Raw genomic sequence first — 143,590 nt, 5'->3', positions numbered from 1 at the left:
GGTAGGAGGGAGTAGTATGACCCCACCCATGAGACAAAGGAGCAGATTTCATAATAGAATGCATGTCTTGCTCACATGTCTGTGCAGTGTGCACTACTCGTCTGCTGCATTCTTCAGCCTCCATAAAGGAGATAGAAGTGCAAGTCCTAAAAGACACCTCCCTAATCCTTCAGTCCAGATGGCTTTTTAACCACTTCCTGTCCGGACACTTTCACCCCCTTCCAGTCCGGACACTTTCACCCCCTTCCTGTCCAGGGCAATTTTCAGCTTTCAGCGCTATCACACTTTGAATGACAATTGCGCGGTCATGCAACACTGTACCCATATGAATTTTTTAACATTTTTTGGAGACAGATAAAGCTTTATTTTGGTGGTATTTATTCACTGCTGGGATTTTTATTTTTTTTGCTATGTAAATGAAAATGTCCAAAAATTTTGAAAAAAAGTGTTTTTCTTTTTGCAAATAAATATTCTTTCATCATAAATCTTGGCCGAAATGTATTCAGTTATCTTTTTAGTAAAAAACAAAATAAGCCAAATTAGTTTATAACCAAAAATAATAATTTTTAAACTTTTTTTTTTACATTTTTATTTTATTTTTTTATATTATTATTTGGTTTTTTTTTTACATACTGTCACCCTAGCAGTGAGGGTCACCACAGTGGGGGGTGATGAAGATTTTTTTTTTTTTTACAGTGATTGCTTTTACACCCATATAGGATGTAAAAGCAATAATTTCTCTTTCTCTCTGTCTGCATTCTTGCAGCCATTGAAAAAAACTGAGTGGGGGGCGTGTCCAAGATGGCGCCGGGAGCAGATGCATTTCTGAGAGCTCCGGCTCTCTGAACCCCTATCCACTGCCATCCGGGGGGAAAACAGCCTCCCGTTGCAGATCCCCTGCTACCCGGACCTTACCCGACACTTGAGGAGGGGTACTGAGCAACTTTGCCCCTTCTCCGACCATCAGGGGCACGGGGAGGCTTGCGGCCTACCGCGGCGTGTGAAGCCGCGGTCTTTCCTGAATCCGCGGCCGGGGCGGATCGCGGCCGTGATCGGATCGCTACGTCGCCGCTCTGCTCCTCCGGGCTTGGAGACAGGTCGGATACTAGGACAGCCTGGGTGAGTCCCCCTTGTCCTCCCCGTGGCCCTGTAGACCGCACCAGCTTCCTGCAAAGTCCCTGAGGGGAACTGGAGATCGGTTTTGTTGCGGGGGTGGTGCTGGAGGGGTGAAGAGGCTCCTTCAGTCCCCATTCTGAGTGGATGAATCAGGGGTGCCTGGGGCACATATGGATGGTTTCCACAAAGCCTGTACACCTGGCCCAGATATAACCATCTGCTTCTCCTTGGATGTACTATTAGAATGAATCTTATGTGAGCACCCCCCCCCCGGTGGGGGACACATACACGTGCCAGGAGGGAATGCTTGAGTGACCTCCCTGGCCGTGCCACCGAAATATTTCTCTCGGCAAGTGGGCTTTCACACCATAGTATATTACTTCAATAGTCTGAAGGTGATCTGGAACTCTTTGGACCACTCCTAGCAATGCACCGCACTCCCCGCACCAAACTAAAACATCGGGCCCAGCAGCAATCCCCCCCGCAGGGCCATGCCGCTAAGTTGCTGCCTAGCCCACCTGAACCTGATGACAACACTCAGCTCCCGGGGGATCCTGAGTCTGATGGTGATAGTCAGCGGCAATTTCCATCGGGGATAGTGGATTCCCTTGAACAAAATCCTGAAACCCTACTACACAAGTTCCGTGCTATAGTGCGAGAGGAGATTACCGCCGCCTCACGTAAATTGTCTTCTGATCTGACGAGAGGCCTAAAGGAGTTGGGCCTTCGTGCTCATCAATTGGAACAACGTATGGATCTGGCGACTACAGTCCTAGAGGGTCATGAACAGGAAGTGGAGGATCTGCATGCTGAGCTGGACACTTTGAAAGATAAGCTGGAGGATGCTGAGAATAGAGCACGTAGAGATAATCTCCGCATTCGCGGAGTTCCCGAGGCAATCATAGATTTGCAGGGTACTGCTACCGCTCTTTTCCAGGAGTTAGCCCCTGAGATTCCTCTGGAGCGGTTAGAGTTTGATCGTATTCATAGAGCTTTAGCTCCTAAGCTCCCGGAGGGCCCTCCCAGAGACATTATCATTAAATTACACTTCTACCGCACTAAAGAACGCCTGCTGCAAGCTGCTCGGAGCCGCTCGGTTTTGGAATTCCAGGGACACTCTATTCATCTGTTTGCGGATTTGTCTCCAGTCACAATTGCCAAACGCCGTACTTTGAGACCCTATCTCCAAATTCTTCAATCGGCAGATATTAGGTACAGATGGGGCTTCCCTTTCAAACTCTCATTCTCCTATCAAGGTCGTCAATTCCATGCCTCGTCACCAGCAGATCTTCGACGCCACTTTCGGGAGCTTAATCTCGAGCTGCCGCATTCCCAGAGTGAAGAGGCTTCAGTCTCTACACGTCCTCGACAATCCCAGCCTCCGCGTAAATCTCCTCCTAGTCAAGGTGGCTCTCAGGCCCTTCGATCTCTACAGGCCCAGCGTTTTCAGGAAGTCTCTGCGACTTGATGTTTAGAGGCTGTCTGCCAGTGTGCAGTCTCGTCATAAGGGGACTTCTACCGTAACTTCCTAGATTTAAATCTAGAGTTGTTCAAGGGTCTCATGACCTCCAGGTGCTTTATCTCTTCCAATTAAGAGTAGATGTTTATTTTCTCACAGATTGATCGAGATCTTCCTTGTCCTGCGAGTTTTGGACTGAACATTTACAGGTGTATTAGCCTAAGTTGTTTACATAATGTTTTTATATCTTCTATTTTGATTAATGCCGAGTTATTCCGGTGGACTAACGTGTCCCCCTCGGAGTTGGCTAGCGGTATGGTTTTTTGTCCAGCCTGCTACCCAGCTTCTATGTGGGTGTTTTACCCACAGTTAACTGCTATGATGTTTGAATTTACCTTACTGCTTTACAAATATAATGTTTGTATATCAGATGTCTCTTTGTTTTCTTCTTTCTTTCTCTTTTCTTTTTCTTTGTCTTTTGTCATGTGTGTTTCCGTAAAAAAATTTTTTAGGGCTCCTGGGGATCACGGTGGATTTGATCTTTTGTCATATAGATCACCATGTCGTTGAACTGGTTATCATTGAATGTCCAGGGGATGAACTCTCCGCAGAAACGGGTAAAGAATTTTAAGTTTCTTCGGGCTCGTCAAGTTGATATTGCTTGTTTGCAAGAAACTCACTTTTCTACTACTTCCGCCCCAAAATACTTTGATGCTCGTTACCCTCAGATTTTTCAGGCGACTGGCCCCACTAAACAGAGAGGTGTTTTGGTCGCCTTTCATAGTAAAACTCCATTTGTCTGTGTGAGGCGTATTGCTGATCCTGATGGCAGATATCTTCTGCTTCAGGGCACGATCCACGGCATAGAGGTTACCATAGTATCCTATTATGCTCCCAACTAGAGATGAGCGAAGAAATGAAAAATTCGATTCGACTGATTCGGCGAATTCGTGGACAATATTCGATTCGAGTCGAATAAATTCGCTGTGAATTTAACTTAAAAAAGGGTGTTTCTAGGCTTCAGAGAGACTTAATATTAGTGCAGAACACTGTACCTTTAATTTAAATGCCCTTGGAGTCTGCTGGGGAAGAGAAATAATACTGTCAGTCAGTATGACATGCAGATGAGTGCCGTCGATCTTAGAATCACCGCACACTTCACTCCTTTGGCCAGTCACGGGGCCAAAACCAGTGTTTGGAGCCACAGTGTGGCGGTGGAGCCAGCAGCAATGGGAGGCCATACAGCAACCTATGACAAAATGGAAACCAGCAGGAGCGTGAGGAGACCTGAAAGTGGCACATGGCAGAGTGGAAGCAATGGGAGGCCGTACAGGGACCCAGGTCACACTGTGGGCTCAGCAGCAGCGTGACCAGGAGGTACGGGGGCCCATGGCCGATATGGTGCCTGGCGGCACCTATGGGAGGCCTGTAATCTGCCAGCAACCTATGACAAAATGGACAACCGCAGGAGTGTGAGGAGATTTCAAAGTGGCACATGGCAAAGTGGAAGCAATGGGAGGCCGTACAGGGACCCAGGTCACACTGTGGGCCCAGCAGCAGCGTGACCAGGCGGTACGGGGGCCCATGGCCGATATGGGGCCTGGCGGCACCTATGGGAGGCCGCTAATCTGCCAGCAACCTATGACAAAATGGAAAACCGCAGGAGTGTGAGGAGATTTCAAAGTGGCACATGGCAAAGTGGAAGCAATGGGAGGCCGTACAGGGACCCAGGTCACACTGTGGGCCCAGCAGCAGCGTGACCAGGCGGTACGGGGGCCCATGGCCGATATGGGGCCTGGCGGCACCTATGGGAGGCCGCTAATCTGCCAGCAACCTATGACAAAATGGAAAACCGCAGGAGTGTAAGGAGACCTCAAAGTGGCACATGGCAGAGTGGAAGCAATGGGAGGCCGTACAGGGACCCATGAGAGACTCTGGACCTGGCAGCAGCATGAAGAGGCGGTATATAGGGGCCCATGGCAGATTAGGGGCCTGGCAGCAGCTATGTGAGGCCCGTAATCTGCCTGCACCCTATGTCAAAAAATTAAACACACCAGCAGTGTGAAGAGACCTGAAAGTGGCACATGGCAGCAGAGTGTGGCGATGGAGACAGCAGCAATGGGAGGCCGTACAGGGACCCATGAGAGACTCTAGACTTGGCAGCAGCATGAGGAGGCGGTATATAGGGGCCCATGGCAGATTAGGGGCCTGGCAGCAGCTATGTGAGGCCCGTAATCTGCCTGCACCCTATGTCAAAAAATTAAACACACCAGCAGTGTGAAGAGACCTGAAAGTGGCACATGGCAGCAGAGTGTGGCGATGGAGACAGCAGCAATGGGAGGCCGTACAGGGACCCATGAGAGACTCTAGACTTGGCAGCAGCATGAGGAGGCGGTATATAGGGGCCCATGGCAGATTAGGGGCCTGGCAGCAGCTATGTGAGGCCCGTAATCTGCCTGCACCCTATGTCAAAAAATTAAACACACCAGCAGTGTGAAGAGACCTGAAAGTGGCACATGGCAGCAGAGTGTGGCGATGGAGACAGCAGCAATGGGAGGCCGTACAGGGACCCATGAGAGACTCTAGACTTGGCAGCAGCATGAGGAGGCGGTATATAGGGGCCCATGGCAGATTAGGGGCCTGGCAGCAGCTATGTGAGGCCCGTAATCTGCTTGCACCCTATGTCAAAAAATTAAACACACCAGCAGTGTGAAGAGACCTGAAAGTGGCACATGGCAGCAGAGTGTGGCGATGGAGACAGCAGCAATGGGAGGCCGTACAGGGACCCATGAGAGACTCTGGACTTGGCAGCAGCATGAGGAGGCGGTATATAGGGGCCCATGGCAGATTAGGGGCCTGGCAGCAGCTATGTGAGGCCGCTAATCTGCCTGCACCCTATGTCAAAAAATTAAACACACCAGCAGTGTGAAGAGACCTGAAAGTGGCACATGGCAGCAGAGTGTGGCGATGGAGACAGCAGCAATGGGAGGCCGTACAGGGACCCATGAGAGACTCTGGACTTGGCAGCAGCATGAGGAGGCGGTATATAGGGGCCCATGGCAGATTAGGGGCCTGGCAGCAGCTATGTGAGGCCCGTAATCTGCCTGCACCCTATGTCAAAAAATTAAACACACCAGCAGTGTGAAGAGACCTGAAAGTGGCACATGGCAGCAGAGTGTGGCGATGGAGACAGCAGCAATGGGAGGCCGTACAGGGACCCATGAGAGACTCTGGACTTGGCAGCAGCATGAGGAGGTGGTATATAGGGGCCCATGGCAGATTAGGGGCCTGGCAGCAGCTATGTGAGGCCCGTAATCTGCCTGCACCCTATGTCAAAAAATTAAACACACCAGCAGTGTGAAGAGACCTGAAAGTGGCACATGGCAGCAGAGTGTGGCGATGGAGACAGCAGCAATGGGAGGCCGTACAGGGACCCATGAGAGACTCTGGACTTGGCAGCAGCATGAGGAGGCGGTATATAGGGGCCCATGGCAGATTAGGGGCCTGGCAGCAGCTATGTGAGGCCCGTAATCTGCCTGCACCCTATGTCAAAAAATTAAACACACCAGCAGTGTGAAGAGACCTGAATGTGGCACATGGCAGAGTGTGGCGATGGAGACAGCAGCAATGGGAGGCCCGTAATCTGCCAGCACCCTATGACAAGAAATGGAACACACCAGCAGTGTGTGAGGAGACCTGAAAGTGGCACATGGCAGGGGCATGATTCATGGCGCATTTAGTCAGTTGTGTCAGGAACTGGTGGTTTGAAATCCAGACTAATCCACGCCTGATTCATTTTCACAAACGTGAGTCTCTCCACACTTTGGGTGGACAGTCGTGTCCTCCGCGGAGTTACAATACCTCCTGCCGCACTAAACACGCGCTCCGATGCCACGCTACTAGCCGGGCATGACAGCCTTTCAAGGGCAAATTCAGCTAGTTGGGGCCAAAGGTCAAGTTTCGTTGCCCAGTAGTCAAGGGGATTGTCTACCTCGGTTGGCAGGGTGCTGTCCAAGTAGGCCCAAGCCTGTTGTTTGAGCTCCTGCTCCAGGTCCACCTGATGCTGCTGCTGCGGCTGGTTCGTAGTTTCCTCACTGCGCTGGTGAAGAAAGCTACTCATCATCGACTGCAGACTGAGGCAGCCGCTGCTGGTGGAGCTGCCACTGCTCCTACCACCCCACCCCTCCCCTGCTGCCATGGCAGCGGAACGCGAGCGCACAGGGCCCACAGTGTCTGAGGATGGACGTTGGCGCACAAAGGCAGAGACCAACTGACTACATAGGTGGTTTTTATAGTACGTAATTTTGGCCTCCCTCTCAGCAGGTGTGAAAAAGGCCACCATTTTGGAACGATAGCGAGGGTCCAACAAGGTGGACAGCCAAAAGTCATCCCTCTGTCTGATGGTTATTATTCGGCTGTCGCTACGCAAGCAACCGAGCATGCTATGGGCCATTTGCGCCAAGGAATGCGTGGGACTCCCTGCCTCCATCTCCACAGCATACTGCCACGGTGCGTCTGGATCCTCTGTCTCCTCCTCCTCTACCAGATGCTCCTGCTCCTCCACTCCTGTCCGCTGAGTGGAAAAACCACCCATTTCACTCAATAATTCCTGAGCACAAATGTCCTCCTCTACCTCCTCCTCTTCTTCCTGTCCTGGCCCCACAGGGGTCATGTGGCGTTGAGATCTGTGCGCCACGTCTACCGCACCCTGACCAGCCATTGTTAACAGCATTTGTTCCAGGACGTGCAACAGAGGAATGACGTCGTTCATCCCATAGTCCTGCCGACTCACGAATAGCGTGGCCTCCTCAAAGGGCCTGAGCAAGCGGCAGGTGTCACGCATCAGCTGCCAATGGCTGACATCGAAGTTACACAGGGGAGTACCTTTATCCGCTTGTAACATCAGGAAATCGGTGATGGCCTTTCGCTGCTCGTAAAGGCGGTCTAACATGTGTAGGGTTGAATTCCACCTTGTTGCAACGTCGCAGATCAGGCGATGCTGTGGAATTCCGTTCTGCCGCTGCAGCTCAATGAGGGTGTTCTTTGCGGTGTAGGAATGGCTGAAATGCATGCACAGTTTACGTGACATTTTAAGGATGTCTTGCAGTGGGATGGTGGATTTTAGGAACCGCTTGACAACCAGATTGAACACGTGAGCCATGCATGGCGCATGGCACAACCTTCCTTGACGCAGAGCAGACACCATGTTCTTTCCGTTGTCGGTCAACATGGTTCCGATTTTCAGTTTGCGCGGAGACAGCCATCTGTCGATTTCTCTGTTCATTACACTCAGCAGTTCCTCCCCTGTGTGACTACGTTCGCCAAGGCATACCAGGTGCAGCACAGCGTGACACCGTTGCGCCCTGCACATGTGATATGCCGGTCGGGTAATGGGACCTGGCACGGGGGTGGCGGCTGAGGACACGGCGGAAAAAGAGGTGGTAGAGGCGGACATGTTTGCTGGACCAAGGACGTGCAAACGTGGAGGCAAAAGCGTCGTGACCTGTCCAAGTTGCTGGTGCGGCTGTGCCGGCACCACGTTCACCCAGTGGGCCGTAAATGACATATACTGTCCCTGACCGTAGTTACAGCTCCACACGTCGGCGCTGCCGTGCACTTTGGCAGAGACCGACATGCTCAAAGACTGGCCCACCATCTCTTCTACATGTGAATGCAGGGCTGGCACTGCCTTTATGGCGAAGAAATGACGGCTTGGCACTCTCCACCGCGGCGCGGCACAAGCCATCATTTCTCGGAAAGGTGCTGAGTCCACCAGTTGGAAAGGGAGGGACTGCAGCACCAGCAACTTGGACAGGAGGACGTTCAGCTTTTGCACCGTCGGGTGCGTGCTCGCAAACTGTTGTCTCTTGGAAACGGATTCCAAGAAAGACTGTTGACGGAATCCGAGAAGAGGAGTAGCAGGAGAAGGAGCATCTGAACGAGCGGAAGATGCCAACGAGCGACAACTCCCCTCAGCAGAGGTGTTGGAGCTTTGACTGGCTGATAGAGGGCGATTGACGACGTCGGGTGACGGAGCAAGTAACGGAGCGGGTGATGGAGCGGGGGCTGGGGCAGGCAGAACCGCCGTATCTTTATCACGGTTTTCCCAGGCCACCGAATGGTGACGCTGCATATGCTGATGCAACGCTGTAGTCCCAACATGGGCCCCCTGACCACGCTTGCATTTCTGGCCACATAGTCGACAGACGGCTACGTTTACTTCCTCGGGCGGCTTGACGAAAAATTGCCACACCACCGAGTAGGAAACTTTGCCACCGCTACTCCTCACTGGCTGACTGCTACTTCCTCCGTGCGCACCGGCACCACTACTGGCCGTGGTGGTAGGCTGCAGTGGAGCTGGTGCTCTACTCCGTGGCCGTTTGGCTCCACTGACACTGATGCGACCCTGCTGCCTCCTGGGCAACCCACCGACTGTTTCGCTCGCTGCCAAGCTGGCACCCTCTTCTCCTGATGATGCGGAAGAAATTGCCTGATGACGACTGTAGGGAAATATGAGCTAGGGCTACTGATTCAGGTATACCATTTTTGTATTCATTATGCTTGCATTGTGATTAGAGTTAGAGTGATGCTTTAAGTAGATGAAATTATTATGTCTCAAGTACATGTTATAAGAACTGTCAGCATTATTTTCGAGCTTATATGGAAAATTTTAAATGGTATATGTATGTAACAAGTACAACCACAAAATGTTACAGGAAGAACGCTAGACTGCAGGTGTCTGCAAAATATCGTACAAAACAGAGATAGATGTTCAGATAAGAGATCTGGGGACACAGCCAACAATGGCAGAATGTACTGACTGAGGTTAACATTTTAACAGTTTAAGTAAAAGGTGCACCTTGTCTAGTATCTGGGTAGAAGTTAAAGGTACGCTTTACTATTGGATAATTTGAGTTTGTCTTACTATTGGATAATTTGGGTTTGTGGTTTTTGCCTTTATAAGCTGTAAGGTACGTAATAAACTTTGCAATCTTCCTGTATCCTACTTGAGTGTTGGTTATGTTGATTGCCCGATCGCGATCGAGCCCGTGCCACACCCAGACGCTGCGCAGCACAAAGAAACTAAAGGAATAAGAATATAAGGATTCCAGGAAAGGGGGAATTCCTAACAACGACGAGGCAGCCAAGTGCGATCAACCTCCTCATCATCAAGTACGGTCTCCGCCTCACTACTAGCCCCCTCGGCTGCGTGTGGGTCAGGAGACAGACCTGTCTCTAGACCTGCTACCGAGCCACTCTCCTCGCCAGTACTTGTTCGCCTGGCTGCTGAAAAGGCCGATGTCTCCCCCCGTTCCTGACCGCCCTCTGTTAGCTCTTCCTCACTGTACAGTGGGGCTGAGCCCACAGCATGCGATACTTCGCTTGGTGAGGGAACAGCAAAGGACAGGGGCAGGTAGAGGACATGTGATTTCAGTGGCCATGCCAACTAACGGTTGTGTCTGACGTACCCACCGACCGTTGGCTGAAGGTGTCAGAGGTGACCTGGGAAGAGGAAGACGACCGAGCCAACCAATCAATGACGGCAGGGTTGTCGGTGGAGACACGACCGCTGGATGACACCAGGAGCACTGGCCTCTGGCTGCGAATAGTGCTGCCTCAACCCCTTCCTCTGCTGCCACGTCTGCTCGCTCCTAAAACATTGCCTCCTCTGCCACTCCTCTGCATGTTGTCTGACATACTCTTTAATTCAACGATTATGTGTCCCTGAGTAACAATTCTGTGGCCCTGAGTAACAATTCTGTGTCTGTGTGAGTATCAATTCTGTGGCCCTAAGTAACAGTTCTGTGGCCCTCAGTAACAGTTCTGTGTCTGTGCGAGTAACAATTCTGTGTCTGTGCGAGTAACACTTCTGTGGCCCAAAGTAACAGTTCTGTGGCCTTCAGTAACAATTCTGTGTCTGTGCGAGTAACAATTCTGTGTCTGTGCGAGTAACAATTCTGTGTCTGTGCGAGTAACAATTCTCTGGCACTCAGTAACAATTCTGTCTGTCCCTGAGTAACAATTCTCTGGCACTCAGTAACAATTCTGTCTGTCCCTGAGTAACAATTCTCTGGCACTCAGTAACAATTCTGTCTGTCCCTGAGTAACAATTCTCTGGCACTCAGTAACAATTCTGTCTGTCCCTGAGTATGAATTCTGTGGCCCTAACTAGCGTTTCTTTGTCCCTAAGTAACAGTTCTGTGGCCCTGAGTAACAATTCTGTGTCTGTGCGAGTATCAATTCTGTGGCCCTAAGTAACAGTTCTGTGGCCCTCAGTAACAGTTCTGTGTCTGTGCGAGTAACAATTCTGTGTCTGTGCGAGTAACACTTCTGTGGCCCAAAGTAACAGTTCTGTGGCCTTCAGTAACAATTCTGTGTCTGTGCGAGTAACAATTCTGTGTCTGTGCGAGTAACAATTCTGTGTCTGTGCGAGTAACAATTCTCTGGCACTCAGTAACAATTCTGTCTGTCCCTGAGTAACAATTCTCTGGCACTCAGTAACAATTCTGTCTGTCCCTGAGTAACAATTCTCTGGCACTCAGTAACAATTCTGTCTGTCCCTGAGTAACAATTCTCTGGCACTCAGTAACAATTCTGTCTGTCCCTGAGTATGAATTCTGTGGCCCTAACTAGCGTTTCTTTGTCCCTAAGTAACAGTTCTGTGGCCCTGAGTAACAATTCTGTGTCTGTGCGAGTATCAATTCTGTGGCCCTAAGTAACAGTTCTGTGGCCCTCAGTAACAGTTCTGTGTCTGTGCGAGTAACAATTCTGTGTCTGTGCGAGTAACACTTCTGTGGCCCAAAGTAACAGTTCTGTGGCCTTCAGTAACAATTCTGTGTCTGTGCGAGTAACAATTCTGTGTCTGTGCGAGTAACAATTCTGTGTCTGTGCGAGTAACAATTCTGTGTCTGTGCGAGTAACAATTCTCTGGCACTCAGTAACAATTCTGTCTGTCCCTGAGTAACAATTCTCTGGCACTCAGTAACAATTCTGTCTGTCCCTGAGTAACAATTCTCTGGCACTCAGTAACAATTCTGTCTGTCCCTGAGTATGAATTCTGTGGCCCTAACTAGCGTTTCTTTGTCCCTAAGTAACAGTTCTGTGGCCCTGAGTAACAATTCTGTGTCTGTGCGAGTATCAATTCTGTGGCCCTAAGTAACAGTTCTGTGGCCCTCAGTAACAGTTCTGTGTCTGTGCGAGTAACAATTCTGTGTCTGTGCGAGTAACACTTCTGTGGCCCAAAGTAACAGTTCTGTGGCCTTCAGTAACAATTCTGTGTCTGTGCGAGTAACAATTCTGTGTCTGTGCGAGTAACAATTCTGTGTCTGTGCGAGTAACAATTCTCTGGCACTCAGTAACAATTCTGTCTGTCCCTGAGTAACAATTCTCTGGCACTCAGTAACAATTCTGTCTGTCCCTGAGTAACAATTCTCTGGCACTCAGTAACAATTCTGTCTGTCCCTGAGTATGAATTCTGTGGCCCTAACTAGCGTTTCTTTGTCCCTAAGTAACAGTTCTGTGGCCCTGAGTAACAATTCTGTGTCTGTGCGAGTATCAATTCTGTGGCCCTAAGTAACAGTTCTGTGGCCCTCAGTAACAGTTCTGTGTCTGTGCGAGTAACAATTCTGTGTCTGTGCGAGTAACACTTCTGTGGCCCAAAGTAACAGTTCTGTGGCCTTCAGTAACAATTCTGTGTCTGTGCGAGTAACAATTCTGTGTCTGTGCGAGTAACAATTCTGTGTCTGTGCAAGTAACAATTCTCTGGCACTCAGTAACAATTCTGTCTGTCCCTGAGTAACAATTCTCTGGCACTCAGTAACAATTCTGTCTGTCCCTGAGTAACAATTCTCTGGCACTCAGTAACAATTCTGTCTGTCCCTGAGTAACAATTCTCTGGCACTCAGTAACAATTCTGTCTGTCCCTGAGTATGAATTCTGTGGCCCTAACTAGTGTTTCTTTGTCCCTAAGTAACAGTTCTGTGGCCCTGAGTAACAATTCTGTGTCTGTGCGAGTATCAATTCTGTGGCCCTAAGTAACAGTTCTGTGGCCCTCAGTAACAGTTCTGTGTCTGTGCGAGTAACAATTCTGTGTCTGTGCGAGTAACACTTCTGTGGCCCAAAGTAACAGTTCTGTGGCCTTCAGTAACAATTCTGTGTCTGTGCGAGTAACAATTCTGTGTCTGTGCGAGTAACAATTCTGTGTCTGTGCGAGTAACAATTCTTTGTCTGTGCGAGTAACAATTCTCTGGCACTCAGTAACAATTCTGTCTGTCCCTGAGTAACAATTCTCTGGCACTCAGTAACAATTCTGTCTGTCCCTGAGTAACAATTCTCTGGCACTCAGTAACAATTCTGTCTGTCCCTGAGTAACAATTCTCTGGCACTCAGTAACAATTCTGTCTGTCCGTGAGTAAAAATTCTGTGGCCCTAATAACGTTTCTGTGGCCCTAAGTAACAATTCTCTGGCACTGAGTAACAATTCTGTCTGTCCCTGAGTATGAATTCTGTGGCCCTAACTAGCGTTTCTTTGTCCCTAAATAACGATTCTGTGGCCCTCATTAACAAATCTGTGTCCCTGACTAATGGTTCTGTGTCCCTATGTAACTTTTCTCTGTCCCCAATTCTCTTTTCTGTGGCCCTAACTCTGTCCCTGTCCCTAGTACAGAGCGGTCTGCCTCTGTTCAATGACTGCAGGCAAATGAAGAATTCCAAAATGGCCGCTATTTATAGCTCAACCATTACACAGTGCTGGCTGGCTGGCTGCTGATTGGCTGATGCGATCACATGTCGTTGAGGAATGCATTATGGGTCAGCGCGCCTTGTCTGCGCGCCTTCCCAGACATCCCCGCTCCGTCGCCGCACATGTCAGCCGCCATTTTCTGAAAAATTTTGGTTCGCGCGTCCGAATTAGGCTATTTTTCGGATTCGGCACGAATCAAAATTTTTCCGATATTTGACTCGAATTCCACTTCGGATACTTCGATTCGCTCATCTCTACTCCCAACGTTAACCCTGGACCTTTTCTGTCACACCTTTGTTCTCTCCTGGCTACACATCAACGGGGTACTCTTTTGATGGCCGGGGACTCCAATTTAGTGTTAAACCCTGCGTTAGATAAATATCCAGCAGAACGCTCTGACCCTTCTGCATCAGCAAAGTCCTTTACCCGTACGTTACATACCCATGATCTGGTGGATTTGTGGCGTGAACTTCATCCTAGGGGGATGGATTATACTTACTATTCTCACCCTCATCATTCTCACTCCAGAATTGATCACGCTTTCGTATCTCGTAAACACCTTCCTTTGGTTAGTTCTATTTCTATTCTCACGGTACCGTGGTCTGATCACGAGCCTATTTTGGTGGTCTGTCGACCTCTTCTGAGTAGGCCGGCCTTTTCTTCATGGATAATGAATGACTCCTTGCTTTCGCTGAAGGAGATTCAGGCGGAACTCCATCGCAAATCTCAGGAATATTTTCAATTAAACGCGGGTTCTGTCTCTTCTTCAGTACCGTTATGGGAAGCGTATAAGGCAGTCCTTAGGGGACATATTATCCAGCTGGCTTCAAGGCGTAAGAAGGAAAGACAGCTTAAACAATCTCAGTTGGAATCACAGTTAGCTTCTATATCGGCTATATTTAAACAGTCACCTACCCCGTCGAACCGTAGATCGTTGGATCAGGCCCGTTTAGAATTGGATCTTTGCTTAACAGATGAGGCTGAGCGCTCCTTACGCTGGACACGCCAGAAGTGGTATAGTAAAGCAAACAAACCGGACTCCATGTTGGCTCGTAGATTACGTTCTTTTGCGCATCATCCCAAACCAATATCTTTACGTACTCGTCACAATACACTTACGAGCAATCCGGTGGCGGTTTTGGAAGAGTTCCGGTATCGTCTCGCCAAACTTTATACTGACCCTACACGGGCTGACTCTCAGTCAATTTCTGACTTCTTAAATCGCCTGTCCCTGCTTACTTTGACTCCGGCCCATAAGAACCTATTGGACCGTGATATCCAAATAGCTGAGGTTCTGAAATGCATAGCAGACCTGAAGACGGGCAAGCGCCCAGGTCCTGATGGATACACGGCACTATACTATAAAAAATTAGCTGAGGTGCTCGCTCCTCACCTTGCCACTATGTTTAATGCGGTGAAGAAAGGTTCGAACTTTTCCCCGGATTCTTTAACCGCTAATGTGGTTATGATCCCTAAACCAGATCGAGATCACTCTTCTTGGGCAAACTATAGACCCATTTCTCTTATTAATATTGATATGAAGATTCTCACTAAGATTTTGGCCACTCGATTGAATTCCTTCCTTTCTCGTCTGATTAAAAAGGATCAGGTGGGATTTGTTCCCCACAGACAAGCCGGGAATGCTATCAGACGTATTTTACAATTACAACATTTAGCCCATACTCGTAAACTCGACATGATGCTCTTATCCTTAGATATCAACAAGGCCTTTGACACTTTATCTTGGCCGTATCTCCTATCGGTACTTCACCACTTTGGATTTGGTCCTTCGTTTCTAAGATGGATCTCTTCGCTATATACTTCCCCTCAAGCGAAGCTTAAATACTACGGATTTGAGTCCTCTACGTTCTCGGTTGCCAGAGGCACTAGGCAAGGTTGTCCGCTCTCCCCTATACTGTTTATCCTAGCCTTGGAACCATTGGCGGAAGCCATTCGTATGCATCCTGATATTAAGGGGATTGAGGTGGCGGGCTCCCAACATAAATTGTCTCTTTTCGCCGACGATATACTATTGTCGATTTTGAATCCGGGGGTTACTCTACCTAATTTATTAGCAGTTCTCGATTCCTTTGCAAGTCTTTCGGGTCTTCACGTCAACCCGGCCAAATCAAAAGCTATGTCGATTACCCTCCCACCATCACTTTTGACGACTTTGAAACAAACGTTCCCTTTCCAATGGCTTTCGGCCTTACCATATTTAGGAATTAAGCTCACCCCGACATATGGCGGACTGTATCAGGCTAACTTTCCCACTGTCTTTCAGGAGCTGACTGAGCTATTGATCTCTTGGTCTCATTTTCCGCTTTCTTGGTTCGGCAGAATAAATGCGATCCGTATGACTTATCTCCCCAAACTACTGTACTTATTTCGTGTTTTGCCAATTCCAGTACCTTCGCATATACTGCGTATTCATCAGCGAAAGCTTTTGTTCTTTATCTGGAGTTCTTCTCGACCCAGAATTAGTAAACACATCTTATTTGCGCGAAGGAGTGAGGGTGGGTTATCTGTCCCAAATCTCCAGTCTTACTACCTGGCAGCTAATATTGCCCCTCTGGCTCATATTCATGCTTCTCATCATTTTCCCTTGTGGGCTGTTGTGGATATGATGGACTCCCATCCGATACCGCTCTCCTCCTTGCCGTGGCTTCCCACTTCTCTACGTCCGTCTACTCTTAGTCCGACGTTGACGCTCTCGCTCTGTCTTTGGGATTCTATCAAGTATTCTGCTGGCCTTATTTCTGCCCATCTGCCGTTGTTACGTCTGTTGCATAACCCGTTATTCCCTCCAGGTCGGGATAACCCTAGGCAGTTTATCTGGTGGCAGACGCATGGTTTCTACGATGTACATTCATTTCTAGCCCCCACTCAAATACTTACCTTTGAAACTCTGCGTTCTTCTTATAATATTCCTCTGCGGGAACACTTTGGATATCTTCAACTTCGTCACTTTGTTAATACACTAATACGTATGCATTCAAGGCCTTATCGTTTGTCCCCCTTTGAAAGTCAGTGCAGGCACAGACCTCATGCTCCGGGTTTGATTTCCCTGATTTACTCTGCAATTATTTCCTATAGAACCCCCCCGGTTCGTTCTTATCATCAGCGTTGGCAGTCTGAATTAGGGGGGTCTCTGGATCAACAGGATTGGCGGACCATGACCCAAACATTATCTAAATGTTCTAGGAATGTCATTATTCTTGAGAATGCCTACAAAATCCTTTACCGATGGTACTATACGCCTGCCCGTCTAGCCAGTTTTATCCCTACCTATTCCCCGGTTTGTTTTCGAGGATGCCAACAATTGGGTACCATGGCCCACATCTGGTGGACTTGCCCTAAAGTAAGCAGGTTGTGGATCAGGGTGTATGCCCTCCTCCGCACTATTCTTCATACAGACATCAAACGCAATCCATATGAAGCGCTTCTATTTAAACCAATAGAGGGCCTTCTTCGCTCTGAGCGGCAGCTGGCATCACATTTATTTATGGCCACTAAATTGACGATTGCGAGGGCTTGGAAGACTCCTGTCCTTAGCTTTGAGGCTGTCAAAAATCGGATGAACTTCATAATGGTCAATGAAAAACTGACGGCCATATTGTTGGATACCCATACGAAATTTCTGCAGATTTGGCGTCCCTGGGTGGATATAGCTCAGCCCTCGAGATTCGACCAGTCCCTTCTATCGATATGAGGATGGATCCTGCTGTGACCCCCCCGGAGCCCTTCCCTCCCCCTTTTTTTTTTTTTTTTTGTGTGTGTGTGTGTCTGTTGTCCATGTCTCTCTACTATTTGTCTTTTTCTACTCTTTTGTTTACTCTGTCCTTCAACACAATTTACGGATTGTGCCCGCTGTTTTCTACGTTACTTCCGCACTACTATTTATGCAATCTAGATTTCTTCCTAAACTCTAGGTCATGAATATGTACTGTTTTATTTTTTGATACGACCTCTTCTCGGGCCTCTCCTGCTTTTTATAATGTTGATGTAGCAAAACTTCTCTTTAAAGTTTACATTATCATTGACCCACAAAGATCTGTTACCCGTTCCCTTCCAACCTCCCTCCCTACCCCTTCCCTCAGGGCACCCATATACACTTTTCAGATTATGCTTTTATCGATACATGCCTTGCACCAACTTCCCTTCATTTATTGTACTACGTAACTGTTGGTCATTGAATTTTTGCTTCGACTGTCTGTTTATTTTTTGCTTCTTATTCAATAAAGCCTTTTGTAAAAGAAAAAAACTGAGTGAGCTGTGATTGGTCACAGCTTGTCACATGGTACAAGGCTGTTGTGAGTAGCCTTGTACCATGTGACCTCTGTGATCATTCACAGATTTCACACGTAGTAATTAATGATGTCACAAGTGACATCTTGCTTACTACTCTGCATGTGATTACTGATTGGCCTATCAGTGATCACATGATCGGGACCTCGTACAGAGGTCCCGTCCGACGATCGGTGTTTCACTGTGTCCGGAGGACACAGAGGGCACCGGATCGCGGTGCTGCATGCTCCCAGGGAGTGCGCACAGCTAGAAATGGTGGGTGCCATTTATGAACGGCAACCCGCCCCTGGAGTGCCACCGTCCTGCCGTTTATAAACAGCAGGCGGACGGCAAGTGGTTAAATATTGAGAAAACAGTATATACCAAATAGCGACTGCGCTTGTTGAGAAATATAGAACCTGCTAGAGTCCAGTCCACTGTTTTTTTGTAAAAACACACAGTTCAGTCACAAAGGGTTACGGTTTCCCTATAGTTGGGGTCAGTACCAGCTGGGAACCAGACAAGGTGGAAACATCATAACCAAAGACCAAAGTGCAATGAAACCTTTCACTAGGGAATTTGTTAAAAATCATAATCGTATGCAGGATGGCTCATCACATAGACATCAAGTCACAGCTCTTATGTCCTCCTGGGTGGTGGCTGGGTAGATTGGGAGAAAGTTCCATACTATAGGGCACTCAATGAGGAGCCGGGTTGATGGAGAAGGGTGACAGCCTGCGGCATCTGCTCTGACAGTTTGCTCAGCGCTTTACAATATAACGGGAGACAATACAGCAACAATACAAGAGGGAAAGGAGGCCCTGATCCTGGGAGCTTACAATCTAAGAGATGAATGAAAAGAGTTCTCTGATTGGAAGACCATGACATCATTGCCCCACCTCTCCACTTCACTTAATCAGAGAAATCTTTGCAGTTATTGAATAAATAAATAGTGCAGCGCTAAACCATAAATCTAAAGTAAATATATATATATAAATAAATACAAAATAAATATATATCATATAAAAGTGCAACCATGCAAATACAGTATTAATTGAATAAAGTGTAACACGTGTATTCCCTCCGGGAGTAATCAAAGTGACCAAGTGACCAAATATATTCAATAAAGTGCAATACATGTATTCCCTATGGCAGTGGTCGGCAAGCCGCGGCTCGCGAGCCACATGCGGCTCTTTACACGCTTTAATGCTGCTCTTGTGTGCCGGGCGCCCGCTCCCCACCCTCCTCTCGGGCGGCAGGGACTCTGCAGCGTGATCCAAAAAAAAAACAGCCAGGGCAGCGCGCTCAAATGCAATGATTGGCCAGTCTCGCTGCCACTCACATCCTCATAGCCAGTGATTGGCTGTCAGGATGTGTGTAGGCGGGGCAGCGTGACGAACGTGAGAGGAGCTAGGCTCCTCTCACAGTCCGCCCTGAAGACTGGAACGGCGTGGGAACACGGCGAGAGGAACGCGCGAAGCAAAGGTAAGTGAATTGACACAGGGGGGACTTGGCTTACTACTTGCTACTTACTTACTACTACTATATAAGGGATGAATTAATATGGGGGATGAATTACTATATGGGGGATGAATTACTATCTGGGGGATGAATTACTATATGGGGGATGAATTACTATATGGGGGATGAATTACTATGGGGGATGAATTACTATATGGGGGATGAATTACTATGGGGGATGAATTACTATATGGGGGATGAATTACTATATGGGGGGTGAATTACTATATGGGGGATGAATTACTATATGGGGGGTGAATTACTATATGGGGGATGAATTACTATATGGGGGATGAATTACTATGGGGGATGAATTACTATGGGGGATGAATTACTATATGGGGGATGAATTACTATAGGGGGGTGAATTACTATGGGGGATGAATTAATATGGGGGATGAATTAATATGGGGGATGAATTACTATATGGGGGATGAATTACTATATGGGGGATGAATTACTATGGGGGGTGAATTACTATATGGGGGATGAATTACTATGGGGGATGAATTACTATATGGGGGATGAATTACTATATGGGGGATGAATTACTATGGGGGATGAATTACTATATGGGGGATGAATTACTATAAGGGATGAATTACTATATGGGGGATGAATTACTATATGGGGGATGAATTACTATGGGGGATGAATTACTATAAAAACTTATTGAAACTAAAAACAGTGTACCATCCTATGTATTTTCAGTTTTAAAAATGTGGCTCTCAAAATAAATTTCAATCGTGGTTTTGGCGAGATTTGGCTCAGTTGAAAAAAAAGGTTGCCCACCACTGCCCTATGGGAGTAATCAAAGTGACCAAAGCAAACAATATATCACAATACACTCTAATGCAAATCTCCACTCATTGTGAACATGTCCATATATATATAGTGTGTCCAATACACAATCTTCATGCAGGTGATATCAAGTGTCCACACTGTGTGTATCCAAAAATAGCTGCAATGGCCCCTCACCTCCTTACATAGACCCTACAGGGTCAGCTCGCTTTTGGAAACAGACACCACTCAGGTGTATCACAGGATCCTCCCCAGCGATGTATACTCTATCGCCAGCTTCCTCTCCGGGTCATGTATAAACAGAAGACTCTCATAGTGTAAAACCGCAATTTATTATATACACTGTATACAGAGATATCCACTCACATGATTATTCATCTTTCATATTTTCATATGGCTCCTATACCTCATGCTATGCCTGCCTTGCATGGGTATTAGATATAGGGGTTTCAAATATGGCCGCCACGCCGGAAATAACATCACCGTGCTCCCAGAATCCTCCTCGCGTACCGACGCGTTGCGTCACGCTAATCACGTGACTTCCTCAGGGTAAACCAGGAGTTCACCAGAGCTTCACAGATTGCCACTGGAGTCATCAAAACACTGATTCAGAAAATGAATATGTGATCATGTTTTATAGTTCTTTATTTACCTACATATGGAATTGGATTATACTTACCTTAATGGAGTCCAAATGGATCAATCATCTGATCAATGAATATTTTCTGGATTGATCGGTGTTTTGATGAATCTTCCACATCTACTGATATTTGACTGAAATGCTGATTAAACACCAGCATCTGGCGAGTTAGCACTTTGATGGGGTGTTGAGCACAAAGGAATTCACGGTTGAGGCAAATATTTATTGTCTAAAGAAAATTATATATGGACTACACTTTTTTATGGACTTATAATTTTTGATGTTTCACATTTTTGGCACATATTAATTTTTTTTTGGTGGCACTTTTTATTTATTCATATATTGATTTATTGATTTATTTTATTTATATATAATTTAAGGGCATATATAGTTTTGAGAGCGCTGTTTATGATATTTCCAATCATTTATATACTGTTTTATTTGTTTAAAATAGCAGCTCTAATCACATATTTGAAGAATAGGAATTTGATTCTTATTATATCATGTCAGTTTGGCGCCGTGATGTAGGCTATTAAGGGATGAATCTATCAATCTGTCAATTTATTTGATATATTGATATTAATTTATTCAAGCTTATATACAAAGTTTTTTTTAGTTACACTTCTAAATTAATTTGCATTTTGGAGGGACACATTGAGCCAATGTCCACAACCACCTGTCCAGCATCTTCTACTACAATCCCTAGAAGCGGAGTGGGCCCCGCTGTGCACTCTGCACTTAAATTAACCTCCCGAACCTTCCGTACCTCTGTACAGGATGGGAATCCTTTGAGGTGCAATCCTCTCTTGCAGACATGGGGGACAGACCACTGGCGTAAGGTGTGCCAACCAGGGGCGGACTGACCATTTGGAAACTCGGGTCAGTAGGGGGCCCCATGAAATGCCCCTGGTACCTTTTTCATAGGCTTTTTTAAGTTTGGGCAAGGACACAGGGGCCCCATGATCCCCTATTGCCCGGGGGCCCCATGAGTTGTCAGTCCGCCCCTGGTGCCAACAACATCTCCCTCGCTTCTAGACGCCAGGCCACCTATAACAAGTACACGCTACCGACAGGTTGCTGATTCCATGCCTTTACTCTAAGCAACTACTCGTGTCTTCACATTACTCTATTTCATACTGATGTCTTCATGGCCCAATGTGTTAAGATCCGCTGGTTAACTGTAATTTTGCCGATTACTTATGATACATCTCTTTAGTAACTTCAGACCAGGCAGGTTTCGATAGTTTACTCATGAAAAGTGTAAACAAACAGTTCACATTCCAGCAAGTAGACAAGGCATGATCCATTCCTAATTCCCCAACTATAACTACAGGTTCCTGCTAAGATGCAGTCCAGCAATTACAGTCTTCAAAGGCATTTCTCCAGCACTGGTGTCTTCAGGGCAAACCCCAAGTTAAAAGTCTCTGTTGCAGGCCATGAGTAGTGACCAGCCCCTACTCCTACAGATCTCTTCATCCATCTCCATCACTTACGGGTCTCACAACCCACAGTTATGCTGGTACTCCTAGGTTTCTCTCTCTTGTGGCTCTCTGGACTCCCCTGGCAGCAGCAACTACAATAGCTCTGTGTAGTGGCTGGAGACTACATGCTGGAACTTGTCTGTGCTCTCTCCCATGTAGACTGAGTATGAGTGCAGAGTCCTTCTCCCCTTTTATTTGCAGCCAAGAGAGAGAGAGAGAGAGGCAGAGCTAGAGAAAAATGATGTAAACTAGTTAACCCTCCCCTTCTTGGTAGGGGCAGAATCTGTCTCACCACTCAGAATTCCAACCTGCTTAAAGATACAACAAGGTATTTGTGAGAGGCATGTTGAGTCCATGGAAGATTTTATTTTTTGCCATGTTTTTGGAAAATGACAAAAAAAGTTTTTTTTTTACACAAAGTTATCACTTTTCTCGCATCATACCATGGGTATATATGGAATTGCACCCCAAAACACATTCTGCTATTACGAGGATACCACGTGTGAGAGACTTTTCTACATCCTAACCACATACAGGGGCCCAAAATCCACTGATCACCTTCAGCCTTTCGAAGGGCGTTAATTACTCATTGGATTTCCTGACTGCCTATCACATTTTCAGAGGCCCTAAAATGCCAGGACAGTATGAGCTTTGAAGAGATCCTGACTTTAATGTTGGGATCCACCCAGATGCCTGGACCAGTTACTGGCTTAGCCTCTCAGGACACCACTCACAGCCTGAGCCAGCTAATCCTGTCCCCTCCACAGCCCAGCACTCCAGTGAGTGCTGGAGGGGCAGAACAGAGAGCTGGTGACTGACAGTCACCAGCTATCTGTTCAGCGAAGACTGGGAACTGAGCAATCAGAGGTCTTTGATCGTTTATTTTTCTGCCTTAGAGGTGGGGACAGATGCAGCATCGGACCCACCTAGGTGAGTATAAATGTTTGTTATTTTACATTACTAAACTTTCTTTTAACCACTTGACCTCCGGAAGGTTTTACCCCCTAAATGACCAGACTATTTAGCAGAAATGTCTTCTCCGTCGTATCAGTTACCTGGCACGATGCCGCTTCTTTTCACAGGTTCATATTTTGAGGCGGATTCTTCACTTTTATCTCACATGCTCAGAATCCTGTACGCCTTCACACTAGTGTCTCTTTTTGTAAACATTTGGGACACTAACTTTACAGGCACTTAGAGTGAATATGGGAAACAGAACTCCTGGCTAGCAGTCAGGGACTTTTTGCGCATTAGAAATAAAATTAACTGCAAGTTCCAGCAGGTACCTGGCCTGATCTTACGAACACTGCAGTTTCACTCACAATGTATCAAGAGGTGAGAGCAGGGGCAGACTGACAACTCATGGGGCCCGCGGGCAATAGGGGATCATGGGGCTCCTGTGTCCTTGTCCAAACTCAAAAAAGCCTATGAGGAAAAAAAAAAGTGTACCAGGGGCATCTCATGGGGCCCCCTACTGACCCCGGGCCCTTGGGCAGTGCCCGAGTTTCCAAATGGTCAGTCCGCCCCTGGGTGAAAGTGATCAGGAACATTATACTGACACTGCACTTGTTGGGGAAGGGGGAGCTAAACGCAAGTGCTGGCAGTGAAAGGGGCTGATCACTGCCAACACTGTATTTTTGGGGACACTGTACTATTGGGTACACTAGTATAGTTTTGAGGTTGACCAGGATATAGACTAATAATGGTGTTGATCAGCAACTGTGAGTGTGGCGGGCAATCAGGGACTGGCTCTAACTAACACTGGCTGGGAGGGGTGCTAACTGACACTACATGACATCACCAGTGACACTAGTACAATTGTCTTGGACTAGGTCACTTACAGACCATTTACCGTGATCTACCAGTGAGCCAAATTAATATGAGAATACGTGCACGTGGAAGTAAGACACTGACACTTCGCAGTTTGCCAACTTCCTAAAATTCTGTTTTATTGAGGAACTAACAGTATCATTTATAGGGCATATGATGCAGGCAAAGCATATACATTGATTGAGTGAAAAGTCCACTGGGTTTCTGCGTGTTCGTCCATCCGTGTTGATATCTTCCAATCATTGTCCCCAAAGAGACTCGTTCCCTTTTATGGGGGTTGTTTACATTAAAAGATACTTTTCTCCTAATGAGTCACCAAGGGTGAGACTCCGGATGAAGGCGCCATCTTATCAGTGATAATACTGTACACTGACACTGTACTAATGACACTGGCTGGGTGACAGGGGTAATAAGGAGGGAAATTAAGGGGTTAACTGTATCTCTCCAAGTTTATGGGTGCTGATTTTATTCAGACTGATTGATTTTTCTTCCCGATCTCAGCTCTGAATGGAAATGGGATCAGGAAGCAGAACCAGTCAGACCTGGATGGTATGTCTACTAACACACTGATCTCTGTGTTGTGGTTGGCCACAGCCATCAGCAGATTTACAGCCAAAACCATTGGCGGGGAACCTGCTGACAAACTCATGCTGTGTCCAACCACAACACAAGAAGCAGGGGGTGCGCTGTACCAGTATGTTTCAGGGGAACAACAGAGCTGCTGGTCAGCAATAAACGTTATACTGTTAGTTCGGCAACTGATTAAAATTCTGACAATACATGGGCCCCAAATACACAACTGTGTCCAGGAAGGCAGCAGTCAGTCTACTATGAAAATATACAGACAACAAATAAGCAATCATTACAATACACGCAAGTACAGCCAGTCATGACAATACACAGGTAACAAATGCACAAACCAGGGGTGGACTGACAACTCATGGGGCCCCCGGGCAATAGGGGATCATGGGGCCCCTGTGTCCTTGCCCAAACTCAAAAAAGCCTATGAAAAAAAAGGTACTAGGGGCATCTCATGGGGCCCCCTACTGACCCCGGCAGTGCCCGAGTTTCCAAATGGTCAGTCCGCCCCTGGCACAAACATGACAATATACAACAAACAGGGAATCATAACTATATGGGGGGCAACAACTGGGCAATCATGACAAGATACAAGCAATCATGATAATATACAGGCAGCGTACCAGCAAATATGGGAACATATGGACAAAAATTCCTTCCATCAAGCAAAAATCTGTCCTCACCGCCATAAACCCCTCCCCCGGCAAAAAAAAAAAAACACACACCACCCTCAGCACATCTCACTACCAGCAAAAATCTCCCCTCCCCCTGCAAAGCCCCCAGAAGCAAACCTTCCTTCACCAGGACCCCCCCCCCCCCATCCCCAACAACCCACCTCTACCTTTCCCAGTAGCCCCCCTCTTTACACAAACACTTGCCTGACCTCAGCACTGTGGTGCCTGGCAGAGTGAGGGAAGTCCTCTTAAATCTACCCCCACCCCAGTGTTATATGACACAGAGACGGGGAGCTTAGGAGAGCTTTCCTTGACATTTTATGGTGTCTGTATATGAAGTCTGACAAGGCTGTGAAGGGTGGTACTGCGAAGCCTGGAGAGTTGCAGATAATGAGGCAATGTGCGTTCAGAGAGAGGGGTGTCCTATTCCCAACATGGCTGGATCTGGGGTGGACCATCCTCTATGGCTACACCACTCTGTTTAGGTGACAATGGCCTCTTCTTTATAAAGATACACTGTATACATTACATTATAAAACAAAGATTCAGTCATTACAAGAACCTCATTGGATGAGCACTGCTGTTCCCCAGTCTGGAAAAGACATTTACATGCTTTCTTAGCCAAAATAAGTATATACTTTATGTATTGGATACAAATGGAGAAACAGAAAAAGGGCGCACCGACCTAGTGCATTATCGTTTAAAAATATATTTATTAAAGAAACAAAAATAGGTATCATACTCACAAGGGACATAATAACACAGGCATGTCAAACTGAACAAGGTGTATGATCCAAACAACATCTGAGTCCATACGATGGAACCCTGGATGACCAACTGACTAACACGTTTCGAGGACACAACCTCTTCCTCAGAAGGAGGAAGTTGGCTCTGAGGAAGAGGTTGTGTCCTCGAAACGTGTTAGTCAGTTGGTCATCCAGGGTTCCATCGTATGGACTCAGATGCTGTTTGGATCATACATCTTGTTCAGTTTGACATGCCTGTGTTATTATGTCCATTGTGAGTATGATACCTATTTTTGTTTCTTTAATAAATATATTTTTAAACGATAATGCACTAGGTCGGTGCGCCCTTTTTCTGTTTCTCCATTTGTATCCGGTGTATTTGGACCACCCCGGTCTGTTGAGGGCAGCAAGCAGTGCATATTCCAGAAAATTCCAGAACATTCCTATTGGGTCTACTGAGTCCTTTCCTAGCGCAGGAGTACAGTGTTTGTTGTATTGGATATACTTTATGTATGTATGGACTTTTAAACTGAAGTTATTACTTGTAAACAAGTCACGAAGAACATTCACCAACAACCCACAAATGAGAAAATGTAAAAATGACAAAGAAAATTGTTGGAAAAACTTTATTTTGTGTTTTCTCATCTGTAGTACATATATTAGACATACATGCACTGTAGGCACATACTGGGGATGGTATTTTGTATCATCGCTCTTTAGAAGATTTTCAGCTTCATGTTCTCAGTGTATGGATTATAAATTCGTAAAATACAAAATATAACTTTACTAATAACTCAATTTTAAATTTTAATTGTAGGACTCTTAGCACCAGTAAAGATGTAAAATATGAATTATTATACCCTGAGTTGCCATGCTATCGTCCCATGGTGATCTAGAATCTATTTAACGGGAACATATTATACAAACCAGCATTCAATGTGAATGTATTTTGGTAGTTTAGCAAAGATTTTCTATAGATTTGCAAAACAGACGTTTGATACGTGTTCAGTTTGAAATGTATTTATTTCAGGTACTTATATAGTGCTGTCATTACGCAGCACTTTACATATATCCTGTACATTCACATCAGTCCCTAACCCTCAAGGGGCGTACAATCTAAGGTCCCTAACTCACATTCATACATACTAGGGCCAATTTGGAAAGGAATCAATTCACCTACCAGCATGTCTTTGGAGTGTAGGAGGAAACTGGAGCACCCAGAGGAAGCCCACGCAGGCACAGGGAGAGCATGCAAACTCCAGGCAGGTGGTGCTGTGGTTGGGATTTGAACCAACGACCCCTAGTGCTACTAGGTGGAAGTGCTAACCATTTAGCCACTGTGCTGCCCCGAATATAATTGTTCCTTCCACTATTATCACATGATATTTTCAGAGATAACTATGGCAATCACCAAGGAGGAAGCTCCTGATATGCAAAAAAAAAAAAAAATATATATATCATTAATTCAATTTTATTTTCAAAACAAAAATGAAAAAATAAGAACAGCAGATTATTCAATCTAATTTCAATTTCAATTGCATAAAATAAAAAAAAAAAAGCAAATGGTCTAAACTGAAGAAAGTCACAGGGCTTCTAAACCTTCCCTACTCTATTCGAAAAACAAAAAATGAAGGTTTGGTAATACATATACTATATGAATCAATGGAGGCACTGGGGTTGATTTACTAATGGCAAATAGGTCGCTCCCTTTGCAGGAGAATTAATCCCAGAGCTTAGTGAATAAGGAGAATCTGTTGACTTCCATCATCCAATCATACACAAGCAAAATTTTACTTTTTCTTGCATATGATTGGGTTTTCTCGGCAAAGTGAAAATTCACCATGAAATTCACTAAGCTCTGGGGCAAAGTCCCTTAAACAAATTAAGTATTTAGTGAACCCCACTGGGTGGACAGAGCCTAATGGGGAACTAAGAGGCTAGTTATCCATCAGGTCCATCTTAGGTATTCTTTGCAAAGTGAAGTTCCACCACATTCACTAAGCTCTGGGGAAAATTCCCTTGCAAAGTGCAACTTCCCATGCAAAGTAAACAGTCTATTTGCCTTTAGTAAGTCAGCTCCACTGAATGTACTGCGACTTTCCATACAATATCCATGACCTAGGTGTACAGGTCAAGAATAGGCTATTTGGGTTGACTTTGATCTCTCACTTTGAATATAACTGAGCGGGGGTTAACAAACAAGTTATTTTCAGGGAAAAAAAATGAGAAACAAAACGAAGATAAGGCAGCAATTCTATCAATTAGAATAGTAGTAGGACACAGCACATGTGATTAGGCTAGGTAGTCTTCTCGAGTATGGCAAACCTTACTAAATGGCAGTTTATGATCCCTCAAGGTCAATGACAAGAGGCCTGTTGCACCTTAGTATAGCCTCGTAAAGCTTCTCCTTGTGTGGGGTGCCCCAGGAGGTTGTATATTGATAGAGCTGCCTCATCTTCTCTTGGTGAGGTTCCCTCCTACGTATTATGTCATACTGCTCCTGGGTCAGAAGACTGTGGGCCAGCAGATCGTCCAGAACTGGATCTACGTGGGACAGTTTTTCGATAAGAGCCTTTCTGTGTTTATCCACAAAATGTTCTGGTGGAGAGGATGCAACTAAAATAATTATAAAAATCATACATACACATTTCACATTGATCCCCCACCAAGAACAAAATGACCCCAGTCACGGCTAGTGCTGGAACTTAGAAGGAGTGATAATGTAACCCCATGCGTCATTGGACAGTGCTTGGGTCAAGCAATTGGAGGTTGGGCTTGAGCACTGTATCATAGAAATAAGTCACCCCTGATGCAGGGTTTTTGCAGCAGCACCCACAAAGGAGTGAGTGGAAGGGGAGTGCTGGGAGGGTAAGTATAAGGTGGGCTTTTATCAGACCCATTGAATTTGCCTGGAATGACAAGGTGATTAGGTCTATTGTCTAAAGCAGGGCTGGACAATTCCCAGGTGCCAGAAGCCACTGCTGAACAGGTCAGAGCTGTCCCGCTGCCCCTCACCTGTCCTGCTGCCCCCACTTGTCCCACTGCCCCCCTTCTGTGATCCTCCCCCCCACCTGTCCCGCTGCCCCCTACCTGTCCTGCTGCCCCCACCTGTTCATCTGCCCCCTTTCTGTGATGCTCCCCCCACCTGTCCAACTGCCACTTACCTGTCCTGCTGCCCCCACCTGTCCCACTGACCCCCTTCTGTGATCCTCCCCCCCACCTATCCTGCTGCCCCCTACCTGTCTTGCTGTCCCACCTGTTCTTCTGCCCCCCTTCTGTGATGCTCCCCCCCCACCTGTCCTGCTGCCCCTCACCTGTCCTGCTGCCCCCTTTTGTGATCCTCCCCCACACCTGTCCCGCTGCCCCCTACCTGTCCTGCTGCCCCCACCTGTTCTTCTGCCCCCCTTCTGTGATGCTCCCCCCCACCTGTCCCGCTGCCCCCCACCTATCCTGCTGTCCCCCCCCTGTCCTGCTGCCCCCCCACCTATTCCACTGCCCCCCTACTGTGACACTGCCCCCACTAGTCCCCACCTGTCCCTGCTGCTCCCCTCCTGTGATACTGCCCCCCTCCTGTGACGCTGCCTCCCACCTGTCTTGCTGCTCCCCTCCTGTGAGGCTGCCCCCTACCTATCCTGCTGCCCTCCTCCTGTGATGCTGCCCACCACCTGTGACACTGCCCCCCTCCTGTTATGCTGCCCCCCCTGTGATGCTGCCCCCCACCTGTCCCACTGCCCAGCTCCTGTCCCACTGCCCCCCCCCCCTCATGTGATGCTGCCTCCCACCTGTCCCGCTACCCTCTCCTATCCCACTGTCCCCTCCCATCACATTCCCCCCTCCTGTCCCACTTCCTCCCCTCCTGTGATGATGCCTCTCACCTGTGATGCTGCTCCCCTCCTGTGACGCTGCTCCCCACCTGTTCCACTGCCCCATTCCTGTCCTACTGCCCCCCCCCCCTCATGTCCCACTGCCCCCTCCTGTCTTGCTGCCCCCTCCCATGACACTTTCCGTTCCTGTCCCGCTGCCCCCCTCTTGTCCTGCTACCCCCCTCTTGTCCCGTTGCCCCCCTCCTGTGATGCTGCCTCCCTCCCATCATGCTGCCCTTCCCACCTGGCTCCTAACTTTTTTAACTGGCTCCTAGATTTAAAGCAACTTTATTAAGCCCTGATTTAAGGTGTGCGAAATATCATCCAAAGCATGTCAATGCTGCCTCTCAGATATTATTCTCACTCAATGTTACAGCACTATTGCAGCTTGATGGAACAGGCCCCATGTCCGGCCCCAACAACCGTCCACATTCTGGAATTCATGAAGCTGTCACTTTGACACCTCCAACATTACCAACTCATGAAATGGATAAAACTCCCTTGTCTTTATTCCAGACACAGATATCCTCCCGATGTAGATCTGGCTAATTCACCACCAGGACATGGAGGGAGAGTGGAATATGACCGCACAATGGTAAAAATGATAAGATTTCCTTTTTATTGAAGACTGGGGGAAACGTATAAGAACCACCCCCCTCCACCCCCCATATGAAGGAATGCCAGGTTTGAAATGAAGAAACCTAAGCTTTGTGAGTTCATATTTCACTTTTCATAGAACTATAATAAAAGGTATTGGGGGAACTTTGAAAATACAACATTACAGTTTACAAATTACAGTTCACTTACCCGCCATGCTCCTCGACTTATCTACTGATCTTGATAAACGTTTTATGTCCCCTAAAAATAATAAGGATGGTTGTGGATTAGATCACATATTCCCATGATTATTTAAAACATATATATTATAGATTTGTTGAAGCTCATATGTGAAAACTGAGAGCATAGCTGAACTTAACCACTTTAGCGCCGCCCCATACTGCTACAGGGCGGCAGCTGTGCGCAAAATCACGTAAATATACGTGATTTTGCCATTCCGGGTAGGGCGCGCGCACCGAGGCGCATGTGCGCCCTACCTGCGCCCCCATTTGCGGCCACCAATCACCAGGTCCCGGCTGGTGATTACTCGCAGGCGTCCTGTGATTGCTGAGGATCTCCAAGGATGGGGGGGTGTTAACTGTTTGTGAACAAAATAGTTCTCCTCCCTGTCAGCTCCTGCACACTGCTTTGGATGGCTCTGCATAGCAGCATGCTTACAGTAAAACACTCCCAGCACAGTTAACCCTTTGATTGCCCCAGATGTTAACCCCTTCCTGCCCAGGGTCATTAATACAGTGTCAGTGCTTTGTATTAGCTCTGATCACTGTGTTGGTGTCACTGGGGACGTCAGTGACACCAAGTCAGTTCCCCCCAGTGTCAGAATGTCCACTGCAGTCCCGCTATAAGTCGCTGATCGCCACCATTACTGGTAAAAAAATTTAAAAAATCCCAGTATATATACCGCCATTTGTAAACGCTATAACTTCAAACTAATTAGTTTACACGTATTGGGGGGTGGGGTTCTGAGGAGTAGAGGGGCGATTTAGGGCTGAGTTGACAACCCCCACCCACACACACCCTCTGTTTACTCGCAAATATCAGCTTCTCAGGGCATCATCCAATGGGAATGAGAGCAGCTTCTCCTCATTCCTGGCTCATAGATCACATGACAAGGGGAGACAGGAAGAAGGGCAGTCTTCCCTCACTCCCCAGCAGCACTGTGTTGAGATAGAGGTGTGTTCTTGGTGGAGTCTGCTTTCTTCTGCCCACAGTAGACTGTGATTGGAGGCAGGAGAGAGCAGACTCTTCCCTCCAGCAGCCATCGAGCCCTTGCTCCTTCTGACAGAGGAAAAGTTGCATTCCTTCCTGTCAGTGAGGTGCAGAAGAATGGAACAGCCAAAGTTTCCAGTGCACTCCCTGTAACGGGAGTCACTTTGGGTGGGGGGCCCATAGAACCCAGCTCACTTTGGAGAGGGAGACCCCTGTCTCAGCTCCCCATATCCCTATTATGTTTAAGTCACCCTGTGCCTGTTAGGGGTACAGGGTGATCTGTCCTAATATTGTGTGGGGGTTGTAGATTGTTTAATGCCATGTGGTTGCATCCCATTGTTCTATTGTGTGTCTTGCTTGGGAGCAAACTATTATGGGATGTATGTGTTTATTGGCTTGGTGGGGGATGTCTCCAGCAGCCCTCCCTCCTGATGGGACTGTCTGTTGGTGTGTCTCGTTACTAAATGTAGATTGCCCCGCCCTGTGTCATTATGCAGAGAGGAGCGTTTGTTCCCTTGAATGTATATATCTTGTATCTGTGTTAAAATAAACTAGTCTACTTTCTGGATTACTTCAAGATTGGTGTCGTCTAGTCTTGTATGGTCATCTGTGGTGTCGGTTGTCGGTGTTCGGACAGGGAAGCGGTATTTTAACGGAAGTACTCAGCGCAGGCTGGGACAGTTCCATTACACTCCCTCATCCACATATCAACACTATGCCTGGGGCACATGCCCCTTCTGCCCCCCCCCCCCCGGCTTGCCGACGCTGGGCTGGAGGTGTAGAAAGTGAGTACCTCTTGTTAAGATAGTATCCCAAACTGTTTCTTTAGTGCTTTCTTCTGCCACCTCTAGAAAAATGTTTATAGGATTTCCCATGATAATGATTTCCGTGAACTGGTAAGGTCCGGAGTGATGACTAGTCTGGAACTTAAGGGTCTGGAAAATGTAATTAAGAAATCATCAATACATCAGGTTTTGGTCACAGAATGTAGCAAATTATCATGCAATTACTGTACATACATAAGCCTAATACAAAGGCACATTTGTGGGCTGGTGACATAGCACCAGATACTCAGAATAGGCTCCTCCAGGTTCCAGAAAGCACCTGCAGAAAACCTCCAAGAAATCTACTAAAAATCCATCTATGGATGGACCCGAAAGAATCTCTGACGCATTTCAAAGGGAGATTCTTTCTTCCTCAGATCTCCCTTTGAAACGCGGCAGCCATTCTTTAGGGTCTTCCTCCACTTTGGATTCGCACAGGTCTCTGGCCTTATTGGCCAGTATTGGATATTATATGCATATTAAATTCTGGTGTTTGTGAGTATACATCTGTTTTATCCTTCAATAAATTTCTGAAGTGATGCGCAAGGCTTTTGCACTTTATTTTGTTCTTGTTTGCAGCATTGTCCTAGGCTTCCACAGCCTTCCTAAAGGGCTGCACAGCAATGCTCATTAGATGGACCTATTTTGCTGAGGATGGTCTGTACATTATTTCCTGATCTGGTTCTCTGAGCGCAGGAGGAGACTTGTATAAAACCAAGCCCTTAGGCACGCAGAGTGCTTTTACAAACATTGGTGAAAGAATGGGTCGCTCTCAGGAGCTCAGTGACTCCAAGCGTGGTCCCGTGATAGGTGGCCACCTGGGCAATAAGTCCATCCGTGACATTTCCTGGCTACTAAATATTCCACGCTCAACTGTTAGTGGGATTATAACAAAGTGGAAGCCACTGGAAACAACAGCAACTCAGCCACCAAGTGGTAGGCCACGTCACATGACAGGGCGGGGTCAGCGCATGCTGAAGCGCACAGTGCACAGAAGTCACCAACTGTCTGCAGAGTCAATAGCTAAAGACCTCCAAACTTCATGTGGCCTTCAGATGAGCACAACAACAGTGCGTAGAGAGCTTCATGGAATGGGTTTCCATGGCCGAGCAGCTGCATCCAAGCCTTCCATCACCAAGTGCAATGCAAAGCGTCGGATGCCGTGGTGTAAAGCACGCCATCACTGGACTCTAGAGCAGAGGAGAAGTGTTCTCTGGAGTGACCAATCATGGTTCTCTGTCTGGAAGTCTAATGGACATATCTGGGTTTGGTGGTTGCTAGGAGAACGGTACTTGCCTGCCTTAATTGTGCCAAGTGTAAAGTTTGGTAGAGCGGGGATTATGGTGTGGTTTTTGTTTTTCAGGGGCTGGGCTTGGCCCCCTAGTTCCAGTGAAGGGAACTCTTAAGGCAACATTTTGGACAATTTCATGTTCCCAACTTTGTGGGAAGAATTTGGGGATGACCCCTTTCAGTTCCAACATGACTGCGCACCAGTGCTTAAAGCAAGGTCCATAAAGACATGGAGGAGCCAGTTTGGGGTGGAGGAACTTGACTGGTCTGCACAGAGTCCTGACCTCAACCCTATAGAACACCTTTGGGATGAATTAGAGCAGAGACTGCGAGCCAGGCCTTCTGTGGTGGGGGAAATCACTAGAACCGATCCCCAGTATGGCTTTCTCAGCAACAGCTGAAAGCCAGCGGGATGGAGAGCAGAAGCCTGCTTTCAACTACTGCAGAGAGAGCCATACAGGGGATCGGTTCCATTAACTGTCCCCCTGCCATGCTGATCACCCTCCCTGCCTGCATCAGATTCACCCAGCCTGGGCCCGTTGAGGACTGGTGGTACCCCCTTATCCACAGCCTTGTTTCTAACCATAATCAACAAACTTCCCTACAACGATTAATTCTGACTGTAAATGACTTTGTGTCAGCATTTAAATGTAATGGTTACCTTGGGAAGTATATAGTCTTGTGGGCGACTGGCAATGAGATATTTGGTTTTTGCATATACAGTGTCAAGGGTCTGAGGAGGCTTTACAATTTTCTGAAATCCAAACTTCATCTTGTCCTTGTCAAGTCTCTGAAGCGGAATTGTAATAAGTAAAGATTAATCAGGTTGTAAGACATAACTGACACCCTAGCTAGTGCAGAATCATGGGAGGGAAGCATTATTTTTCTATGTTCAAGAAATAAGAGCAATACATAGGAGCCAAAAAAAAAGAGTAACAGAATATATAATGACCATATTGTTGGGAATGCAACAGCATGTACTATATATAGTATTTGTGTGTTAATATCACTTGACCAGTAGATGGCACTGTACACTAAGGTTGCTAGTTGTGCATATGTGCAAGACTTGTTGGTTCTCTCTCTTCCTCAACTAAGATGTCTGCTGCTATTACAGTCTGCTGAAATGTGTTCTGTATATTTGCAACTTAAGCCTCACAAGTAAAGTCTTCTGCCTCATCACAAGCTACCAGTGTCTTCTCTAACACATAACCAACAGGTTATGGGCCCAGCTCCAGACACTGGAAAAAGGAAAACTACAAGCAAGTAAGTGCTGCATTTCCAATCCTACCAAATCCTGTGTGAGGAAACAAGAGCTGTATAAAAATTCACTGAAAGATGGCAAGTGCTTCAGATATGAAGTTTACAATAGCAAAGCTCAACAATACCAACTACCAGCTATGGAAGTTTAAGCTTGAAATGCTGTTATCCAAAGATGACTTGTGGCCGGTACTAGATACACACAGACCCAATGACAACCCGGAAGAATGGGACAGGAAAAACAGGCAAGCAAAAGCAGTCATAAGCCTGTTAGTGGAGGACGATCAACTGATTCATATAAGGAAAGAAAGCACAGCTAAAGGTATGTGGACTGCATTACAAACACTGCATGAACGTGCAAACCTAAACAGTAAACTATATCTGCTGCGCAAACTGTATAAGATGAGGCTGGAAAAAGGACAGGAAATGGGTGAACATGTAAATGCTATGCTAGAAATTGTGGACCAGCTGGGTGCAATAGGTGAAGAAATAAAAGACAATCATGTAGTAGCACTACTGCTATGCAGCTTTCCAGAATCATACAGTGCCCTTATAAATGCTCTAAAAACTAGACCGGAAACTGAACTGACGCTAGAATATGTTAAGGGGAAATTAATTGATGAATACAGCAGAAGAAAGGAAAATTTGCATAGTGAAGAGAACGAGAGACCAGAGGCAGCTCTGAAGGTGCATGAAGGCATAAGACAAAGCAAAGAAACTAGGGTATGTTTTCGCTGCAAAAAGGACGGTCACCTGAAAAAGAACTGTTCAATCTGGAAAGCTGAGCAGCGAAAGCAGGAGCTACCCACAAGAGAAAGAGCTAAAGCAGTCATGAGAGAAAATGAAAGTGCATCATGGAGTGGTACTTTTAAAGTGACTCAGAATAGTACCTCACACGGATGGTACATTGATTCAGGGGCAACAAGTCACATGACAAGCAACGAGACATTCTTCACAGAAATTGATTTCAGTGTAAAAGATAAAGTCTTCCTAGCAAATGGGAAAAGTATTACAGCGGAAGGTAATGGTCAGGGATTTCTGAACTGCAAAACGCCATCAGGGGGCAAGCAGAGCATCCTTGTAAAGAATGTTCTATATGTTCCAAGCCTAGAAGGAAGCCTCCTATCAGTTAAAACCCTTGCAAGCAATGGACTCACTGTCCAGTTCAGAGGTGATGAATGCACAATTCAAAATGGAAAGCAAATTCTAGCAAGAGGAAGATTAAATGAACATCTGTACAAAATCGTCACTGAAAGTGAGAAGGCTAATGCAGCAACTCATAACCCACATGACAAGGGCATCCACCTGTGGCATAGAAGATTGGGGCATCGAAACCCAGAAGCTATAAAGGACTTTGCAAAGAGAGGTCTATCAGAAGACATGAAAATATTGCCTTGCCACACACTCAGCAAGTGCACGTGTTGCATCAAAGCAAAGGCCACCCGAACCCCTCTTCCACAGACCAGTCAGAGTAAAACCATTAAACCCCTGGAACTGATACACAGTGATGTGTGCGGACCAATGAAAACCATCACACCTGGCGGGAACAGATATTTACTGACTTTCATCGACGATTATTCCCGGTACACAATAACGTATCTAATGAAGCACAAAAGTGAGACATTAGAAAAACTTCAAGAGTTTATAGCCATGACAAGCAACAAGTTTCAAAGGAAACCTGGAATAATACGCACTGACAATGGAGGGGAATATATGAATAAAGAGATGGAATCATACCTAAAGAAACAAGGTATTATACACCAAACAACTGTACCATACACTCCTGAGCAAAACGGTGTAGCGGAAAGAAAGAATCGCACTTTTGTAGAAATGACCAGATGTATGATTTCGGACGCTGTCTTACCTAACAAATACTGGGGAGAAGCAATAATGACTGCAACATACCTACAAAACAGGCTCCCATCAAAAGCTATTGAGAGTACACCATATGAGATGTGGAATGGATCAAAACCCAACGTAGGACACATCAGAGTGTTTGGCTGTAAAGCATATGCCCACATTCCAAGTCAGAAACGCTCCAAGTTGGAGAACAAAGCCATAGAAGGCATTCTGGTGGGCTACAGTGAGCAAAGTAAGGGATATAGAATCCTTTGTCCAAAGACCAACAAGGTCACAGTAAGCCGCAGTGTTTATTTTGATGAAAGTGAAGCACCAAATAATACAATTCTTGAAAAATGTGGAGAGGATTTACGTGCTGAATCGGCAAGAGACACTGACCCATGCGAAGCAGGACAAGAGCCAGAACAAGAAGTGGAACTTACAATCAACGAGCCAATAGAACCCACTGAACAACAAGAAATCAGAAGATCCTCTCGAATGACAAAAGGGATACCACCCAGCAGGTTATCATACGCTGCTAAAACACATCAAACACAGGAGCCAACATCCTGGGAAGACATAGAAACTTTGCAGAGAAGGGAAGCCGATCAGTGGAGAAAAGCAGCTGAAGAAGAAATAAAATCACTTCAAGAAAATAAAACTTGGTCACTAACAGAACTCCCTCCTGGTCGCAAAACCATCGGAAACAAGTGACTGTTGCACTCTCTTCAACTGAAGCGGAATACATAGCAGCAGCACATGCATGTCAAGAAGCCATTTGGATTCGTCAACTTCTACTAGACATGGGACTGAATATGTCACAACCCACACCCATCTTTGAAGACAATCAGGGATGCATAAAGCTTACACACTCTGAGAAGATCAACCCAAGAACCAAGCACATTGATGTAAGATATCATCTGCTCAGAGACATGCAAGAACAAGGGGTTATCGACATCCAGTACTGCCCATCAGAGGAGATGACTGCAGATGCACTCACCAAACCTTTGCCAAGGGAACGTCATTGTTTTCTACAAAAGATACTAAATGTCATATAATTATGCACATGCCGTTGAGAAGGGGTGTTAGGAATGCAACAGCATGTACTATAATGTACTATATATAGTATTGTATGTTAATATCACTTGACCAGTAGATGGCACTGTACACTAAGGTTGCTAGTTGTGCATATGTGCAAGACTTGTTGGTTCTCTCTCTTCCTCTCTCTTCCTCAACTAAGATGTCTGCTGCTATTACAGTCTGCTGAAATGTGTTCTGTGTGTTTGCAACTTAAGCCTCACAAGTAAAGTCTTCTGCCTCATCACAAGCTACCAGTGTCTTCTCTAACACATAACCAACACATATGAGGTTCAGGTCAGCTCTTCGTAAAGTACAACCCCAACCTACTGACACCTTCCCCATGTCAATAAGTGTCCCGGTTCTCCTGTTGAAGCTGAAAGTCCAATCGTTATGTGAGCTCTGTGCTGGAACATACACCTGGTTAATGACTGACTTCTCTCCTTTGCTTGCCTGGTTTTGATCTAAACCGAAATTCTGACAAACTTTTCGTTATTCGAAAATTCAGATTGCAATAGTAACTAGAAAAGCTACAATTTCTGGGGAAATTGTGTGAAGTGCTCTTGCCTCCACCAGTAGTCTACAACTGGAGTGGGTGGAGTAACTGTTGTGTGGTTGTGGTGGCTGGAGTAACTGTGAAAAGGTTGGACTGGGCAGAGTAACTTTATGGAGTGGGCGGAGTAACTGGGTGGAGTGGGTTAAAAACTCATGCAACTCACTCTACAGCAAGGGCATAGAAGAGCAGTTAAAAACAAACTGCTCCAACATGCTCACTTCACTGGCGGTTGCCTTCTTCAAACAGTTGTAGTTTAAAAATTATAAATCCTACACCGAAGAGCTTTATATTGTGAGAATCACAAGACGTAGACCTACATTTCGATGCATAGTATGTCTCTGAAATACTAAAAATGAAGGCACAGTCACAGTTTAGAAATTGCCCTTCAAATTTGAGGTGTCTAGAGTGGAGTTTCAATGAATGTCAATGGGTGGCGTGAGTTGCAAACAAATGGTCATATTGTGAAAACTATCAGGACTATGGCTTAGCCGTGGACATGTTTAGTGGCAGCAGAGATAGCTGAATGTTTTGATATAAGATTTGCGTAGGTGGGCTTGAAAATGAGGGAATGATGGCAGTTTAGAAATCCTGTCCTGATTTTTCAGCTCACACTCTAGCTTTTGTCAGCTCCCACTCTAGTTTTCGAATTCGACTTGAACGTGAATCAAATTCAAATCGAATATGATTATGAAAAGAATAGAACATAAAATAATAGAATAGACTAGAATAGAACTGAAAAGACTAAAATAAAATAGAAAAGAATAGAAGACAATATAAAATTAGAGAATAGATTAGAATAGATTAGAACAGAATGGAATAGAATTAAATAGAAAAAACAATAGAATAGAAAAAAATAGAAAGAATATAACTGTCTTCCAGAAAGATATAAGGATGTCAGTGAGCGCAATAGAAGAAAGGAAAAAAAATTGAATAGAATAGATTAGAATAGAAAAGATTAGAACAGAATAGAAAAGAAGAAAACAATAGAATAAAATAGAAACAATATACCTGTCTTCTGAAATCTGAATTTTGAATAGAATAGATTCAAATAGAATAGAAAAGAATGGAAAAGAACAGAATAGAATAGAAAAAAAACAATAGCATAGAATAAAACTGTCTTCTGAAGTTCAAATTTCAAATAGAAAGAATTTAAATAGAATATAATAGAATGGAAAAGACAATAAAATAGAATTTAGAAGAATAGGATAGAATACAATAGAAAGAATATAACCATCTTCCAAAATTAGAATTTCGAATAAAAATTTTTTTTAAATAGATTAGAAAAGAATAGAAAATAACAGAATATAATAGAAAAAAACCCACAATAAAATAGAATAGAAGGAAATTGAAAGAATATAACTGTCTTTTGAAATTTGAATGTCGAATAGAATAAATTTGAATGTGAATGCCAATTTGAATTTTCCGAATTTGGTTGAATTGAATTGGAATATGAAATTGAACAAATTCCAAAACCAAATTGAATTGAACAAATCAAAATGATTTAAGTAAAAAATCAAAACAAAACGAAACAGATTTTTTTCATTCTGCGCATGTTTACAATGCCTGGTAATTGGCCACTCAGGCCTGGGCACTGCATCCCAGAACAAGGTGAGAAGGTCACATGCTCCCCCATTCAGGCACTAGGTAATTCCTTGGGGCCCTGAGGAAGGGACCAGTGGGGCAGCAAGGAGGATGTGGCTATCAGTTCATGGAGTTGTTCTTTCAGTATTTTATTAAAAATGAATATACAATTAAAAAATAAAAACTCATTTTTACCTCTTCGATGTGTGGAATAAGTGGCAGTAAATGAAGATGAATTTTATATTCTTGATATTCTGCCTCTCCTGGACAATTGATTTGGAAGTAGAGAAGTACAATTCCATGAATCGGGGTCTTTTTTTTCACAAATGACAGCAGAGGGCCCAGACAGGAGAAGGTGGGATTCTCCAAAACGATATAAAACGGTTCCACTCGTGTCGGACTTATGAAGGCCATGTTCCCATCTGTGAAGTGGGCACATTTAATCCTCGATGGGTCTCCCGTAAAACCTGTGAGATAAAGAGTAGGTTATATCCTACGGGGAATGCAAACATCTCCAGCAGATCTGGCAAAGATAATGAATCCAAAGCTCCTTTTTTTCAGCTTTCCCACATTTAGAGGGTAACTTCATTATTCATGGAAAAAATTTATATAGTACATACAACTAGAAAAGCTACAATTTCTGGGAAAATTGTGTGTCGTGTTCTTGCCTCCACCAGTAGTCTACAACTGGAGTGGGCGGAGTAACTGGGTGGAGTGGATGGAGTAACTGTTGTGTAAGAGCTCCCACTCTAGTTTTGAACATTCAGCCATTGATTCCTATGGGACCAATTTCACCACAAAAACGCCAATATTTTGTGAACCATTCGGCGAAGTAATTGCACACCAATCGGGAACAATCCGCACGTTTCTGTATATTACTGTCTATGTAGTGTAAAAACTGTGGGAGGAGTTAGGGGGGTTAATTTGGCTATAATAAGAATATATTTGTGAGATAACAGGAAGTGGTCGCCAGGCAACAACACTTAATTACTACATAAGCCTCACTGTAATGTATCCACTCGCCCTCCTGAGGATTCCCCCCCCCCCCCCCCCCCCCTTCCTGACCAGGCCATTTTTTGCGTTACGGCGCTGCGTTACTTTAACTGGCAATTGTGCGGTCATGCAACGCTGCACCCAAGTGAAATTTATATCCTTTTTTCCCCCACAAATTGAGATTTTTTTAGGTGGTATTAGATCACCTCTGCGGTTTTTATTTTTTGTGCTATAGAAAAAAAATTGACTGACAATTTTGAGAAAAAAAAACTATATTTTTGACTTTTTGCTATTAAACGTCTCCAGTAAAAAAAATTTAAAAATCTAATTTTGTCATACATTTAGGCCAAAATGTATTCTGCTCCGTGTCTTGGCTAAAAAAAAATCCTCATACGTGTAAATTAATTGTTTTACGTGAAAGTTATAGCGTCTACAAATGGCGGTATAGATACTGGGATTTTTTTTTTCTTTTTACTAGTAATGGCGGCGATCAGCGACTTATAGCGGGACTGCAGCGGGCATTCTGACACTGGGGGGAGGGAATTGAATTGGTGTCACTGACATCTCCAGTGACACCAATACAGTGATCAGTGTTAAAGAAAAGCACTGCCACTGTACTAATGGCACAGGGGAGGAAGGGGTCAACATCTGGGGCGATCAAAGGGGTAACTGGGTGCTGTTTTACTATCTGCTGTGTCCGTGTGCTTCACTGTAAGCACACTGCTTTGGATGGCTGTGCTGTGCACAGTCATCCAAAGCAGTGTGCAGGAGTTGACAGGGAGGAGAACTGTTTTGTTTCAAACAGTTCTCCTCCACATCAGAGATGCTTAGCAATCACCGGGTGCCTGCGAGTAATCACTGGCCGGAAATGCAAAATCACATATATATATATACGTGCACCCTGTAGCAGTATTTCTACTATAGGGCGGTCGGGAAGCGATTAAAGAGAAATTCTCAAATCTAATACTGAACATGCAAATTATTACTATTATTATTATTTTGCTAATTGAGTTAGAAATAAAAAGAACACCTTACTTACTTCTTACGCATAAATAATGTGGCAAATACACTGCTGATACCACACTGGCCACAGACTGCTCATGGATTTCTATGTTAAACAGAGGACCGATAATCTCATGTTTACTTTCAGGCATTTCTTTCAAGTAATCACTCCAGGATTTCAGAGAATAGACAATAGCCACAGGACCGGTGACCTGGAATTTAATTCCCGTGTTCCGGCAACAGAAGAGGCCCGCAGATTTCAGCTGTAATCTAAAAATCCACATAATTCATATTACTAAAACAATTGTAAAGAAAATTTTACTATGAATATTTTCAGGAAAAAGACTCCATAAAACAACAGATAGATAGATAGATAGATGGATGGATGGATGGATGGATAGATACAGATAAATAGATAGATAGATGATAGATAGATGATAGATAGATGATAGATAGATAGATAGATAGATAGATAGATAGATAGATAGACAGACAGACAGACAGATAGATAATAAATAGATAGATAGATAGATAGATAGATAGATAGATAGATAGATAATAGATAGATAGATAGATAGATAGATAGATAGATAGGTAATAGATAGATAGATAGATAGATAGATAGATAATAGATAGATAGATAGATAGATAGATAGATAGATAGATAGATGATAGATAGATAGATAGATAGATAGATAATAGATAGATAGATAGATAGATAGATAGATAGATAGATGATAGATAGATAGATAGATAGATAGATAGATAGATAATAGATAGATAGATAGATAGATAGATAGATAGATAGATAGATAGGTAATAGATAGATAGATAGATAGATAGATAGATAGATAATAGATAGATAGATAGATAGATAGATAGATAGATAGATAGATAGATGATAGATAGATAGATAGATAGATAGATAGATAGATAGATAGATAGATAATAGATAGATAGATAGATAGATAGATAGATAGATGATAGATAGATAGATAGATAGATAGATAGATAGATAGATAGATAGATAGATAGGTAATAGATACATAGATAGATAGATAGATAGATAGATAGATAGATAGATAGATAGATAGGTAATAGATAGATAGATAGATAGATAGATAGATAATAGATAGATAATAGATAGATATAGATAGATAGATAGATAGATAGATAGATAGATAGATAGATAGATAATAGATAGATAGATAGATAGATAGATAGATAGATAATAGATAGATAGATAGATAGATAGATAGATAGATAGATAGATAGATAGATAGATAATAGATAGATAGATAATAGATAGATAGATAGATAATAGATAGATAGATAATAGATAGATAGATAGATAATAGATAGATAGATAATAGATAGATAGATAATAGATAGATAGATAGATAGATAATAGATAGATAGATAGATAGATAGATAGGTAATAGATAGATAGATAGATAATAGATAGATAGATAATAGATAGATAGATAATAGATAGATAGATAGATAGATAATAGATAGATAGATAGATAGATAATAGATAGATAGATAGATAGATAGATAGATAGATAGATAGATAGATAGATAATAGATAGATAGATAGATAGATAGATAGATAGATAGATAGATAATAGATAGATAGATAGATAGATAGATAGATAGATAGATAGATGATAGATAGATAGATAGATAATAGATAGATAGATAGATAGATAGATAGATAGATAATAGATAGATAGATAATAGATAGATAGATAGATAGATAGATAGATAGATAGATAGATAGATAGATAGATAGATAGATAATAGATAGATAGATAGATAGATAATAGATAGATAGATAGATAGATAGATAGATAATTTGTTTATAATTCAAGGTTTTTAAAAATGACCGTTTCATTTAAGATTGAATATAAGAAATAGTTTTTCTCTGTTATAGATAGGGAGTACAGAAAAAAAAGATAGGGAGGGAACAAGTGAAATATAAAACAAGACATTGAGGGACAAAGGGTCTGGTATAGTCATTATATCATAGATATCAGGATGTCACCAATTATAAACAAGAAGACACATACAACTCAAAAACAAACCATATACATAAATTGGTTAATGATTTAAATATACGGGGTATAGAAAAGATTCGTTCCCATTTCAAATAATCACATTTTGTTGCTTTGCAGCCTGAAATAGAGACAGACACAGTTTTTGTTTTATCCAGCTGCATTTACTTAGTGCAACATATTACATCCCAGTGAAAGGTTTAAACAGACATGTTAGATAAGAATTAAAAACATTAAAAAAACAGAATAACTGGAGTTGGAAACAGGATCACCTCCCTCCTAAAAGTGACTTGTAAACTCGATCAGGTGTAGCTAATCATCTTCTCAATGGCACACAAAGCCATTTGACTTTCACCTGTGATCAGCTGGGGGTCATTTTGATTAGCTCAACATGAAAAGAGCTTTCCTGGAGCATTTTAGTCCCTGGTAGTGCAACTGAAGCAAACAATCAACTATGTGTGGCAAGGCACTGTCAAAAGGTCATCACAGAGGAAAAGGGGGCACTCTTTACTTCTGAAGGAAAAGAGATTTAATCTCCAAATACGGAAAGGTTTTTTCACAGTAAGAGCTGTGATAATGTGGAATAGACTCCCTTAAGAGTTGGTTGTGGCCAGCTCAATGGATTGCTTTAAAAAAGTCCTGGATTCTTTCTTGGATACACAGAATATAACTGGATACTAACATTTATAGGTAAAAGTTGGTCCAGGGAATATCCAATTGTCTCTCAGGAGATCAGGAAGGTCTTTTTTTCCCTGCTGGAGCAAATTGGATCATGATTTGCTGGGTTTTGTTTGCCTTCCTCTGGATCAACTGTGAGTGTAGGATTATAACATTTATTTATTTTTATGGTTGAACTAGATGGACTAACTATGTAACTATGTAAAAGATAAAGTTTTGGACAGGCACAAGTCAGAAGATGGATACAAAAAAATATCAAAGGCTTTATCAATGCGTAGAAGCACAGTGAAGTCTACTATTAAGACTTGAGTGGTATTTGGTACAACATAGACCCTCCATGGATCAGCATGAAAGAGCCAGGTGGAAACTGGTCAGAGAGGCTACCAAGAGGCCTACAGCAACTCTGAAGCCGTGTCAGGAATTGATGACAAAGAGCGGTCATTGTGGTCATGTGAAAACAATATCACAAATTCTCCACAAATGTGGCTTGTGTGGGAGGGGTGTAAAAGCACCTACTCAAAAAAGGCCACATGCAGTCACCACTGAGCCAAAACGCACCTTGAAGATTCTGAGACCACATGGAGAAAGGTGTTCTGTCAGATGAGAGTAAAATGGAATGATTTGGCCAAAACGATATGTCTGGTGGAAATTGAATCCAGCTCACCATCCAAATACCACCATTCCTACAGTAACGCATGGAGGTGGTAATATCCTGTTATGGGGGGTTCTCTGCAGCAGAGGCTGGAGGACTTGTCATAATAGAAGGAAAAATGGATGGAGCAAAATACTGTCACATTCTGGAGGAAGAGCTGCTGCCCTCTGCCAGAAAGTTGTCAATGGGAAGATTTACCTTTCAATATGACAATGATCCAAAGCACACAGCAGAAATGATCCCACAGTGGTTGGAGGAGAAAAAGGGTGAATGTCCATGCATGACCTAGTCAGAGCCCAGACTTAAACCCCATTAAATATCTGTGGATTGACTGCAGTCCACAAACGGTCACCATCAAATATCTGTGGATTGACTTGAAGACTGCAGTCCACAAGCAGTCACCATCTGTCAGGAAACTAGTGCAGCTCATACAAATTCTTCAGTAGCTAATGCTCATGCATGTGGCCCTGACCTTGCTCTGTGGATTCTGGATTCTGACCTCAGCTCAAACAACTCTCTGCCAGATCTCCTGGTGCTGACCTTGGTTTGCTACTAGACCTCAATCTGCTTGCTAACCTGGTACCGACCCCAGCCTGCCTCCTGACCACGCTGCTCTCTCACTATGTATGACCCTGGCTCACCTTGATTACATACCTGACCGTGGCAGTTACTTGCTATTAGGCTATAGGCACCCATGCTTCTTTGAGCCTTGTAGCTCTGTCAAAACATTCAGGGGTGCTTGGACCAGATCTGCAAGGGAAGCCCTCTCATCAACTCGGCCTTCAACCAAAGTACATGACACCATCAAATGTAACTGAACTTGAGTAGTTCTGCAAAGAAGAGCAGGCAAATATTGCAAAGTCTAGATGTGCAATGTTAGTAGAGACATATCCCAACAGACTAAAGGCTGGTGGTTCAACAAAATACTAACACAAGGGAGTGATCCTTTTTCCAACTCAATTATTCTGTTTTGAGATTTTTTATTATTGTTTTCTGACATTTTGGTGTTATATATTTCACTTGGATGTTATAAGTTTCTCTGAGTACATACAGCTAGGTAAAACAAAAACTGTGTCTGTCTTCATTTCAAGCTGCAGAGCAAAAAAATGTGTAGAGGGGTGATCATTTTCTATGCACTCTCCAGTGTTAATAAGTCAACCCCTATGCTCTAAGGCTCCTCCAAATATAAAGGAATCCAGGAACAGTAGGTTTTCCTGCACTAACATTATTCCTCAGGTTTTACAGAAAAAAAGAAAAAAAGTAAGAAAGAAAAAAAAATATTTGCAAATCAACCCCATGAACACAATTCACCTAGAGGAGATTGTCAACATATTACAATGAAATCCATGCAGGAAAACATACATAAAGTGTAAAGCAATACACACTCTGGTGACCCTCTTGTAGGGATAAGGTTGGGGTATTCACCTGAATATATCTCCAAAAACATCTGGAGTCACTACAGCACCAAAATCCTGGAACTAGAGACATAATGAACAAGAAATTAATTCATATATGAGAAAGATAGATCAATATGATAGATACATAGCTAGATACAGTGAATATAAAAAGTCTACACACCCCCGTTAATGTCAGGTTTCTGTGATGTAAAAAATTAGACTGTCAGGAATGGACTTGCCAATAATGGTGGGACTCACCTGCCTTGTGGGCTGCAGTACCAGGGCTGGCCAGCGGGTGCTCTCAGCAATCAGAGACTCAACCCTGCAGTCAGCCAAACACCTGAGGCTGATTCCAGGTGTATTTAAGGGATGGTCAGACCTGCAGTCTGTGCCTTGGTGTGTTTTTCCATGGGCCCCTGTATCTTGTTACCTGCATTCCTGTTCCTGCCTGACTTGTTGCTGACCTCTGCTGACTTCTCCTGTTTGATCCCTGGCTTGTGACCCAGACCATTCTCTGCCTGACCCCCTGTACCTACCTGCCCGTTAGTTGCTGTACCCGGCTCGTGACCTGACTACTCTCTGCCTGCTCCTCCTGTTCCTACCTGCCCAATTGTTATTGACCCGGCCTGCCTGACTACGCTTGCATTGTATGTATTGTTATCTGTGGGTGGTTTGGTTCGTTTGCACTGTGTTTATGTTTTAGTATTGCACTGCGTTTTGTATTGTTAGTATTAATAAATTATATTGTTTATAATATATCTGAAGCCTGCGTTTCCCTGGGTCAGTTCACATACCTCTGGTCATACCCGGAGCCCTGACATTACACCAAGGCCAATCCTGACCAGAAGTGGCTGCACAGGGAAGCCATCTTGGCTTGTTGCTGGGAAGGATGGATCTTGATGAGGTTGTGTATTTGTCGCTGCTGGTTTTTGATGACAGAGAATATGCTTATCAGACTCTGAGGGAGTATACCTGGGATCAACTGCTAGAATGTATACGGATCGCTCATGTTCTAGTAGATCAGGGCACAGAGTTCTCTGAGGTGCAACCTTTGATTCAGGTTTGTGTAGAGTTGGATTCATCTGGTTCCCCTGAATGCAGGAATGACTTTTTGCCACCATTTAGTGCAGACCAGGTAGAGTCCCTGGTATGGTTATTAGAGGATGATGTGGATTGCTTCTTGAAGCATTATGCTGCATGTTCACCACAGGTATTAAGGGATTGTATAAACGCAGTACAGTCTTTGACCAGACAGGCTTTGTGTAAGCTCAGCTTTGTTCAACCCATACTGCAGACATAGTCAGACTTGTTGCACCCAGCCTCAGTCAGCTTGCAACGTCATTCCTCTGCTCAAGGCACTCTTCCTGCATCCCCGACAGCACCCCCAGTGACGGCCCAGTATACTCTGCTAACTACCACATACCAGTCCCCTGCTCCCACTTGCTGCACCTATCCTTTCTTTGGCCCTGTGGAGAGGTCCTCTGTGGCGGCTGCTCCCTCCTCTGTTCCATCTTCCAGCTCTTCTCTGTCCTCAGCTGCTCCATTCGTTTGCAGACCTGCGTTTACTTGCAGTGCTCCAGTAGTTAAAACCAGAAAAAAGCGAAAATTCTTTCCAACCAGTACCATTCTGCCTGGTGTCCAGCCCGATGTGCCTCTGCCCGGAGTCCAGCCCGATGTGCCTCTGCCCGGAGTCCAGCCCGATGTGCCTCTGCCCGGAGTCCAGCCCGATGTGCCTCTGCCCGGAGTCCAGCCCGATGTGCCTCTGCCCGGAGTCCAGCCCAATGTGCCAGTCTTTGATATCCCGCCAGTTACCAGACCTGGGCGGTGGAACATTTTGCCCAGCTAGGACTGTTTGGAGCGTCCTGAGGCCGCTCCTTGAGGGGGAGGTACTGTCAGGAATGGACTTGCCAATAATGGTGGGACTCACCTGCCATGTGGGCTGCAGTACCAGGGCTGGCCAGCGGGTGCTCTCAGCAATCAGAGACTCAACCCTGCAGTCAGCCAAACACCTGAGGCTGATTGCAGGTGTATTTAAGGGATCGCCAGACCTGCAGTCTGTGCCTTGGTGTGTTTTTCCATGGGCCCCTGTATCTTGTTACCTGCATTCCTGTTCCTGTTCCTGCCTGACTGACTTGTTGCCGACCCTGCTTGATCCTGACCTCTGCTGACTTCTCCTGTTTGATCCCTTGCACTGCATTTTGTATTGTTAGTATTAATAAATTATATTGTTTATAACATATCTGAAGCCTGCGTTTCCCTGCGTCAGTTCACATACCTCTGGTCATACCCGGAGCCCTGACAGAGACAAAGATAAATCATTTCAGAACTTTTTCCACCTTTAATGTGACCTATAAACTGTACAACTCTGTTGAACAATGACCTGAAATCTTTTAGGTGGAGAGAAGTAAAAATAAAAAACTAAAATAATGCATAAGTGTGCACACCCTTAAACTAATCCTTTGTTGATACCCCTTTTGATGTGATTCCAGCACTCAGTCTTTTTGGATATGAGTCTATCAGCACGGCACATCCTGACTTGGCTATATTTGCCCTCTGTTCCTTGCAAAAACACTCCAAATCTGTCAGATTGCGAGGGCATCTCCTGTGCACGGCCCTCTTCAGATCACCCCACAGATTTTCCATCGGATTCAGGTCTGGGCTCTGGGTGGGTCATTCTAAAACTTCCATCCTCTTCTGGTGAAGCCATTCCTTTGCCGATTTGGATGGATGCTTTGGGTCATTGTCATGCAGAAAGATGAAGTTCCTCTTCATGTTCAGCTTTCTAGCAGAAGTCTGAAGGTTTTGTGCCGATATTGACTGGTATTTGGAACTGTTCATAATTCCTTCTACCTTGACTAAGGCCCTAGTTCCAGCTGAACAAAAACAGCCCCAAAGCATGATGCTGCCACCACCATGCTTCACGGTGAGTATGGTGTGCTTTCGGTGATGTGCAGTGTTGTTTTTGAGCCAAATATATCTTTTGGAATTATGGCCAAAAAGTTCAACCTTGGTTCCATCAGACCAGAATAAATTTTCCCACATGCTTTTGGGAGACTTCAGATGTGTTTTTTGCAAAATTTAGCCGGGCTTGGATATTTTTCTTCGTAAGAAAAGGCTTCCGTCTTGCCACTCTACCCCATAGCCCAGACATATAAATAATCCGGGAGAGTGTTGTCACATGTACCACACAGCCAGTACTTGCCAGATATTCCTGCAGCTCCTTTAATATTGCTGTAGGCCTATTGGAAGCCTCCCAGACCAGTTTTCTTCTCGTCTTTCATCCATTTTGGAGGGACGTCCAGTTCTCAGTGATATCACGGTTGCACCATGTTTTCTCCACTTGATGATGACTGTCTTCACTGTGTTCCATGGTATATCTAATGCCTTGTTAATTCTTTTGTACCCTTCTCCTGACTGATACCTTTTAACAATGAGATCCCTCTGATGCTTTGGAAGCTGTCTGCGGACCATGGGTTTTGCTATAGGATGCGACTAAGAAAATGGCAGGAAATACTAAATAGAACAGCTGAACTTTATTTGGGGTTAATCAGAGGCACTTTAAATGATAGCGGGTGTGTACTGACTCCTATTTAACATGATTGTGAATGTGATTGTTTCATTCTGAGCACAGCTACATCCCAGTTATAAAAGGGTGTGCACATAATGCAACTGCATTATTTTAGTTTTTTATGTTTACTTCCCCCCTAAAAGATTTCAGTTTGTTTTTCAATTGAGTTGTACAGTTTATAGGTCACATTAAAGGTGGAAAAAGTTCTGAAATGATTTATCTTTGTCTAATTTTTTTACATCACAGAAACCTGACATTTTAACAGGGGTGTGTAGACTTTTTATATCCACTGTAGACAGACAGACAAACAGACAGAGAGATACAGTTGCAATAAAAAGTATGTGACCCCCTTGGGATTACGTGGAGTTTTGCATGAATTGGGCATAAAATGTGCTCTGAACGTCAGCTAAGTCACAACAATAGAAGAACACAGTCTGCTGAACATAATACTACACAAACATTAGATGTTGCCATGGTTTAATTGCACATAAAATGTAAACATTCACACTGCAGGGAGGAAAAAGTATGTGAACCTTTGAACTTAATAACTGGTTGACCCTCCTTTGGCAGCAATAACCTCAACCAAACGTTTCCTGTAGTTACAGATCAGACCTGCACAACGATCTGGAGTCATTTTGGACCACTCCTCTTCACAAAACTGTTTCAGTGTAGCAATATTCTTGGGATGTCTGGTGTGAATCGCTCTCTTAAGGTCATGCCACAGCATTTCAATCGGGTTGAGGTCAGGACTTTGACTGGGCCACTCCAGAAGGCGTATTCTGTGCTGTTGCAGCCATTGTTTTGTTGAATTACTTGTATGCTTTAGGTCATTGTCTTGTTGCATCACCCATCCTCTGCGGAGCTTCAGTTGGCGGACAGATGGTCGTACGTTTTCCTGCAAAATGTCTTGATAAACTCTGGAATTCATTTTCCTATCAATGACAACAATCCGTCCAGGCCCTGAGGCAGCAAAGCAGCCCCAAACCATGATGCTCCCTCCGCCATGTTTCACAGTGGGGATGAGGTTTTGATGTTGGTGTGCTGTGCCTTTTTTTCTCCACACATAGTGTTGTGTGTTCTTCCCAAACAACTCAATCTTGGTTTCATCTGTCCACAGTATATTTTGCCAGTAGTGCTGTGGAACATTCAGGTGCTCTTTTGCAAACTTCAAACGTGCTGCAATCTTCTTTTTGGACAGCAATGGCTTCCTCCGTGGTGTCCTCCCATGTACTCCATTCTTGTTTAATGTTTTCCTTATTGTAGATTTGTCAACAAAAATGTTAGCATGTGCCAGAGATTTCTGTAGGTCTTTAGCTGACACTCTGGGATTCTTCTTTACCTCATGCAGCATTCTGCGCTGTGCTCTTGCAGTCATTTTTACAGGACGACCACGCCTAGGGAGAGTAGCAACAGTGCTAAACTTTCTCCATTTGTAGACAGTCTGTCTTACCGTGGACACATGAACATCAAGGCTTTTGGAGATACTTTTGTAACCCTTTCCAGCTTCACGCAAGTTAACAATTCTTGATCGTAGGTCTTCTGAGAGCTCTTTTCTGCGAGGTATGGTTCACATCAGACAGTGCTTCTTGAAACCCAAAACAGGTGTGTGTTTTTTAAGGGCAGGACAGCTGTCAGCAACACATCCAATATCATCACACTGATTGGAGTCAAGGTTGGCTCACTCCTGGCTCCAATTAGCTCTGATAGAAGTCATTAAACTAGGGCCTCACATACTTTTTCCTCCCTGCAGTGTGAATGTTTACATGTTATGTGCAATTAAACCATGGCAACATCTAATGTGTGTGTAGTATTATGTTCAGCAGACTGTGTTCTTCTATTGTTGTGACTTAGATGACGTTCAGAGCACATTTTATGCCCAATTCATGCAAAACTCCACGTAATCCCAAGGGGTTCACATACTTTTTCTTGCAACGATAGATAGATAGATAGATAGATAGATAGATAGATAGATAGATAGATAGATTTATTTTTGGGATTTCAAAAGTAACACTTTGCTCTTCTATTACTAGAACAAACAGATTATTTTAGCTCACCTTTCCACACAGATGGCACTCCATATTAGGTGAGAGGATTCCAATGACTTTCATGACTGGATATTCAACTAATAATGATATTATTAATCTTATCATCTAAAATTAGGTATAAGTTTTAGCAATTATGAGTACATAGTCATTAACAAAGAAAAATAAATTATAGCAATAATAACATTTATACTTTTTTGTATAATTTATTATTATTATTATAATTTCTATCATTACTTTAGCACCTGCGTCATCCTTTTTAATTCCAATAATTTTTTATTTAAATTTTTTAATAACATAACACTATGAAAACATTTGGTTTAGTAGAGAGTGGATTCATAAAGTATAACTTTGGTAAGAATTCACCCCACCATTTGGCTGGGGTTAGAATTAGAGTTGCGGCATAAACATCAGAGGTAGACTTGCAGTTAAACTGATCCGTGGTGTAGAGTAGGAAATGGTAAGGGGGTATTAAACAAGGGGAGGATAATAGGGAGGTTAGGGGAAAAGGGGAGGACTAAATTCAATGGAGTGGGGAAGGAGTACCAGTCTGAAATGGATGGGTAGTTCGATTATTTGTGAGGTATCAGGATTTTACTGAGCCGTTAGGATTTTGTAACCAGTTAGACCATAGGGAATTAAACTTGTGTTGGGTGGAGTTGTTAAGAGCCGATCTTTTTTCCATTCCGCATTGGAAGTTAAGATCTGTAATTAGAGATTTGAGGGAAGGAGCAGTGGTGGTATTCCATAATCGGGTTATATTAATTTTTGCTGCGAAAAGTATGTGGATAATGGTGGTACGAGAAGTATATGGGAACTTTTCAATCCCAATGTGTAAGAGTGCGAGTGAAGGGTTTGGGGTTATCATTAGTTTGGCTACTTCAGCGATTAATTGGAACACACTGTTCCATGCAACATCTTTTTTAAATGTTAGAACTATTTATTTTATTTAAAGCCAAAGTTATAAGTAAATAGTGTAAATAGCAGAAAATTCCATGCTGATGATATGTATGTAAGTTTTCATAAGGTAATGTTTCAATATTGAAGATACAAGTTACATATATATATATAGTTTTTCATGTTGTTTGTTCCCATCTAAAACAAGTTTCAATCTCCTGAAGAAGTGATTTTCATCGTGAAAACATGTAGAGCTCACAAATGATGGACCTTCAGGCTCTGTTCACACTGCCGCAACATGGGATATGACTGGTGAGACCCAAAGTCACATGTCATAAGAAATCTCATGTTGGTCAATGAGAGCCGTCTTAATTACCACTAATGAAGTCGCTCCGACTTTATAAAAGGTTCCTGTACTACTTCAAGGAGACTTCTATCTGACTTGTGCCCATAGACTTTAATGGAAGCCACCTCCAAGTCGGATCCTTATCTATATTGATGTTATTTGGATCTGGCATTACCGTAAGATTACCCAGACATTCCCTGAAAGTTGCTTCAGAGTCGCTTCAAAGTAGTACTCAAGTCGCCTGGCAAAAATCGCACTGTAAGCTGTGCGACTTTCAGGTCATAGTAGTGTGAATAAAGACTCAAGGTGCAGACTGGGTGAAGGAAGTCCATGATAAATTCCCCCTATTTGGGGTTGTACCTCCTTATGCAATTGTATCACCTGCTGGACCTGATTGGTTGTCATTTCTTAAGCATTTTAGGATATAATTTTAAGCATTTTTATCTTTTTCTATAAATAAAATGTTTTATATTATAACTGTTGTCAATGGTGCCTAAAAAAGTCCATGAGATCCTACTATTGGATAGGGAGTAGTACTGATTTGATTAGCTTATAGTGAGCTACTAAAGTTCTGTAGGTCACTTTTGGTATAAGGCAGAATTTACAGCATCCTCCCCGCCCCCGCCGCCCCCCATCTCCATGGGATGCTATGCTACTAGCACAAAAGCTCCCCTTACAACGGCTTCTTGTCCCTGTGTATAGCCGATGGGGATCCCACATTTTTTGGACACAAGGGCTCCGCCTTCTGTAACATCATTGTCCTAAGTAGTATGTGCATATCATTATTCATTAGTCAAAAATATTGTTTTTTTCTTAAAATTGTTGTGTTTTTTTTTTTGTATAGCGCAAAAAATGAAAACCACACAGGCAATCAAATACCACCGAAAGAAAGCTCAGTTTGTGGGGAAAAAAAGGACGAAATTTCAATTGGGTGCAGCATTGCATGACCACACAATTTTCAGATAAATGTAACGCAGCGCCATGACGCAAAAAATACCCACCAGGGTCTTATCCCCTCCCACAGGACCCTTCAAAAGGTAAACAAATGCTCAGCTCCTGACCTTCTCTTTACATTCCTGATTAAACTCCTCACTGGGACATTACCTCCAATATGACCCTCTATAAAGGTGGAATATTCTCTGCTCTTGACCTTTTCGCTGCCTTTCTAATCACATACACCTCTGGGATACCACACCCTCCAATATGACCATCCATATGGTAGAAATGACTCTGCTCCTAATGTTCTAGTTTCTTGGACTTACCAAGTGGTGACAATGATAAAACCTTGATCTTTTCTACAGGTATTGAAGCTGCATCTATGGTAAGAGAAAATAATTAATAATTACAACATGAAAGTATATACAGTATAATGTCCCATGTACAATAATGGCGTGAGATAAAAAGCAATACTAGAATGTGCTTTATGGAAAAATAGATCTAAAACAAATCCAGATTCTCTTGTTACGCATGATCCCTAGAAAAGGTTTTAAAAATAAGAGGAATGACTCAACCTGTTTATTGATTATAAGTAGATCTATGATCATGTATGATGGGAGGTATTATAAAAACAGTACACTGGTGGTAGGAATCCTGAGATATCCAGATTTCATCATGTAGTAAATGGACCAACATACAGTGCCTTGAAAAAGTCTTCCTCCCCCTTGATATGTCCCCCATGTTGTCATGTTACAATGTATTTATTAGGATTGGATGTGATAGACCGACACAAAGTGGCACATAATTGTAAAGTGGAATGAAAATGAAAAATGGTTTTCAAAGTTTGTGACCAATAAATCTGTGAAAAGTGTGGCGGCATTTGTATTCAGCCCCCCGGAGTCAATACTTTGTAGGACCCCCTTTGACTGCAATTCCAGCTGCAAGTCTTTTTGGGGATGTCTCTTTGCACATCTAGAGAGGGACATTTCTGCCCATTCTTCTTTGCAGAATTGTTCAAGGTCTGTCAGATTGGATGAGTGAACAGAAATGTTCAAGTCTTGCCACAGATTCACCATTGGATTTGGGTCTGGACTGTGACTAGGCCATTCTAACACATGAAGATGCTTTGATCTAAACCATTCCATTGTAGCTCTGGCTGGATATTTCGGGTCGTCCTGCTGGAAGGTGAACCTCCGCCCCGGTCTCAGGTCTTTTGCAGACTCTAACAAGTTTCCTTCTAAGATTGCCCTGTATTTGGCTCCATCCATCTTCCCATCAATTCTGACAAGCTTCCCTGTCCCTGCCGAAGAAAAGCCACCCCACCACATGATGCTGCCACCACTATGTTTCACGGTGGGGATGGTGTGTTCAGGGGGATGTGTAGTGTTAGTTTTCCGCTACGCACGGTATTTTGCTTTTAGCCCAAAAAGTTCAATATTGGTCTCATCTGAACAGAGCCCCTTCTTCCACATGTTTGCTGTGTCCCCCACATGGCTTTTTGCAAACAGCAAACAGCAAACAGGACTTCTTATGGCTTTCTTCCAGCAATGACTTTCTTCTTGTCACTCTTCCATAAAGGCCAGATTTGTGGAGTGCACGACTAATAGTTGTCCTGAGGACAGATTCTCCCACCTGAGCTGTGGATCTCTGCAGATCCTCCAGAGTTCCCATGGGCCTCTTGGCTGATTCTCTGATGAATGCTGTCCTTGCCTGGCCTGTCACTTTAGGTGGACGGCCATGTCTTGGTAGCTTTGCAGTTGTGCCGTACTCTTTCCATTATCAGATCATGGATTGAACAGTGCTCCGTGAGATGGTCAAAGCTTGGGAGATTTTTTTTAATAACATAACCCTGGTTTAAACTTCCCCACAACTTTATCCCTGACCTGTCTGGTATGTTTCTTGGCCATCATGATGCTGTTTGTTCACTAATGTTCTCTAACAAACCTCTGAGGGATTCACAGAATAGCTGCATTTATACTGAGATCACATGACACACAGGGGGACTCTATAAGGTGACTTCTGAAGACAATTGGTTCCACTAGATTTTAGTTAGGGGTATCAGAGTAAAGAGGGCTGGATACAAATGCACGCCACACTTTTCAGATATTTATTTGTAAAAAAATTTGAAAACCCATTATCAATTTCCTTCCACTTCACAATTATGCACCAATTTGTCTATTACATAAAATCCTAATAAAATACATTTAGGTTTTTGGTTATAACGTGAAAAAATGTGAAAAATTGCAAAAGAATATGAATACTTCTTCAAGGCACTGTATATAAGGTTCCATTCACATCTGTGCAAGTATGACGGCAGGCATGTGTATTTGTGTGTTGCATTTAAATCAGTCCATTAGTTTTAATAGGCCCCTTCGCTCTACATGCAAAAATTGCACAAGAAAAGTACAAGCACCTCTTTTTAAAAAATTGTGGTGCACCTAAACGCATGGTACAGTAAGTTCCCTACTTGCGAACCTTCAAGTTGCAAACTTTCAAAGATGCAAACATGCATTCGCATGTCAAATCACCAAAGTAGCTCTCGTGTCTGCCGGACATTGTGTAGAGTAGTACAGTGCTGATTTCAGGCCCAGGATGTCTGGAATCAAGTAAAACAGAAGCAGTCTTGTCTGATCACTCCATGCCAGCCCCGGTAAGCCGGCGGTTGTACTGCACTTCTGTACATTTCTAGGTACTGTAAGATTAAACATCTTTTCTTTACAGTATTTTTTGTTTGTTTTTTATGCGTTATTTGTGTGAAAAAGTATTATAAACCTCACTTTGTTGGACTTACGAACAAATTGGACTTACGAACATTGTTTGTAAGTAGGGGACTTACTGTATTTTGTTTTACGCACATTTTGCAAGTTGAGTTGGGATGCCATTTGGAATTATTGACAGTGTTGGACGCTTGAAAAATGGGATGCATGCATTGTGGCATTGTGCCATCGCACAGATGTGAACCTAGCCTAAGAATGGAAGAACCATAACTATGTATGATGATGCCAAAAAGCAACACCATTGAGGGCTCCCCTGTCTCACTAGTCTCGATCTCAAGTCTGTGCGAATCATCTAGTGATACGGTACTGCTGGCTTTCATTAGGATCATATAAACATTCCCAACCTGTGTTTGAAGTCATTTTATCCAAATGTGCTTGGATAGTTAGGTTCTTTATGTATGGTTCTGTTAAGCTAAATGTAATGATAGTGTAAACACCATCAACTGAAGCTTTATCCATATGCACAGCAGTCATCCACCACTGTTCAGTCTTCTGGAGCCACACAAGAGGTCCTTCATTGATGCACAAAGCATGATGGAGGAACCCTGCATGGCCTTGAAATGTTGCAAAACTGTTGAATGAAGTCTATGGGAATAAAAAGGCATATGGAGCCGCAGTTGATGCTCTGCTGGTGATGTGCCCTCCTACCTCTGGTGAGATCTCACCCTCACTTTGGTGGGACAATGCTGGGCTCTATGGAGATACATCTTGTGTCACATGTCAGTAACAGATTACACGTGGAGCATCATGGGACAGTTTTGAGAAGACAATGTCCAGACTAGATACAGGTAATGTAGGTGGGTTGTTTGAGTGTTTTAGTGGCACACTGTGAAGGTTGTACAGAACTGTAGACATTTTTGGGAAGGAGTGATCTAAGAAAAATAGATGATAACCATCAAATAAGTGTGATTTCTACTCCCAGGAGAGCCATGGGGTTGTGCGGATGGAGGGGAGAGAGGAAAGCAGATGAGCGTCCACTCCCCTCCCCTTCTTTGTGTGACCTGGAAGGCGACGTCCATGCTGTCACTTTCCTGGCTAGAATAGCCATGGAAATAGGTATTGCAATGTGGTCTGCATTGAAATACATCTATTGGAAGCCAGAGAAGACATTGGGGGGTCTTTTAGACCCTGCATGTCTCAATAAAGAGAACCTATCACCCAAAAATCATCACATACGGGATTTTGTGTCCCTTATGTGATGAAAAACAAAAAATAAAGTTACACCCATGCACATAACATTCCCCGTTCAAAAAAAACCAAACAATTTCAGCCCCCCACCCCCACATAAAACGCACACGTTGGGACGCCTACACATGAAAACATCAATTGCAATACACATGTTACATATCGCCGCGCACGCCAGAGTGAAAGCAATAATTCTAGCAGGAGACCTTCTCCATAATGCTAAGCTGATGACCTGTAGGGACTTTTGAAGCGTCGCCTATAGAAAACTGAAGTATAGGCTAGTGAAGTTTGATGCCATTTCATAGGCGCACACAAATTTAAGGTTTTCTAAGTATCTATTTACTCAGCACAACCTCATCTTTTATATTTTTCCAACAATTTGAGTAATTTATTGTGTGTGTGCCTTAAAATTCGCTTTAGCATGACTTTTACTGAAATTTTCATAATATCGTGTACCATAAAAAAGAGAAACTACCACTTTTTTCTATTCTCTAAGGGTGTCTGCTTTCAGAAAATGTATATTGTTTTGGGGGTTTTGTGTAATCTTCAGGCATAAATAGATTTTTTATACGTGTGCAAAAATTGCAAAAAACAGCTCTGGCAGCAAAAGGGTTTAAGTCACATCTAATTTTTTAAAGATGTTTGTGATCTGTCCACTCGGTTGATTTTTGGTTTATAAAAACATACATTATGAAGGACGACATTTGTATTATTTTATGCAGTTAGCAGTTTGTGATAGGTTCCCATTGGGCAGAAAATGACTTTTAATTTCCCTGTAACAATTCTAATCAGAAAAACTACACATACAGTCAGGTCCATAAATATTGGGACATCGACACAATTCTAACATTTTTGGCTCTATACACCACCACAATGGATTTGAAATGAAACGAACAAGATGTGCTTTAACTACAGACTGTCAGCTTTAATTTGAGGGTATTTACATCCAAATCAGGTGAACGGTGTAGGAATTACAACAGTTTGTATATGTGCCTTCCACTTGTTAAGGGACCAAAAGTAATGGGACAATTGGCTTCTCAGCTGTTCCATGGCCAGGTGTGTGTTATTCCCTCATTATCCCAATTACAATGAGCAGATAAAAGGTCCAGAGTTCATTTCAAGTGTGCTATTTGCATTTGGAAGCTGTTGATGTCAACTCTCAAGATGAGATCCAAAGAGCTGTCACTATCAGTGAAGCCATCATTAGGCTGAAAAAACAAAACAAACCCATCAGAGAGATAGCAAAAACATTAGGCGTGGCCAAAACAACTGTTTGGAACATTCTTAAAAAGAAGGAATGCAGTGGTGAGCTCAGCAACACCAAAAGACCCGCAAGACCACGGAAAACAACTGTGGTGGATGACCGAAGAATTTTTTCCCTGGTGAAGAAAACACCCTTCACAACAGTTGGCCAGATCAAGAACACTCTCCAGGAGGTAGGTGTATGTGTGTCAAAGTCAACAATCAAGAGAAGACTTCACCAGAGTGAATACAGAGGGTTCACCACAAGATGGAAACCATTGGTGAGCCTCAAAAACAGGAAGGCCAGATTAGAGTTTGCCAAACGACATCTAAAAAGCCTTCACAGTTCTGGAACAACATCCTATGGACAGATGAGACCAACATCAACTTGTACCAGAGTGATGGGAAGAGAAGAGTATGGAGAAGGAACTGCTCATGATCCTAAGCATACCACCTCATCAGTGAAGCATGGTGGTGGTAGTGTCATGGCGTGGGCATGTATGGCTGCCAATGGAACTGGTTCTCTTGTATTTATTGATGATGTGACTGCTGACAAAAGCAGCAGGATGAATTCTGAAGTGTTTTGGGCAATATTATCTGCTCATATTCAGCCAAATGCTTCAGAACTCATTGGACGCTTCACAGTGCAGATGGACAATGACCCAAAGCAGACTGCAAAAGCAACCAAGGAGTTTTTTAAGGGAAAGAAGTGGAATATTATGCAATGGCCAAGTCAATCACCTGACCTGAATCCGATTGAGCATTTCACTTGCTGAAGACAAAACTGAAGGGAAAATGCCCCAAGAACAAGCAGGAACTGAAGACAGTTGCAGTAGAGGCCTGGCAGAGCATCACCAGGGATGAAACCCAGCGTCTGGTGATGTCTATGCGTTCCACACTTCAGGCTGTAATTGACTGCAAAGGATTTGCAACCAAATATTAAAAAGTGAAAGTTTGATTTATGATTACTATTCTGTCCCATTACTTTTGGTCACTTAACAAGTGGGAGGCACATATGCAAACTGTTGTAATTCCTACACCGTTCACCTGATTTGGATGTAAATACCCTCAAATTAAAGCTGACAGTCTGCAGTTAAAGCACATCTTGTTTGTTTCATTTCAAATCTATTGTGGTGGTGTATAGAGCCAAAAATGTTAGAATTGTGTCGATGTCCCAATATTTATGGACCTGACTGTATATATATTTACTAAGGGGTGTTTAGCAAAAATTATAAAATCTAACGCTCATTCTAGAATTACATTTTTAAAGGATAAGTTCACCTTTCATAACAGGTTACATGTTACACCAATATTCAGGGCATAACATGTAACATGTATGATCAGACCGGCCCCCACTTTAACAGCTAGCGGGGGATCTTCTCCCCCCTCCACAAACTTCCCCCCTCCCAGTGCTAGCTGTCAGATTTTAAAAAACGCGGCTCCGCCCGTACGGCTTCGTCCCTCATTCACAGTCCTGTGAATTATTCCTTAGTGGCTGTCGGTTTTCAGTTCTCTATGAACTATCATGGTGCCGTGTGCACTGTGGAAGTACATTGAGTCTCTCTGTCAGTATATCTGTTTGTCTGTATATCCTGTATGGGAGAGCAGATACACTGACAGTCTGCAGAAGACCTTCATGGTATCAGTGATCTGTTGATCTCTGGTGCAATGCCATCCAGGCTCATGCACCCAAAAATAATAAATGCACGATTTTTTACCTGCAATAAAATGTGCATTTATTATTTTTTGTCTGAAGGTGAACTTATCCTTTAACATATCTTGCATGATAACACAGTAAAGCTCTGACTTACATTGCGTTGGAGCTGGTGGAATATCCCTGATTCCTTGGTACGGACTTTCCAGTACAGACATTTCATCCTGGTTATACTTCCAAAGAGCATCATATAGCAGGTCTTTCTTCTTATGGTCCCAGGAGCTGATTATGTCAAAGAGTTCTTCCATCTTGTCCCTAGATGAGGATTTGCTAATCAGATTCTGGAACTCTTCCTGTGTGATCAGCATCTTGTACCTCAGATCAAATAGAACTGGATCGACAAACTTCATGTTGTGTATCAGAAATATCCGGTGTCTGTCCAAAAAATGCTCCTTTGCTGTATTAATAAATATATAAAAAAAAAAATAATATCAAAAGTTTTGTCATGTTTCCCCCTTAACCCTTTGTTGACTGTTTTGGAGAGGAGAACCTCCCTCTTAGTATACAGACTACTTCATTGCACACAGAATTAATTGGGCAACTATGTGACAAATGGGGTTCAATGTTGATAAATGTAAGGTTCCGCACTTGGGGGCTAAGAATATGCATCATACATACTAGAGGGGTACAACTGGGGGGTCAATGGTGGAGAAGGATCTGGAGGGTTTTGGTAGATCACAATCTTAATAATGGCAGCAATGCCAAGCTGCGGGTTCTAAACCGAGCAAAATCCTCTCTTGTATTAGGAGAGGTATAGACTCCAGAGAGAAAGATATAATTCCCCCCCCCCCCGTACAAATCATTAGTAAGACCTCATCTGGAATATGCAGTTCAGTTTTGGGCTCCAATTCACAAAAAGAACATTGGGGAACTGGAGAAAGTACAGAGAAGGGCGACCAAACTGATAAGAGGCATGGAGGAGATCAGCTATGAGGAAAGATTAGAAGAACTGAATTTATTCTCTACTGAGAAGAGGAGATTAAGGGGGATATGATCTCCATGTATAATACATAAGGGGGGATATGATCTCCGTGTATAATACATAAGGGGGATATGATCTCCATGTATAATACATAAGGGGGATATGATCTCCGTGTATAATACATAAGGGGGGGATATGATCTCCATGTATAATACATAAGGGGGGATATGATCATCATGTATAATACATGAGGGGGGATATGATCTCCATATATAATACATAAGGGGGGATACGATCTCCATGTATAATACATAAGGGGGGATATGATCTCCGTGTATAATACATAAGGGGGGGATATGATCTCCATGTATAATACATAAGGGGGGATATGATCTCCATGAATAATACATAAGGGGGGATATGATCTCCATGTATAATACATAAGGGGGGATATGATCTCCATGTATAATACATAAGGGGGGATATGATCTCCATGTATAATACATAAGGGGGGATATGATCTCCATGTATAATACATAAGGGGGGATGTGATCTCTATGTATAATACATAAGGGAGATATGATCACCATGTATAATACATAAGGGAGATATGATCTCCATATATAATACATAAGGGGGGATATGATCTCCATGTATAATACATAAGGGGGGATATGATCTCCATGTATAATACATAAGGGGGGATATGATCTCCATGTATAATACATAAGGGGGGGATATGATCTCCATGTATAATACATAAGGGGGGGATATGATCACCATGTATAATACATAAGGGGGGATATGATCTCCATGTATAATACATAAGGGGGGATATGATCACCATGTATAATACATAAGGGGGATATGATCTCCATGTATAATACATAAGGGGAGATATGATCTCCATGTATAATACATAAGGGGGGGATATGATCTACATGTATAATACATAAGGGGGGTATGATCACCATGTATAATACATAAGGGGGGGATATGATCTCCATGTATAATATATAAGGGGGGATATGATCACCATGTATAATACATAAGGGGGGATATGATAACCATGTATAATACATAAGGGGGGATATGATCACCATGTATAATACATAAGGGGGGATATGATCTCCATGTATAATACATAAGGGGGGGATATGATCACCATATATAATACATAAGATGGGATATGATCACCATGTATAATACATAAGGGGGGATATGATCTCCATGTATAATACATAAGGGGGATATGATCTCCATGTATAATACATAAGGGGGATATGATCTCCATGTATAATACATAAAGGGGGATATGATCTCCATGTATAATACATAAGGGGGGATATGATCTCCATGTATAATACATAAGGGGGGATATGATCTCCATGTATAATACATAAGGGGGGATATGATCTCCATGTATAATACATAAGAGGGGGATATTATCTCCATGTATAATACATAAGGGGGATATGATCTCCATGTATAATACATAAGGGGGGATATGATCTCCATGTAAAATACATAAGGGGGGATATGATCTCCATGTATAATACATAAGGGGGGATATGATCTCCATGTATAATACATAAGGGGGGTATATGATCTCCATGTATAATACATAAGGGGGATATGATCTCCATGTATAATACATAAGGGGGGATATGATCTCCATGTATAATACATAAGGGGGATATGATCTCCATGTATAATACATAAGGGGGAATATGATCTCCATGTATAATACATAAGGGGGAATATGATCTCCATGTATAATACATAAGGGGGGATATGATCTCCATGTATAATACATAAGGGGGATATGATCTCCATGTATAATACATAAGGAGGGATATGATCTCCATGTATAATACATAAGGGGGGATATGATCTCCATGTATAATACATAAGGGGGATATGATCTCCATGTATAATACATAAGGGGGGATATGATCTCCATGTATAATACATAAGGGGGATATGATCTCCATGTATAATACATAAGGGGGATATGATCTCCATGTATAATACATAAGGGGGGATGTGATCTCTATGTATAATACATAAGGGAGATATGATCACCATGTATAATACATAAGGGGGATATGATCACCATGTATAATACATAAGGGGGGATATGATCTCCATGTATAATATATAAGGAGGGATATGATCTCCATGTATAATACATAAGGGGGGATATGATCTCCATGTATAATACATAAGGGGGGATATGATCTCCATGTATAATATATAAGGAGGGATATGATCTCCATGTATAATACATAAGCGGGATATGATCTCCATGTATAATACATAAGGGGGGATATGATCTCCATGTATAATACATAAGGGGGGATATGATCTCCATGTATAATACATAAGGGGGGGATATGATCACCATGTATAATACATAAGGGGGGATATGATCTCCATGTATAATACATAAGGGGGGATATGATCACCATGTATAATACATAAGGGGGATATGATCTCCATGTATAATACATAAGGGGAGATATGATCTCCATGTATAATACATAAGGGGGATATGATCTCCATATATAATACATAAGGGGGGATATGATCTCCATGTATAATACATAAGGGGGGCTATGATCTCCATGTATAATACATAAGGGGGGATATGATCTCCATGTATAATACATAAGGGGGGGATATGATCACCATGTATAATACATAAGGGGGGATATGATCTCCATGTATAATACATAAGGGGGGATATGATCACCATGTATAATACATAAGGGGGATATGATCTCCATGTATAATACATAAGGGGAGATATGATCTCCATGTATAATACATAAGGGGGGGATATGATCTACATGTATAATACATAAGGGGGGTATGATCACCATGTATAATACATAAGGGGGGGATATGATCTCCATGTATAATATATAAGGGGGGATATGATCACCATGTATAATACATAAGGGGGGATATGATCACCATGTATAATACATAAGGGGGGATATGATCACCATGTATAATACATAAAAAGGGATATGATCTCCATGTATAATACATAAGGGGGGGATATGATCACCATGTATAATACATAAGGGGGGATATGATCACCATGTATAATACATAAGGGGGGATATGATCACCATGTATAATACATAAAAAGGGATATGATCTCCATGTATAATACATAAGGGGGATATGATCTCCATGTATAATACATAAGGGGGGATATGATCTCCATGTATAATACATAAGGGGGGATATGATCTCCATGTATAATACATAAGGGGGGATATGATCTCCATGTATAATACATAAGAGGGGGATATTATCTCCATGTATAATACATAAGGGGGGATATGATCTCCATGTAAAATACATAAGGGGGGATATGATCTCCATGTATAATACATAAGGGGGGATATGATCTCCATGTATAATACATAAGGGGGGATATGATCTCCATGTAAAATACATAAGGGGGGATATGATCTCCATGTATAATACATAAGGGGGGATATGATCTCCATGTATAATACATAAGGGGGATATGATCTCCATGTATAATACATAAGGGGGGATATGATCTCCATGTATAATACATAAGGGGGATATGATCTCCATGTATAATACATAAGGGGGGATATGATCTCCATGTATAATACATAAGGGGGGATATGATCTCCATGTATAATACATAAGGGGGATATGATCTACATGTATAATACATAAGGGGGGGATATGATCTCCATGTATAATACATAAGGGGGATATGATCACCATGTATAATACATAAGGGGGGATATGATCCCCATATATAATACATAAGGGGGGATATGATCTCTATGTATATAAGGGGGGATATGATCTCCATGTATAATATATAAGGAGGGATATGATGACCATGTATAATTTATAAGGGGGGATATGATCACTGTGTATAATACATAAGGGGGGATATGATCTCCATGTATAATACATAAGGGAGGATGTGATCTCCATGTATAATACATAAGGGGGATATGATCTCCATGTATAATACATAAGGGGGGGGAGGATATGATCTCCATGTATAATACATAAGGGGGGGATATGATCTCCATGTATAATACATAAGGGGGGGGAGGATATGATCTCCATGTATAATACATAAGGGGGGGATATGATCTCCATGTATAATACATAAGGGGGGATATGATCTCTATGTATATAAGGGGGGATATGATCTCCATGTATAATATATAAGGAGGGATATGATGACCATGTATAATTTATAAGGGGGGATATGATCACTGTGTATAATACATAAGGGGGGATATGATCTCCATGTATAATACATAAGGGAGGATGTGATCTCCATGTATAATACATAAGGGGGATATGATCACCATGTATAATACATAAGGGGGGGATATGATCACCATGTATAATACATAAGATGGGATATGATCACCATGTATAATACATAAGGGGGGGGATATGATCTCCATGTATAATACTAGAGATGAGCGAAGTATTCAAAAATTCGATTCGACTGATTCGGCGAATTCGTGGAAAAATTTTGATTCGAGTCGAATATATTCGCTGCGAATTTAACTTATAAAAGGGTGTTTCTAGGCTTCAGAGAGCCTTTATATTAGTGCAGAACACTGTACCTTTAATTTAAATGCCCTTGGAGTCTGCTGGGGAAGAGAAATAATACTGACAGTCAGTATGACATGCAGATGAGTGCCGTCGATCTTAGAATCACCGCACACTCATTTGGGCAGTCACGGGGCCAAAACCAGAGTGTGGAGCCACAGTGTGGCGGTGGAGGCAGCAGCAATGGGAGGCCATACAGCACCCTATGACAAAAATGGAAACCACCAGCAGTGTGAGGAGACCTGAAAGTGGCACATGGCAGAGTGTGGCGATAGAGACAGCAGCAATGGGAGGCCGTACAGGGACCCATGACACACTCTGGACCTGGCAGCAGCATGAGGAGGCGGTACAGGGGCCCATGACAGATTACGGGCCTGGCAGCAGCATGAGGAGTTGGTATGGGGGCCCATAGCAGATTACGGGCCTGGCAGCAGCAATGGGAGGCCGTACAGGGACCCATGACACACTCTGGACCTGGCAGCAGCATGAGGAGGCGGTACAGGGGCCCATGACAGATTACGGGCCTGGCAGCAGCATGAGGAGTCGGTACGGGGGCCCATGACAATCTCTGGACCTGGCAGCAGCATGAGGAGGCGGTACAGGGGAGCATGACAGATTACGAGGCTGGCAGCAGCAACTTGGACAGGAGGACGTTCAGCTTCTGCACCGTCGGGTGCGTGCTCGCAAACTGTTTTCTCTTCGAAACGGATTCCAAGAAAGACTGCTGACGGAATCCGTGAAGAGGAGTAGCAGGAGAAGGAGCATCTGAACGAGCGGAATATGCCAACAAGCGACAACAGGGGCCCATGACAGGTTACGGGCCTGGCAGCAGCATGAGGAGTCGGTACGGGGGCCCATGGCAGATTAGGGGCCTGGCAGCAGCTATGGGAGGCCCGTAATCTGCCAGCACCCTATGTCAAAAAATTGAACACACCAGCAGTGTGTGAGGAGACCTGAAAGTGGCACATGGCAGAGTGTGGCGATGGAGACAGCAGCAATGGGAGGCCGTACAGGGACCCATGAGAGACTCTGGACCTGGCAGCAGCATGAGGAGGCGGTACAGGGGCCCATGGCAGATTAGGGGCCTGGCAGCAGCTATGGGAGGCCCGTAATCTGCCAGCACCCTATGACAAAAAATTGAACACACCAGCAGTGTGAGGAGACCTGAAAGTGGCACATGGCATGAGACACTGTGGACCTGGCAGCAGCATGAGGAGGCGGTACAGGGGCCCATGGCAGATTAGGGGCCTGGCAGCAGCTATGGGAGGCCCGTAATCTGCCAGCACCCTATGACAAAAAATGGAACACACCAGCAGTGTGAGGAGACCTGAAAGTGGCACATGGCAGAGTGTGGCGATGGAGACAGCAGCAATGGGAGGCCGTAAAGGGACCCATGAGACACTGTGGACCTGGCAGCAGCATGAGGAGGCGGTACAGGGGCCCATGGCAGATTAGGGGCCTGGCAGCAGCTATGGGAGGCCCGTAATCTGCCAGCACCCTATGTCAAAAAATTGAACACACCAGCAGTGTGTGAGGAGACCTGAAAGTGGCACATGGCAGAGTGTGGCGATGGAGACAGCAGCAATGGGAGGCCGTACAGGGACCCATGAGAGACTCTGGACCTGGCAGCAGCATGAGGAGGCGGTACAGGGGCCCATGGCAGATTAGGGGCCTGGCAGCAGCTATGGGAGGCCCGTAATCTGCCAGCACCCTATGACAAAAAATGGAACACACCAGCAGTGTGAGGAGACCTGAAAGTGGCACATGGCAGAGTGTGGCGATGGAGACAGCAGCAATGGGAGGCCGTACAGGGACCCATGAGAGACTCTGGACCTGGCAGCAGCATGAGGAGGCGGTATAGGGGCCCATGGCAGATTAGGGGCCTGGCAGCAGCTATAGGAGGCCCGTAATCTGCCAGCACCCTATGACAAAAAATGGAACACACCAGCAGTGTGAGGAGACCTGAAAGTGGCACATGGCAGAGTGTGGCGATGGAGACAGCAGCAATGGGAGGCCGTACAGGGACCCATGAGAGACTCTGGACCTGGCAGCAGCATGAGGAGGCGGTATAGGGGCCCATGGCAGATTAGGGGCCTGGCAGCAGCTATGGGAGGCCCGTAATCTGCCAGCACCCTATGACAAAAAATGGAACACACCAGCAGTGTGAGGAGACGTGAAAGTGGCACATGGCAGGGGCATGATTCATGGCGGATTTAGTCAGTTGTGTCAGGAACTGGTGGTTTGAAATCCAGACTAATCCACGCCTGATTCATTTTCACAAACGTGAGTCTCTCCACACTTTGGGTGGACAGTCGCGTCCTCCGCGGAGTTACAATACCTCCTGCCGCACTAAACACGCGCTCCGATGCCACGCTACTGGCCGGGCATGACAGCCTTTCAAGGGCAAATTCAGCTAGTTGGGGCCAAAGGTCAAGTTTCGTTGCCCAGTAGTCAAGGGGATTGTCTACCTCGGTTGGCAGGGTGCTGTCCAAGTAGGCCCAAGCCTGTTGTTTGAGGTCCTGCTCCAGGTCCACCTGATGCTGCTGCTGCTGCGGCTGGTTAGTAGTTTCCTCACTGCGCTGGTGAAGAAAGCTACTCATCATCGACTGCAGACTGAGGCAGCCGCTGCTGGTGGAGCTGCCACTGCTCCTACCACCCCACCCCTCCCCTGCTGCCATGGCAGCGGAACGCGAGCGCACAGGGCCCACAGTGTCTGAGGATGGACGTTGGCGCACAAAGGCAGAGACCAACTGACTACATAGGTGGTTTTTATAGTACGTTATTTTGGCCTCCCTCTCAGCAGGTGTGAAAAAGGCCACCATTTTGAACGGTAGCGAGGGTCCAACAAGGTGGACAGCCAAAAGTCATCTCTCTGTCTGATGGTTATTATTCGGCTGTCGCTACGCAAGCAACCGAGCATGCTATGGGCCATTTGTGCCAAGGAATGCGAGGGACTCCCTGCCTCCATCTCCACAGCATACTGCCACGGTGCGTCTGGGTCCTCTGTCTCCTCCTCCTCCTCTACCAGATGCTCCTGCTCCTCCACTCCTGTCCGCTGAGTGGAAAAACCACCCATTTCACTCAATAATTCCTGAGCACAAATGTCCTCCTCTACCTCCTCCTCTTCTTCCTGTCCTGCCCCCCAGGGGTCATGTGGCGTTGAGATCTGTGCGCCACGTCTACCGCACCCTGACCAGCCATTGTTAACAGCATTTGTTCCAGGACGTGCAACAGAGGAATGACCTCGTTCATCCCATAGTCCTGCCGACTCACGAATAGCGTGGCCTCCTCAAAGGGCCTGAGCAAGCGGCAGGTGTCACGCATCAGCTGCCAATGGCTGACATCGAAGTTACACAGGGGAGTACCTTTATCCGCTTGTAACATCAAGAAATCGGTGATGGCCTTTCGCTGTTCGTAAAGGCGGTCTAACATGTGTAGGGTTGAATTCCACCTTGTTGCAACGTCGCAGATCAGGTGATGCTGTGGAATTCCGTTCTGCCGCTGCAGCTCAAAGAGGGTGTGCTTTGCGGTGTAGGAATGGCTGAAATGCATGCAAAGTTTACGTGACATTTTAAGGATGTCTTGCAGTGGGATGGTGGATTTTAGGAACCGCTTGACAACCAGATTGAACACGTGAGCCATGCATGGCGCATGGCACAACCTTCCTTGACGCAGAGCAGACACCATGTTCTTTCCGTTGTCGGTCAACATGGTTCCAATTTTCAGTTTGCGCGGAGACAGCCATCTGTCAATTTCTCTGTTCATTACACTCAGAAGTTCCTCCCCTGTGTGACTACGTTCGCCAAGGCATACCAGGTGCAGCACAGCGTGACACCGTTGCGCCCTGCACATGTGATATGCCGGTCGGGTAATGGGACTTGGCACGGGGGTGGCGGCTGAGGACACGGCGGAAGAAGAGGTGGTAGAGGCGGACATCTTTTGTGGACCAAGGACATGCAAACGTGGAGGCAAAAGCGGCGTGACCTGTCCAAGTTGCTGGTGCGGCTGTGACGGCACCACGTTCACCCAGTGGGCCGTAAATGACATGTACTGTCCCTGACCGTAGTTACAGCTCCACACGTCGGCGCTGCCGTGCACTTTGGCAGAGACCGACATGCTCAAAGACTGGCCCACCATCTCTTCTACATGTGAATGCAGGGCTGGCACTGCCTTTTTGGCGAAGAAATGACGGCTTGGCACTCTCCACCGCGGCACGGCACAAGCCATCATTTCTCGGAAAGGTGCTGAGTCCACCACTTGGAAAGGGAGGGACTGCAGCACCAGCAACTTGGACAGGAGGACGTTCAGCTTTTGCACCGTCGGGTGCGTGCTCGCAAACTGTTGTCTCTTGGAAACGGATTCCAAGAAAGACTGCTGACGGAATCCGTGAAGAGGAGTAGCAGGAGAAGGAGCATCTGAACGAGCGGAAGATGCCAACGAGCGACAACTCCCCTCAGCAGAGGTGTTGGAGCCTTGACTGGGTGATAGAGGGCGATTGACGTCGGGTGACGGAGCAAGTAACGGAGCGGGTGATGGAGCGGGGGCTGGGGCAGGCAGAACCGCCGTATCTTTATCACGGTTTTCCCAGGCCACCAAATGGCGACGCTGCATATGCTGACGCAACGCTGTAGTCCCAACATGGGCCCCCTGGCCACGCTTGACTTTCTGGCCACATAGTCGACATACGGCTACGTTTACTTCCTCGGGCGGCTTGACAAAAAAATGCCACACCGCCGAGTAGGAAACTTTGCCCCCGATACTCCTCACTGGCTGACTGCTGCTTCCTCCGTGCACACCGGCACCACTACTGGCCGTGGTGGTAGGCTGCAGTGGAGCTGGTGCTGTACTCCGTGGCCGTTTGCCTCCACTGACACTGCTGCGACCCTGCTGCCTCCTGGGCAACCCACCGACTGTTTTGCTCGCTGCCAAGCTGCCACCCTCTTCTCCTGATGATGCGGAAGCAATAGCCTGATGACGACGAGGCTGCCAAGTGCGATCAGCCTCATCATCATCAATTAGGGTCTCCGCCTCACTACTAGCCCCCTCGGCTGCGTCTGGGTCAGGAGACAGACCTGTCTCTAGACCGGCTACCGAGCCACTCTCCTCGCCACTACTTCTTCGCCTGGCTGCTGAAGAGGCGGATGTCTCCCCCCGTTCCTGACCGCCCTCTGTTAGCTCTTCCTCACTGTACAGTGGGGCTGAACCCACAGCATGCGATACTTCGCTTGGTGAGGGAACAGCAAAGGACAGGGGCAGGTAGAGGACACGTGATTTCAGTGGGCTTGCTCCCGGGCCATGCCAACTAACGGTTGTGTCTGACGTACCCACCGACCGTTGGCTGTAGGTGTCAGAGGTGACCTGGGAAGAGGAAGACGACCGAGCCAACCAATCGATGACGGCAGGGTTGTCGGTGGAGACACGACCGCTGGATGACACCGGGAGCACTGGCCTCTGGCTGCGAATAGTGCTGCCTCGACCCCTTCCTCTGCTGCCACGTCTGCTTGCTCCTAAAACATTGCCTCCTCTGCCACTCCTCTGCATGTTGTCTGACATACTCTTTAATTCAACGATTCTGTGTCCCTGAGTAACAATTCTGTGTCTGTCCCTGAGTAACAATTCTGTGTCCCTGAGTAACAATTCTGTGTCTGTCCCTGAGTAACAATTCTGTGTCCCTGAGTAACGTTTCTGTGGCCCTAAATAACAGTTCTGTGGCCCTCAGTAACAATTCTGTGTCCCTCAGTAACAATTCTGTGTCTGTCCCTGAGTAACAATTCTGTGTCTGTCCCTGAGTAACAATTCTGTGTCCCTGAGTAACGTTTCTGTGGCCCTAAGTAACAGTTCTGTGGCCCTCAGTAACAATTCTGTGTCCCTCAGTAACAATTCTGTGTCTGTCCCTGAGTAACAATTCTGTGTCCCTGAGTAACAATTCTGTGTCCCTCAGTAACAATTCTGTGTCCGTCAGTAACAATTCTGTGTCCCTCAGTAACAATTCTGTGTCCCTCAGTAACAATTCTGTGTCCCTCAGTAACAATTCTGTGTCTGTCCCTGAGTAACAATTCTGTGTCTGTCCCTGAGTAACAATTCTGTGCCCCTGAGTAACGTTTCTGTGGCCCTAAGTAACAGTTCTGTGGCCCTCAGTAACAATTCTGTGTCCCTCAGTAACAATTCTGTGTCTGTCCCTGAGTAACAATTCTGTGTCTCTCCCTGAGTAACAATTCTGTGTCCCTCAGTAACAATTCTGTGTCCCTGAGTAACAATTCTGTGTCCCTCAGTAACAATTCTGTGTCCCTCAGTAACAATTCTGTGTCCCTCAGTAACAATTCTGTGTCTGTCCCTGAGTAACAATTCTGTGTCCCTAAGTAACGTTTCTGTGGCCCTAAGTAACGTTTCTGTGGCCCTAAGTAACGATTCTGTGGCCCTAAGTAACTTTTCTGTAGCCCTAAGTAACGTTTCTGTGGCCCTAAGTAACGTTTCTGTGGCCCTAAGTAACGTTTCTGTGGCCCTAAGTAACAGTTCTGTGGCCCTCAGTAACAGTTCTGTGGCCCTCAGTAACAATTCTGTGTCCCTCAGTAACAATTCTGTGTCTGTCCCTGAGTAACAATTCTGTGTCCCTAAGTAACGTTTCTGTGTCCCTAAGTAACGTTTCTGTGGCCCTAAGTAACGATTCTGTGGCCCTAAGTAATGATTCTGTGGCCCTAAGTAACGTTTCTGTGGCCCTAAGTAACGGTTCTGTGTCCCTCAGTAACAATTCTGTGGCCCTCAGTAACAATTCTGTGTCCCTCAGTAACAATTCTGTGTCTGTCCCTGAGTAACAATTCTGTGTCCCTAAGTAACGTTTCTGTGTCCCTAAGTAACGTTTCTGTGGCCCTAAGTAACGATTCTGTGGCCCTAAGTAACGATTCTGTGGCCCTAAGTAACGTTTCTGTGGCCCTAAGTAACGGTTCTGTGTCCCTCAGTAACAATTCTGTATCCCTCAGTAACAATTCTGTGTCTGTCCCTGAGTAACAATTCTGTGGCCCTAAGTAACAGTTCTGTGGCCCTCAGTAACAGTTCTGTGGCCCTCAGTAACAATTCTGTGTCCCTCAGTAACAATTCTGTGTGTGTCCCTGAGTAACAATTCTGTGTCCCTAAGTAACGTTTCTGTGTCCCTAAGTAACGTTTCTGTGGCCCTAAGTAACGATTCTGTGGCCCTAAGTAACGATTCTGTGGCCCTAAGTAACGTTTCTGTAGCCCTAAGTAACGTTTCTGTGGCCCTAAGTAACGTTTCTGTAGCCCTAAGTAACGTTTCTGTGGCCCTAAGTAACGGTTCTGTGGCCCTAAGTAACGTTTCTGTAGCCCTAAGTAACGTTTCTGTGGCCCTAAGTAATGTTTCTGTGGCCCTAAGTAACGGTTCTGTGTCCCTCAGTAACAATTCTGTATCCCTCAGTAACAATTCTGTGTCTGTCCCTGAGTAACAATTCTGTGTCCCTAAGTAACGTTTCTGTGGCCCTAAGTAACGGTTCTGTGGCCCTCAGTAACAATTCTGTGTCCCTCAGTAACAATTCTGTGTCTGTCCCTAAGTAACAATTCTGTGGCCCTAAGTAACGTTTCTGTGGCCCTAAGTAACGTTTCTGTGGCCCTAAGTAACGGTTCTGTGTCCCTCAGTAACAATTCTGTATCCCTCAGTAACAATTCTGTGTCTGTCCCTGAGTAACAATTCTGTGTCCCTCAGTAACAATTCTGTGTCCCTCAGTAACAATTCTGTGTCTGTCCCTAAGTAACAATTCTGTGGCCCTAAGTAAAGTTTCTGTGGCCCTAAGTAACGTTTCTGTGGCCCTAAGTAACGATTCTGTGGCCCTAAGTAACGTTTCTGTGGCCCTAAGTAACGTTTCTGTGGCCCTCAGTAACAAATCTGTGTCCCTCAGTAACAATTCTGTGTCTGTCCCTAAGTAACAATTCTGTGGCCCTAAGTAACGTTTCTGTGGCCCTAAGTAACGTTTCTGTGGCCCTAAGTAACGGTTCTGTGTCCCTCAGTAACAATTCTGTATCCCTCAGTAACAATTCTGTGTCTGTCCCTGAGTAACAATTCTGTGTCCCTAAGTAACGTTTCTGTGGCCCTAAGTAACGGTTCTGTGGCCCTCAGTAACAATTCTGTGTTCCTCAGTAACAATTCTGTGTCTGTCCCTAAGTAACAATTCTGTGGCCCTAAGTAACGTTTCTGTGGCCCTAAGTAACATTTCTGTGGCCCTAAGTAACAGTTCTGTGGCCCTCAGTAACAATTCTGTGTCCCTCAGTAACAATTCTGTGTCTGTCCCTGAGTAACAATTCTGTGTCTCTCCCTGAGTAACAATTCTGTGTCCCTCAGTAACAATTCTGTGTCCCTGAGTAACAATTCTGTGTCCCTCAGTAACAATTCTGTGTCCCTCAGTAACAATTCTGTGTCCCTCAGTAACAATTCTGTGTCTGTCCCTGAGTAACAATTCTGTGTCTGTCCCTGAGTAACAATTCTGTGTCGCTAAGTAACGTTTCTGTGGCCCTAAGTAACGGTTCTGTGGCCCTCAGTAACAAATCTGTGTCCCTCAGTAACAATTCTGTGTCTGTCCCTGAGTAACAATTCTGTGTCCCTAAGTAACGTTTCTGTGGCCCTAAGTAACGTTTCTGTGGCCCTAAGTAACGATTCTGTGGCCCTAAGTAACTTTTCTGTAGCCCTAAGTAACGTTTCTGTGGCCCTAAGTAAAGTTTCTGTGGCCCTAAGTAACGTTTCTGTGGCCCTAAGTAACAGTTCTGTGGCCCTCAGTAACAGTTCTGTGGCCCTCAGTAACAATTCTGTGTCCCTCAGTAACAATTCTGTGTCTGTCCCTGAGTAACAATTCTGTGTCCCTAAGTAACGTTTCTGTGTCCCTAAGTAACGATTCTGTGGCCCTAAGTAACGATTCTGTGGCCCTAAGTAACGTTTCTGTAGCCCTAAGTAACGTTTCTGTGGCCCTAAGTAACGTTTCTGTAGCCCTAAGTAACGTTTCTGTGGCCCTAAGTAACGTTTCTGTGGCCCTAAGTAACGGTTCTGTGTCCCTCAGTAACAATTCTGTATCCCTCAGTAACAATTCTGTGTCTGTCCCTGAGTAACAATTCTGTGTCCCTAAGTAACGTTTCTGTGGCCCTAAGTAACGGTTCTGTGGCCCTCAGTAACAATTCTGTGTCCCTCAGTAACAATTCTGTGTCTGTCCCTAAGTAACAATTCTGTGGCCCTAAGTAACGTTTCTGTGGCCCTAAGTAACGTTTCTGTGGCCCTAAGTAACGGTTCTGTGTCCCTCAGTAACAATTCTGTATCCCTCAGTAACAATTCTGTGTCTGTCCCTGAGTAACAATTCTGTGTCCCTCAGTAACAATTCTGTGTCCCTCAGTAACAATTCTGTGTCTGTCCCTAAGTAACAATTCTGTGGCCCTAAGTAAAGTTTCTGTGGCCCTAAGTAACGTTTCTGTGGCCCTAAGTAACGATTCTGTGGCCCTAAGTAACGTTTCTGTGGCCCTAAGTAACGTTTCTGTGGCCCTCAGTAACAAATCTGTGTCCCTCAGTAACAATTCTGTGTCTGTCCCTAAGTAACAATTCTGTGGCCCTAAGTAACGTTTCTGTGGCCCTAAGTAACGTTTCTGTGGCCCTAAGTAACGGTTCTGTGTCCCTCAGTAACAATTCTGTATCCCTCAGTAACAATTCTGTGTCTGTCCCTGAGTAACAATTCTGTGTCCCTAAGTAACGTTTCTGTGGCCCTAAGTAACGGTTCTGTGGCCCTCAGTAACAATTCTGTGTCCCTCAGTAACAATTCTGTGTCTGTCCCTAAGTAACGTTTCTGTGGCCCTAAGTAACGTTTCTGTGGCCCTAAGTAACGTTTCTGTCGCCCTAAGTAACGATTCTGTGGCCCTAAGTAACGTTTCTGTGACCCTAAGTAACGATTCTGTGGCCCTCAGTAACAATTCTGTATCCCTCAGTAACAATTCTGTGTCTGTCCCTGAGTAACAATTCTGTGGCCCTAAGTAACGTTTCTGTGGCCCTAAGTAACGGTTCTGTGGCCCTCAGTAACAATTCTGTGTCCCTCAATAACAATTCTGTGTCTGTCCCTAAGTAACAATTCTGTGGCCCTAAGTAACGTTTCTGTGGCCCTAAGTAACGATTCTGTGGCCCTCAGTAACAATTCTGTATCCCTCAGTAACAATTCTGTGTCTGTCCCTAAGTAACAATTCTGTGGCCCTAAGTAACGTTTCTGTGGCCCTAAGTAACGATTCTGTGGCCCTCAGTAACAATTCTGTATCCCTCAGTAACAATTCTGTCTGTCCCTGAGTAACGATTCTGTGGCCCTAAGTAACGTTTCTGTGGCCCTAAGTAACGATTCTGTGGCCCTAAGTAACGTTTCTGTGGCCCTAAGTAACGTTTCTGTGGCCCTAAGTAACGATTATGTGGCCCTAACTAAGGTTTCTGTGTCCCTAAGTAACGTTTCTCTGTCCCTAACTCTCTCCCTGAATACAGCCAGGTCTGCCTCTGTTGAATGACTGGAGGCAAATGGAGAATTCTAAAATGGCCGCCATTTATAGCTCGACCATTACACAGTGCTGGCTGGCTGGCTGCTGATTGGCTAATGCGATCACATGTCATGAATGAATGCATTATGGGTCAGCGCGCCTTGTCTGCGCGCCTTCCCAGACATCCCCGCTCCGTCGCCGCACATGTCACCGCCATTTTAGGAAAAATTTCGATTCGCGCATCCGAAATTTTCCTAATATTCGAAACGAATTCCACTTCGCCTACTTCGATTCGCTCATCTCTATATAATACATAAGGGGGATATGATCTCCATGTATAATACATAAGGGGGGATATGATCTCCATGTATAATACATAAGGGGGATATGATCTCCATGTATAATACATAAGGGGGATATGATCTCCATGTATAATATATAAGGGGGGGATATGATCTTCATGTATAATACATAAGGGGGGATATGATCTCCATGTATAATACATAAGGGGGGGATATGATCACCATGTATAATACATAAGGGGGAGATATGATCTTCATGTATAATACATAAGGAGGGATATGATCTCCATGTATAATATATAAGGGGGGGATATGATCTTCATGTATAATACATAAGGGGGGATATGATCTCCATGTATAATACATAAGGGGGGGATATGATCACCATGTATAATACATAAGGGGGAGATATGATCTTCATGTATAATACATAAGGAGGGATATGATCTCCATGTATAATACATAAGGGGGGATATGATCTCCATGTATAATACATAAGGGGGGATATGATCTCCATGTATAATACATAAGGGGGGGATATGATCTCCATGTATAATACATAAGGGGGATATGATCTCCATGTATAATACATAAGGGGGATATGATCTCCATGTATAATACGTAAGGGGGATATGATCTCCATGTATAATACATAAGGGGGATATGAACTCCGTATAATACATAAGGGGGGATATGATCTCCGTATAATACATAAGGGGGGATATGATCTCCATGTATAATACATAAGGGGGGATATGATCACCATGTATAATACATAAGGGGGGATATGATCTCCATGTATAATATATAAGGGGGATATGATCTCCATGTATAATACATAAGGGGGATATGATCTCCATGTATAATACATAAGGGGGGATATGATCTCCATGTATAATACATAAGGGGGGATATGATTTTCATGTATAATACATAAGGAGGGATATGATCTCCATGTATAATACATAAGGGGGGATATGATCACCATGTATAATACATAAGGGGGGATATGATTTTCATGTATAATACATAAGGAGGGATATGATCTCCATGTATAATACATAAGGGGGATATGATCTCCATGTATAATACATAAGGGGGGATATGATCTTCATGTATAATACATAAGGAGGGATATGATCTCCATGTATAATACATAAGGGGGGGATATGATCTCCATGTATAATACATAAGGGGGATATGATCTCCATGTATAATACATAAGGGGGATATGATCTCCATGTATAATACATAAGGGGGGGATATGATCTCCATGTATAATACATAAGGGGGGATATGATCTCCATGTATAATACATAAGGGGGGATATGATCTCCATGTATAATACATAAGGGGGATATGATCTCCATGTATAATACATAAGGGGGGATATGATCTCCATGTATAATACATAAGGGGGGATATGATCTCCATGTATAATACATAAGGGGGGATATGATCTTCATGTATAATACATAAGGAGGGATATGATCTCCATGTATAATACATAAGGGGGATATGATCTCCATGTATAATACATAAGGGGGGGATATGATCTCCATGTATAATACATAAGGGGGGATATGATCTTCATGTATAATACATAAGGAGGGATATGATCTCCATGTATAATACATAAGGGGGATATGATCTCCATGTATAATACATAAGGGGGGATATGATCTCCATGTATAATACATAAGGGGGGATATGATCTCCATGTATAATACATAAGGGGGGATATGATCACCATGTATAATATATAAGGGGGGATATGATCTCCATGTATAATACATAAGGGGGATATGATCTCCATGTATAATACATAAGGGGAATATGATCACCATGTATAATACATAAGGGGGGATATGATCTCCATGTATAATACATAAGGGGGATATGATCTCCATGTATAATACATAAGGGGGGATATGATCACCATGTATAATAGATAAGGGGGGATATGATCTAATGTTCTCTCTACTGTTTTGGTTACGCTTTCCACAAGAATATCACAGATCCAAGAAGACCCTCCATAAGAAAATACGCTGCTCCTGACCTTCTCTATACCTTTCTGATTACACATCCCTCACGGAACTTACACTGTCCAACAGGACTGCTCATTACACACAAACTACTCTACCCTGGACCTTCTCCTACCTTTCTCATTACCCTTACTACTGGGACATCACACTCTCCAAATTGACTCTCCAAAATAAATAAATAATCTGCTCCCGAGCATCTCTCTGCCTTTCTCATTACACCTACCAATGGGATATCACAAGGTCAACATGACCCCCAATAAGATAGAAAATATTCTGCTCCTGACCTTCTCTCTACCCCTATTATTACACCCACCTTAGGACATCACACCTTCCAACATGACTGACCAGAAAACGGAAATTACTCTGCCCTGACCTTCTCTACCTTTTATGGGTAATCACCCAACAGTTATACAAACCTATGTAAACCTACATGTGATAGACTAGGCCCAGGGGATTGTATTCATAAAGGTAGAAAACAGAAGCATTTCCTACCTTACACAGGGGCTCATATTAGAGGATCTGATGACCCTAGAACCTCATAGTTTGAACAGCAGATCAGTTTTGGTGCTTTATCAGAATATTTCCACCAGTTTTTTGGACCTACCAAGTCGTGAAAATGGTGGAACCTTGATCTTTACTTCAGGTTTTGAAGCCGCACCTATGGTAAGAGAAAATAATAACTAAAACATGAAAGTATATACAGTATAATGTCCCATGTACAATAATGGCGTGAGATAAAAAGCAATACTAGAATGGGCTTTATGGAAAAATAGATCTACAACAGATCAGATTCTCTTATTACACGTGATCCCTAGAAAAGGGACATACATAAAATCCTAATAAAATAAATGTATGTTTTTGGTTTTAACATGAAAAAATGTGGAAAATTAGAATATGAATACTTCTTCAAGGCACTGTATATAAGGCTCCATTCACATCTATGCAAGTATGATGGCAGGCATGTGTATTTGTGTGTCGCATTTAGATCAGTCCATTCATTTTAATAGGCCCCTTCGCTCTACATGCAAAAATTGCACAAGAAAAGTACAAGCGGTGCACCTAAACACATGTTACAGTAAGTTCCCTACTTGTGAACCTTCACGTGGCAAACTTTCAAAGATGCAAACATGTATACACATGTCAAATCACCAAAGTAGCTCACGTGTCTGCCGGACATTGTCGGTGTAGAGTAGTACAGTGCTGATTTCAGGCCCAGGATGTCTGGAAGCAAGTATAACAGAAGCAGTCTTGTCTGATCCTCCATGCCAGCCCCGGTATGCCGGCGGTTGTACTGCACTTCTGTACATTTCAGGGTACTGTAAGATTAAACATCTTTTCTTTACAGTATTTTTGTTTGTTTTTATGCATTATTTGTGTGAAAAAGTATTATAAACCTCACTTTGTTGGACTTACGAACAAATTGGACTTACGAACGTAGACCCGGAGCGGAAATTGTTTGTAAGTAGGGGACTTACTGTATTTTGTTTTACGCGCCCATTTGCGAGGTGCGTTGGGATGCCATTTGGAATTATTGACAGTGTTGTGCGCTTGAAAAATGAGATGCATGCATTGTGGCATTGTGGCATCGCACAGATGTGAACCTAGCCTAAGAATGGAAGAACCATAACTATGTATGATGATGCAACAAAGCAACACCATTGAGGGCTCCCCTGTCTCACTAGTCTCCATCTCAAGTCGGTGCGAATCATCTAGTGACACGGTACTGCTGGCTTTCATTAGGATCATATAAACATTCCCAACCTGTGTTTTCAGTCATTTTATCCAAATGTGCTTGGATAGTTAGGTTCTTTATGTATGGTTCTGTTTACATTCACATGACAACATGTATGTTTTCAGAACACCATCAACTGAAGCTAAATGTAATGATGGTGTAAACACCATCAACTGAAGCTTTATCCGTATGCACAGCAGTCATCCACCAATGTTCAGTCTTCTGGAGCCACACAAGGGGTCCTTCATTGATGCACAAAGCATGATGGAGGAACTCTGCATGGCCTTGAAATGTTGCAATCTGTTGAATGAAGTCTATGGGATAAAAAGGCATATGGAGCCGCAGTTGATGCCCTCCCACCTCTGGTGAGATCTCACCCTCACTTTGGTGGGACAATGATGGGCTCTATGGAGATACATCTTGTGTCACATATCAGTGACAGATTACACGTGGAGCATCATGGGACAGTTTTGAGAAGACAATGTCCAGACTAGATACAGGTAATGTAGGTGGGTTGTTTGAGTGTTTTAGTGGCACACTGTGAAGAATTGTAGACATTTTTGGGAAGGAGTGATCTAAGGAAAATAGATGACAACCATCAAATAAGTGTGATTTCTATTCACATACCTTGTGGCCTGGGAAGTCCATATCTGTACAGATAGTCCGGTGGGGAAACATCAGATAAGTCCCCATGGACGAGAGCTATGTGTGTGAAAAGTAAAAAAATAAATAAAGTTTAGTCCACTTCAGTAAAATAAAATCCCTCATTTTTGCAAACAAACTTTGTTTGAGGACCTGTTCCCATCATTTGCATTGGGTCTTGTTCATTGCAGTGCCAGCGCAGAGACAAGGTCATTTTCATGGTTTGCTATGAAGTTCATTGCACTGCATAGTGGTGGTGTGCTCTGAAAAAAAGGTACTTTTTTTTTCAAAACAGCACGTTTCGACCCAAACCACCTCATCAGAACACTGCTACTATGTATATACCATACCTGGCTGATGCCCCTGGAAGCTAGAAATCACTGAAGTAGACACAACTACTACACCTCTACTACACCTCTACTCCAGTGACCTCCAATAGATTCTGGGTTCATGGCTGCCCTATGGCAGTGAAAACACAGGGGGTTGGCCTCTCAGCACTGGTGCCTTTTAGAGAATGTTTTGCATTTTCAGCATGAATGCAAAGTGTTCTCTGATTGGGGAGTGCTCCCCCCCACTACTCTCCACCTCATCTAATCAGCGTATGTTGTCATTGATTCTGAACATGCAAAGCATCTCTGAATGGCACCCGTGCCGAGAAGCTGATGTCCCATGTCCACAATGCAGCAGGGCAGCCATTCAGCACGGGTCCAGGAAGCTAGTTGGGATCACTGTAGTAGTGATGTCTATTTTGGTGACTTCCAGCTCCCAATGGCATCAGCCAGGTAAGGTTCTGTATATTCATAGTTACATTGGTCAAAGCTGGACCAACATACCTATGAATAATATAGCCATGCCTGGATTTGTTCTTTAAGGTTTAAGAATTTTTAAATGTAAAAATCTAACATTCTGACCCATTTCCATAATCCTCGCAAATCGTTTATTCAATCATTAATAAAATAAAAATATCTATTTTTTAATGACAGATTCTGCCCCAACCTCCTCCCTCATAGTCAAGAGACACTTACAGGGGACATATGATAGCTCCAGGGCTCGTATTTCCTTGTAGTTGTGTCTTCTCAGTATGTTGTACACTTTATCCTTGTTAGTATAACTCCAATTATGAATCATATCACAGAGCGAGCTCATCTTTTCCTCTGAGGATGACTTCTCTCTCAATTTGGTATATTGTTGTTCTGTCAGCAGGCGCTGATCCAACAGATCCCGCAGAACTGGATCTACATTTCTTATTTTTCCTGTGAGTTCCTTCTGGTTTCTGTCCAAAAAGTGATTTCTTAAATTTATCTGAGAATCTGCAACTGATTGAAAGAGATAATATGTTAGAGGCTTTTTTATTGCCACACACTGTAATTGTTACCAATTACAAAGGAACATCTGAACATTCTGGGTATCATAGAAGACATTTATTCCACCCTTTTTAGAGGTTCCCATGAATCATTCAAAATGGACCTACCTTTAGGTCTGCAAAAACCCCCACAAAACTATGTTATTACCTTTCCACTTTTAGCTGTAGCTAAGTTTGGTTTTCCTAAACTGCTCAAAACATTAGCATTTGCATTCAACCAAAGCAATGGTACAGCCCTGGTGTCCAACCCACAGCCATTTGGTACTTGTACAGCCCTCAGGTTTCAATTGCCCAAAGGTTTGCAATCAATAGTAAGAGTTTTCTCCTGGGTTCCTATTCAGGGTCAGTAAAGGAAAAATAAAACAGGTTCTGCTAGTTAAATGAATTGGTTTATTTCCCTACCACATCACTTTACCATTTTTTACACTGTCTTCTTCATTTTCTGTTTTCCCCTTTTATAATGTATATTGCTGAAACAAATATCAGAAATGGGGGCAGTAACTTATAATATATAGAGCACTGATTTGTGAAGGTTCTGTACCGGCAATGATCACTAGAAGCCTCATGTAAATTGCCCCAATCTCTGTCATCTGCAGCACATCTTTAGCCTCTACATCTCCTGTAGTGTCTCTGCAGCCTCTGACCATACACTATCCATCTGACCATTACCGGTATAATTTTCACCATCTCTGAAAATTTTCTGTATTGTTAAGGCACTAAATATTATTTGTGGTGATGTTATGAGCCACACTTAAAGGGTTGGTTCACCTTTACCATACTATTCAGATAAGTTGTGTCTGTCGATAAAAACAGACTATTAATCTTTGAGTAAAGTTCAGTAATGTCCTTGTTATAGGTGTAGGCCATTTACATACCTCCTGAAGACTGGGCAGAACAAACTCCCAGAGATAGCATCATCCCATTCTGCCTTGTTGTTAGGATGTTGCTAAGACACTCCCAGCCATTACCGCTCACTCCCACCATGACAGGAGCAAACTCTCAACACCCAAAGATGTGTGGTCTTCTATCTCCTCCATTGCAGCAGAGCTGCTGTGACGGGGAAGAAAGAGTATGCCTGTGAGTATCCAGGTTTTTCTGTCAAATCTTAACTGAACTTGATCCCAAGTGACCCTTAAAGTGATCGGTTTCTCCACCCAGCTGGAGATTAAGAATAAAGAAGGGGGATACCCAGTGGTTCTAAAATGGTGGATGACTAGGGGAGTGGAGGAACCCCAATTTATCAATTATTATATGCGCATTCAAATTTTATTGAAGTCATTGGGGATGACAGAGGTCTGTGGCAATTTCTGGAGCATGCTTGTGAGTGTTTGTAGGTGCCATTGGAGATGACCTTTTGCTCTTTGATTGCATCGAGGACCGATTTATTGGAAATCACTGAAGATTTACTGTGTTTTTTTCTGAATTTTTCGGACTGTCTTATTTATATATATTTTTGGGACTGAGACACTTTTTGATTTTTTTGGATTGAGTCACTCATCAATTATTTTTGATTGATCATTTGGGACTGAGTCACTTCTTTATACATCAGCAATATTGATTTATTTACTTGTGTCACCAGTACTTTATAGCCTTTTTTCTGCAGCCGGTACTGTCACTTGGCATTTTTTGCACCATTTAGATGTATTTATGTGTTATGTTCACACTTGGATGAGGGCCATATTTACATTGAGCTTATGTCATTAATTTTTTCACTTATCATTCACTAAGTAGCGCAGCACCCTGTCACGCTTATAATTATTTTTTCATTATTTTGGAATATAGTTAGGTGTCTGCAGTCACTTTGTTTTTTGGGGTCACTTGGGGTAGGGACAGGGGCGGACTGACAACTCATGGGCCCCCCGGGCAATAGGGGATCATGGGCCCCTGTGTCCTTGCCCAAAATCCAAAAAAGCCTATGAAAAAGGTACCAGGGGCATCTCATGGGGCCCCCTACTGACCCCGGGCCCTCGGGCAGTGCCCGAGTTTCCAAATGGTCAGTACGCCCCTGGGTAGGGAGATAGCGCAGGTAGATCATGTCTGTACTATGCGGGTTGAATCATTCTGGGAATGTCGTATAAATGTCCTAGCAAAAAGGCAGAATGGGATGACATATCCCTGGGAGTTTTTCAATCAGGTTAGAATGGCCCATATCTACAGCGAGGGTATTACTTAACTTTGGTCAAAGCTGAACAGTTTGTTTGTATCTACAGATATCCCTTACCTGCAAAGGCAGCTTTTTGGTAAAGGTGAACTTAACTGGTGCAATGCTTTACATGCTCCTGCGGCCAAACCGTTACCTGCAAAAAAATGTGCATTTATTATTTTTTGTAAAAAAGTGAACTTATCCTTTAAAAGACCTATATAAAGAAATGCCCGCAGCGATAAAAGAAGAAAAGAATTAGCGCAGGGCAGGCATGACTAGGCCCAGAGTGGGAAGAAAGACGTGTGAGGGTTAATGATTGTTTAGAGTTGGTAAAGGATAGCTGGGGGATCTGGTTGGTAGAGGAGAGTGTAGGTGGGGTCTCCTGCACTTTAGGGTGGGGTGTTCTGGGGAGGGGCGTCAGTTGGGAGCTGGACGTGGGAGCTTCCCTCCCGCCCGCCCTGTTTGGTGAATGTTGTGTTCCTCCTGGGGGGGGGGGGTTAATTTGGTTCCTGGGCGGTGGTTGGTCTTTGGAGGCGGTTCTTATCTTGGAGGTACAAAATGGTGTGGGACCCATCGTTGGTATGGTGTGCCCGGGAACATTCCCAGTTAACCGAGGTTTAACTGGAAGGTGGTGGTGCTGCACTGCGGACGGTATGGTTGTCTCCGAGCTGGTTGGTTGCGGCTGGAGGCCTAGTGGAATATGGTTGTCCGCAGGTGCATTTCGGATCGTTTTGGGGGTGCCTTCAAAGACCAACGACAACTCTTTATGTTTTCTGTTATAAGTAGAGATGAGCGAAGAAATGAAAAATTCGATTCGGCTGATTCGGCGAATTCCAGTGTGAAATTCGATTCGATGCGAATTTCTCCGCTACGAAGATGACTTATTTAAAGGGTTTCTAGGCTTCAGAGAGCCTTTAAATTAGTGCAGAACACTGTACCTTTAATTTAAATGCCCTTGGAGATGAGGAAGGAGAAGGAGAAGGAGAAGGATGAGAAGAAGGAGAAGGAGAAGGATGAGAAGAAGGAGAAGGAGAAGGATGAGAAGAAGGAGAAGGATGAGAAGAAGGAGAAGGATGAGAAGAAGGAGAAGGAGAAGGAGAAGGATGAGAAGAAGGAGAAGGAGAAGGATGAGAAGAAGGAGAAGGAGAAGGATGAGAAGAAGGAGAAGGATGAGAAGGAGAAGGATGAGAAGAAGAAGGATGAGAAGAAGGAGAAGGATGAGAAGAAGGAGAAGGAGAAGGATGAGAAGAAGGAGAAGGAGAAGGATGAGAAGAAAGAGAAGGATGAGAAGAAGAAGGATGAGAAGAAGGAGAAGGATGAGAAGAAGAAGGATGAGAAGAAGGAAAAGGATGAGAAGAAGAAGGATGAGAAGAAGGAGAAGGATGAGAAGAAGGAGAATGATGAGAAGAAGGAGAAGGATGATAAGAAGGAGAAGGAAGAGAAGAAGGAGAAGGAGAAGGATGAGAAGAAGGAGAAGGATGAGAAGAAGGAGAAGGATGAGAAGAAGGAGAAGGAGAAGGATGAGAAGAAGGAGAAGGATGAGAAGAAGAAGGATGAGAAGAAGGATGAGAAGAAGGAGGAGAAGGATGAGAAGAAGAAGGATGAGAAGAAGGAGAAGGATGAGAAGAAGGAGAATGATGAGAAGAAGGAGAAGGATGAGAAGAAGGAGAAGGATGAGAAGAAGGAGAAGGATGAGAAGAAGGAGAAGGAGAAGGATGAGAAGAAAAAGGATGAGAAGAAGGAGAAGGAGAAGGATGAGAAGAAGGAGAAGGATGAGAAGGAGAAGGAGAAGGATGAGAAGAAGGAGAAGGAGAAGGATGAGAAGAAGGAGAAGGATGAGAAGAAGGAGAAGGATGAGAAGAAGGAGAAGGAGAAGCAGAAGAAGAAGGATGAGAAGAAGGAGAAGGAGAAGGATGAGAAGAAGGAGAAGGAGAAGGATGAGAAGAAGGAGAAGGATGAGAAGAAGGATGAGCAGAAGGAGAAGGATGAGAAGAAGGAGAAGGATGAGAAGAAGGAGAAGGATGAGAAGAAGGATGAGAAGAAGGATGAGAAGAAGGAGAAGGATGAGAAGAAGGACAGTTCTGTGACAGTTTCTGTCTATTTCTGACAGTTCTGGGACATTCACTCCATACAGCGGTTTCAACCGCTGTATGGAGGGAATGTCATAGAACTGTCAGAAATAGACTATTAATGACAGTTCTGGGACTGTCCTTCCATGCAGCGGTTGAAACATTGTATGTATTTGTTTCCATAAATGGATCCATTTATGGAAACAAATACATACAATGTTTCAACCGCTGCATGGAAGGACAGTCCCACAACTGTCATTAATAGTCTATTTCTGACAGTTCCATGACATTCCCTCCATACAGCGGTTAAAACAGCTGTATGCAGTGAATGTCCCAGAACTGTCATAAATAGTCTATTTCTGACAGATCTGGGACATTCACTCCATACAGCTGTTTTAACCGCTGTATGGAGGGAATGTCATGGAACTGTCAGAAATAGACTATTAATGACAGTTGTGGGACTGTCCTTCCATACAGCGGTTGAAACATTGTATGTATTTGTTTCCATAAATGGATCCATTTATGGAAACAAATACATACAATGTTTCAACCGCTGCATTGAAGGACAGTCCCAGAACTGTCATTAATAGTCTATTTCTGACAGTTCCATGACATTCCCTCCATACAGCGGTTAAAACAGCTGTATGCAGTGAATGTCCCAGAACTGTCATAAATAGTCTATTTCTGACAGATCTGGGACATTCACTCCATACAGCTGTTTTAACCGCTGTATGGAGGGAATGTCATGGAACTGTCAGAAATAGACTATTAATGACAGTTCTGGGACTGTCCTTCCATGCAGCGGTTGAAACATTGTATGTATTTGTTTCCATAAATGGATCCATTTATGGAAACAAATACATACAATGTTTCAACCGCTGTATGGAAGGACAGTCCCACAACTGTCATTAATAGTCTATTTCTGACAGTTCCATGACATTCCCTCCATACAGCGGTTAAAACAGCTGTATGCAGTGAATGTCCCAGAACTGTCATAAATAGTCTATTTCTGACAGATCTGGGACATTCACTCCATACAGCTGTTTTAACCGCTGTATGGAGGGAATGTCATGGAACTGTCAGAAATAGACTATTAATGACAGTTGTGGGACTGTCCTTCCATACAGCGGTTGAAACATTGTATGTATTTGTTTCCATAAATGGATCCATTTATGGAAACAAATACATACAATGTTTCAACCGCTGTATGGAAGGACAGTCCCACAACTGTCATTAATAGTCTATTTCTGACAGTTCCATGACATTCCCTCCATACAGCGGTTAAAACAGCTGTATGCAGTGAATGTCCCAGAACTGTCATAAATAGTCTATTTCTGATAGATCTGGGACATTCACTCCATACAGCTGTTTTAACCGCTGTATGGAGGGAATGTCATGGAACTGTCAGAAATAGACTATTAATGACAGTTGTGGGACTGTCCTTCCATACAGCGGTTGAAACATTGTATGTATTTGTTTCCATAAATGGATCCATTTATGGAAACAAATACATACAATGTTTCAACCGCTGTATGGAAGGACAGTCCCACAACTGTCATTAATAGTCTATTTCTGACAGTTCCATGACATTCCCTCCATACAGCGGTTAAAACAGCTGTATGCAGTGAATGTCCCAGAACTGTCATAAATAGTCTATTTCTGACAGTTCTGGGACATTCACTCCATACAGCGGTTTCCGGCAAAAAGTGTATGTGCAGAGTTCCTCTATTCTGCAGATACACTTAGAGGAGCTCTGCAGATACACTTAGAGGAGCTCTGCACATACACTTTTTTCCGGTTTGGAATTATTCTTATTTTCATCCTACTTCTTCTTCTTCTTCTTCATCCTCATCCTCATCCTCTTCTTCTTCTGAGGATGAGGATGAGGATGAAGAAGAAGAAGAAGAAGAAGAAGTAGGATGAAAATAAGATTAATTCCAAGCCGGCAAAAAGTGTATGTGCAGAGCTCCTCTAAGTGTATCTGCAGAGCTCCTCTAAGTGTATCTGCAGAATAGAGGAACTCTGCACATACACTTTTTGCCGGCTTGGAATTATTCTTCTTTTCATCCTACTTCTTCTTCTTCTTCTTCTTCATCCTCATCCTCAGAAGATGAGGATGAGGAAGAAGAAGAAGAAGAAGAAGAAGAAGAAGAAGAAGAAGAAGTATAATGAAAAGAAGAATAATTCCATGCCGGCAAAAAGTGTATGTGCAGAGTTCCTCTATTTCTGACAGTTCTCTCACAGCTTCTTCACATGTACAGCGGTTGAAATATCTGTATCCTAAATGGAAACTAATAGATACAAATTGTATCTATTAGTTTCCATTTAGGATACAGATGTTTCAACCGCTGTACATGTGAAGAAGCTGTGAGAGAACTGTCAGAAATAGAGGAACTCTGCACATACACTTTTTGCCGGCTTGGAATTATTCTTCTTTTCATCCTACTTCTTCTTCTTCTTCTTCTTCTTCTTCTTCTTCATCCTCATCCTCATCCTCTTCTTCTGAGGATGAAGAAGAAGAAGAAGTAGGATGAAAAGAAGAATAATTCCAAGCCGGCAAAAAGTGTATGTGCAGAGTTCCTCTATTTCTGACAGTTCTCTCACAACTTCTTCACATGTACAGTGGTTGAAACATCTGTATCCTAAATGTAAACTAATAGATACAATGTTTCAACCGCTAAACATGTGTTCCTTCTGTCAGAGAACTGTCAGAAATAGCGGAGCTCACTGCAGGGACACTTTTGCCGGCTGATCGGGAAATGTTCGATTCGCGCACCCGAAGTAGGCAAAATTTCGGTTTCGACACGAATCGAATATTTCCTGAAATTCGACTCGAATTCCGGTTCGCCTAGTTCGATTCGCTCATCTCTAGTTATAAGGAATGGTTGATGTGTTTAAACTTGATTTGTTAATAAAAGGCCGTGCTGGCCATTTTACTCCAAAATTGGTGTTGTGTTTTCTGTAAGTATAGTAAGTAAAGGGGATTGGTATGGAAGGGTAAAGGGTAACGGTGGTGTAGTGGGGTCTGGATGAACCTATCTCGGGTGCACTAGTCAAGTAAGCTGACTAATACCCCAGAGCTCACATCACTCTGCTCATAACTGACTTATTACAAGGTGTTTGTGGAGTGGAGCAGAGAAAGACTTGTAAGGTCCTCTCTGCTACTCTGGTTGAATCCAGAATTGCCTCAATGTATTAAGCAAAGTATCACACAGACTTACAGTTGAAGAATCTGTCCTCCTGTGTTACCAAGTCCCTTATTATTCCATAGCTGTATTTTTTCAGAGCCTTGTACACTTGTTCTTTGTTGGGATAGCTCCAGGTCCTCACTGTATCCAAGAGGGATCTCATCTTCTCCAGCGATGTTGCCTTTTTCATTAAGCTTTTGTGCTGTCTCTGTGTGAGCAGCTGCTGATCCTGGAGATCATCCAGCACTGGATCCACCATTATTATGTTCTTCATAAGTTTTTCTTTATATTTATTCAGAAAATGCATTCTGGCTACAAGGTAAAAAAACAAATAATATAGTTATAAATCCATTCCATATTTTTTTATTTTGTATTTGGCTCCTTAAACAAAACTGACCACTCCAGAGTTCTTGATTTTCACTGGCATTGCCTTATTGGCCAATTGATTGGCCATTTTGGGATTCCTAAACATGTGACTTGGAGGATTGCATGCAGTCTCCTCCTAGGTTTTGAAGCCTCCCAGACACAGAGAAAAAGTGAGAATCTGGAGAAGAACAAAATGGATGGAGGGTTTTTATGGCGAAGGGGAGGAACAGGTCAAAGAAGGCTTAACAGTTTATTGAGGAAAGTGTATGTCTTACCTGAATGATGGTTGAAAGTCAGATGGGCTGAGAAGAGCTAGGGGTTGTTTAGGTTTTACCCTCCCACCTTCCCTTGTTTTAGGTTACCAAGAAGTCAAAGGTTGGAGAGGTGTAACAAAACTAAAAAAAATTATACTTTTTCTTGGGGTCCATTAAGGAACGCCTGATAGAGGAGATAGATAGCAACTGCTCTAGGCAGTTCTGGGCCTCAATCTTAGGGATGGAGTTTGTAATCAGCACTATCTTTGATTATCTCCCACAGTACAGTATTTAAAAAAAATGTTTTTGCATATCCCCTGTGACAGTACCCAGCTTCCCATGCCTTTTTTACAGGAGACTGACTCACCCTCAAAATAGAGTTTAACAAGGAAGACTTCCATAGGATTGGCCTCTAAAATGTGGTTTGTTGATTTTTAAACAATTTTTGATGAATCCTCGGTGAATAGAAACCAAGCAGATTCACCTATCATTAGTAAACACCAAATGGCAATCCTCATGAATCATCTGCTAGAAATTTAGGTACTGCCAGCTGAGAAAATGTGTCTGCCGGTTATCTACATTCCAAATGTGAAAATCTGCCCAGGAAAGGATTTGCTCTACCTCTCTTGTCGCAGTGAGACTTCTGGTTCCTCCTTTATGATTGACGTTCATCACCCACCACTGCCTGAGATCCTGACGTTTTCCCTTGAAATCCACATGGATCAAACACTTCTTGCCCAAAGGTTCTGGAGTCTAGCACTTTCGGAAAATTGCTCTACTCATATGCACTGACTTGAGACACATTCGGGAGAGATAAACAAAGGATTCTAGCAAACAATCAATGGGACATGGTTTGACAAAGTTGCAGAGGTGCAGAGCAGGTCCTACTAGCAAGAGAGACCAGTACTCTGCAAATGGCTTCCAATCGCTTACGGATTTGATTCTCAACCAGGTATCGCCCACCCACAGTAATTTTACTGCAGGAGGGTGGCACAAGCAGGCTGGATCATACATGTTTGTGATCCAGCCTGCTCCAGGTTAGGGGCACGCAGCATGCCACTCCCGTGACCGCTGTGTCCACCGGACACAGGAGGATTGCTGTTGCTGGTGACCAGTAACCGGATATCATATGATCGCTATGATTGGTTATAGAAATCACATGATACAGTGTAAACAAAACAGTCATGAATGGTTTCAATTCATGACTGTTTGATTAGTGTTGTAAAGCTGTGATTGGCTCACAGCTATCACATGGTACCTGGCTACCTGTACTATTTGATTAGCTGTAGCCAATCACAGCATGTCAACAGTAAGTAAGCTATCATGAATCTTAAACCATTCACTATGGTGACACTGAACTACTCTAATAACAGAAATATAAAAAAAGAGGAAAAAAATTAAGTTAAAAATTTAATAAAAAATTATTTAATAGTTTGGATTTTTTTACATACTGGGGACGTTACTAAAAGTTATCACATGCGTCATGTCAGTCACATGACCACTTTTCACATGCAGTATTGAAAATGTCAATTCACTGTTGCTCGTATGCGGTATTTTAGGACCTGTTAAGTGTCCCAGAAGACTTCAGGTGGAAGGAGGGGGTTGAACTTCCAACTCAGTTCGCCCCGGCAAACTGAGTCGGAAGTGGGAGCAGGTACCTGTAGAAACCAGGTATCCACTCCCCCACCCCCCCTTTCCGAAAAGTGCCAAATGTGGCAGTGGAGTGGGGAGGAGGCAAACAAGTGGAGTTAATGAAATGCATGTGGTAATTAGGTGGTGTTGAGGCATGAGGTATGTATTGGTTGTTAAGGAGAAGGTGGCCACCAGTGTCCTTAACAACCAGTAACTGTCATGGTTGTTATGGAGTGGGCGGCCGCCGCATCCTTAACAACCTATGAGTCATCATCTGTCAATGGGGTTCCCCACTGACAGCTGAATGTAAAAAAAAAGAATTGTCAGCAATTAAAAATTTTGAAAAAAAACGGCGTGAGGTCCCCCCCCTCAATCCATACCACGCCAAAATAAAAAAAATAATGGCATGGGGTCCCCTCCAAAATCCATATCAGACCTGAAGGGCTTGGTATGCATTGGGTGGGGGGGGACCCTACGCCATATTTTTTTCTTAATTTTTAATTGCTGGCAATTTTTTTGTACATGCAGCAGTCAACAGGGAACCCACTGACAGCTGATGACTCATTACATTACACCACATGACTATATGCAGTATTTTAGTGGTGTTTTTTAGTGAATGCCAACATGCATATTTGAATGCGGTTATATACAGCTTTGTGATATAAGAAAACACGCATGTATTCCACAGATAGACTGTTCCTTGACATGCCCTTTAAAAAGACTAAAAAAAACATAAAATATTTGAGACCTGACCAGAATAATTAAGTCAAGTAAGCCCTGATAAGGATAGCAATGAGGTCAGTATGAGCGGGAGGTTCCGGATTGTTCCAAGGGCCTTCGAACCCCCATGTATTGAATTTTATTGCACTTTCTCCCTTTACTTTGTAATGTGCTGTGCAAACTGAAGACACTGTTTGAATCCTGATTAATAATAATCAGGGGTGTATTTACCACAAGACAAACATGGCATTTGCCTAGGGTGGCATTTTTCGGGGGGGGGGCAGCACTGCCCCTTGGAAGTAGGGACACACATGGCATGGGGACCTGGTGGGTTCCGAGAGATGCTGTGGGTTTCATGACGGTGTATGAACAGCCCGATTCTCGTTCCCGGGGATGTCCGGAGCTGTGAAGGTGAGTGTCTTTCTCTCTCTTGCCATGGGGGATGGTGGCTGGTATATGGGGACAGTGGTAGTGGAAGGCTCGGGTGGAGGGCAGGGGTGCTTTTTCTGCGGGGGGGACACCAATTTTTGTGTTTCCTATGGCAGCACATAACCTAAATACACCACTGATAATAATAGGGCTCTTTTCACACTTCTCCTTGCAAAAACATTTTTGCCACAATTTAACATTCTTCCAGTGCATTTTTCACCTGAAATGTGACTCAAAAAAATGCAGCAAAAATGCAAGCTCGGGTACGTTTTTGATGTGCTTTGTATTTATTTCAATGAGGTGCATTTTTTATGCCTTTTTTGCAGCGGTGCATTTTTTACACATTTTCTATGCGTTTTCCATTCATTTCAAAGGGGAGGTGCACCAAAAATGCAGCAAGCAGAACTTTGAAAATCGCAATGGAACCGCAACCGACCAGTGTGAAGAGTTCCATAGGATTTAATGTTCATGTGTTTTTCTTCCACTTTTTAAAATGCAGAAACAGAAGAAAAAGAGATCAGTGTGAAAGCAGCCTAATAATAACAATAATTATATACAATGTAACATTTATAAATGACAGAAATGGGAAACGATGTGTGAAGGTGATATGCAATGTAAAAATCATAAAAGAAACAAGCAGGAAATATTGTGTGCATGTACGTCTCCCAGGGTAGGCCAATGCTCACCTGCATCTTCTGTCCTGACAATGTCCTTTCTTTCTAATCTAAAACGTCCTAAAAGGGAACAAGAGCTGAAAGTTATCCAAAGTTCACCCAATCAGCATTAAGAAAACTAGAATATTAAAGTGCTTGTCCAGCCAACAACCATTTCAGTTTTGGATAGGGTGTGGAAGTCTTAGAACCCCTCTCAGGTTATTAGTCCTATCTAGGGGTCTGTTAAAGAGATTTCCTTTCACTTCCTGTCCCGCTGACATTGTGTTACCAGACAGGAAGTGAAGGGAACTCCCCAACAGCAACGTATCAAGAAAAATAAAAACACTTTTTTTAGTAGCACAGCCAGACACACGAACACAATGCGATGGTTTGGGGTGATTTAGCTCATTTCATAGCAACAAACGGCGAGTTTACTCCACGCCAGAAGTAGTTTTCAGGGCTTTTTCTGCCCACTTTTATTTAAAACAAACGAAAGTTCACAAAAAAGGTTCCTCATGCGAGGGTTCTCACCATTAACTGGATACGAAAAATAACATTCAGCCTCATGGCTCTCCTTGACTAGTACCTCTTGGTCCTCCTGACCATCAAACACGTCCCAGTGTTCATGCACAGATGCTGCACCTTGGCTCTGCATCTTTACTTGCAGCTTCCCAGCTGCTCTGTCCCCCATGGCCTCTCTCTCAGGTTCGGGCCTAAGGTTGCCACCTCATCCCTTTAAAATCGAACACATATTAATTACACAGGTTCTGAGGCTAATTTAATGCAGATAAGAGATAAGGTGAGTTTAATTACAAACGTAATCAGCCCCATAAACTGTGTGTTGTATTTTTCGCTCCATAAGATGCACCTAGGAATTAGAGGAGGAAAACAAGAAAAAAAATATTCTGAACCAATAGACTGCAGATATAGTACAGGAGAAGACCAGAGACTGCGGACACAGTACAGGAGATGACCAGAGACTGCGGACACAGTACAGGAGATGACCAGAGACTGCGGACACAGTACAGGAGATGACCAGAGACTGCGGACACAGTACAGGAGATGACCAGAGACTGTGGACACAGTACAGGAGATGACCAGAGACTGCGGACACAGTACAGGAGATGACCAGAGACTGCGGACACAGTACAGGAGATGACCAGAGACTGCAGACATAGTACAGGAGAAGACCAGAGACTGCAGACACAGTACAGGAGATGACCAGAGACTGCGGACATAGTACAGGAGAAGACCAGAGACTGCGGACATAGTACAGGAGATGACCAGAGACTGCGGACATAGTACAGGAGAAGACCAGAGACTGCGGACACAGTACAGGAGATGACCAGAGACTGCGGACACAGTACAGGAGATGACCAGAGACTGCAGACACAGTACAGGAGATGACCAGAGACTGCGGACACAGTACAGGAGATGACCAGAGACTGCGGACACAGTACAGGAGATGACCAGAGACTGCGGACATAGTACAGGAGAAGACCAGAGACTGCGGACATAGTACAGGAGAAGACCAGAGACTGCGGACACAGTACAGGAGATGACCAGAGACTGCGGACATAGTACAGGAGAAGACCAGAGACTGCGGACATAGTACAGGAGATGACCAGAGACTGCGGACAGTACAGGAGATGACCAGAGACTGCAAACATAGTACAGGAGATGACCAGAGTCTGTGGACATTGGAGAGTGAAGGAGGGGGGAGCGGGTACCCAAATTTGACAGGTACCCATTACCACTTCCGTGGAGTTGTCCCTCCCCCTCCCTCTCCGTAGTCTTCTGGCACATGTGACAGGTCCCAGATGACTACAGGGCCATTCACAAAGCGCAGCGCTTCTCGTGCATGCGCAGTGGGCACCTGACTGTGAAGCCGCAAGCTGTCACAGCCAGGTGCCCACACTAAAGTTGCCGGCAATGGGGAGAGAATACGGTGAGGACACTGCTGGTCCGAGGAACAGGTAGGACTACTGGAGGTCTGCAGGTTCTGCTGCACAGAGCCGAGTAGCCGGCCCGGTATTCCAGCATGGCGGCGGCAACGGGGGGAATACCAGGACGGCCGCTCCATATTCACTCTGTAAGACGCACAGACATTTTCCCACATTTTTTAGGGGAAAAAAAGTGCGTCTTATGCAGCAAAAAATACGGTAATTAATATGTGTTCAGTTTTAAAGGGATGAAGTGGCAACCCTACTCGGGCCTTGGTCTGTCCTGACCTGGACAGTACGGTGCATGCCAGCCCCTCTCAGGAAGTGGGGGGGGCTCTGAGCTCTGATCCCAGCTCTGGTAGGAAAGAAGTACACACCTGGATCATTAAGGTGCTTGTTTCCTCCAAAATCTGGCCTAATCACACAGTGGCATGGCCTGGCACTGCCACATCAGTCACTCTTTCGCCTAGTAAGCAGTTTGGGGGAGTTCTTATGGTGTTTTTATGTTTAGGGGTAACTTGGATGGGGATGAGTGGAATACTCCAGAAGTAGCTTTGTACATGATGAGGATACTAGACTTCCTTCTGCAGCACTGTAAGCACTGTCCTTGTAGGGGCCAGGAGCCAGTAATGGACTTGGCGTAGCTGAAGCAGATAAAGACACAAACTTCTTTCTTTAAGCAACTTGAGCATACAGTGGGGCAAAAAAGTATTTAGTCCGCCACCAATTGTGCAAGTTCTCCCATTTACAAATATGAGAGAGGCCTGTAATTGTCATCATAGGTAGACCTCAACTATGAGAGACAAAATGAGAAAACAAATCCAGACAATCACATTGGCTGATTTGGAAAGAATTTATTTGCAAATTATGGTGGAAAATAAGTATTTGGTCACCTACAAACAAGCAAGATTTCTGGCTCTCACAGACCTGTACCTTCTTCTTTAAGAGGCTCCTCTGTCCTGCACTCATTACCTGTATCAATGACACCTGTTTGAACTTGTTATCAGTATAAGAGACACCTGTCCACAACCTCAAACAGTCACACTCCAAACTCCACTATGGTGAAGACCAAAGAGTTGTCGAGGGACACCAGAAACAAAATTGTAGACCTGCACCAGGCTGGGAAGACTGAATCTGCAATAGGTAAGCAGCTTTGTGTGAACAAATCAACTGTGGGAGCAATAATTAGAAAATGGAAGACATACAAGACCACTGATAATCTCCCTCGATCTGGGGCTCCACGCAAGATCTCACCCCGTGGGGTCAAAATGATCACAAGAACAGTGAGCAAAAATCCCAGGACCACACGGGGGGACCTAGTGAATGACCTGCAGAGAGCTGGGACCAACGTAACAAAGGCTACCATCAGTAACACACTACGCCGCAAAGGGACTCAGATCCTGCAGTGCCAGACGTGTCCCCCTGCTTAAGCCAGTACATGTCCGGGCCCGTCTGAAGTTTGCTAGAGAGCATTTGGATGATCCAGAAGAGGATTGGGAGAATGTCATATGGCCAGATGAAACCAAAATAGAACTGTCTGGTAGAAACAAAACTCGTCGTGTTTGGAGGAGAGAGAATGCTGAGTTGCATCCAAAGAACACCATACCTACTGTGAAGCATGGGGGTGGCAACATCATGCTTTGGGGCTGTTTCTCCGCAAAGGGACCAGGACGACTGATCAATGTACAGGACAGAATGAATGGGGCCATGTATCGTGAGATTTTGAGTGCAAACCTCCTTCCATCAGCAAGGGCATTGAAGATGAAATGTGGCTGGATCTTCCAACATGACAATAATCCCAAACATACCGCCCGGGCAACGAAGGAGTGGCTTCGTAAGAAGCATTTCAAGGTCCTGGAGTGGCCTAGCCAGTCTCCAGATCTCATCCCCATAGAAAACCTTTGTAGGGAGTTGAAAGTGCGTGTTGCCCAGCGACAGCCCCGAAACATCACTGCTCTAGAGGAGATCTGCATGGAGGATGGGCCAACATACCAGCAACAGTGTGTGCCAACCTTGTGAAGACTTACAGGAAACGTCTGACCTCTGTCATTGCCAACAAAGGATATATAACAAAGCATTGAGATGAACTTTTGATATTGACCAAATACTTATTTTCCACCATAATTTGCAAATAAATTCTTTCCAAATCAGCCAATGTGATTGTCTGGATTTGTTTTCTCATTTTGTCTCTCATAGTTGAGGTCTACCTATGATGCCAATTACAGGCTTCTCTCATCTTTGTAAGTGGGAGAACTTGCACAATTGGTGGCTGACTAAATACTTTTTTGCCCCACTGTATTCCTTTTAACACAGAACAAGATGGGCTGAGCTCTTCAGGTCAACAGTCGGTACCCCCTTTTACTGTACGCTCAGCTGACTCTCAAGCATCAAAAGTGTGGCAGAAACCCACCATCTCTAGGATCTCTCACACCGGTCTGTACTCACAAATGTCTTCAGATGAATGGATGCTCCCTATCAATGTCCTCCAGAAACTTCTACCAGTGATCCCAGACCAGATCCAACCAGAGACAGTCCCTCAGTCAGCTTCCAGGCCTCTCAGCTAGCCCAGTAGAGGCCTCAAGAACAGCAAGCATATGACAGGACTACCCAGAGGACAGGACACCCTCCAAGCTGGACTTCCCCTCTCAGGACAAGACAAGAAAGCTCTAGATCTCAGACTAGTAGCAACCATTTTCCAGCAGCCACCAGTGCAGAGCTCACAAAGATTGGTTGGGACTATATAAATATTTGTAATGCCCTCCAGGTTAGTTAGGTAGGTTTTTTATGTTAGATAGAGGGTAAGTAGCAGTGTTTGAGTGAGGTAGTGAAGTCACCTCAGGACAGGCTGGGAGGCTTTGACAGGTTATGGCTTATGGAGCCCTCCCACCTTTCCACAAACCTGAGAACTCTATATCCGGTCTCCCACAGTACACACAACATGGAAATGCAATTATTGTAGTAAATATAAACTGCTAAATACCTTTTCTCATCAGCAGGCTTGTAACTGCTATCGGTGTGCAGCAAGGCACTGGTTAAAGCTTGTAGGAGAAGTTTTCATTCTCCTGTAGGAGAATGCAGGACCCCTGACCTCTCTCTGGACAGTGCTGATTGGCCCTGTGCTGATCACATGCACTCTCCCAAGAAGGGGAGGATTAGAGAAGTCAGGATCAAACACCCTTTTTACACAGTGTGGAGGATTAACCTCTTAGGATCCACAGTGAGTATAGCAAGCATGTTTTACTGCATCTACAGACTGATTGTAAAATTGTGGATTTAGTAACACTTTAAACAAAAAAAGATCAATAAAAACTATTTAATACTGTAAAAGGGTAATATAAAACTCCATCCAGTGTGTAATTCTCATGGGTTTGATTCGGTTAAGCAAATGAAATGTAGAATTATTTTTTTCTTTTCACATTAGGGGAGTTTTGGTATTTTATGGTCTAATTTAAGAAGGATTTAATCTGGGATCTCACCTTAATGGGAAAAGCTTATTTTGTAAAATGTACATATAAAAAGAGCAGCACAGTGGCTAAATGGTTAGCATTTCTGCCTGGCAGTACTAGGGTCATTGGCTCGAATCTCAACACACCTGCCTGGAGTTTGCATGTTCTCCCTGTGCCTGCGTGAGTTTCCTCCGGGTACTCCAGTTTCCTCCCACACTCCAAAGACATGCTGGTAGGTGAATTGGCTCCTGTCTAAATTGTCCCTAGTATGTGTATGTATGAATGTGAGTTAGGGACCTTAGATTGTACGCCCCTTGAGGGTTAGGGACTGATGTGAATGTACAATATATATGTAAAGCACGGAGTAAATTGACGGCGCTATATAAGTACCTGAAATAAATAACAATTAAATATCTTTCTCTATCCTTAATAATTAAATATAAAATACAGATAAGTAAGGTGATTGCCTTCTGAGAGATTTGACACTATAAAGGAAGATGAAAATATATATTAATTAAAATTTGTCAAACTCTTTTGTTTGTAGATCATGGACAAGACTCTATGGATGACATAATATGAAGGTACAATATACATCCTTACCAATTTCATAGTACGTTCTCTCAATCTCTATGCTGTTCTGTCGAAAGACAGCAGTTCTTAGTTGAAGGACTTCAGGATTATAACATTCTAGAGCCCTCATGACTTTGTACTTGCTTTTGCCATCCCAGCATCGCACAGTATCTAACAAGCCCCCCATCTTGTCTTCGTATGTCGGTTGTTTCGTTAATTCTTCATACTGTTTATCCGTCAGTAACTTTAGGTGGTGCAGATAGTACAGAATCGGATCTACACGAACCTTCCCGTATACAATCAAATCTGATCGGTGTAGGTCCAAGAAGTCTCTATTCTCTGTGGGGGAGGGTCACAGAACAAATAAAATACATATGATGGATGAGAGAGGTTACAATGAGAGTCAGATATAAGGATAGAAAGAACTCAAGAGAGAGAGAGAACAGGTGGGAGAAAAGGCAAGAGAGAAGGAAAGCAAAAAAATAATGATAGAGAAAGAGAGAACAAAAAAGATAAAGAGCAAGAGAGAGAGAAAACAAGAAAGATAAAGATAGAGAACAAGAAAGATAAAGAGAGAGAACAGGAGCGAGAGAGATAATGAGAATGAGAGAGATAGAAAACAAGAGAGAGAACACGAGAAAAAGAGAGAGGAGAGAGAGAACAAGAAAGAGAAAGAGTTAGAACATGAAAGAGAGAGAGATCAGGAAAGAGAGAGAGAGAACAAGAATCAGAAAGAGAGAGAGAGAGAAAGCAAGAAAGAGAAAGAGAGAACAATAAAGAGAGAGAGTGAGAACAAGAAAGAGAGAGTGTTAAATATCGTGACACTTATATTATTTAAGTGTCTGTCTTTAGGCGTTTGAGGCAAATTGTTCTAGTGCCAGGCTGACTTAAAACAGTGTGACTTTTATTTAATGCACACTTGGCATCAAAAATGAATACAAAAGATAAAATAAAATACAGAGTAAAATATAACAAAAGTTGTAGATTATGGAAAAAGAAATAAGCTTTGGAGAAATGTCTAATCTCTTGTCTGTTCTATGACAAGTGTTTCAGTCTCGGCAAGGAAGACAACAGGTGTATCAAGGCTTTGCAGGCCTTACCAGGAGACAAATATGTCAGTGCGTGTCAGCTGTATAATGTCTTGATGTATGAGTGTGAGTGAGTGTATGTGACTCTCTATCTCTAAGGCACATGTTATATATATTTTACCAGACCAACCCACTAAACAGTTATTTCCTAATTCAGTGTGAGCTAAATAAGTAAAACCCTTATTTGTGCTTCTTCTAAACATATACTCTTAGTGTCCATATATGTAAACCTTCTAAACTATACTTAGTATGACGTTATTTGAAAACCTCTTAGAAGACAGAAATATATGATACTGTCATCTGATATAATGGCTTCACATATCTTTAGAAAGGATAATGGTCACATAAATGCATAGATATAACCAACAATAATTGATACTAAACTTATCACACACTATTCCTAACTAATAAATTGATTATATGAAATAATTATCCAACTAACTATATTATGGATTAGACATGATTTTCTTTATAAAAGACATATCCTTTCTTTGTTCTACTGCATATCAATATCTTTTTACATTCCAATTGCTATTCTTAAAACTAAGCTTATGACCTGCTGACCTCTTAGACATGAATATACCATGGTTCATCTTTAACACCTGTTTTCCAAAGCTTCATTCACACGTGAAGTTAAAATTACTTCTAAATGACTTTTGCTGTCATTTTGAAAGATATGAGACGTCTGTTTTAAGCTACATAATTTCTACAGAGAGAGAGCAAGAAAGAGAGAGAGAACAGGAAATAGAGAGAGAACAAGAAAGAGAAAGAGAGATAGAACGTGAAAGAGAGAACAGGAAAGAGAGAGAGAGAGAACAGGAAAGAGAGAGAGAACAAGAAAGAGAGCAAGAAAGAGAGAGAGAGAGAGAGAGAGAGAGAGAACAAGAGAGAGAGAGAGAGAGAGAGAGAGCAAGAAAGAGAGAGAGAGAGAACATGAAAGAGAGAGAGATCATGAAAGAGAGAGAGAACAAGAATCAGAAAGAGAGAGAAAGAAAGAGAGAACAAGAAAGAGAGAGAGAGCGAGAACAAGAAATAGAGAGAGCGAACAAGAAAGAGAGAGAGCAAGAAAGAGAGAGAGAGAGAGCGGGAAAGAGAGAGAGAACAAGGAAGAGAGCAAGAAAGAGAGAGAGAGAGAGAGAGAGAGAGAGAGAGAGAGAACAAGAGAGAGAGAGAGAGAGAGAGCAAGAAAGAGAGAGAGAGAGAACATGAAAGAGAGAGAGATCATGAAAGAGAGAGAGAACAAGAATCAGAAAGAGAGAGAAAGAAAGAGAGAACAAGAAAGAGAGAGAGAGCGAGAACAAGAAATAGAGAGAGCGAACAAGAAAGAGAGAGAGCAAGAAAGAGAGAGAGAGAGAGCGGGAAAGAGAGAGAGAACAAGAAAGAAAAAGAGAGATAGATCATGAAACGGGGAGAGAGAGCAAAAAACAGAGATATAGAACGAGAGAGAGAGAGGAGAGAGAGAGAGAGAGAGAACAAGAAAGAGAGAGTGAGAATAAGAAAGAGAGAGAGAACAAGAAACAGAGAGATAGAGCAAGAAAGAGAAAGGGAGAGAGTGAAAGGAGATAGAGAGCAAGACAGAGAGAGCAAGCTGAAGAGCGAGAGAGAGTTGAAGAGGAAGGAAGGAAGGAAGGAAGGAAGGAAGGAAGGAAGATTGGAGAAGAGAGAAAGAAAGCATTAAAAAAATAGATTAGAAGGGAGGGGAGAGAGAGGGAGAATGAGAGAAAGAAAGAGAGGAGATGGGTGAAAAAAGAGAGCGCGCAAGAGAGAGTGAGAGACGATAGAATGATAGGAGAGGGAGAATGGCATGAGAGAGCAAGGGAAAGAGATATACACAATATGTTAGAGCAGTGGTCTCCAAACTGCGGCCCTTTGCGTGCTTTCACCCAGCCCTTGGGGCACTATTTCATCCACTGACAACAACCATGATGCACAATCCCCCCCCCCCCCCCCACTGACACAAATTAAGGGTCCACCATTATTCCCATTGAAACCAATGATGAGGCACAGTTCCTCCAAATGACATCAACTATGGGGCACAATTTTCTCCTAATGACAACCAATGATGGGGCCCAATGACACCAATGATGAGGCACAATTCCTCCCAATAACACCAATGTTGGGGCATTGCTTTTGATGCTGATGTTGGGACCTTTTCTGCTCCCAATGGCCACAGACTGGCCCTCCTAAAGTCTGAAGGACAGTAAACTGGCCCTTTGTTTAGAACATTTGGAGACTCCTGCGTTAGAACAAGGGTTCCCGTACCTGCGGCCTGTGGACACCTAAGTGGTTCATGGATGAGTTTATGGGAGTCTGTGAGGGTCAGATAAAAAATTACTGTCCCAGCCAATGGTTTCCCTGTAAAAGAAATGAAAGAAAATGCACCCTGCCCCTAATTATAGAACCGACCACTAAGCACCTCTTGACCTGTTGTTGTCGCATGTTTACCATTTAATTTGTTATCATTATGGGGGGTCCATAGCTTTCATCATATTCTTAAAGAGGTCTGTGACTCAAAAAGGTTAAGAGCCACTGTGTTAGAGCGGGTGAGAGGGACATGAGAAATTGTGGACTTTTAAATCCCATTCCTGGACTCACCCCTATCCTTCTTTATACTATGCCTTAACCTGATAATGTCAGAGGGCTTATCCCCCCATTGAACCCAAACTCCCACTGAAATTTCTCATTGTTGTGATTGTTACAGACAAGTCTACCATACCTTCCAATTCATCCAGCACTTTATTCCAAAGTCCCTTCTCATTGATGGCATCTAGGACAGCCTGGAACACAGTGAACCCATAGAAGTTAGGGTAGAATTCTAGGATGAGGTCAGTGACAGATTGTGGATCTGCACCTTCTAGTTGGGAACTTGGGATCTGCTTATATTTTTTCTTCACATTCAATGTGCTTAACCTTGCTTTGAACTGAGAAAAGCTCTCTTTGTCCAGCCTCTTGAGAAACATCAAAAATAAATCTTGAAGTTGTAGCACCATCTTTTCCTTTTACACCGGGTGACCCTCCACCGACTCAGAACTTCCCCGAAGGAGATGCAAGAAACGCAGGGTGACTTATTTTTGATAGTAAGATTGTGTTACATCTGAAAACCAACAATGATTTATCAAAAGTTTAGAAGGTCACACAGAAAAAAAGACAGTAGGTTTGTTTAAGCTCCCTAGCGGTATAATTATGTAAATATTTCTGTGCTCAAAGCGGTACATTATTTTGCATGGAAATATGTAGTTTTTTTATTGTAGGCCTGTAATTTTTAGGAATAATTCACTGAAATCTGTCCGAACAAGAATCTAGTAAACATCCCGGGTATGATAAAATTTTAAACACAAATCATAAATTATAATATAATAATCATAAAAAATAATAATATAATAATAAATTTAATTCAATAATATAATCAAACCAAAAACACTGAAATGTGAAATATAGCGCCAAGTTCACACATCACTGAGCAAAGTCGCAGAATCGTTTTCAGTGTCTGATGAGGAATTTCCCCCACAAATCATCACTCAATTTGCAAGTGGTTCTGATTTACTATCGCTGTTCTCTAGCCGGTCTAAAACCGCTTTTGACCTAAAGGGACGCTTTTTGGACGCCATGGACGTTTCTCAGTTTCCAGGCAGAAAGAACAGTAAAAATGCAAGCAGGGCGCCGGACAAAGCACTCGGGACAAAATGTATGTGAAATGGTTTGATACAGGAATGGAATACTATGTGATTTTAGTGTATTGAGTGAATGTCGCTTTTTAACATTTTTAAATTTCCCACTGGTTCCGTCCCCCGTAAGCCCCGTACGTCCCGACGCTCGCAGGGAACGGAACCCGGAAGATGGATGCCGGCATTGGCCGGAGGATATTGCCGGGGACTCTGCAGGGGGGACATCGCGGGAGCGCAGGACAAGATAAGTGCTGGAGGGATCCCGGAGCAACGCTGCAGTGTATTCCCGAGTGTAGCTCAGGTTACCGCTTTTGGTACTGAAAGTTAACCCCGAGCTACACTCGGGAATAACACCAGGGGGGTTAAATGAAGATGTACAAAAGTGAGAATATTTTACATGGGTCCAGGGGATTTTATAATCATGATAAATTATTGCTACTGGACCTGGGCTTTGCACATGTAACAGGTTCACTGAACTGCCAATTCCCCTCACCTGCATGTAATCTCATTCCCTTTTCTTCCATACTGCTCCATTCACCCACAGAAGAGAAGAATCCCTGTGGGAACTCCATGGTCAGAGCTTATAAGGATCCTCTCCCTTTCACCCATATGACATCGCTGGGATCTGGAGATTGGTGGCTCAGATGTCTAGTGCAGTGTTTCTCCACATGGGTACCTTCTGGGTTTCCTCCAGGTGCTGATAATATAGGACTCAGTTTGCCCTTGATCAACATCATGCGTTGACATGGAGCACACAGGTTGTCCTACAGCACTATAACTACAAATGAAGCTCTATGTAGAGAACACACAGCATACTTTGTTGCTATAGTGATCATGGCTGGCTCACCTACACCATGCCAAGGTGGGACTCTGATCCAGGACAGGTGGCATGCAGGACCACTCCCAGCATTCAGGAGAAGATGGAAGCTTGCCTCCTCCAGATCTCCTCCTGCACACAAAAATGGTTGGATTCCTATGTGTATAGTGAGCTCTATGGCTGGGAGGATCTGTGATGAGTACAGTGTGATTGGGGGGCAGCTCTGTGATGGGGGACAGTGTGATTGGGGGGGTTCCGTTATTTATTTTATTACGGGTTCTGATATAGTGCCAACAATTAAGACAGGGCTTTACATATATATTGTACATTCACATCAGTCCCTAACCCTCAAGAAGCGTACATTCTAAGATCCCTAACTCACATTCATACATACACATACTGGGGCCAATTTAGACAAGAGCCAATTCACCTACCAGCATGTCTTTGGAGTGTGGGAGGAAACCAGAGTACCCAGGGGAAACTCATACAAGCTCAGGGAGAACATGCAAACCACATGCATGTGGTGCCGTGGTTGGCATTCAAACCAATGACCGTAGTGCTGCCAGGTGGAAGTGCTAACCACTCAGCCACTGTGCTGCCCACGAAGGACAGTGTGCTTGGGAGGATCTGTGATGGGGACAGTGTGAATGGGTGGGGAGGGGGCTCTGTGATAGGGACAGTTTGATTGGGGGGGCTCTGTGATGGGGGGAACCTCTGGTATTGTGGGGGACCTCCGATGTGATGGTTGATCTTCTAAAGCGATGAGGGAACCTCTGATGTGAAGGAGGGCTTCTGCTGTGAAGTTAGTTTCATCAAGATGGCTGAATGCATTGCCCTGGGCTCAGGCTTACCAATGATAAGTAACATTTAGTTTTTTGATTCTGGGGTGTCTCGAAATTTTGCATTCTTTTAAAGAGCGTTGCAAGTGAAAAAGAGGTTGAGAAACACTGTTCTAGAGCTGTATCATGTGAGGAAGAGGAGGGAGTGTCATGTTCCTCATTTCTGGAAGTACTGGAGATTGCTCTTCACTCCTGTGATAGAGGTGGCTTGTCGTGAAAAAATACATAGACCACCATAGATGGCCACTCTTTCAGAGAATGCTAATATTCAGGCTACAAGTCCTTCTAAATAATTGAACATTTATAGAGACACTGGGGTGAATACGCTGAGTAGATGATGTTTGTGATGGGAGTGACTTTGGGTGGGGGGCCCATGGAACACAGCTCACTTTGGAGAGGTCGGGAGACCCCTTTCTCAGCTCCCCATATCCCTCTTATGTGTATGTTACCCTGTGCTTGTTAGGGGTGCAGGGTGAGATGTTCTGATATGTAGACATGTATAGTTGGGGTGGGGGGTTGTTGATTGTTTAGTGCCATGTGGCTGTATCCCATTGTTCTATTGTGTGTCTTGCTTGGGAGCAAACTATTATGGGATGTGTGTGTTTGTGTATTGGCTTGGTGGGGGGTGTTTCCGGCAGCCCTTCCCCCTGTTGGGACTGCCTGCTGATGTGTTTCTTGTTGCTGGATTTAATTTGCCTCGCCCTGTGTCCTTATGCAGGGAGGGGGGAATTGTTCCCTTGAATGTATATACAGGTGAAACTCGAAAAATTAGAATACCGTGCAAAAGTTCATTTATTTCAGTGCAGCAACTTAAAAGGTTAAACTAATATATGAGATAGACTCATTACATGCAAAGCAAGATAGTTCAAGCCGTGATTTGTCATCATTGTGATGATTATGGCTTACAGCTCATGAAAACCCCAAATCCACAATCTCAGAAAATGAGAATATTACATGCAATCAATAAAACAAGGATTGTACATAGAACAAGGATTGTACATAGAGCATGCATATGTACTTGGTTTGGGCCCCTTTTGCAGCAATTACTACCTCAATGCAGCGTGGCATGGAAGCTATCAGCCTGTGGCACTGCTGAGGTGTTATGGAAGACCAGGATGCTTCAATAGCGGCCTTCAGCTCTTCTGCATTGTTCGGTCTCATATCTCTCATCGTTCTCTTGGCAATGCCCCATAGATTTTCTATGGGGTTCAGGTCAGGCGAGTTTGCTGGCCAATCAAGCACAGTAATCCCACGGTCATTGAACCAGGTTTTGGTGCTTTTGGCAGTGTGGGAGGTGCCAAGTCCTGCTGGAAAATGAAGTCAGCATCCCCATAAAGCTCATCTGCGGAAGGAAGCATGAAGTGCTCCAAAATCTCCTGGTAGATGGCTGCGTTGACCCTGGACTTAATGAAGCACAGTGGGCCAACACCAGCAGATGACATGGCTCCCCAAATCAACACAGACTGTGGAAACTTCACACTGGACTTCAAGCATCTTGCAGTGTGTGCCTCTCCATTCTTCCTCCATACTCGGGGTCCTTGTGCCCCTCCATTCTTCCTCCATACTCTGGGTCCTTGGGCCTCTCCATTCTTCCTCCATACTCAGGGTCCTTGTGCCTCTCCATTTTTCCTCCATACTCGGGGTTTTTGTCCTTCTCCATTCTTCCTCCATACTCGGGGTGCTTGGGCCTCTCCATTCTTCCTCCATACTCGGGGTCCTTGTGCTTCTCCATTTTCCTCCATACTCGGGGTCTTTGGGCCTCTCCATTCTTCCTCCATACTCAGGGTCCTTGGGCCTCTCCATTCTTCCTCCATACTCTGGGTCCTTGGGCCTTTCCATTCTTCCTCCATACTCAGGGTCCTTGGGCCTCTCCATTCTTCCTCCATACTCGGGGTCCTTGGGCCTCTCCATTCTTCCTCCATACTCGGGGTCCTTGGTGTCCAAATGAGATGCAAAAGTGGCTCTCATCAGAAAAGAGGACTTTGGACCACTGAGGTCAGAAAAGGTCTGTTTTTCTTTAGCCTAGGTAAGACGCATCTGACCTTGTTTGTTGTTCAGGAGCGGCTTGACAAGAGGAATACGACATTTGAAGCCCATGTCCAGGATCCGTCTGTGTGTGGTGGCTCTTGATGCACGGACTCCAGCCTTAGTCCACTCCTTGTGAAAGTCCCCAACACTTTTGAATGGCCTTTTCCTGACAATCCTCTCCAGGCTGCGGTCATCCCTGCTGCTTGTGCACCTTTTTCTTGCACACTTTTCCCTTCCACATAACTTTCTATTAATGTGCTTTGATACAGCACTTTGGGAACATCCAACTTCTTCTGCAATTACCTTTTGAGGCTTTCCCTCCTTATGGAGGGTGTCAGTGATGGTGTCAGGTCAGCAGTCTTTCCCATGATTGTGATTCCTACTGAACCAGACTGAGAGACCATTTAAAGGCTCAGGAACCCTTTGCAGGTGTTATGGCTTAATTAGCTGATTAGAGTGGGACACTTTGAGCCGAGAATATTGCACCTTTTTTACAATATTCTCATTTTCTGAGATTGTGGATTTGGGGTTTTCATGAGCTGTAAGCCATAATCATCACAATGATGACAAATCACTGCTTGAACTATCTTGCTTTGCATGTAATGAGTCTATTTCATGTATTAGTTTCACCTTTTAAGTTGCTGCACTGAAATAAATGAACTTTTGCACAATATTCTCATTTTTTGAGTTTCACCTGTATCTTGTGTCTGTGTTAAAATAAAGTAGTCTATTTCCTGGTTTTGTTTAAGAGTGGTGTCCGTGGATCTGTGTTCCGACAGGGAATTGGGAGTCTAACGGAAATACCTAAGTGCAGTCGGGGTCCGGTTCCGTTACAATGTTCACTTAGGAAAATGAAGTTGTGTTCACTTTGAATGCCCAATCATGTGTAGGTAATGTGTAAAAATTGCATTGTACAAAGATTGGATGATTGGAGTGACCACAACTTCACTTTGTTGGTTGTAGTATTTTGAAGCTCAGCTCCAGTCAGATTTTTCTTTTTTTTTATTGTGAGAAGAGTTAGAACCTCTGTCAGGTTTTCTTTTCATTTCTGTCTGTGATTCCACGATAGAAATTTCCACTTTGTGTCTTGGTGACGTCTTTGTGAATCCAAAAGGAAATGGAGGAAAGGTCATCAACACAACAAGAAACCTCAGCAATGTTCTAACCAGGGGTGGACTGACAACTCATGGGGCCCCTGGGCAATAGGGGATCATGGGGCCCCTGTGTCCTTGCCCAAACTCAAAAAAGCCTATGAAAAAGGTACCAGGGGCATCTCATGGGGACCCCTACTGACCCCGGGGCCTCAGGCAGTGCCCGATTTTCCAAATGGTCAGTCTGCCCCTGGTTCTAACCCTTCCCACTGTATCCGAAAAATATGGGTTTTGCAGTCACAGTTTGGGTATTCCGACATCTGAATGTGTTGTGACTGTCTCTGTACAATAGTTACAGGGAACAATCTTCCATCCACCAGGACGGGGGCATCAAGTGATTTCTCACAGCCCATAGGGTTGAACAAGAGAATCTACATGTGTATGGCTAGCCAAAGACCAATATATTTTACCCCCTTCCAGTCCGGACACTTTCACCCCTTCCAGTCCGGACACTTTCCCCCCCTTCCAGTCCGGATACTTTCCCTCCCTTCCAGTCCGGACACTTTCCCCCCCTTCCAGTCCGGACACTTTACCCCCCTTCCAGTCCGGACACTTTCCCCCCCTTCCAGTCCGGACACTTTCACCCCCTTCCAGTCCGGACACTTTCCCCCCTTCCAGTCCGGACACTTTCCCCCCCTTCCAGTCCGGATACTTTCCCCCCCTTCCAGTCCGGACACTTTCACCCCCTTCCAGTCCGGACACTTTCACCCCCTTCCAGTCCGGACACTTTCCCCCCCTTCCAGTCCGTCACTTTCACCACCTTCCAGTCCGGACACTTTTACCCCCTTCCAGTCCGGACACTTTCACCCCCTTCCAGTCCGAACACTTTCACCCCCTTCCAGTCCGGACACTTTCACCCCCTTCCAGTCCGAACACTTTCACCCCCTTCCAGTCCGGACACTTTCCCCCCCTTCCTGCCCAGGCCAATTTTCAGCTTTCAGCGCTATCACACTTTGAATGACAATTGCGCGGTCATGCAACACTGTACCTATATTAATTTTTTAGCATTTTTTTGAGACAGATAAAGCATTATTTTGGTGGTATTTATTCACCACTGGGATTTTTATTTTTTTTTGCTATCTAAATGAAAAAGTCCATATATTTAGAAAAAAAAGTGTTTTCCTTATACATTTTGCAAATAAATAATCCTTCTTCATAAATCTTGGCCAAAATGTATTCAGTTATCTTTTTAGTAAAAAAAAAAATTAACCCAAATAAGTTTATAACCAAAAATTATAATTTTTCAAAATTTTGTTTACATTTTTATTTTATTATTTTATATTATTATTTATGTTTTTTTGTTGTTGTTTTTTTAACATACTGTCACCCTAGCAGTACAGTGTCACCATGGTGACACTGTACTACTTGTGGGGGGTGAGGAAGGTTATTAATTATTTAAAATTTTTTTACACTGATTGCTTTTACACCCATAAAGGCTGTAAAAGCAATCATTTTTCCTTCTCTCTGGCTGCATTCTTGCAGCCATTGGAAATACTGTGTGTGTTGTGATTGGTCACAGCTTGTCACATGGTACAAGGCTGTTGTGAATGGCCCTGTACCATGTGACCTCTGTGATCATTCACAGATTTCACAAGTAGTAAGCAATGTCAGGAAGTGACATCTTGCTTACTCCTATTCATGTGATCACTGATTGGCCAATCTGATCACATGATCGGGACCGCACACAAAGGTGCTGTACAGTGGTCTGTGTTTCACAGCGGGCACCGATCATGGTGCTGAGTGCTCCCAGGGAGCGCACACAGGCAATGGATGCAAGGGGACGTTTAGAAATGTCAACCCGCTCCGGCAAACCTCCTCTCCGGCTGTTTATCTACTTTGGCCAGAGGGGAAGTGGTTAAAATTATGGACAGTCTAAAGGACACCCCATTTCAGAATGGGGGCCTCAAGACTGTCCATAATTTTGAAGGGTGCCTTGACTGAAAAAAGGTTGAGAAACACTGCTATACCCCATGTAATCTTGGTAAACCCCTGTGTATCGGTACAGTTTGGACTGAAAGGTGGGATTAAGGCTGGCCATACATTATACAATTTTCTTGAGATTTTTGGTTTAGATTTACCAAAAACCATATAATAGGAGGTCAGAACTAACAACACTCTCAACTGTATCCAATTAGGCAGACTCTTGCACTACATACAGTTGCAACAAAAAGTATGTGAACCCCTTGGGATTCCGTGGAGTTTTGCATGAATTGGGCATAAAATGTGCTCTGAACGTCATCTAAGTCACAACAATAGAATAACACAGTCTGCTGAACATAATACTACACAAACATTAGATGTTGCCATGGTTTAATTGCACATAACATGTAAACATTCACAGTGCAGGGAGAAAAAAGTATGTGAACCTTTGGACTTAATAACTGGTTGACCCTCCTTTGGCAGCAATAACCTCAACCAAACGTTTCCTGTAGTTGCAGATCAGACCTGCACAACGATCTGGAGTCATTTTGGACCACTCCTCTTCACAAAACTGTTTCAGTGTAGCAATATTCTTGGGATGTCTGGTGTGAATCGCTCTCTTAAGGTCATGCCACAGCATTTCAATCGGGTTGAGGTCAGGACTCTGACTGGGCCACTCCAGAAGGCGTATTCTGTGCTGTTGCAGCCATTGTTTTGTTGAATGACTTGTATACTTTGGGTCATTGTCCTGTTGTATCACCCAGCCTCTGCGGAGCTTCAGTTGGCGGACAGATGGTCGTACGTTTTCCTGCAAAATGTCTTGATAAACTCTGGAATTCATTTTCCCATCAATGACAACAATCTGTCCAGGCCTTGAGGCAGCAAAGCAGGCCCAAACCATGATGCTCCCTCCGCCATGTTTCACAGTGGGGATGAGGTTTTGATGTTGGTGTGCTGGGCCTTTTTTTCTCCACACATAGTGTTGTGTGTTCTTCCCAAACAACTCAATCTTGGTTTCGTCTGTCCACAGTATATTTTGCCAGTAGTGCTGTGGAACATCCAGGTGCTCTTTTGCAAACTTCAAACGTGCTGCAATATTCTTTTTGGCCAGCAATGGCTTCCTCCGTGGTGTCCTCCCATGTACTCCATTCTTGTTTAATGTTTTCCTTATAGTAGATGTGTCAACAAAAATGTTAGCATGTGCCAGAGATTTCTGTAGGTCTTTAGCTGACACTCTGGGATTCTTCTTTACCTCATGCAGCATTGTGCGCTGTGCTCTTGCAGTCATTTTTACAGGACGACCACGCCTAGGGAGAGTAGCAACAGTGCTAAACTTTCTCCATTTGTAGACAGTCTGTCTTACCGTGGACACATGAACATCAAGGCTTTTGGAGATACTTTTGTAACCCTTTCCAGCTTCATGCAAGTCAACAATTCTTGATGGTAGGTCTTCGGAGAGCTCTTTTCTGCGAGGCATGGTTCACATCAGACAGTGCTTCTTGAAACCAGTAAACCCAAAACAGGTGTGTGTTTTTTAAGGGCAGGACAGCTGTCAGCAACACATCCAATATCCTCACACTGATTGGAGTCAAGGTTGGCTCACTCCTGGCTCCAATTAGCTCTGGGAGAAGTCATTAAGCTAGGGCCTCACATACTTTTTCCTCCCTGCACTGTGAATGTTTACATGTTATGTGCAATTAAACCATGGCAACATCTAATGTTTGTGTAGTATTATGTTCAGCAGACTGTGTTCTTCTATTGTTGTGACTTAGATGACGTTCAGAGCACATTTTATGCCCAATTCATGCAAAACTCCACGTAATCCCAAGGGGTTCACATACTTTTTCTTGCAACTGTAGTTGAAGGTAAATCTAAAGGAAATTGGGCAGAAATTGGACAGAAAATGTTATGGTGTATGGACAGCCTAAATCACGCGAAGGCCTTTCTTGAAAAATGAACTAGATGTGCAATAACTAAATAAGCACCTATGCAGGCCATACATGGTTCGAATTCCAAATGATTTTTGTACGTAAATCGGACCTAAGAATAATCGGCCGATTTTCGCTCTGTTAGTGGGGCAATGGCATTGGCCGATTTTAGTTGTTCCTCCACATTTTGTTTATTGAGCATGCTGGAAAATTCGTGACAAACGACCGATTTTCAAAATCATTGGTGGCACCATGGGATTACAGAACGACGTTTTTGTTTTTTGGACGAAAAATCATTCGGAATTTGAACCATGTATGGTCTGCATTAGTCATGTGTTGTTATCTGGATCTGCTGAGCACTTTTTGGGTTATTTACTAGAGAAGCGGAACCAGGGGCGGACTGACCATTCGGGCACTTGGGCACTGCCTGAGGGCCCGGGGTCAGTAGGGGACCCCATGAGATGCCCCTGGTACCTTTCAGAGGCTTTTTTTGGGTGTGGTTTGAGTGTGGGGGAGCACACAGGGGCCCCATGATCCACTATTGCCCGGGGGCCCCATGAATTGTCAGTCCGCCCCTGAGCGGAAGTGTATGAGATCTAGCCGTGCTTGACCATCCATTCGCATGTAGAAAAGTCCTGTTTGAATTTTTCTTGCATGTGATTATTGTGAAATGAATTTTTCCTTCAGTGACACCTCATTCATTGAGTGAACATTCACATTGCCAAGAGAACATCCTTTAGTAAATCGACCTCAATGTCACACAGCAGGAGGAGGAGGTAACAGGATCTTCATCATATACAGAGCCCCCTGCACCGTACTCACTGTATAGTTTCACAAACAGAACAATAGGAGACTGACCAGCATGATCTTACCTCGGTGTGTTCCAGCCCGTCCTTCATATTTCTGCGGAAGAAGTTTAAAGGAGGAGAAAACATTACTGCGTGATGACATCACTTAAATGAAACTGAAGGAACTGAGGTCTGCCTCTGAAAAGCTGCTTAACTGGCTCAGTGAGTTGGCTGTGCTAGTGGCTGTGAATTCCAATTCCAATTCTGGATAATGCAGGCCATAGACGGGTCGAAAACCGGTGTTTTTTTAATTAAAAAACCGAAAATCGGTTGTTCAATAGGCCGACGTTACCACCAACGGTAAAAAATTGACAGATTTTTGTCCCGTCTACTGCCGTAATTTAATTACTTCTGTCCCTGCAGAGAGCTCCGCTATTATATTTGACATGAAAAAGATTTGCGGTTGCAACAATGTATCTATTTGTATCCATTTCGGATACAGATGGTTTTATTCGGATACAAATAGGTACATTGTTGCAACCGCAAGACTTTTCATATAAAATATAATAGCAGACTGGAATTCTTCTTTTTCTGATTCTTCTAATTTTTTCTCTTTTTCTTCCTCTTTTTCTTCTTCTTTTTCTTCTTCTTCTTCTTTTTCTTTTTTTTTCTTCTTTTTCTTCTTCTTCTTCTTCCTCTTATTTTTCTTCTTCTTTTTCTTTTTTTCTCCTTCTTCTTTTTCTTCTTCTTCTTCTTCTTCCTCTTCTTTTTCTTCTTCTTCTTTTTCATCTTCTTCTTTTTCTTATTCTTCTCTTTCTTATTCTTCTCTTTCTTTTTCTTCTTGTTCTTCTTGCAGGTCACGGCTCATGTGCAGATTTTTTTATCGGTAAAACAATCGGCTGATTTGCCCATTATTGCCGGGAAAATCGGCCGATCGTCAAAATCGGCCGCAAATTTTCCAACTTTACCGATAAAAAAAATGTGCCAAAACCCCGAAAAACGGCTGACCAATTAACCCACTAACGGTGTGAAAATCGGCCGATATTTTTTTCGGCCGACCAATCGGCCAATGTTCGACCCGTCTACGGCCTGCATAAGGCTGGCCATGCACTATACAATTTTCTTACAAATTTCTGTCCAATTTTTGCCCAATTTTCTTTAGATTTCCCTTCAACTATCTAGAGCATGGGCCCGCCTAATTGAATACAATTGAAAATGTTTAGGTTTGACCTCCTATTATATGGTTTTTGGTAAATCAAAAGTAAAATTCTCAAGAAAATTCTATAATGTATGACCAGTACATTTTCAAATATACTGTATGTCTTTAAAAATACATTTAATCTACATTTTTGGAATGCATTTACAAGTATATGTAAAAATATATGTTAAAATGACTTTTATGTATGTTACAAAAAAATCTGAAGAATATATATTTAAAAAACTATATTTTTAAAAATATTTTTCATATGTTTTGTTTTATATATATATATATATATATATATATTTTTTTTTTTTAAATGTATTGAATACGGCCAAAATTGTAGTATGTCAATATATTTGGGAAGAATATTTTTAAAATATATTTCAAAAGTATTTTTCTTCCATGTGGGATGGAGGGGAGCCCTCCATGTATTGGTGGTGCAAGGTGGGTAGTTGTGGGTGTAAACAATTAATACAGTGGATCCTGTGAGCTGTTATGTATACAACGATAAATAAATAAATATATTGTCAATCGCCCTCACTAATCACACTCCCATAGGAATACAGCGTGTTATAATTAGATCTCAGAAAGAGTGCCGCGCTTCACCAACCGACATAAAAATTACTAAGAACTGAGGTCTGCCTCTGAAAAGCTGCTTAGCTGGTGAGTTGGCTGGTGCTAGTGGTTGTGAATTCCAATTCTGGCCATGCACTATACAATTTTCTTACAAATTTCTGTCCAATTTCCTTTAGATTTACCTTCAACTATGTAGCGCAAGAGCCTGCCTAATTGAATACAGTTAAAAATGTTTAGGTTTGACCTCCTATTATATGGTTTTTGGTAAATCTAAAGCAAAATTCTCAAGAAAATTGTATAATGTATAACCAGTCCATTTTCAAACATACTGTATGTCTTTAAAAATACATTTAATCTACATTTTTGGAAGGCATTTACAAATATATGTAAAAATATATGTTAAAATGACTTTTTGTATGTTACAAAAAAATCTGAAGAATATATTTAAAAAATATATATTTTAAAAAATATTTTTCATATGTTTTGTAATATATATATATATATATAAATATTTTTTAAATATATTGAATACGGGCAAAATTGTAGTATTTCAAATATATGTCAATTAGAGATGAGAAGAATTGAAAAATTCGATTCGACTGATTCGGCGAATTCGTGGACAATATTTGATTCGAGTCGAATAAATTCGCTGTGAATTTAACTTAAAAAAGGGTGTTTCTAGGCTTCAGAGAGACTTAATATTAGTGCAGAACACTGTACCTTTAATTTAAATGCCCTTGGAGTCTGCTGGGGAAGAGAAATAATACTGTCAGTCAGTATGACATGCAGATGAGTGCCGTCGATCTTAGAATCACCGCACACTTCACTCATTTGGCCAGTCACGGGGCCAAAACCAGTGTTTGGAGCCACAGTGTGGCGGTGGAGGCAGCAGCAATGGGAGGCCATACAGCAACCTATGACAAAATGGAAACCAACAGGAGTGTGAGGAGACCTGAAAGTGGCACATGGCAGAGTGGGAGCAATGGGAGGCGGTACAGGGACCCAGGTCACACTGTGGGCCCAGCAGCAGCGTGACCAGGCGGTACGGGGGCCCATGGCAGATTTGGGGCCTGGCAGCACCTATGGGAGGCCTGTAACCTGCCAGCAACCTATGACAAAATGGAAAACCGCAGGAGTGTGAGGAGACCTCAAAGTGGCACATGGCAGAGTGGGAGCAATGGGAGGCGGTACAGGGACCCATGACACACTGTGGGCCCAGCAGCAGCGTGACCAGGCGGTACGGGGGCCCATGGCCGATTTGACCTCGTTCATCCCATAGTCCTGCCGACTCACGAATAGCGTGGCCTCCTCAAAGGGCCTGAGCAAGCGCAGGTGTCACGCATGAGCTGACAATGGCTGACATCTAAGTTACACAGGGAGTACCTTTATCCGCTTTTAACATCAGGAAATCTGTGATGGCCTTTCGCTGTTCGTAAAGGCGGTCTAACATATGTAGTGTTGAATTCCACCTTGTTGCACTGTCACAGCATGAGGAGTCGGTACGGGGGCCCATGGCAGATTACGTGCCTGGCAGCAGCAATGGGAGGCCCGTAATCTGCCAGCACCCTATGTCAAAAAATTGAACACACCAGCAGTGTGAGGAGACCTGAAAGTGGCACATGGCAGAGTGGGAGCAATGGGAGGCGGTACAGGGACCCAGGTCACACTGTGGGCTCAGCAGCAGCGTGACCAGGCGGTACGGGGGCCCATGGCCGATTTGGGGCCTGGCGGCACCTATGGAAGGCCTGTAATCTGCCAGCAACCTATGACAAAATGGACAACCGCAGGAGTGTGAGGAGATTTCAAAGTGGCACATGGCAGAGTGGAAGCAATGGGAGGCCGTACAGGGACCCAGGTCACACTGTGGGACCAGCAGCAGCGTGACCAGGCGGTACGGGGGCCCATGGCCGATATGGGGCCTGGCGGCACCTATGGAAGGCCGCTAATCTGCCAGCAACCTATGACAACATGGAAAACCGCAGGAGTGTGAGGAGATTTCAAAGTGGCACATGGCAGAGTGGAAGCAATGGGAGGCCGTACAGGGACCCAGGTCACACTGTGGGACCAGCAGCAGCGTGACCAGGCGGTACGGGGGCCCATGGCCGATATGGGGCCTGGCGGCACCTATGGAAGGCCGCTAATCTGCCAGCAACCTATGACAAAATGGAAAACCGCAGGAGTGTGAGGAGACCTCAAAGTGGCACATGGCAGAGTGGGAGCAATGGGAGGCGGTACAGGGACCCAGGTCACACTGTGGGCTCAGCAGCAGCGTGACCAGGCGGTACGGGGGCCCATGGCCGATATGGGGCCTGGCGGCACCTATGGAAGGCCGCTAATCTGCCAGCAACCTATGACAAAATGGAAAACCGCAGGAGTGTGAGGAGACCTCAAAGTGGCACATGGCAGAGTGGGAGCAATGGGAGGCCGTACAGGGACCCAGGTCACACTGTGGGACCAGCAGCAGCGTGACCAGGCGGTACGGGGGCCCATGGCCGATTTGGGGCCTGGCGGCACCTATGGAAGGCCTGTAATCTGCCAGCAACCTATGTCAAAATGGAAAAGCACAGGAGTGTGAGGAGACCTCAAAGTGGCATATGGCAGAGTGGAAGCAATGGGAGGCCGTACAGGGACCCAGGTCACACTGTGGGACCAGCAGCAGCGTGACCAGGCGGTAAGGGGGCCCATGGCCGATTTGGGGCCTGGCGGCACCTATGGAAGGCCTGTAATCTGCCAGCAACCTATGACAAAATGGACAACCGCAGGAGTGTGAGGAGATTTCAAAGTAGCACATGGCAGAGTGGAAGCAATGGGAGGCCGTACAGGGACCCAGGTCACACTGTGGGCTCAGCAGCAGCGTGACCAGGCGGTACGGGGGCCCATGGCCGATATGGGGCCTGGCGGCACCTATGGAAGGCCGCTAATCTGCCAGCAACCTATGACAAAATGGAAAACCGCAGGAGTGTGAGGAGACCTCAAAGTGGCACATGGCAGAGTGGGAGCAATGGGAGGCGGTACAGGGACCCAGGTCACACTGTGGGCTCAGCAGCAGCGTGACCAGGCGGTACGGGGGCCCATGGCCGATATGGGGCCTGGCGGCACCTATGGAAGGCGGCTAATCTGCCAGCAACCTATGACAAAATGGAAAACCGCAGGAGTGTGAGGAGACCTCAAAGTGGCACATGGCAGAGTGGGAGCAATGGGAGGCCGTACAGGGACCCAGGTCACACTGTGGGACCAGCAGCAGCGTGACCAGGCGGTACGGGGGCCCATGGCCGATTTGGGGCCTGGCGGCACCTATGGAAGGCCTGTAATCTGCCAGCAACCTATGACAAAATGGACAACCGCAGGAGTGTGAGGAGATTTCAAAGTGGCACATGGCAGAGTGGAAGCAATGGGAGGCCGTACAGGGACCCAGGTCACACTGTGGGACCAGCAGCAGCGTGACCAGGCGGTACGGGGGCCCATGGCCGATATGGGGCCTGGCGGCACCTATGGAAGGCCGCTAATCTGCCAGCAACCTATGACAACATGGAAAACCGCAGGAGTGTGAGGAGACCTCAAAGTGGCACATGGCAGAGTGGGAGCAATGGGAGGCGGTACAGGGACCCAGGTCACACTGTGGGCTCAGCAGCAGCGTGACCAGGCGGTACGGGGGCCCATGGCCGATTTGGGGCCTGGCGGCACCTATGGAAGGCCTGTAATCTGCCAGCAACCTATGACAAAATGGACAACCGCAGGAGTGTGAGGAGATTTCAAAGTGGCACATGGCAGAGTGGGAGCAATGGGAGGCGGTACAGGGACCCAGGTCACACTGTGGGCTCAGCAGCAGCGTGACCAGGCGGTACCGGGGCCCATGGCCGATATGGGGCCTGGCGGCACCTATGGAAGGCCGCTAATCTGCCAGCAACCTATGACAAAATGGAAAACCGCAGGAGTGTGAGGAGACCTCAAAGTGGCACATGGCAGAGTGGGAGCAATGGGAGGCCGTACAGGGACCCAGGTCACACTGTGGGCTCAGCAGCAGCGTGACCAGGCGGTACAGGGGCCCATGGCCGATATGGGGCCTGGCGGCAACTATGGAAGGCCGCTAATCTGCAAGCAACCTAGGACAAAATGGAAAACCGCAGGGGTGTGAGGAGACCTCAAAGTGGCACATGGCAGATTGGGAGCAATGGGAGGCCGTACAGGGACCCAGATCACACTGTGGGCTCAGCAGCAGCGTGACCAGGCGGTACGGGAGCCCATGGCCGATTTGGGGCCTGGCGGCACCTATGGGAGGCCTGTAATCTGCCAGCACCCTATGTCAAAAAATTCAACACACCAGCAGTGTGAAGAGACCTGAATGTGGCACATGGCAGAGTGTGGCGATGGAGACAGCAGCAATGGGAGGCCGTACAGGGACCCATGACAGACTCTGGACTTGGCAGCAGCATGAGGAGGCGGTATATAGGGGCCCATGGCAGATTAGGGGCCTGGCAGCAGCTATGGGAGGCCCGTAATCTGCCAGCACCCTATGTCAAAAAATTCAACACACCAGCAGTGTGAAGAGACCTGAAAGTGGCACATGGCAGAGTGTGGCGATGGAGACAGCAGCAATGGGAGGCCGTACAGGGACCCATGAGAGACTCGGGACTTGGCAGCAGCATGAGGAGGCGGTATATAGGGGCCCATGGCAGATTAGGGGCCTGGCAGCAGCTATGGGAGGCCCGTAATCTGCCAGCACCCTATGTCAAAAAATTCAACACACCAGCAGTGTGAAGAGACCTGAATGTGGCACATGGCAGAGTGTGGCGATGGAGACAGCAGCAATGGGAGGCCGTACAGGGACCCATGACAGACTCTGGACTTGGCAGCAGCATGAGGAGGTGGTATAGGGGCCCATGGCAGATTAGGGGCCTGGCAGCAGCTATGGGAGGCCCGTAATCTGCCAGCACCCTATGTCAAAAAATTCAACACACCAGCAGTGTGAAGAGACCTGAATGTGGCACATGGCAGAGTGTGGCGATGGAGACAGCAGCAATGGGAGGCCGTACAGGGACCCATGAGAGACTCTGGACTTGGCAGCAGCATGAGGAGGCGGTATATAGGGGCCCATGGCAGATTAGGGGCCTGGCAGCAGCTATGGGAGGCCCGTAATCTGCCAGCACCCTATGTCAAAAAATTCAACACACCAGCAGTGTGAGGAGACCGGAAAGTGGCACATGGCATGAGAGACTGTGGACCTGGCAGAAGCATGAGGAGGCGGTACAGGGGCCCATGGCAGATTAGGGGCCTGGCAGCAGCTATGGGAGGCCCGTAATCTGCCAGCACCCTATGTCAAAAAATTCAACACACCAGCAGTGTGAAGAGACCTGAATGTGGCACATGGCAGAGTGTGGCGATGGAGACAGCAGCAATGGGAGGCCGTACAGGGACCCATGAGAGACTCTGGACTTGGCAGCAGCCTGAGGAGGCGGTATATAGGGGCCCATGGCAGATTAGGGGCCTGGCAGCAGCTATGGGAGGCCCGTAATCTGCCAGCACCCTATGTCAAAAAATTCAACACAACAGCAGTGTGAAGAGACCTGAATGTGGCACATGGCAGAGTGTGGCGATGGAGACAGCAGCAATGGGAGGCCCGTAATCTGCCAGCACCCTATGACAAAAAATGGAACACACCAGCAGTGTGTGAGGAGACCTGAAAGTGGCACATGGCAGGGGCATGATTCATGGCGGATTTAGTCAGTTGTGTCAGGAACTGGTGGTTTGAAATCCAGACTAATCCACGCCTGATTCATTTTCACAAACGTGAGTCTCTCCACACTTTGGGTGGACAGTCGTGTCCTCCGCGGAGTTACAATACCTCCTGCCGCACTAAACACGCGCTCCGATGCCACGCTACTGGCCGGGCATGACAGCCTTTCAAGGGCAAATTCAGCTAGTTGGGGCCAAAGGTCAAGTTTCGTTGCCCAGTAGTCAAGGGGATTGTCTACCTCGGTTGGCAGGGTGCTGTCCAAGTAGGCCCAAGCCTGTTGTTTGAGCTCCTGCTGCAGGTCCACCTGATGCTGCTGCTGCTGCTGCGGCTGGTTAGTAGTTTCCTCACTGCGCTGGTGAAGAAAGCTACTCATCATCGACTGCAGACTGAGGCAGCCGCTGCTGGTGGAGCTGCCACTGCTCCTACCACCCCACCCCTCCCCTGCTGCCATGCCAGCGGAACGCGAGCGCACAGGGCCCACAGTGTCTGAGGATGGACGTTGGCGCACAAAGGCAGAGACCAACTGACTACATAGGTGGTTTTTATAGTACGTAATTTTGGCCTTCCTCTCAGCAGGTGTGAAAAAGGCCACCATTTTGGAACGATAGCGAGGGTCCAACAAGGTGGACAGCCAAAAGTCATCCCTCTGTCTGATGGTTATTATTCGGCTGTCGCTACGCAAGCAACCGAGCATGCTATGGGCCATTTGTGCCAAGGAATGCGAGGGACTCCCTGCCTCCATCTCCACAGCATACTGCCACGGTGCGTCTGGGTCCTCTGTCTCCTCCTCCTCCTCCTCTACCAGATGCTCCTGCTCCTCCACTCCTGTCCGCTGAGTGGAAAAACCACCCATTTCACTCAATAATTCCTGAGCACAAATGTCCTCCTCTACCTCCTCCTCTTCTTCCTGTCCTGGCCCCACAGGGGTCATGTGGCGTTGAGATCTGTGCGCCACGTCTACCGCACCCTGACCAGCCATTGTTAACAGCATTTGTTCCAGGACGTGCAACAGAGGAATGACGTCGTTCATCCCATAGTCCTGCCGACTCACGAATAGCGTGGCCTCCTCAAAGGGCCTGAGCAAGCGGCAGGTGTCACGCATGAGCTGCCAATGGCTGACATCGAAGTTACACAGGGGAGTACCTTTATCCGCTTGTAACATCAGGAAATTGGTGATGGCCTTTCGCTGCTCGTAAAGGCGGTCTAACATGTGTAGGGTTGAATTCCACCTTGTTGCAACGTCGCAGATCAGGCGATGCTGTGGAATTCCGTTCTGCCGCTGCAGCTCAATGAGGGTGTTCTTTGCGGTGTAGGAATGGCTGAAATGCATGCACAGTTTACGTGACATTTTAAGGATGTCTTGCAGTGGGATGGTGGATTTTAGGAACCGCTTGACAACCAGATTGAACACGTGAGCCATGCATGGCGCATGGCACAACCTTCCTTGACGCAGAGCAGACACCATGTTCTTTCCGTTGTCGGTCAACATGGTTCCGATTTTCAGTTTGCGCGGAGACAGCCATCTGTCGATTTCTCTGTTCATTACACTCAGAAGTTCCTCCCCTGTGTGACTACGTTCGCCAAGGCATACCAGGTGCAGCACAGCATGACACCGTTGCGCCCTGCACATGTGATATGCCGGTCGGGTAATGGGACTTGGCACGGGGGTGGCGGCTGAGGACACGGCGGAAAAAGAGGTGGTAGAGGCGGACATGTTTGCTGGACCAAGGACGTGCAAACGTGGAGGCAAAAGCGTCGTGACCTGTCCAAGTTGCTGGTGCGGCTGTGCCGGCACCACGTTCACCCAGTGGGCCGTAAATGACATATACTGTCCCTGACCGTAGTTACAGCTCCACACGTCGGCGCTGCCGTGCACTTTGGCAGAGACCGACATGCTCAAAGACTGGCCCACCATCTCTTCTACATGTGAATGCAGGGCTGGCACTGCCTTTATGGCGAAGAAATGACGGCTTGGCACTCTCCACCGCGGCGCGGCACAAGCCATCATTTCTCGGAAAGGTGCTGAGTCCACCAGTTGGAAAGGGAGGGACTGCAGCACCAGCAACTTGGACAGGAGGACGTTCAGCTTTTGCACCGTCGGGTGCGTGCTCGCAAACTGTTGTCTCTTGGAAACGGATTCCAAGAAAGACTGTTGACGGAATCCGAGAAGAGGAGTAGCAGGAGAAGGAGCATCTGAACGAGCGGAAGATGCCAACGAGCGACAACTCCCCTCAGCAGAGGTGTTGGAGCCTTGACTGGCTGATAGAGGGCGATTGACGACGTCGGGTGACGGAGCAAGTAACGGAGCGGGTGATGGAGCGGGGGCTGGGGCAGGCAGAACCGCCGTATCTTTATCACGGTTTTCCCAGGCCACCGAATGGTGACGCTGCATATGCTGACGCAACGCTGTAGTCCCAACATGGGCCCCCTGGCCACGCTTGCATTTCTGGCCACATAGTCGACAGACGGCTACGTTTACTTCCTCGGGCGGCTTGACGAAAAATTGCCACACCACCGAGTAGGAAACTTTGCCCCCGCTACTCCTCACTGGCTGACTGCTACTTCCTCCGTACGCACCGGCACCACTACTGGCCGTGGTGGTAGGCTGCAGTGGAGCTGGTGCTCTACTCCGTGGACGTTTGGCTCCACTGACACTGATGCGACCCTGCTGCCTCCTGGGCAACCCACCGACTGTTTCGCTCGCTGCCAAGCTGGCACCCTCTTCTCCTGATGATGCGGAAGAAATTGCCTGATGACGACGAGGCAGCCAAGTGCGATCAACCTCCTCATCATCAAGTACGGTCTCCGCCTCACTACTAGCCCCCTCGGCTGCGTGTGGGTCAGGAGACAGACCTGTCTCTAGACCGGCTACCGAGCCACTCTCCTCGCCAGTACTTGTTCGCCTGGCTGCTGAAAAGGCCGATGTCTCCCCCCATTCCTGACCGCCCTCTGTTAGCTCTTCCTCACTGTACAGTGGGGCTGAGCCCACAGCATGCGATACTTCGCTTGGTGAGGGAACAGCAAAGGACAGGGGCAGGTAGAGGACATGTGATTTCAGTGGGCTTGCTCCCGGGCCATGCCAACTAACGGTTGTGTCTGACGTACCCACCGACCGTTGGCTGTAGGTGTCAGAGGTGACCTGGGAAGAGGAAGACGACCGAGCCAACCAATCAATGACGGCAGGGTTGTCGGTGGAGACACGACCGCTGGATGACACCGGGAGCACTGGCCTCTGGCTGCGAATAGTGCTGCCTCGACCCCTTCCTCTGCTGCCACGTCTGCTCGCTCCTAAAACATTGCCTCCTCTGCCACTCCTCTGCATGTTGTCTGACATACTCTTTAATTCAACGATTATGTGTCCCTGAGTAACAATTCTGTGTCCCTGAGTAACAATTCTGTGTCTGTGCGAGTAACAATTCTGTGGCCCTAAGTAACAGTTCTGTGGCCCTCAGTAACAGTTCTGTGGCCCTGAGTAACAATTCTGTGTCTGTGCGAGTAACAATTCTGTGGCCCTAAGTAACAGTTCTGTGGCCCTCAGTAACAATTCTGTGTCTGTGCGAGTAACAATTCTGTGGCCCTAAGTAACAGTTCTGTGGCCCTCAGTAACAATTCTGTGTCCCTGATTAACGTTTCTGTGGCCCCAAGTAACGGTTCTGTGGCCCTCAGTAACAATTCTGTGTCCCTGATTAACGTTTCTGTGGCCCCAAGTAACGGTTCTGTGGCCCTCAGTAACAATTCTGTGTCCCTGATTAACGTTTATGTGGCCCCAAGTAACGGTTCTGTGGCCCTCAGTAACAATTCTGTGTCCCTGATTAACGTTTATGTGGCCCTAAGTAACGGTTCTGTGGCCCTAAGTAACAATTCTGTGTCCCTGAGTAACAATTCTGTGTCTGTGCGAGTAACAATTCTGTGGCCCTAAGTAACAGTTCTGTGGCCCTCAGTAACAGTTCTGTGGCCCTGAGTAACAATTCTGTGTCTGTGCGAGTAACAATTCTGTGGCCCTAAGTAACAGTTCTGTGGCCCTCAGTAACAATTCTGTGTCTGTGCGAGTAACAATTCTGTGGCCCTAAGTAACAGTTCTGTGGCCCTCAGTAACAGTTCTGTGGCCCTGAGTAACAATTCTGTGTCTGTGTGAGTAACAATTCTGTGGCCCTAAGTAACAGTTCTGTGGCCCTCAGTAACAATTCTGTGTCTGTGCGAGTAACAATTCTGTGGCCCTAAGTAACAGTTCTGTGGCCCTCAGTAACAGTTCTGTGTCTGTGCGAGTAACAATTCTGTGTCTGTGCGAGTAACAATTCTGTGGCCCTAAGTAACAGTTCTGTGGCCCTCAGTAACAGTTCTGTGGCCCTCAGTAACAGTTCTGTGGCCCTGAGTAACAATTCTGTGTCTGTGCGAGTAACAATTCTGTGTTCCTAAGTAACAGTTCTGTGGCCCTCAGTAACAGTTCTGTGGCCCTCAGTAACAGTTCTGTGGCCCTCAGTAACAGTTCTGTGGCCCTGAGTAACAATTCTGTGTCTGTGCGAGTAACAATTCTGTGGCCCTAAGTAACAGTTCTGTGGCCCTCAGTAACAATTCTGTCTGTGCGAGTAACAATTCTGTGTCTGTGCGAGTAACAATTCTGTGGCCCTAAGTAACAGTTCTGTGGCCCTCAGTAACAGTTCTGTGGCCCTGAGTAACAATTCTGTGTCTGTGCGAGTAACAATTCTGTGTCTGTGCGAGTAACAATTCTGTGGCCCTAAGTAACAGTTCTGTGGCCCTCAGTAACAGTTCTGTGGCCCTCAGTAACAGTTCTGTGGCCCTGAGTAACAATTCTGTGTCTGTGCGAGTAACAATTCTGTGGCCCTAAGTAACAGTTCTGTGGCCCTCAGTAACAGTTCTGTGGCCCTGAGTAACAATTCTGTGTCTGTGCGAGTAACAATTCTGTGGCCCTATGTAACAGTTCTGTGGCCCTCAGTAACAGTTCTGTGTCTGTGCGAGTAACAATTCTGTGTCTATGCGAGTAACAATTCTGTGGCCCTAAGTAACAGTTCTGTGGCCCTCAGTAACAGTTCTGTGGCCCTGAGTAACAATTCTGTGTCTGTGCGAGTAACAATTCTGTGTCTGTGCGAGTAACAATTCTGTGGCCCTAAGTAACAGTTCTGTGGCCCTCAGTAACAGTTCTGTGGCCCTCAGTAACAATTCTGTGTCTGTGCGAGTAACAATTCTGTGGCCCTAAGTAACAGTTCTGTGGCCCTCAGTAACAATTCTGTGTCTGTGCGAGTAACAATTCTGTGTCTGTGCGAGTAACAATTCTGTGGCCCTAAGTAACAGTTCTGTGGCCCTCAGTAACAGTTCTGTGGCCCTGAGTAACAGTTCTGTGTCTGTGCGAGTAACAATTCTGTGGCCCTAAGTAACAGTTCTGTGGCCCTCAGTAACAGTTCTGTGGCCCTGAATAACAATTCTGTGTCTGTGCGAGTAACAATTCTGTGGCCCTAAGTAACAGTTCTGTGGCCCTCAGTAACAATTCTGTGTCTGTGCGAGTAACAATTCTGTGTCTGTGCGAGTAACAATTCTGTGGCCCTAAGTAACAGTTCTGTGGCCCTCAGTAACAGTTCTGTGGCCCTGAGTAACAATTCTGTCTGTCCCTGAGTAACAATTCTCTGGCACTCAGTAACAATTCTGTCTGTCCCTGAGTAACAATTCTGTGGCCCTAAGTAACAATTCTCTGGCACTCAGTAACAATTCTGTCTGTCCCTGAGTATGAATTCTGTGGCCCTAACTAGCGTTTCTTTGTCCCTAAGTAACGTTTCTGTGGCCCTAAGTAACAATTCTCTGGCACTCAGTAACAATTCTGTCTGTCCCTGAGTATGAATTCTGTGGCCCTAACTAGCGTTTCTTTGTCCCTAAGTAACGATTCTGTGGCCCTCATTAACAATTCTGTGTCCCTGAGTAATGGTTCTCTGTCCCTAAGTAACTTTTCTCTGTCCCCAATTCTCGTTTCTGTGGCCCTAACTCTGTCCCTGTCCCTAGTACAGAGCGGTCTGCCTCTGTTCAATGACTGCAGGCAAATGAAGAATTCCAAAATGGCCGCTATTTATAGCTCGACCATTACACAGTGCTGGCTGGCTGGCTGCTGATTGGCTGATGCGATCACATGTCGTTGAGGAATGCATTATGGGTCAGCGCGCCTTGTCTGCGCGCCTTCCCAGACATCCCCGCTCCGTCGCCGCACATGTCAGCCGCCATTTTCTAAAAAATTTCGATTCGCGCGTCCGAATTAGGCTATTTTTCGGATTCGGCACGAATCGAAATTTTTCCGATATTCGACTCGAATTCCACTTCGGCTACTTCGATTCGCTCATCTCTAGCTGTAAGCCATAATCATCACAATGATGACAAATCACGGCTTGAACTATCTTGCTTTGCATGTAATGAGTCTCATATATTAGTTTCACCTTTTAAGTTGCTGAACTGAAATAAATAAACTTTTGCACGATATTCTAATTTTTCTAGTTTCACCTGTATGTATACTGTATATACACGTGATTTTGCTCACCCATGCTGCCCTGTAGCACCATTTCTGCTATAGGGCGGGGCATAAGTGGTAAACACTTTCTTCCATGATCATAATGCTTCTACTCATAACCATAACAGACGTGTCCTTGGAGGAGGAGAGACAGGAGACAGGATGGTGTAAGATAAACTAATTATTGGGAAGGAGCAATGATATACAACATTACATTTCATACACTAATAATGATTCCCCTTTTTTTGGAAGACCTATGTACAGACACGGATATAGAAATATACAATCAACATTGATTATTTGTATTCCTTATGCTGCTAGCATTAATACATAGATAGGAAAGTATATCATATTTACTTGTTTAAAACTTTTTTTCCCATTTCTTCATTTACTTCCTGGTTTCTGGCCTAGGCAAATGATGTTACACATCCCAGGAGTCTTTGAGGGGGAGGAGGGTTTTTTTCAGCTAGGCACACCCCCCTGCCTGCGTGCCTGAGCTATGGGCAGATGGATTCCAGGAAGCAAACATGAATTATCTGCCCTTAATCAAGATGGCTGCCCACATGCAGATACGCCCACATATGAGTACCCAGCGTGATGACATCATTGCGCCAACCCCATCACATACATCTCGTACAAATACAGGTGTATGTGACAGGGTTGGCGCCATAATGTACTTATGTGGAGCTTCGCACTGACATTGGCTTTTTACACATACTGTCGCAAAATGTAGCAATGTAGTTTACTGTTGTTATATTAAGACTGTTACCCATGCTACACCATGCTTCAAGACAAAATGTAATTTATTTGTAATTGGAAATAAATATTTCACAATATATAATTAAATATTGTTTTTGTGATTAATCACTATGCTTTAATTATGTTCAATTTGTAAGAATGAAATTCCATCCTGCATATCAGATATTTACATTACGATTCATAATAGTAGCAAAATTACAGTTATGAAGTAGCAACGACAATAATTTTATAGTTGGGGGTCACCACAACATGAGGAACTGTATTAAAGGGTCGCAGCATTAGGAAGGTTGAGAACCACTGATATATGACATAATTCAAAAATATAACCTGTTCACGATGAAAGTCGCACTTTCCCAACTTGCAATACAGGTTGTTTTCTCTCAACCTCTATATCACACGGGAGATGTCTGTATGTTGGTTCTCTAGGGATTCAGAATATATGAGAATATCACCGAGGTAAACCACCACACATTGCTACAGCATATCTACAAGGACATGGTTAATAAATTCCTGGAAATCTGCAGGAGCGTTGCAGAGACCAAAGGGCATTACAAGGTATTTGTTTTGCCTGCTCCTAGTATTAAATGCAGTTTTCCATATGTCACCCTCTTTAATCCTCATGAGATTGTATACCCTTCTCAAATTGTACTTAGTGAAGACCGTTGCTCCCTTGAGACCTTCAGATAATTCCATTATCGATGGGATCAGATAAGCATTTTTAATAGTAATGTGACTGAGACCCCTATAATCGATACAGGGTCTCAGTTCACCACTCTTCTTTTTCACAAACAAAAAACTAGCACCGGCAGGAGACGAGAATTTGCGGATGAACCCCCAAAATAGTGAATCAGCAACATACTCCTCTATAGTCTTATCCTCCGAAACAGACAGAGGGTAAACCCGGCTATGGGATGGAATGGCACCAGGTTGAAGATCAATTGTGCAGTCATAAAGCCGATGTGGCAACAAAATACTGACCTGAACTTTGCCATAGACATCCGAGAGTTCCCAGTACTCCTCTGGCAAAGAAGAGACAGAAGATGTGCACCTTTCTGCAAACAAGTATTAGTGCATTGTGGTCACCATAAAAGAATATAGGCTCTATGTCAATCAAATGAAGGACTGTGCTTCGCTAACCAAGGATAACCAATTACAACTGGGCAATGAGGTGAGGAAATGACTTGGAATTGGATTATCTCATGATGAAGAGCCCCTACAGCCATGGTCAATGGAGTGGTTTCATGGGCCACATGAGCAGGCTGTAGGGGTCTCCTATCAATAGCCTCAATGGCAAGTGGGAAGGCACAAGGCTGCAGCGGTACTGAGTGCTTCAACGTGAAGGCACTATCTATGAACAAGCCTGCAGCCCCAGAATCAATTAGTGCCTGGGTGTCAATGGAGAACTCAGACCAGGAAAGGGTAACTGGAACTAGAGGCTTATCTTTAAGGATAGCTGGGGATGTAAAGACACCACCTAAGATCTGTGCCCTTCAGGACCTCAAGTTCGGGCGTTTCCCAGATGGATTGGACAAGACTTCAATAAGTGACCTGCTTGGCAACAGTAAAGGCACAATCTTTCCCTTGTCCTAAGGACCCTCTCTTTAGCAGAGAGACATGTGAAGCCCAGCTACATGGGCTCTACTTCACTGGAGGAACTTGGGCCCAGAAGGCATGGAAGGTAAGGGAGGCATGGGTGGGAATGCAAAATTCGGGGCCAAACGTACAGGAGGCATCTGCAAACGCTCCTTAAAAGTTAGGTATCTGGTATTAATGAGAAAGGCAAACAAGATCTACTGCTCAAGATTCTTATGTATATCTCAAGCTGAAATCTTATCTTTAATGTTATCAGAGAGGCCATGGGAAAAAGCAGCTACGAGAGCCTCATTGTTCTAACCAGCCTCAGCTGCCAGAGTATATGCAATAGCATAGTTGTCAAAAGTTCTCATACTCTGTTTAATGGACATGTGGCTCTTGGCAGCAGAGGTGAAGGAATATCAAATACCCTTTTAAATTCAGTGTAATTCTGGACAACAAGTTTTTGTGTCTCCCATAGAGGGTTTACCCAAGCCAAGTCAGAAAGCAAAGAAATAATGACTCCTGCTTTGCTTCTGTCCATAGGGAATGCCTCGGGCAGCATCTCAAAATATATTCCAACCTGCAGAAACTCTCTGCAGTGAGCTGGATCACCCCAAACCACTGAGGAAGTGGAGCAGAACCAGTCATTACCTAAGATCACATCAATTCCTTCTTCTTGCTTAGACTCATGCTGCATTGAACAGACAAGAAGCACATGGCAGGACAACCATGACTCTAAGCTTGACACATCTTTACAACTTTTATTCTTATATTTTTGTTTCACCTACACTGAACTGTTATTTATGATACTCTTTACATTGTATTTTTAAGTCATTGTGTGATACGATAAAATCACACTTTATTCTTATTTTGCCGGCTATTTGATTATCTGCAGTCGCCTAAAAACACTAGAAATCATTATATGTGTCATCAGAATATTCTACACAATACCTCCTCAATACCATGTTTTGCCTGGTTCAGATTGACAACCATGAGGAATATGAGATGCAATCTATCAGGTTTCGTGGCAGCGTACAATATCTAGTTCACTGCAGGGGTTACAGTCCGGAGGACGTTCCTGGGTCTCATCCTCAGACGTCATCATAGTGACTCATCTGGATACTATTGCCTGCCTCATCAATCTAGCCTACAGCCGGACCCTTTTGCTATTTTAGCAGCTTAGCTCAATTCCTCCTCACCTTTGCGGTCTATGATCTCGAGTGTGTTCCTGCCTGTGTTCTTGTGTACAACTCGGTCTGGCTGACTTCTCTTCTGATTCCTGTTCCTGATTTTTGGCTCCTGACTACACTAACTTCTGATTTCCTGACTCTGGCTCATCTGATAGCGTGACCCAACTATGCTACTACTCCTCTACACTGGCACCGGGTGCCATAGATCCCCTGGGGCCAGTACCACCCTTGGCCGCAAGACACGTAACTGAACTCTACCGAACTTAGCACAAGAACTCTAGCTGCAGGAAGACACCACTAGAGAACAACTGTACATCTCACCTTCACTGCTACCATCTCCCTACTACTGCTCTCATCACCTCCTCCTGATACTCCACTCTCCTGCTGACCCGAACACCAGAGCTGGCAGACATACGTGCTCATATACATCCTACTTCAATGCCACCTTTCTCACCCTTCTTCTCCTAAGCTCTGGGGACATCTCCCCGAACCCTGGTCCTCCACTACCTCGTCCACACACAAGACATCCTCTCTCTTCCGTAAACTACAGCAACCCCCTCAATCTTATATCTGTCCCCCTGCTGCCCAAAACCACCCTCCCATTCTCATGCGCACTCTGGAATGCCTGCTCGGTCTGCAACAAGCTCACCTCCATCCATGACCTCTTTGCCTCCCGCTCCCTTAACCTCATAGCGATCACCGAAACCTGGGTCCAAGCAACAGACTCTGCCTCCCCCGCTGCACTCTCCTATGGAGGTCTCATCTGGACCCACTCACCCAGACCCAGTGGTCAGAAAGGTGGTGGGGTTGGTTTGCTCCTGTCACCACTGAGCACCTTCCAAGTCCTCCCTAACCATCCCTCTCTTCCTTCAAGACCCACTGCATCCGGCTATTCTCTCCAATCTCTCTGAGGAATGCAGTGATCTATCGGCTTCCTGGACCCGTGTCCCGCTTTATTGACGACTTCGCTGCCTGGCTACCCTTCTTTCTCTCCTCTGAGCTACCCACTATCATTCTTAGAGACTTCAACATCCCAATCAACATCAATAACCTGGCTACATCCCAACTCTTCCACATAACCTCTTCTTTTGCACTAGCACAGTGCATACAATCCTCCACTAACTCTGACGGGAACACTCTTGACCTTGTCTTCTCTCACCTTTGCACTCCCTGCAACCTCACAAACAAGCCCTTTCCTCTCTCCAATCACAACCTCATCACCTTCTCCGTCTCCTCGTCCTCTAATACCTATCCCTCCAAACGGCAAACAATTACCAGCAGAAACCTCCGGATCTGGAACCCTGCTCCCTTCCACTCTGCAACTGACCAACTTTACGACAGCCTCCTTCCCCTGTCCTGCCCTGACCTGGCCACTACTGTCTACAACAACTCGCTTTCAGCCGCTCTAGACTCGTTCGCACTCCCAACAACACAAAGCATTAGGCTACAACCCTGGCAGACCGACCACACCAGAAACTTCAAACGACATAGTCGTGCATTGGAGCGACTATGGCGTAAAACCAAATCCCAACAAGCGTTCACCTGATATAAATCTGCCTTCCTAACATACACTTCCTCCCTTCACGCTGCCAAACAAGCCTACTTTATTACCCTCATTAATACCTTCTCTTCCAGTCCTTGCTGGCTCTTTTCCCCTTTTAACTCTCTACTTTCTCCGCCTCCACCTCCGCCCAGTACCTCACTTACTGCCCACGAAATTGCTAACCACTTCAAAAACAAGATTGACACAATTTGTAGGGACTTCGCCACTGCTCAGACACCCACCCCACTTGGCACTCCTCGCACAATAACCCCCTCAACACTTTGCTCCCTTGACCTCACTACCACCGAAGAGGTCACTAAGATCTTCTCCAAAGCCCGCCTCACCACCTGCCCCCTGGATCCTGTCCCCTCACACCTCCTGCAGTCCCCCTCCTCTTCCATCCTATGCTCCTTCACTCACATCTTCAATCCTTCCCTCTCCACTGGTACCTTCCCCTCCCCTCCCCTCCCCTCTAAAGCACACGCACATCACTCCCATACTTAAGAAACCCTCCCTGAACCCCACCGACCTGAACAACTTAAGACCCATCTCCCTGCTGCCATTTACCTCTAAACACCTAGAATGCTGAGTCTACAATCGCCTGAGCTCCCATCTCACCGACAACAACCTCCTCGACCCTTTACAGTCTGGCTTCCGCCCCCTACACTCCACTGAAACTGCCCTACTAAAACTCATTAATGATCTACTTACTGCCAAAACCAATGGCCACTATACTATACTCCTACTTGACCTCTCTGCGGCTTTTGACACGGTTGACCACCCCCTCCTCCTCAAAAAATTGCACTCTCTTGGCCTCAGAGACTCTGCTCGCTCCTGGTTTTCCTATCTATCGCAGCGCTCCTTCAGTGTTACCTACAACGCTGCCACCTTCCCTTCACTCCCTCGCTCTATCAGGGTCCCTTAAGGTTCTGTCCTTGGACCCCTTCTCTTCTCCATCTACACCTTCTCCCTTGGCCAATTCATAAACTCCCACGGCTTCAACTACCATCTCTATGCTGACGACACACAAATCTATCTCTCTACCCCTCATCTCACCCCCTCAGTCTCCGATCGCATCACCAGCCTACTAAGTGACATATCGGATTGGATGTCACTCCACTTCCTCAAACTCAACCTTTCCAAAACTGAGCTCCTAGTATTCCCCCCAGCCCGTGCCCCCCCTGACTTCTCCATCAAGATCAACAACCCTATCATCAGTCCCACCCCTCACGCCAGGGTACTAGGTGTCATCCTAGACTCCAATCTGTCCTTTCATCCCCAGATCCAATCGCTGACAAAATCATGTAGACTTCACCTCCGCAACATCTCCAAGATATGACCGTTCCTGACCCCGGAAACCACAAAGCAACTTATTCACTCCCTTATTATATCACGCCTGGACTACTGCAACTCCCTCCTCATTGGCCTACCTCATCGCAGGCTATCCCCACTCCAGTCCGTCATGAATGCTGCTGCCAGACTTGTTCACCTCACTAACCGCTCTGCATCTGCCACCCCTCTCTGCCAATCCCTCCACTGGCTTCCAATTGCCCAACGGATAAAATTCAAAACACTAACACTGACGTATAAAGCCGTTCATAACACTGCCCCTAATTATATCACCGACCTTGTCTCTAAATACCACCCAAACCGCACTCTCCGCTCCTCGCAAGACCTCTGTAGCTCCCTTGTCTCCTCCTCCCATGCTCGCCTCCAGGATTTATCAAGGGCTTTCCCCATCCTCTGGAACTCCCTACCCCAATCTATCAGGCTATCGGCTACTCTGCTCACTTTTAGGTGCACTCTGAAAACCCATCTCTTCAGGGAAGCCTACCCTGACCCCAGCTAATACTGGAGTCCTCTACTCTTCCTACCACTTTATCCCCCACAGCTATTTCCTCCTGTACCACTATCCCCTCCCTCCTAGATTGTAAGCTCCAAGGAGCAGGGCCCTCTAATCCCTCTTGTATTGAACTGTATTGTTACTGTACTGTCTCCCTCCATAATGTAAAGCGCTGAGCAAACTGTCGGCGCCATATAAGTCCTGTATAATAATAATAATAATAATCTGATAACCCGCTGTTGCATCCAAACACTGGCTTTTGTTTTGACTACATTCCTGATCTATGTTATATTTGCTATTTCATTAAAGGTGTGAGTTTTAACTGCACTTTCTGTCTCCACATGGTTCATAGTTCCTGACAGTGAGTACTTCTACACCCCCTGAGCCAAAGAAGGGAGAGGGAGGTGAGGTGCAATACCCAACTAGTTCTCCTCCAGGACTACTGAATTACAGATCTTGGAATCCGTCTGAAGAGGTATACCAAAGGGGACTCAGCGCTCCCTAAAGAAAGAGAATATTGCTGATTATGTTTGGTCCACATTTTGTTCAGTGTAGTTGTCCTCAAGCTCTACAGTTCCTTGGGCATCCAATATATCCCTATGTAACAATTGTGTGCAGTTGAGAACTATGAATTTGTAGCTGTAACTTTTAACAAACTTGAAAAGAACCTATCTTAATTAAAACACACAGATGACCAGGCTGTGAACAGCTAATTAGTCTTTGCAGGATGTCTGTTTCCACTAGACATTGAAAGCACTTTCCTCTGCCCTATTGTAAAACAATAATAACTCAGTCAAGCCATCACACATGACCTGTAAGGCCATTAATGCTCTAGGAATGCAAAGCGTGCCATAAAACGTCTATTCCAAAACTTAACAATTCTACATACAATTCATAGAATTCAACAGGAACGGGACACATTAATATTAGGGATATATCTGAATAGGGAATATCATACCGAACAAATAGAGGTCACACATGACTATGTTAGCACATACGAAAGGGGTGAAAGCAGTCTCCTGACTCCTGGGTGACAAAGGTACGCTGTGTTTGTTATCTCTGGGTTCAAAATATAATTCTGTATAATAATCTGCTAGTTGCTAGAATACCACCTGCACATACTGGAGGTTATTAATATTAGTATGAAACTGTAGTTGGGACTAGGCCATACATTTGGTGACCTCCCCAGTAACCATCCCCTAAACCAGATGATTGGTCAGTTGTTCTCGGGCAACACCCCTTTGATATCATAGAGAGGGACTGACCGGATCTAGTAATGAAGTTCTCGTTTAATATCAACCAAGGAACATCATAACAGACTTGAGAGCCACGGCAACATTTTTGGTTGGACAATTGGACTGCATTATTGTTCTCTTTATTTCTTTGTAACATCTCTTTCTGTAAATATTTTAATTGCACTATTTGACCATTTAATTAATAAACCCTATTTTGAAAAGTGTTCAAATTATCTCTAAGGCTCTTAATGGAAACTAAAGAATCCTTGTCTCTTGTAGATTGCTACTGTATATAATAATCCTCTGAATATACCTGACTGTGGTGACAGTGTGTGTTACAGACGTTTATTGTTCACATTTGTTCTTGCTAACATTGTGAAGGGTTGATAGTCCCAAAACTATCTGGTGGCAGCTTGGAGTTTGAAGGGTTAATTGAAGGGTTAATTGCATCATTAATTAACCCACAATCTCTCTCAGGCAGCTGACATATAGATTTCAGTCCTGCGAGCTGAAAAATGTTTGTGCAGGGTGCAGCTGAGAATGGCCTTGTTATGCAAGTGACAGTGTGGTGTGAGACTGGATTGTCATGAGTTGGTGAGAAGGGCGGGGGTCGGGCACCGCGTTCGTCACACCCTAGACCCCATCCAACCCTTAATAAAATCAACAAAAAAACAAGCTCAAGGAATGTTTTGCTGACTCTAGGAGAAATTGTTGAAAATACGAGCTGCCTGGCTGTGCAGAGCTTAGGGGGACCCAACTAAAATCCAGCGGCCCTTAAGGGTGGTGGCGCTCCACAAATATTGTGCATATCATTAATCGCTCATCGTTCATTTGCTGAGTTATGTGCATTTCATTTGTGTATTTAGCTGTTTGCCTGAACTTTAGCCTAGACTGTATGATCTTCAATACGTTATTGCACATAAAACACGGGACTTCTCTGAAAACACCATTCTGAGGCTACAAAAGGGTTAACTAGAAAAAGTGAAAGTGAAAGTCGGTGAAGAATTTGCCATTGTATGTATAATGTGAATGGAGGGAAGGAGATCATTTCCTTCCTGAGCAGCTGAAAGTTGCGCACTGACAGTATAGCGTCGCTGCATCTCTGCACTCCTATAGCAGGTAAGATAATCCAGGGGTGTGATCCGCTAATTGGGGGGGACAAGGGGGCTTACTAATACATGATATATTTTATTTATTTATTTATTTATTTATTTCATAATGTTTTATTGAGTATGAAAATTCAAAGAGAGAGAGAGAAAAAAAAAAGAAAGAAGAAGAGAAAAAAAAAAATGGTGGAAAAGAGGGTAGAAAGGAATTGAGGGGAAGGGGGGAGTGAGTTTATTTTTTAATATTTTGTATATTGTATAAGTCATGTTTTATTGTCTGAGAACTTTTTCTGCATTGAGGGCCAGTTCACACCACAAAAACATCCTCCAGATCCGTTCCAGATGCGTTTCTGCATGCACTTTTTTAACGTTTTTGCTGTGTTTCCAGTTGCATTCCAAATATTTTCTTCCCTCTTTTTTTTGGGGGGGGGGGGGGTAATTCAATTGCAAAATCATTGTTTTCATCAGCAACCCTGCCAGAAGGGTGACACCATCATTTAGGAAGTGATACCCGACCACGATGGTGTCACCCCCACTGAACTCTACTATGGGCTTGCTAGCAGCTTACTTGGTGCTTGGGGAGAACGGATATAGTGAATGCAGGGTCCGGGGAGAGCGGATATAGTGAATGCGGGGTCCGGGGAGAGGGGATATAGTGAATGCGGGGTCCGGGGAGAGCGGATATAGTGAATGCGGGGTCCGGGGAGAGCGGATATAGTGAATGCGGGGTCCGGGGAGAGCGGATATAGTGAATTTGGGGTCCGGGGAGAGCGGATATAGTGAATGCGGGGTCCGGGGAGAGCGGATATAGTGAATGCGGGGTCCGGGGAGAGCGGATATAGTGAATGCAGGGACCGGGGAGAGCGGATATAGTGAATGCAGGGTCCGGGGAGAGCGGATATAGTGAATGCGGGGTCCGGGGAGAGCGGATATAGTGAATGCGGGGTCCGGAGAGACCGGATATAATGAATGCGGGGTCCGGGGAGAGCGGATATAGTGAATGCGGGGTCCGGGGAGAGCGGATATAGTGAATGCGGGGTCCGGGGAGAGCGGATATAGTGAATGCGGGGTCCGGGGAGAGCGGATATAGTGAATGCGGGGTCCGGGGAGAGCGGATATAGTAAATGCGGGGTCCGGGGAGAGCGGATATAGTGAATGCGGGGCCTGGGGAGATCGGATATAGTGAATGCGGGGTCCGGGGAGAGCGTATATAGTGAATGCGGGGTCCGGGGAGAGCGGATATAGTGAATGCGGGGTCCGGGGAGAGCGGATATAGTGAATGAGGGGTCCGGGGAGAGCGGATATAGTGAATGCGGGGTCCGGGGAGAGTGGATATAGTGAATGCGGGGTCCGGAGAGAGCGAATATAGTGAATGCGGGGTCCGGGGAGACCGGATATAGTGAATGCGGGGTCCGGGGAGAGCGGATATAGTGAATGCAGGGTCCGGGGGAGAGCGGATATAGTGAATGCGGGGTCCGGGGAGAGCGGATATAGTGAACGCGGGGCCCGGGGAGAGCGGATATAGTGAATGCAGGGCCTAGGGAGAGCGGATATAGTGAATGCAGGGCCCGGGGAGAACGGATATAGTGAATGCAGGGCCCGGGGAGAGCGGATATAGTGAATGCAGGGCCTAGGGAGAGCGGATATAGTGAATGCAGGGCCCGGGGAGAACGGATATAGTAAATGCAGGGCCCGGGGAGAGCGGATATAGTGAATGCAGGGCCCGGGGAGAACGGATATAGTGAATGCGGGGTCCGGGGAGAGCGGATATAGTGAATGCGGGGCCCGGGGAGAACGGATATAGTGAATGCGGGGTCCGGGGAGAGCGGATATAGTGAATGCGGGGTTCGGGGAGAGCGGATATAGTGAATGCGGGGTCCGGGGAGAGCGTATATAGTGAATGCGGGGTCCGGGGAGAGCGGATATAGTGAATGCGGGGTCCGGGGAGAGCGGATATAGTGAATGAGGGGTCCGGGGAGAGCGGATATAGTGAATGCGGGGTCCGGGGAGAGCGGATATAGTGAATGCGGGGTCCGGAGAGAGCGAATATAGTGAATGCGGGGTCCGGGGAGACCGGATATAGTGAATGCGGGGTCCGGGGAGAGCGGATATAGTGAATGCAGGGTCCGGGGAGAGCGGATATAGTGAATGCGGGGTCCGGGGAGAGCGGATATAGTGAACGCGGGGCCCGGGGAGAGCGGATATAGTGAATGCAGGGCCTAGGGAGAGTGGATATAGTGAATGCAGGGCCCGGGGAGAGCGGATATAGTGAATGCAGGGCCCGGGGAGAACGGATATAGTGAATGCGGGGTCCGGGGAGAGCGGATATAGTGAATGCGGGGTTCGGGGAGAGCGGATATAGTGAATGCGGGGTCCGGGGAGAGCGGATATAGTGAATGCAGGGCCCGGGGAGAACGGATATAGTGAATGCAGGGCCCGGGGAGAGCGGATATAGTGAATGCAGGGCCCGGGGAGAACGGATATAGTGAATGCGGGGTCCGGGGAGAGCGGATATAGTGAATGCGGGGTTCGGGGAGAGCGGATATAGTGAATGCGGGGTCCGGGGAGAGCGTATATAGTGAATGCGGTGTCCGGGGAGAGCGGATATAGTGAATGCGGGGTCCGGGGAGAGCGGATATAGTGAATGAGGGGTCCGGGGAGAGCGGATATAGTGAATGCGGGGTCCGGGGAGAGCGGATATAGTGAATGCGGGGTCCGGAGAGAGCGAATATAGTGAATGCGGGGTCCGGGGAGACCGGATATAGTGAATGCGGGGTCCGGGGAGAGCGGATATAGTGAATGCGGGGTCCGGGGAGAGCGGATATAGTGAATGCGGGGTCCGGGGAGAGCGGATATAGTGAACGCGGGGCCCGGGGAGAGCGGATATAGTGAATGCAGGGCCTAGGGAGAGTGGATATAGTGAATGCAGGGCCCGGGGAGAACGGATATAGTGAATGCAGGGCCCGGGGAGAGCGGATATAGTGAATGCAGGGCCCAGGGAGAATGGATATAGTGAATGCGGGGTCCGGGGAGAGCGGATATAGTGAATGCGGGGTTCGGGGAGAGCGGATATAGTGAATGCGGGGTCCGGGGAGAGCGGATATAGTGAATGCAGGGTCCGGGGAGAGCGGATATAGTGAATGCGGGGTCTGGGGAGAGCGGATATAGTGACTGCAGGGTCCTAGGAGAGCAGATATAGTGAATGCAGGGTCCGGGGAGAGCGGATATAGGGAATGCAGGGTCCGGGGAGACCAGATACAGTGAATACAGGGTCCTGGGTTTAGGAACGCTTTACATTTTTTTCAAAGAATAATGTTTACAGTGAAACATAATAATAACAATACTACCCATATACATGAAGGAACATCTCAGAAAGTTAAATTAAGTCAGATCTTGTACACATAAATAGTGAATGCTATGGTGACAATATGCAATCCTGCCTGAAGGTTGGTTAAGCATGTTAGAAATAATTAAAGTGATACTAAAGCTTTGTGTGTGTTTTTTCTTTATAACAAACATGTTATATTTACCTCGTGCAGTCATTTTGCATGCAGCTGCCCCAATCCTCTTCTTTTTGGGTCCCCCACCGACACTCCTGGCTCCTCCCCCTCGAGCAGTGCCCCCAGGGCAAGTGGCTTCCTCTGCTTGCTCTTCCCCGATCTGGTCTAGGCGTCCATAAGACATATAGAGCTTGGCCCAGTCCCCCGGCTCTCTCCTCATTGGCTCACTGGCTGTGATTGACAGCCGGTGCTAGCCAATTGGCTTTACCTTCATGCAAAGAATACATGAAGGTGAAAAACCTTCAGCCTTTACAACCACTTTAAACATTTGACAAGAAAAAGAAAAAAAGTATTACATGCAGCGATGAGAGCTCCAATGTACTTGATTCTGCAAATCCTGCGATTGTACACAGACAACATTGTCCAATTGAATTTAAGTGTACAAGAATGGGGAAAGAGAGAAAAAATGAGGACCCAGATGTCCAGAAAATAGGAGCCACATAGTTATTGAGTTTGCTTTTAAATTAATGACGTTTATCCCATCAACCTAAATTTAATTCATTTATTTGATGGCTTTATAGGTTTCAGAGAATTAGAAGTCTTTCCATGCCTGCTGAGTGTTGTTGAAGTGAATTAGTCTGTATGGTGTGTAGTGCATCAGATTCTATATCATTCTACCCTCTAGTTCAGTGAAGGAACTGCGCGAGATCTCCAAAGTCTGGTGACCAGAACTCAAGCTTCATTTATCAAGTGTCTGGTCAAATGTTTAGGTGGAAGACTGAGACCGTCTGTTTCAACATGTAGTAAGACGATTTGTGAGGAGTAAGGAAGGTGCAGGCATGTGGGTTCCCTAATCTGCTCTTACACTTGTTATATGAAAATACAATAGAATGCATAGTCATGGGTAATGTTCATATTACTGTGAATTGAGAAGTTAGTTATTTTCCTTAAGTCATTGTTCATTGGCCTCAGTATAGTTGGTTAATAAACTGACATCTTATGATCATTATGGTTATTGCTCCATGTTTTTCTATGTTCCCTCCCATTTTATGATGTATTGCCACTTCCTTCTCACATTGCCTTCATGGCATAAAAAATAGCTGCTTGTACCATGGCCATATGTTAATCTGCTCACATGGGGGAGCACATGTTTTGACCCGGAAATACCATCTTTTTAATCATCTGCTACATCCTATTGTCTGCTGTAACCTGCTACATTTAATAAGGATCTTCATGGATGAGAAAAGGTGTTGGGTGAGTTCCTCTATCTGGTAAAGACTGTCTGCGGTGATTGTATCTGCTCATACAGGCCACACATAGAGGTCTCAGCAAGGGATAAGTCACTAATACAACAGTTGGAGTCAGAATACCTAATGAATGAATGTTTTTCTTTCCAGACGCTTTGTAGTGGTGTGCAATACCAAACAAAATGTGGCTCAGCGAGCCAATGTCCCTTAAGCATTGTCAGCAAGCCATTGAAATGAGTGGGTCTAATTTATTCAATCTGGTGGGAGTTCTATACGAAAATGAAAGGATTTTGTCAGCTCTTGAATTCTCTCACCAAATGAACTGCTAT

At 44.9% G+C, this 143,590-nt stretch overlaps 1 protein-coding gene across 2 annotated transcripts; it reads right to left on the bottom strand.

Moving 5' to 3' along the window:
- Positions 1–26,487: 26,487 nt before the first annotated feature.
- On the bottom strand, positions 26,488–115,660 carry LOC149435983 (uncharacterized). 2 transcript variants are annotated; one of them, XM_089662194.1, is made up of 19 exons: positions 115,332–115,660; positions 104,828–105,205; positions 101,054–101,362; positions 95,098–95,145; positions 91,044–91,322; positions 83,273–83,563; positions 82,233–82,307; positions 80,478–80,531; positions 61,573–61,872; positions 54,884–54,937; positions 52,391–52,458; positions 46,797–46,849; positions 42,022–42,254; positions 40,185–40,456; positions 34,341–34,469; positions 32,359–32,500; positions 30,546–30,596; positions 28,257–28,473; positions 26,488–27,300 (listed from the first exon to the last, which is right to left on the bottom strand). In XM_089662194.1, exons 2-19 carry the CDS (start codon positions 105,099–105,101, stop codon positions 27,264–27,266), a joined length of 2,886 nt encoding a protein of 961 aa, XP_089518320.1. In that variant the 5' UTR covers positions 105,102–105,205; positions 115,332–115,660; the 3' UTR covers positions 26,488–27,263. The 2 variants fall into 2 exon arrangements, with proteins under 2 accessions (XP_089518320.1, XP_089518319.1); XM_089662193.1 differs by having other exon boundaries at positions 26,488–28,473; positions 115,332–115,659.
- Positions 115,661–143,590: the final 27,930 nt, after the last annotated feature.

Source organism: Staurois parvus, unplaced genomic scaffold, assembly GCF_062004578.1.
Source record: "Staurois parvus isolate SC_StPar_1 unplaced genomic scaffold, SC_StPar_1.0 ptg001435l, whole genome shotgun sequence".
NCBI lineage: Eukaryota > Metazoa > Chordata > Amphibia > Anura > Ranidae > Staurois > Staurois parvus.
This window is presented reverse-complemented; position numbering and strand designations above follow the sequence as displayed.

Bases quoted from the DNA above. Each gene is read 5' to 3' on its own strand.
- LOC149435983 (XM_089662193.1), bottom strand. From the start codon at position 105,101: ATGGTGCTACAACTTCAAGATTTATTTTTGATGTTTCTCAAGAGGCTG. The intron at 91,323-95,097 runs GTGAGCATTGGC...TTTACCTTGTAG, and splicing joins TGTCAGGACAGAAGATGCAG to CCAGAATGCATTTTCTGAAT. The intron at 30,597-32,358 runs GTACTCACTTTC...TATTATTTTTAG, and splicing joins GGATACTATCTTAACAAGAG to GGGACATAAAACGTTTATCA.